Source organism: Pongo pygmaeus, chromosome 14 (genome assembly GCF_028885625.2).
Source record: "Pongo pygmaeus isolate AG05252 chromosome 14, NHGRI_mPonPyg2-v2.0_pri, whole genome shotgun sequence".
Classification (NCBI taxonomy): Eukaryota; Metazoa; Chordata; class Mammalia; order Primates; family Hominidae; genus Pongo; species Pongo pygmaeus.
Window position 1 is genome coordinate 38,709,289 of NC_072387.2, and position 144,179 is coordinate 38,853,467.

General features: G+C 39.0%; 2 protein-coding genes and 1 pseudogene across 11 annotated transcripts; 2 read left to right on the top strand and 1 right to left on the bottom strand.

Annotated features, from left to right (window-relative positions):
- Positions 1-16,794: 16,794 nt before the first annotated feature.
- On the bottom strand, positions 16,795-110,680 carry KATNAL1 (katanin catalytic subunit A1 like 1). 10 transcript variants are annotated; one of them, XM_063650733.1, is made up of 12 exons: positions 109,117-109,563; positions 103,983-104,134; positions 86,029-86,204; positions 82,494-82,654; positions 66,268-66,436; positions 52,112-52,239; positions 51,613-51,718; positions 42,481-42,639; positions 41,637-41,763; positions 38,645-38,779; positions 24,401-24,527; positions 16,795-22,830 (listed from the first exon to the last, which is right to left on the bottom strand). In XM_063650733.1, the coding sequence occupies exons 3-12, from the start codon at positions 86,188-86,190 to the stop codon at positions 22,632-22,634; spliced, it is 1,473 nt and encodes a 490-aa protein (XP_063506803.1). In that variant the 5' UTR covers positions 86,191-86,204; positions 103,983-104,134; positions 109,117-109,563; the 3' UTR covers positions 16,795-22,631. The 10 variants fall into 10 exon arrangements, with proteins under 10 accessions (XP_063506803.1, XP_054302574.1, XP_054302576.1 ...); XM_054446599.2 differs by lacking the exons at positions 103,983-104,134; positions 109,117-109,563 and adding an exon at positions 109,772-110,680; XM_054446601.2 differs by lacking the exon at positions 103,983-104,134 and having other exon boundaries at positions 109,378-109,600.
- On the top strand, positions 84,200-84,300 carry LOC129011984 (U6 spliceosomal RNA; annotated as a pseudogene).
- Positions 98,539-99,299, top strand: LOC129011543 (peroxiredoxin-2-like). The gene has a single exon (XM_054446609.2). The coding sequence runs from the start codon at positions 98,539-98,541 to the stop codon at positions 99,133-99,135; it is 597 nt and encodes a 198-aa protein (XP_054302584.2). The 3' UTR covers positions 99,136-99,299.
- Positions 110,681-144,179: the final 33,499 nt, after the last annotated feature.

Sequence of the window (144,179 nt, forward strand, 5' to 3'; positions counted from 1 at the left end):
AAAAAGTTTTTATTGCTTTAAACATAATGCCTTTCCCACAAATTAAAATTAAGTAATGATCCAGGAACCTTGTACATTGAGCCAGTTTTCAAAACATAAACTACAAACTTTATAGAGAACAGCTCACTTTCCCATGTTGGGTGAATACATTTGGTTATTATTTCTTACTCACTAGGCTTTCCAAGGTGCTTACAAGAAAAACACCATAAGGATGATAAGTAAGCCAACATTTCTAGATCCTAAGTTCTAACATTTCTCAACGGTGGCTTTCTGAGACACCGTCTTTGAAGGTCCTTATGAAGCGTAACATACACAAGGCGCTATGGTTGCAGCCAAGCATGCTGGAGCAGCATGCGTGGTTAATTTAAATGGGATTTTTGGGAAACATAGTGTGAAGGAACCAAATCAGTAAGATGACCATTGAAAGGAAGACTTTGATATGTTTCAAGGAACAGTGACTTTTGTCCCCAATTTCTGACATTTTTTTAACAAGAAGTTTTTAAACATCTGTTTCTGAAGCAGAGCTGGAAATCTCTAAGCAGCCACAGTTCTTTGGTTGTGTCACATGGTAACTACAGGCTGTCTGCACTTTTTTGTTTAATCCTACCAGGAAATCTTTTTCCTTTTAAACTAGTTCAAAGCAGAGGATTTAATGGCCGTTTATCTGTAGGGAGAATTTGAGAGGCCACTTTTTCAAATGGTGTCATGAGTCATGGTCAATGATGTGATTCTGCTTCAGCAGGTTATGAATGGGGCTGCTTTATTAACAAGCCAGAGCTGGGGCACCAGAGTCTACGTCAGTCTCATAGAAAAGGCATCTTTCAGGTACTTCTCTTCTGGGCACGACTTTGAAGCAAGAATAACTGTTCTGGCCCTTTGTTTGATTAAATGGCTTTGGGAACTGTGTTTCCGATCTCTGTGACAGGCTTATATCGCTTCAGTGGCCGTGGATTAGACAAAGGGTGTTGTGTGTGTGTGTGTGTGAAGGAGTTTGTGTGCAGTAGCAGGGAGGTCAAGGCAAGTTTTTTAAGAAATGAAATATATGAGGTACCATATGCGGGAGCAACCTGAGAATGCCAGGTGTGCCTGCATCAGGATCTAATGTGCAGTTACCATGGAGACCAGAGCTCCCTCAGCACTGCAGGGCCTCTGTTTCCCGCCCCTGAGGAGCCTGCTTGTCTAATAGGAACAGGTGCTTTAACATACAAAAGAATTAAGCCTTGAAGGCAAGCCTTCAGCAATTTCCCATTTGTTTTTCCCTGATCCTTCATAGAGTTTTTTCCCCTGTACTCATAGCTCTTATGTGAACCAATGCCTTGTTGAAATGATAATAGTGACATTTATTAAGATGATACTTTGTGTTATACACACCATAACTACCCTCTGGAGTCAGTGTTTTATCCACATTTATGAGAAAATCAGCACTTCAAGAAAATGACATTTTTCCAAAGCCATAAATCTCTGTCCCAGTCAAAACCTGAACCCAGACTCACCTGGCTTCAGCCTGTGCCCTAACTTCCTGCTAACGGGTGATGATGGTCATTGCATCGGGAGTATGTCTTTACAAAGGATCACTCAGCTTTCTTTGTCCTATTTTGGCTTTTATAACTAAATTCACATGAAAATCAGAGATGGGAACAGACTAAGAACTGAGAAGCTAAGAAAAAAATAGGATGTGAAGTTCCTGAAGCCTTTAGAATAATAGGTAGTGATTTATTCAGCGGACACGCCACACCACGCTGAGGATGAATGGCTAAGATTTACTAAGCATCTGTATGTGTCACTCATTCTTTCAACAAACATGTATTGAGGTCTGCTTATGCCAAATGTTGTTCTAAGTCCCGTGGGTACAACAGTGAAGAAAACGAAGCAGACAGAAATCTGTACCCATGAGGACTCTCTGTTCCGAGCCTGTGCAGGCACCGTGGCCCTGGGAACTTAGAAAGGGGTAAAATGTTGTCCTTATCCTAGAGAAGTTTTCCATTTATGGTCCAAGACAGACACACAAGTAACCTAACTGTACTGCCCTGTGGCAAGTGCTGGACTCAGGGAAAGCATAAAGTGCTGTTGTGTGTGGGTTACTGGGTGGGCCTGGGTGTTCCAGGGTTCTTCTCGCTCGCCTTTTAGATGATTAGAGCCTTCAAGAGACCTCGAAAGGTCCTACAGGTCCTCTGGGATCCTCCTGATCAACTTCTGGGAAGCTGGACTCTTCCCAGTGATGCATATGGGAGCCGGCCTTTAGCATGTAGTGGCTAATATACTGGTTCTCCCTATCTTATGCATCAGGCAATTGATAAGTGTAGGATTTTACATTTGTTCCTAACTCATTTCATTTTGCTCATTTCAGCTCTCTCTTCCATCCTACTGAGTTCTTATCCTAAATGTAAATCTGTACTTCCCAGCTTTGGGTCATCTGGAAGTTTGACATCTTCATCTTCACCTTCAGTTAAAACACTTAGAGAACAGGGTCAAATACAAGGCTCTATAACATGGAATTAAAGTCTTTTTTTCTCGTTCAGAATAGGTCCATTAACTAATACCCTTTGATGCCGTCATTCAACCAGTCAAGAACCCACCTATCATCTAAGTTATATTTCTCTACCTGTCCACAAAGACATCACTGGAGGTGTTACCAAGTGCCTTGGCAAAGAGCTTTCCTCTGTCCCCAAAGACACACATACTCCTATTCTGGTAAAAGGCTGGGAAGATGGAAATTGATTTGAAATCAAAATGTGAAGTGAGACTACCCAACTACCTGGCTCTGGCCATGCCAGCAAACTCAGAATTCTTGTTTACGCTTGGGCTTTATTGCATGGTGCCAAACCGTCAAACACAAATAAAATGTTAGCAGACAACTGTCCCCATTTGTTTTCTTAATTTGTCGGCAGACAGACATGGTATCAGGGCAACACATGGAGTTCAGCATTAGAATGAAATAAAATGTACAGCAAAGTAATCTGATACATTTTAATGATATGCACTGTCATGGTAGTGGTACATGGAAATTAAATAGGAATGAGACATTCACAAAAATTGAAATAATTTCCCTACACAGACAAAAATCCCTGGGGTAGATTTGAGTAAAAAGAGGTCTGAAAAGAAGGAAGATGGGACACAGGGGAGGGAATTAGGGCCATGTATAAGGTCAGGTTTAGGGGTAACTTCTCCCCTTTCTTAAACCAAGAAATTCCAAGGATATTATAGTGTATCTTTGTCCAAGTGTTTCCAATTCCTGGAAGTGGCTGAATTTACAAGCTAGAAATTTGGGCAGGGTTCACAGAATCTAAGAATACTTGTTCAATCTAAGAGAAAATAAACTAAAGAATTAGCTCCTGGGAAGCCGACTCTAGTATTATTAAGAAACTAACATGAAAAGTAAGTACCTCTATCTATTAAGGCAAGCAACAAAGCAGGCTTTCCTATGCAAGAGTTCTTTGCCAGGGATGTCGATTCAGATCACCGAGGAAGATCTTCAAAACTTCAGACGCCCCCAAACCTACCAAATCGATCTCAAGGAAAGGGGTTTAAGCTTGTGTGTGTGTATACTTTTTTTTTAGACGGAGTCTCGCTCTGTCACCCAGGGTGGAGTGCAGTGGCGCGATCTCGGCCCACTGCAAGCTCTGCCTCCCGGGTTCACGTCATTCTTCTGCCTCAGCCTCCCGAGTAGCTGGGACTACCGGCGCGCACCACCACGCCCGGCTAATTTTTTTGTATTTTTAGTAGAGACGGGGTTTCACCGTGTTAGCCAGGATGGTCTCGATCTCCTGACCTCGTGATCTACCTGCCTCGGCCTCCCAAAGTGCTGGGATTACAGGCGTAAGCCACGGCGCCCGGCCATTTTTTTGAGACGGAGTTTCACTGTTGCCCAGGCTGGAACGCAGTGGTGCAATCTTGGCTAACTGCAACCTCTGCCTCCTGGGTTCAAGTGATTCTCCTGCCTCAGCCTCCCGAGTAGCTGGGACTACAGGAGCGTGCCACCATACCCGGCTAATATTTTGTATTTTTTTTAGTAGAGACAGGGTTTCACCCTGTTAGCCAGGATGGTCTGGATCTCCTGACCTTGTGATTCGCCCACCTCGGCCTCCCAAAGTGCTGGGATTAGAGGCCTAAGCCACCGCTCCCGGCCAAGCACGTGTATTTTTTAAAGCTCCCCAAGTTGTTCTAATAATCCCCCTGGTTGAAAACCATTATGTGTATAGATTTTGTACATAGTTAGAAATTGCAGCCTGAGAGAGAAGATTGGGAAAGTCAAAATGACTTATGTATGTAGGATACATAAAATGCTAGAATCTCAAAATGCATAATAAAGTTTAATCAGATTGCTTTCCTAACACCTATCACTTAGGGAAGATGTGAGCAAGTTTTCCTTCCGAAACTGACCACTCAGGTCGTGTTTTATTTATTTTATTTTATTTTATTTTATTTTTGAGACGGAGTCTCGCTGTTGCCCAGGCTGGAGTGCGGTGGCGCGATCTCGGCTCACTGCAGGCTCCGCCCCCCGGGGTTCACGCCATTCTCCTGCCTCAGCCTCCCGAGTAGCTGGGACTCAGGCGCCCGCCACCTCGCCCGGCTAATTTTTTGTATTTTTAGTAGAGACTGGGTTTCACCGTGTTAGCCAGGATGGTCTCGATCTCCTGACCTTGTGATCCGCCCGCCTCGGCCTCCCAAAGTGCTGGGATTACAGGCGTGAGCCACCGCGCCCGGCCTCAGGTCGTGTTTTATTTCTCTCCCAGAAGGGGTACGATTTCAGGAACAATTGAGTATTTTATTTTCCAATTGGGAAAGTAGCAGTTCTTCTCTAACATTTTCCCAAGCTGATGTTATGAAGAAAGTACTGCAGTGAAGTCCTGTTGTGTGATCTTGGGCCAATCACCTCACCAGGCCTCAGTTCCCCTACTAGAAAAGCCAGAGCAGGCCAGGTGCTGTGGCACGCCTGTAATCCCAGCACTTTGGGAGGCTGAGGCCGGCAGATCACGTGAGGTCAGGAGTTTAAGACCAGCCTGGCCAACATGGTGAAACCCCGCCTCTACTAAAAGTACAAAAATGAGCTAGGTGTGGTGGTGGGTGCCTGTATTTCCAGCTACTCAAGAGGCTGAGGCAGGAGAATGGCTTGAGGCCGGGAGGTGGAGGTTGCAGTGAGCAGAGATCGTGCCATTGCACACCAGCCTGGGCAACAGAGCCAGACTCTGTCTCAAAAAAAAAAAAAAAAAAAAAAGGAAAGGAAAAAAGAAAAGCCAGAGCACTAGATAAGATCTCTAAATGTCCACCCAACCCTAAAGCTTTCTGACTTTCCAATTCTGAAACTTCCAAACAAGAAAAAAAGTAAAAGAAAAACAGGAATTCAAACTGAATAGCCCAGTTGACCAGAGTGATGGGCAATTGGCTGTCTGTGAGGTGCACAGGACCCAGATGCCCCAGAGTAAAGCGTGTTACTGTTCTCAACCACACAGTCTCCCTCCCTGGTAGAGGATGGCACATCTCCACCCACTGCCATGGGAAGCCTTGCAAAGAGAATAACATTTCCTGGTCCCGATGACAGGAAGTTTGGCTGTATGACTTGTTTTGGCCAATGGAACCCAAGCAGAAGTGACATATGGCACATCGAAGAGAAGTCTTAGAGCCCCTGAATGTTGCTGAACCCTCTTGCTCTTTTCCCTATGCCACCAGAATAGAGGTTACTGAAGACATCCTGGTTCTCAAAATGAGATGATGCGCAGGGCAAAATCACAGCCATAGCAGAACTGCAGGTGACATATGTATGTGAACAAGAAATCTTTTTCATTCAAACCACTGGGATCTTGGGGTTATTTGATTAGCTCAGTCTTACTTAGAGGAAGCTGGCTGACTCATCACCCTTCACTGGGCATATGTGATACAAAGAATGACAGGAATGGCTTGACCGACACACATCCTTAGAATGAGAGCTCCTGGCAGCAGAAGCCTTGCCATTTCAAAAGAACCATGGACACCAATGATACAGAACTATCCAAATATGTAGTGCCAGCTGCTTCCCACAGGAATTTGGGGCTGGCATGACACAGTCGTCATGGCCATGCCCCCCATTCACCATATCTCCAATTAGAATTCAATCTGCCAAAGGAGGACTCTGGACTCATCATCTGGAAAACCCAGGCCACTCCTTAATTGCTGAATCCTCTAGGTTGCAGACTTTGGTCCTATCTCTAGAGCCAAGTTATGTGACCTTGAATCTCAATTCGGAGAGGTCATCACCATGGGCCAGATTGTGTTCATATTTCTTGTGGTTGCTGCTCTGAATCAAAACACAGTTATTTAAAAATTTCTCCTAGAACAAATGAACTCTCTAGCTCAGTCTGAGAAACACTGGAGTCAACGATCTGTAATAGAGGAATCTGAAAGCATTACCTAATCTGGACATAATTTTCCTCACCATTTCACAGGTGGGTACCATATCTACCGGCGACACACATCAACCTGATGCAGCAAATTAGCGCAGGAAAAAAAAACAGATGAATTTTCCAAGTGAAGTGCCAGGACAATTTAGGTAAGACGAACATGGTTAGAAGGTAAACCTGCCCCTGCTTATCAGTCTTTGTCCAGAGAGCAATGTGCCTGCGACTTTAAGAGAAAAAATCCCAGAGAACTAATTAGATTTACAGTCTGTGAACACAGTCAAAATAAAAAGCTCAAATCTATTTTTTTTCTTACATAGCCTGAGGGCAATAGCCAAAAGAAATTACTATTAAGTGTGAGTAATGCAAAACAGATTGTGCGAATTTCAATCTGAGATGTGTGAATCTAATATACAACTGCAAATTAGGAAGCACCTTTTGAGTTTCAAAATAGGCTCAGTTCACAAGTGGAACAAATTCTACTTCATAGACAACTTCAAGATGGGCTAAGACCAGATGTGGGCCTGGAAAAATGGAGGGAAATGTTGTAGCACTGAAAAGATATTGTGACTGGCAGCTGTATCATCATCCACGGCAGGTAAATATTAAAGCACTGAGAGAAATGCTTTTGCCAAGTCAGCATGGCTGCAGGACCTGCTGCGGTGGGGCAGCCACCTTCCCTCTTGAGAAAGCAAGCAAAGCAGTTTTATCAGGGACTCAATAAACAGAAATCAGCCGGGTGCAGTGGCTCACACCTGTAACCCCAGCACTTTGGGAGGCTGAGGCATGCAGATCACCCGAGGTCAGGAGTTCGAGACCAGCCTGGCCAACGCAGTGAAGCCCCATCTCTACAAAAATACAAAAATTAGCCGGGTGTGATGGCGAGTGCCTGTAATCCTAGCTACTCGGGAGGCTGAGGTGGGAGAATCGCTCAAACCAGGGTGGCAGAGGTTGCAGTGAGCTGAGATCGCACCATCGCACTCCAGCCCGGGCAACAGAGTGAGACTCCATCTCAAAACAAAACAAAAAACAGAAATCAATATAAGGCACCTTCAAGCTACAAAATATGAAAGAAAATTTAATTTTGTATGCATCTTGACCATGTCCACTGACTAGACAATGACTTTGCTCCAGATTACTGCTTAGGAGCTGATTTTGAATCCCAGCTGTCGTCATCATGCAGTGAATTCAGTTTTTCCTATCAGTGCTCTTCGGAACTGCTTTGCTTACAGGGTCCTAGTGAAGAAAGGAGATTTTTTTGTTTTTGTATGCTAAGGTTCTCATTTCCCATCGGGGATTTGAGCAGCTACAACTTGCAAAACCCTGTGGAGGAGGCAACAATGAGAGTGCTCCTCGTCCTCACAGAGCTCTCCATCAACAGCTGTCAAAGAAATCATGCTAAGGGGCAAACACAACTATACAGTAAATCATCTGGAAGGTGGGGAACATCACCTACCCCTGGGTTAATATTCCCTCCTTAGCCACCCGGCAAACACCTCTGCTTGCTTCAGCACGTGGCTGACCGCACCTCCTCCGTGAAGCCTTCTTTGTCCTTCTCCTCCAGACCATTTCTCAGGTGCATGCTGTTATAACCACACACAATATCCTATGACTGCTTCATGGCTTTCTCTACCAGGACATGAGTTACTTGAGGACAGGAGTTGTGTCTCAAATTTGTTGGCATTCAGTAAGTTAGATTAATATATAGGTGTAAATAATAGGCCTATATAAATATTTGTATAAGATTCAAATTAGAATAGACTAAAATAAGTCCTCGTGAGAGTCTCCAGACTCCCTCCCTGTGTAATCTCCCATGGGCTGCACAGAAACTTTCGTATGAAAGACCTTGGGAAAGTCCCCGTTATGGAACCTGAGACCCTCGGACATCATGTAATACTTTTTCTTGTGAAAAGCAAATGAGACTAACAAATCACGACTCTAGTCTGCAATTCTTAAGCAAAGTACACAAAATCTGTGTGATTTTCTCTAGAAGGTATGTTTCATAGCTGCAACAGGAAAGACAATATGTAATGTTTGTAAATCCCCTATTTGAAGTGCCTCTTTATTGAGAAAGTATGCTTTGCTTCTGTTGAAAATACAGAGACATTTGATGATTAGTGTGCTAAATGAGGCAAGAGTTCTAATTCAGTGCTACCACCAACTTCCATTTTTTGGTTCGGGTATCAAAATAGGTGAGAACAGAACCTCTTTTCCTCCTTCCTCTCCCACCTTTGCTGGAAAAGGTGCCAAATAGCTCTCACAAGCCCTCAGCAAAATACCTCCATGCGCGTATGTCTACCACGGCCACTAGGTAAGCCATGCCAATCATGGGGCTCAGAGCCTCCTGGATGATTGATGAACTCCACTTTCGGAAAAAGTCTGAAGGCAGTGTGGGTATTGCCTAGATACAGCTCAGACTGTGTTTCTCAGGGAATAAAAGGGAAGGGGAATATTTTTGTCCACTACTAGTATCCTAAGACTTCTGTAACACTGCAATAAAAGTATCAAAGAAGAGAAGGGCCCCTAATTTTGGCAGACCCCAAAACAGCCATTCACTCTTTGAGTCAAAAATGGCTCACTGAAAGTCAGACTTACCTGTTCACAATGACTGGCAAACTTAGGACTATTACCATCACTGCGTCCACTTTGCAGAGGGAGTGACAAAGAGCCAGGCTACACACCTGGACCCGCATTACTTGCAGTGGGGAAAACAACTCCACAAAAATAAAAAGAGCTAACCTGTGACACGCTGGTAAACTAACTGCTGGGAGGATAGGGGATGGGTAAAGCCCTGATGTGTAGTGTTTGCTGACTTCCATGTGTGAATCCTCTCACCGCGGCTACACTTTCAGCTATCAACGGTGGAAAGGCTTGCAACATTCCTTAACATTCCACAATTGGCTTTGGGTCAGCCTGGTATGTACCAGCCCTCGCACCTCACTGCAGCTAACATTAAGGGTTTGTATGGTGCCGTGATAAGCACTTTAAATTCAGTACCTCATTTAATCTTCCCAATGGTCCTACAAAGGAAGGTCCTGTTATCATCTCCATTTTGAGGTGAGATAACACAGCCACAGAGAGGATAAGTAACTTGCCCAAAGTCCCACAGCTTAGAAGTGGTAGAGCTGAGGCTAGAATTGTCTTCTGACTGCAGACTTGAAGTTCTCACAATACCCAAATACGTCTCGTGATCCAAAAGAGGCCTTGTTTTAAATAGCCAATAAGTATCTAGCCAAATAGCAGGAACAGTGCCTTGGCCACAGGAGGCACAGTCCAAATAAGACCAACTATTTGTGGCTTCTGTCAACCTTCTTCACCCACTCACAGCAGAACACATAAGGATTCCTTTCCCTTGAAAACTCGATCCTCTCCTTCCTTGATTCTTCCTTCCAGTCTGACTCTCAAACCTTAACACTTTCCTGTTAGTGACTACGAGTCTCTGTTCCTCTCTTGGTCCTCCCTTGAACGATTCCAATACCATGTACTGTAACTGAAGAGCCCTATTCCTTTTCCAGGAACAAGGAGAGGTCACCAAGCAGCTGTGTTGCCCTAGGTTGCTGGCAGCTATCTAAATGTCCTATACCAGTACAAGAACCACAGTGAGCTGGTCCTTCCCCAGGGGATGTTTTTAACATCAGACAGAGAAACCATTTTCAACATTGGCACAGGGATCACTGCTGACTTTTTAAAAAGGAATGCAACAGTGACATATTCATATCATATCTAGAAGTCAGGAATAATTTTAAGACTGAGGAGAAATGAAAACTCAACAGAAATTAAGCGTGTCTTAAATCTTTCGAGAACTATCATGTCTAGACTGATCAAAATCAAGAAAACCACCACTGGGATACAGCTGGAATCCTCAGGCATTTGAGGGCCAGGGAGGCAGGCAGAGAGAGGGCAGATGCCCAGTGCCTGACCCTGAGAACCTGATTGGCCAGGTTCAAACGATAAAGAGACTCGCAATGGCCTGTCAGGAATAGCACGGTGAAGGATGAGCCCCCGGGTGGCCAGGAAACCAGGCATGGCTGCTGCTGCTCACCAGGCCACTCATCAAATGCGTCACTGAGTAATCCGCACAGAGGAAGCTGGGAGAGGGCCAGGGCTGCAGCCAGTGGCACCCTGCAGTCCAGGAGGAGGTCTGAAATTGCAAGCTGTCCACCATTAACAAGTAATGAAATCAATTTCCTGGGGCAGGTCCAGGAATTTTACAAAATGAAACCAATTAGAAAATATCAGAATGTATCATATATAATAAAGGCAAAGCTATTGTTTTATTAAATTTTTGCTGTATGCACAAGAAACAGGCTCATATACATATCTAGGTTAAATGAAATGCTTACTTCCTCTACAACTTTATTCTTTTTTTAAAAAAAGGATGATAAAATAATTACTATATGAAAGAAATCCATGTTACGTGAAGAAAACTGATGTTGGGAAATGTTTTTCCATTGTTACATGATTTTGTTGCCAAAAACACTGAGCCTCTTTTTTAAGAACTCTAATATGTGCAACTTAAAATAATTTTCCTGTTTGCTTTAAAATCTTCCAAATGAAGAGGTGCAGTAGGTTCTGAACATTCAACATAAAATGCAACCTTTCAATTAATTTGCAAGAACTGACTGACATCAAGAAAGACGCAAATAGCCAAATAAAAACTTCTGCTTAGTGGGCATGATTTTAAAATGAAGCTCATTACTTCAGATTGCAGCCAATGATCTATTTCTTCCACTTGGATCTACACACCTTTGTGAAGTTACATTTTTAGCTGTAACAGTCATTAAAACTAAGCATTGAAATAAAAATAAAATCATTGTCCCTAAATTGTTATCCTAAGATTTAAAAAAATAATAAAGTATATTTAATGTCATGGCTCTCAATGAAAATATTACTCATATTTTTTGGAAGGATTTTGTAGCAATAAGATTACTTTTCAGTGTCTTCATACTATAGTCTTTCGTATTTCTACATTTTACAGATTTTTATAAATTATATACAAATACTACTATAATTTACAAGTATCCTTAAACTACCAACATAGTAACAGTGTGTAACTCACACACACTTTATTGTTAAGGAAGCCTGAAGAGCACTGTCCTAGGTGAGAGTGAGTGACAGTGGTCAACACAATCCTGCCCTATGGGTCAAATGAAATGGGGTCAAGAGCTATGAGTGACTCTTACTTAGGCCCAAGGGCTTTTGGGAGACAGAAGGGCAGACACTGATTTGATGTCTACAAATATTGCTTTAAAAAGTCTTTATAATTTTATATTTCTTTTACAAAGTAAATAATTATCATATGAAAAAATACAAAGTAAAAGATAAAAGTCTTCCTTAATGCAAGAGGTTTTGCATTTTGATTTAAATAAAGACAATTTTAAGTGTTAGTTTTAAAAAGGAATTATCATGAAAGTTTTTTTCCTCAAATACTAAGAGTTCATCTATGGCACGAACTAATGAAATATGTAAGAAATTAGTTCATATTTTGAAAAGTACACAAAAAATGTTTTTATTGTCTAATAATCCCATACTAAACAACTAAGGGAAAAAGTTTCCACTAAAAATAGGAACTGATTATTTCTTGTGATGAACAAATATGTATCTTACACAATTCCCTAATGAGAACCAAGGAAAATGGTCTTTCTTTTAACATGAATATTTCTGAATGCAGTTTCTAGCTGCCTCAAACAAACTCCCTTCTTTTGTTGCTACGTTTCTGCAAATCTCTTCCAGATCCACTGTGGTTTATGACATTCTATCCAATTAGTTGTCAGCATAGTTCCTTTTACCTTCACTGCAATGACCTTACTTTTGCTAAGATTTCATGCAATCAACCTGTTCAATTAAAGCTATACAATAAGCTATTCTCAAAAACCTACTGCTAGGCAACAGAAACCTGTTGAACTAAATCTCAGGCGAAAAACATTTCTAAATAGAGATGAGAACAATTGTAGTCACTTCAGAATAATTAATACAAAATACAAAATAAATTTTGTTAAAATTTACAAGTACAGGTAAACACACACAAAAAAACCTTAAATGAGTATTTTCACATGTATGTATATGTGTGACTATGTACTGTATACATATTTGGCATACATGGTAGATCCCCAATAACTAGCTGACTTAGTTTAATATGTTTGCTCAGCCCACCTCTGTCACTTTTGTTATGAATTTGAGAACACAGTATGTAATGTCAGTGTTCTGTGTTTTCAAGAGAGCATAGTTATTGCAAACACTGCAGTTAGTTGATTTGAAGAGCAACAAATGAGGTGAATTCTTACAGTAAAGGCAGAATAGTTTATTATCCCAAATTCACAACTAGGTTAGATTTTGAAATATGGGCTTTGTATTGTAAACCAAACTAAAACATTTCATCCACATTTATTTATCTTTGGGGAAAAAAGTTTTGATTGGAAAAAGGCTTTTAAGGGCTGACAGAATTCATGCGAAGAGTTCCTCAGGCTTCTTAGAAATCTAATTCTTCTTAAGAAACAACTTTGATGAGTTAAGTGTAAATGAATCAGAAACATATGGATTAAATTTCCCGTTAAACACTTTAAAAAGGATTTAAAAATTAAAGGAAATATGTTTAGTAAAGTATATTTGGGAAATGTTACAAAACATATTTCAAAATGTTTGAAAAATAGCTTGAGGTATTTTACAAACCCCAAATGAAGTTCAGTTCATCCACATCTAATTACGAAATAATTCCTGACACTATAGTTTAGGATTTTTGTTATGGAATACAGTGGTCATACCATGGTTAGTTATTTGTTTAAAAAATTATTTAAGATGCAGTAATTGACAGACGTTTTGAATATTCAGACGAGATTAGGTGCGTTCAGGTGGTGTGGCCATGGTATTTTGAACATTCAGAATTAACTTTGTTCTGGTGCTTCAAAGTTGAACAACGAGCCCCATCCATGACTTGATGATGCCCCGATGACAACTATGCATCCAGCTAAGGACTCTGAAGCTGTCACCCAGTCAGCAGAGGACTGCTGGAGATCCCAGGAATAAAAGTAACTGTTAGAGCTCTATGTCACCTAAGTTGGTGGCCCAAATATGATTCATGGGAATTCTTAGAATGATTAGTTCATTTCATTAAGCGTTGCCCTTAAAAACAATAGGTATATATTTGCACTCTGATAGAGCAAACGGCAGCCATTAGTCTCAAATTCATTTAAATCCCAAAAGAGCCCTCTTTTCTTGCCTTATTAACATAAATTCTGAAACAGAATCTATCACAGTAGTCTACCTAAAAATCTGACAAAAAAGCATTAAGAGAAAGGGAAGGTTAAAAAGTGATTCATAACCTCAGAAAAATGTGTGAATGCAACATTTTAAAAACTGAGTGCTTTTTGTGTGTTTTTAACATTGTTGAGAGTAAGCTTAGAATATGGCAAAGGAATGCGTTCTGGAACCAAACTGACCTAGGTTCCTATCCTTCTTCACTTCTTAGGAGCCACTCAACTAGAGCAAGTCACTCTATAAGCCTCAGTTTTCTCTTCTGAAGAAAAAGAATAAGAATAAATCTTTTAGGGCTAATGTATGAATTTAGTAAATAAAAGTATCTAGCACACAGTAAACATTATGTTAGTTCCAATCCTATGATGTCAACTTATCTTACATTTCTTATTTTTAACCATCATCAGCTCAGGTAATTGTATTGGTATCTGCTACAGTCTTAAAGGTCCTTAATAAATGTTTTGCCATCTGACTTGCTTTAAGCCTTGTTTGCAGCATTCTTCAAGATCAGAAATGGATATAAGTTCTGCTTCCAGGTCAGAATATGATCTTGAACATATATTTTTAAATTTTCATGGGTTCAACTCTTCACCTGTAAGATGAGGGGACCAAGTCATTTGCTCTTAATTTCAGCTCTCAATGCTGTAGGTTGCTGGTGAGTCTCTCAAAAGTTACAGGGAAGGTCTTAAGAAGATATTAGAATAGGTTAAACTAGGAAAGAGTTGCCCATCAAGCTTTTCTGATGGTAAAAAGGATAAGAAGTAACCACCGAGCACATGTGCTCTCTCCCTGATCCCTTTCTGCCCTCTTCTGGGTGTAGCTGGAGCCAGAGGAATGCCCAAGTGAAGCTCCACGTCTGCCTGGCCAGGTGCAGTTGAAGTGGTGACATCCAGCCAGGGAGGGCGAGGAGCACCTGAGTACCAGCCTCCAGCCTTGGGGCGTCAGTTGTTGGAACCGGCCAGGTGAGACTTGAGCCCACCCTGCCTTTCTGCCTATCATTAGAGAGGTAGCAGCTGATGCTGGGAAGGGACGGAGCCAGGCAATGCTTCTATCTTCCCTCATGATTTCTAGTTAAATTCCTGGCATCTCTGGGCAAACACTCCAACACTGCACCATGCTCTGCCATGGGAGCCAGGTCAGTCACAGGTGGCACTGGTCATATGCACTGGAGAAAGGACTGCAAGGAGAGTGGGAGGGCTCTAGCCGCAAATGTCTCCTGTCTTTGTCCCACTTAACCTAATTCTTTTTCTTTGTACCCCCCAGCAGACCGAAACCTCACTTATGGCCACAGGAAGAAAAACAGCTGGGGCCATGGCATTAAATTGTTGCTAGGTCCCTTCCAGTTACAAATATTACACAACTGCATGGCACCATAATTATGCAAAAATATCTACTTCACACTTGGTCCACGAGGAGCACTTCTGGGATCCAAAGATAGAGCTAAAAAGGCCACGGATAGCCCAGAGAAATGACACACAGCACTAGAGCCCAAAGAATAGACCTCTCCACCACTCCTCATCCCTAAACTGCGGTACTCATTTACACATGATGCTAACAAGCCTAACAACTATTTCTCTAGGTTCACTGAAATAGGACACTGAAGAGGAAGAAAGGCTGATAAGAGACCAGTGGAAATGTTATAAAAGCAAACATCAAAACTCGAAGACCAGTCAGTAAGAGAGCTTTAAAGAAAAAAAAAAAGCCCTGCTACCCCTCCACTAACTGCAGAGAGTGGCATAAAACAACGGACTGACTGACCTCATAACAACTCTGAATCCTAAAGAAAAGGGTAAGTTCCAATTCTTCAGTTTACAAACTCAAGGAACAAATGTGATATGCTTTAGCAAAGTTTCAAATTGATAAGCATGTGAAAAAATGTTCCACATCATCTGGAAACTGCAATGGAAACAACGAGGTCCCGTTACACACCTATCAGTGAACCTAGTGAAACAGCTGTTAGGCTTGTTAGCATCATTATTGCTATTAGAATGGCAAAACCCAAACTACGGACACTACCACATGCTGGTGAGGATGTGGAGCAACAGAAACCTTTATCCATTGCAAGTGGAATATATAACAGTACAGCCACTTTGGAAGATAGTCTGGTAGTTTCTTATAAAACTATACATACTCTTACCATACGTTCCAGCAATCACATTCGTATTTACTCAAGTTGAAAACTTAGGCGCTTGCAAAAACCTGCACATGAATGTTTATAGCAGTTTTACTCATAATTGCTAAAACTTGGATGCAAACAAGATGTCCTTGAGCAGGTGAATGGATAAACAAATTGTGGTACATCCAGACAGTGGAGTGTTATTCAGTGCTAAAAAGAAATGAGCTATCGTGCTACAGGAAGGCATGGAGGAAACTTAAATGCATACTGCTAAGTAAAAGAAGCCTGTCTGAAACAGCTACATATGATTCCAACTATATGACATTCTGGAAAAGACAAAACTAGAGAGTCATTAAAAGGCTCAGTGGTTGCCAGGAATTGGGAGGCGAGGGAAAGATGAATAGGTGGAGCACAGGGAATTTTTGAGCAGTGAAACGATTTTGTCTGCTGTTGTAAAGATGGATACATGACATTATGCTTTTGTCAAAACCCATAAAAGTGTGTAACACAAAGTGAACCCTAATGTCAACTATTGTCAATTATTGAATAATAATAATGCATCAACATCAGTTCATCAATTGTAACAAATATACCACACTAATGTAAGATGTTAATAAGAGGAGAAACGGGCGGGGGTTGTGAGTAAATGGGAGCTCCAAATTTTCTGCTCAATTTTTCTGTAAACATAAAACTGCTCTAAAAAAATAAAGTCTATTAACTAAAAAAATTGTTTGGAGGAGGTCATAAAGTAAGACTTAGTCATCTAGAAAATGCACCATATAGAACATCTACTTTGCAATGGTGCTACACAAATAAGACAAGTGTATTGATTATGCCAGTTGGAATTAATTGAAAAAACACACATCTTACCTGCATCAACCTTGAAATTATTGGCATAAGCACAGCAAATACAAAATGTCAAGTTCATAATATGTGATTTTATGAGAACAAAAATCTGGGGAAAGCCATCCCTTACTAATGAGGGGTTTGTTGCTCCCACTGGTGGCAAGAAGTGCACCCGTGACTATAGATCAAAATGAACCACAAAGAAAGCGATGACAACCAACACTCTATAAATTTATTACCAAATATAACCTATGCACAAACACGCTAAGCTAATGAGATTAGCAAAGTAGCAGCACAAAATGTAAGGAAAAACACATTTAATAAATATAACTTGGAAACGTATTTTTCTTTAAATTAGGTTCAAATACTGGGAGACAAACACTGAAACAAAAGTCTTAACAACGCACTTACAAGCCATCATAACATGCAGTGATCCTGCTGGACACTGTGTCCACTCACAACCATGTTAACTGGGGGCCACTCCCTGCTGCCGTACCATCATATGAATATACATTTGTCAGTAAAAATGTGACAAAAATGTGACATTTTTCCAGGTTTGTGTGTTTTCATAAAGTTACTCAGGTTTTTAGAGAATGAACATAGGAACATGTAGGATCCACAATTTTTAATGTCATCACATTAGTTTGTATTTACAAAACTCTAAGAAAATAGATGTGTGTTATGTTTGGAACTGCTGCTTTGAATGCAATACATCCAAATAATGAAGCTGACCATAACAAAGAAGGGAAAAGTAATTCAGACATTTCACAGAGGCCTTATTTGGAATATAAACGCTTTGCTAGAGAAAGAAAAATGGAATATTTTAAACAATTTCAAGATTAAAAAGAAAAGTTAATGGGAGGAGGGCAACAGCAGGAGGGAAGGATGTGCTTCAAAGAAACAAATCTGCATAGATGATGAACTGAATTTAATTCAATTCATTCCTGCCTAAAACTAAGCCTGGTTAACTGAGGTAGACTCTGGGGATTACACATGCAAAGAGTCAGGTTTTCCAAAGGGCGATATTTTGTCATTTCAGATATGGTAAAGTAAAAGTGCATTTTATAGTTTCGAACAATCAAATGGGAGTCCTTTTATAAGAGGGAAACTTCTCTATACTAATTCCCTATTTTTTTTGTGCCAAATTTCCAAATGGACAAAAACCTACACACTGCTGGTAATAAAGCAATATCTAGGTTTTTCTTCACTTATTTTCTCAGGAAATGAGAAAGGTAAAATAAATTTTATGACATTACCTAAATATTTTTCCCATTTTTATTAATAAGTCGCTGGGAATTTAGAAATATCATTAAAGCTAAAGAGTTGTCCGGAGTCAAAAAACCTAATAAAAATTCAAAGATCTATTTGTTAACGAGGTGAATGTTTAAAAATATATCTATTATCCTAAGAATTTGATTATTAAAATACACAATCTCCACATTAAGAAACAAATATTAAAAGCAAATGTCAAAAAAATTAAATAAGTATGAAAAACCTAATTTAAAAGTATAAATAAGTAAACTTACAATAATTACAACACAGTTTTTAGCTTTTGCTGTAAAAATAGTTAGTGGAGATGACAGTAAAACATTTGAGGCTTAAATATTTTTATCCCCCAACATGTCCCCCAACTATAATTTCTGCTTTTTTCTATTGTGACATATTCTCAGGTTCACACAAATATTATGTGCATCACAAATTAAGTGGTTTCTTAAAAATATACAATCAAAACAGTTAAGGAAAAAAAGATACAAAAAAGAGAATAGTTAGGAATTTTTCCCTATACAAGTTAAGGTGGCCTTTTCTTGGAAAAGGCCAGCATTCACCCTTAACATTATGCCTGTCATACAGAATATACCCTAAAGTGATTTATCATTAATAAAAGTTATCTTAAGAGTGGGAATCCACTATTAGGCAAAGAAAGACTCAATAACCTAGACAATACTGAAGGAACCGAAGTCCACTCACACAACATGAAATACTTGCCTAGTCCTTCATTTTATCTCAAGTTAGGGTGGGGGGAAAGTGAATCATAGCTACCTCAGCTGGTTACTGTTTTATGAGTCTCATCACACATTTAGCAGTGTATATAAAAACTTATTCCTAAGGAAGGAATTCAAATGAACTCAGGCTATCCAAAACCTAGAGTACTAATAATTTCATGTTCAACAGAGTCAGGCTATACAAAGCAAAGTCAAAGAATGACAATCATATTGTAAATTTGGGTTGTACACACACATTTTCCCCTGATGTATGTGTATGACTGTCCATAGATTCACCAGGTATTGGTTTGCTTACTTTTTGAGTAATTCGTGCTTTCAGCCTATGTTTTGAGAGTGAAATATGACATCACAAAAACTGTGATCTCAGAAGCTGAAATTAAGCCCTGAGCTATACAGCTAGACCAGACCCAAAAGTGTGTAGATAAAGTCTGTGATGCCACCATCTATTTTCTACTTGGATCACTAGAAGGTTGCAGCTTTCATTAAAGAGGTGTTTGATATATTTCACTAATATTAATTTCCTTTAAAAAAAGAAATTATGGGAGCAAAAGGTTTATAGTAAACATGTCATGCTTATAATAAAGGGCAGCTTGGGAAATGGTAAAAATTGTTCATTAAAATAGATCCATAATAGTTACACATTATTCAAACAAATGTATATCAGTTCTAATTTCAAAACAGATTTAAAGTGCAAAAAATAGGGGAAAAAAACTTTTATATATTTTTCCAAAGCACAAACAGATTCCTATGCCTCTCCATCAGTGATCTAAACTCTTGTTTCAGTAGTAGAAGCCAGAAGCTATACAGAGTCATTAGAGAAACTGCCAAGTTGGAACTGTACTCTCTAGTACAGCTTTGTCTTGGTCCACAGAGCTCCCACCCACTGTGTCTTGGACCAACCAATACACATCTACAGAATGAAGGGACTATCTGATCAGATATCTGCAAAGCAGACTTAGCTTAGTCCTACAGTCATTGTGCTGCAGAACTCAAAATACTCAAGTTTTCAGAGGAATTAAAGGAGCCAAATATTTTTCCTTTGATAATGCATCTGCTACCACAACACAGAATAACAAAACAAAACGAAGCAAAACAATTCAATCTCATTCTGGGTAAGGCAACACACTGTCTTCTGCAATAAAGACAGTCAGAGTGTGTGTGTGTGTGTGTATGTGAGTGTGTGTGTGTGATGTACATTAAAAGTTAGGGCTGGGCGCGGTGGCTCACGCCTGTAATCCAAGCACTCATTCTGGTAAGGCAACACACTGTCTTCTGCATTAAAGACCGTGTGTGTGTGTGTGTGTGTGTGTCTCTCACGCCTATAAGGCAACACACTGTCTTCTGCAATAAAGACTCTGTGTGTGTGTATGTGTGTGTGTGTCTCACGCCTGTAATCCTAGCACGCATTCTGGGTAAGGCAACACACTGTCTTCTGAAATAAAAAGTGTGTGTGTGTGTGTGTGTGTGTGTGTTGCATATTAAAAGTTAGGGCCAGGCGCGGTGGATCACACCTGTAATCCCAGCACTTTGGGAGGCCAATGTGGGCGGATCATCTGAGGTCAGGAGTTCGAGACTAGCCTGGCCAACATGGTGAAACTCTGCCTCTACTAAAAATACAAAAAAATAAGCCGGGCGTGGCGGCAACTGTAGTCCCAGCTACTTGGGAGGCTGAGGCAGGAGAATGGCTTGAACCTGGGAGGCAGAGGTTGCAGTGAGCCGAGATCATGCCACTGCACTCTAGCCTGGGCGACAGAGCAAGACTCAGTCTCAAAATAAATAAATAAATAAATAAAATAAAATAAAAGTTAAATAGAACACCTGAGGGATGACTTTAAGATCCTTTAAGGGATTTAAGATATACAAAGCATCTACCATCCACTGACAGGGCAAAATGAGAAACAAGGGAAATAAAAAGCACACCTGACTCACTTAACACAGTAAAGATAAGCTCCTAGGAAGTTTAAGTTGCCAAATACTGCTTAACTGGCATTAAAAGAATCACAATTACTATGTCATTATCCACGAAGAATTCAGAAAAATAATTAAATGCACACCAAGATAATTAATACAAAACCCAGAAAAGATCTAACTAATCAACTACTGTTAGGCTGGTGCAAAAGTAATTGCGGTTTTTGCCATAGAAAGTAATGGAAAAACCACAATTACTTTTGCACCAACCCATTACAAACAAGTTTTAACAATCACAAGACTAATGTTTTAGTGATGGTTCCTAAAACTTCAGGGAAAAAAAAAAGTATATTTCTGAATGGTAATAGTTTGCAAAATAATCATAATGAAACTACTTATTTCTTTATTTTAAAAGTTAATAAAAGGAAATCTCTCAATTTTTAGGAAGAATTCAATTACAATAAAATCATGATGTCTTATGATCTGGCATCTTATAATCTGTGTCTCAGAAAGAAGGGCAATTTACAGCATCAGTTGAATACTGGAGTTTAGAGTCAGACTTAAGTTATCTGAAAAGAACATAAGGCATTTAGAGTTTTTAGCAGGGAAAAATAATCAAATCTCTTTTTTTTAAAAAAAAACCTTCTTAGTATCTTGGTTAAATGTCCAAAAAGCTGTATTATTTTTAGTTTTAAACCAGTAGGCACCATTCGAAACTGAGAATTCAGGATGTTATCAAATACAAATTTTTAAAAGCTTGACCATTAAAGCATAAATTGCCTAATAAGACACATGTAATCATAAAAACTAACGCCAGGATCATTTATTTGTGATTGGATATATGCCATTTACTTTTTCTGGCTTCTTTCTAATGTGTAATTCCTGCTGAACTGAGTGAGCATGTCAGATTTCTATCTTTATCTTACTGTGTGTAAAAGTTCTCAACCTAGACAGGACAAATTTTAGAATTTTCCAATGAACATCATTCATTATGTACAATGCTGTTTTGCTAAACTAGCTGTTTGGAAAACTATAAAGATTTCATTTGTTTTGTGTTAGCCACAGAGAGTGGACTTGTTTAGAATGCAAAAGTATTTATCTCAAATACTAAAATCAAATTCAAGAAAAATCAAACAATGCTGGAGCTGAGAAAAATAATGGCTATATATCTGTTTGAACATGTTGAAAGAAAAGTGAAAACACAGACAGGCATGGTGGTGCGCACCTGTAATCCCAGCTACTTGGGAGGCTGAGACAGGAGAATTGCTTGAATCTAGGAGGCAGAGGTTGCAGTGAGCCAAGATCAACCACTGCACTACACAGCCTGGGAGACAGAGACTCCTTCACGCACACAAAAAAAAGAAAAGTGAAAACAAACTTGGAAGTCTAGAATGAAGAATTACATCTAATGCAATAATATTCTTCCCACCTTTCCATATTAAGTGTAAGAAGCACCAGCAAAAAATACTAAAGACAGAGAAATGACCTGGCAAAATGATTCAAATACCGCAGAGTGTGAGAATATTCCTCAATAAAGCTCAAGATGTTATTAAGTAGCTAGCAGAAGAAATGGCGGGGTAGGGGAAGTAAAAATTCTAACCATATGACATACTCTAACAGTAAGTCATAAATTCTAAAGGTTTAATTAGTAAATTCATTATTTCCTCCAAAATATACTGTCATTCTTCTCTTAACAATAAATAAGAGTTTGACACAAATCCAATTTTGATGTTAAAAGTCAACATATATAGATAGGTCCCTCATGTTGACAGAGCAAAGAATTGGAAAAAAAAAAAAACTGCAAATGAGAAATAGGGGTATTTCTAAATCTTCTGTATTCCTAAAATAGCACACTGCTCCCTTTCTTCAGCCTCCCTGATAGACTGGTTTGGGTGTGCAATATTAATGTAGGAATACATGGAATACCAGCACAAAGCCGGGGAGGGAGACTAGCAAACTCTCGCCATGAATTATTTCTCAATTACATTTAGTATTCTTTGCAGTTTTAGATTTTTTTTTTCCTTTAAGTGAAAACCACTCCACTGAAAAAAATTCCAAACTTGTTTTTTAAAAATTGCAGGAATTTCTGCATATTTTATAAACAAAAATACCAGAAATTAAAGAGCTGACAGAAATTCAAGCAGATCCAAATTCAACCATCCATTTTTCATACTTCTCCAAGTCTGCAGCAGAGACAGACTTAGCGATTTTCTTTAGGGCCAATTCAAAGTCTCCTTTGGTAACAGGCATCTGAAGTTCCTCTTTAGAAAGTGCACGGATTTCTTCTGGACTTAAGCCATTGATACGCCGTCTCATTGCCATTAAAGAGGCATCCCTAAAAATATACCAAAATCAGTCAACAGTAATTTTTGCACATGTTTTAAACACTTTCAATTGTAACAAAGTTATGAAAAAAACAAAAGATTATATGTTTTTATGAGGCTTCTTAGAATTTTCCACTTAAGAAACATCCTGGGGGTTCAGCAGAAGTTAAAACAGGATGCAAATAACCAAAAACATGAAATATATAGTTAATGAACCCTAAAAGTCTAAGTTAAGCTCAAATAGTACTGAATTTTCTTTTCCCCACTCGCTCCTCAAAGACAGCCAAAAAGTTTAGGAAACTGAAGTCAAATTTTGAAATATTGAATAGTACACTTGGAAATGAACATATGGCTAATGTTAAGATAATTCAAACCACAGACCAGTTTGTCTACAGCCTAAATAGAGGAATGAAGACACGAATCACTCTCTCTGAAACATGAATATCCACATATAGTGGACATGGAATTCCCTACATGGAGTATTTATTTGTAGGCAACTGAAGGCATAAACTCTAGCTTCTCTTGATCCCATGTGCAGCTCTCTTTGACCAACTACAAATAAATATGAAGGTCTGGAAGAAAAGGATAATTCATAATCACAAAAAAGCTATTAGGAAGGCCAAGCTAACAAAAATGTCAAGTTCTTAAATATTTTACTATAGTAACAGCAGAAACTATTGCAACCTTATTGTATGCCACTAAACTTGGATGCACATGGGAAAAATGCGAGCAGAAAAGGTGAGAAAAACAGATGCTATGGCTTTAAAGAAAGGCTACTAAAGTCAATTTAAGTACAGTTAGAAAAATAAGAAAAAAAAACTGCAGAGTGACAGGAACTGTCTAAAAATTATGATGTCGCTAAACTGAAAAAATTTTAAATGTGTATCTTCCCCAGCTTACGCTGATCATTTTTGCTCATTTGCATGTGTTTAAATAATGCCAACAAAAACTAAATAATATTACTTTATGTTGATGCAGAAAGACTCCAACACAAAGCTAAACTAATCTTAGGTTGCCAAAGTCATTATTATCGAGTTAGACACAACAATTTCTTTTTTTTCTTTTTTGAGACAGAGTCTCGCTCTGTTGTCCAGGCTGGAGTGCAGTGGCGCGATCTCAGCTCACTGCAAGCTCTGCCTCCCAGGTTCATGCCATTCTTCTGCCTCAGCCTCCCGAGTAGCTGGGACTACAGGTGCCCGCCACCACGCCTGGCTAATTTTTTGTATTTTTAGTAGAGGCGGGGTTTCACCGTGTTAGCCAGTATGGTCTCGATCTCCTGACCTTGTGATCCACCCGCCTCGGCCTCCCAAAGTGCTGGGATTACAGGCGTGAGTCACCGACACAACAATTTCTTAAAAATCCAAAGATCAAAAACATCAGTGACCACTGCCATATAATTTTCATCTCACAATGAAGAATAAAGTTATATGGAAGAAAAAAGGACAAATGGGAAACCATTTCAAAGAAATGGGTAGCTGCTTTCATGTCTAACTACACTGGGCTAACTACATTGACTTTAAGACCAGTCCTCCTGCCAAGTCTATAACTAATGTCTAAAATCACAGATCATTACAAAAATACCTGCAAACATTAGTGATGTCAGCACCAGAATAGCCCTCAATCTTCTCGGCTATATCTTCCAGTTGAATATCAGGATCTAATTCGACCTCACGAAGGTTGATCTTCAGAAGCTCGGCTCTTCCTTTTGCTGTTACAAGATTTTGGTGTTGTTGTTAGATGTTTTACTTTACCAATAATTTTGCTGAGAAATGACATATTAACATTTGGGGGGAAAATGAGGCCAATGCAAAGAAGAGTCAATAACTGTGTGTCCATTAGTATTATTACCAATTCACTGCATGACTCATGGAATCATTTAAATTCCTATGTGCCTCTGTTGCAGTAACTAAAAACTGAAAGAAAAACAAACAAACAAAAAAACCAAAAACCACCTGGGTTTTCTTTATAGACTGTGAAGATAACTACTATGAGAACAAAGAATCTGAGATCCTTCATGAAAAATATAAATATCAGTTTTCAAGCACCGGAAATGCTTCTCAAACAAAAAAAAATACTTAGCCTGGTGTTACAAAATTAGACTGCATCAAGTCTAACTCCTATGAATTACTTTGCTCACCTGTTAGTATGACATGGATCTCCAGAACTCTTATCAGTAGTTTAAAGAACATTTCCTGAAAATCAGTAATTGGCACAAAAAGCTCATTAATGTATTTTTTACTTGGAGAGCCAGCCCACAGACACTTGCTGTTCCAGTATGATTTAAATGTGAATTGAATAAGTTCAAACATACTAGAGAATTTTTAAAATAACCAATCACGCTTGCCATTTCACTAATGCTTTTAGTGGCAAATCTGCTTAGCACAGCACACTAAGATAATGCATTACTAGTTTATCTGGCGCTCTACTATTTCCTGAGATACAAAATGAAATTTAATTTTCTTCTACTTTTATTTTGAAAAATGCTATATATACAGGAAAAGAAAATCAATGAATACCCATTTCCCTTTCACCGGGATTCACCAATTGCTAACATTTTGCCATTATCACTCTAGCTGCCTCCTCATCTCTCTACCCTCAACTTTTTGAATTGAGCGCTAGCTGCAGGCATCACAACACTTCACCTTAAATTCCCCAGCATGTATCTCCTAAGAAAAAAGGTAGACATAACATTTCTCACCCTTATCAGGAGATTTAATACTGGAATATTAGTGTCTAATACACAATTCAAAGCAAAGTTTCCCCATTTGTCCCAAGCCTTTATAACTTTTACAAACCATAACACATTGCAGTCAGTTACCATGTCTCATTCATCTTCTTTCATCTAAAACAATTCCCCAGTGTTTACTTTTTGGTTCATTTTGTTTTGTCTTTCATGAAATTGACAATTCTCCCCCAATTGATCTTATACAGCCAAAGCATTCCAATAAAGATCCTCCTAAAAGGTCTATCTGTAGAAACTAACGGGCAGATACCAAAATGTTCACAGAAATGGAAAGAACCAAGAACGGCCAAGATGCTCTGGAAGAGCAACAGCAAAGTGGAAAGAATTGCTCTACCAGATTTTAAGACTTACTACAAAGTTGTAGGACTCAAAGCAGCGTGACACTCTTGTGGAAATAGACAAACAGATCAACAGTACAGAACGGGGTGCCCAGCAGCAGACCGAAGCATAATTACAGACACAGAATTTACGTCAGAGGTGGTTCAGGCCGTGAGGGGAAGGAGTGTTTTTTCAATTAATGATGTAAGAACAGCTGACTATCCACAGGGAAAAAAATGAAATCAGGTCCTACATCATACTGTACACAAAAATCAGTGCCAGATATATTACATCTAAATGCAAAGTTGTAAGTATTTTATAAAATAACAGAGAAGAATATCTGAATGACCTCAGGGAAGTATTCTCAAAACATATATTCAAAAAACTCAACTAGGAAAAGATTGATAAACTGACCACATTAAAATGAGGAACTTCTATTCATCAAAAGATACTGTTAACACAGTGAAAACAGGTAAGTTCCAGAGTTTGAGAAGATATTTGTAACATATGTAAGCAACCAAAGACTTGTATCAAGAATATTTAAGGAATTCCTAAGAATCAGCAAAAAAAAGTCAGACTACCCAACAGCCAGCGTGCCTGGCTATGCACAGTGGCCAGACCCCGGTGCTTGCTTGCTCACGCACCCCTCACCACTCTATGCCTGGCTTGCCCTTGGCCGGTGTGGGATCAGGGCCAGTAGCTCCAGCCGAGCACAGCCTGCCAGGCCAAGTGGGCGGAACGCTGGGCTCAAGCAAAACTCCAGCAAAGGCGCCACCAAGGATCCTGCAACACAAGCACTTTGGAAACCATATTGAATTCATCTATTAATACTGCAGCTGTGCAGCACTACCTAGCAATTCACTCCTAGGATGGAATGCTCCATTCTGGCATTCTTACCACTATACATGTATGAAAATGTTCACAGTAGCACTGTTCATAATAGCCTAAAACAAAAAATAATTAAAATGTCCACCAAATAATATGACGGATACATTTTGATATAATCACATAATAGATGGTATGGGTTAAACCATGTCCCTCAAAATTTTTAGGCAACTCCTAAACCCCAGTACTTCAGAATGTGACTGTATTTAGAGACAGGAGAGGTAATTAAGGTAAAATGAGGTCATATGGGTGGGCTCTAATCCAACATGACTGGTGTCCTTATAAGAAGAAGCGGTTAGGACACAAACATCCCTAAGGGGAAGACCACATGAAGACGCCGGGACAAGATGGCCACCTATAGGCCAAGGAGAGAGGCCCCAGAGTGCAACCACCCTGCCTACACCTTGGTCTTATACTTCTAGCTCCCGGTACTGTGAGAAAATTAACTTCTGTTGTTTAAGCCACCCAACCTTCGGTATTTGTTATGGCAGCCCTAGCAAACGAACATGACAGAATACCACACAGCAACAAAAATGAATCTGAGGGGGCATCTATAGGTGATAACATGGATGAATCTTAAAATACATTGAGCAAAAGAGGCAAGATACAAATGAACACAATCAGTATGATTTCATTTACGTAAAGTTTAAAAGGAGGTAAAACTTTGTTTGGGGATACATTGTTAGGTGATGAAATTATATGGAAAAGCAATACATTATCTCCATAAAAGGAAATCACCGTAAGGGAAAGGTGGTGACCCCCAGCAGAGGGCAGGAAGGGACCGTGCTGGGAGGGAACACACTGGGAGCTGCTGGGTTCCAGGGAGGCTCTACTTCTCCTGGAGCGGGTAACAGGGCTATCTGCTTCACCAGCTACTGGATAAACTAAACATTTTAGGAACTGTTTCTGTATTGAGTTATGTTTCACACACCACAAACACACAGTGAGACCAAGCAGAGCAGTGCCAAAAGCAGCAAGCAGGTGTGATTTGGGATTACCAGAAAACAGAAAGGGCAGGACTGGAAAACCTCTACCTCCACAGTTCCCTAATCCCAGGAGCCCCCATCCTTGATCCCAGCCAACAGGCTCACAGGTAGTACACCTGCTCAACATGTGGTTTAGAGCCAAAGAAGTCCTCCAGTCAGGCTGGTGGCAGGAGGGGTAGGGACAGAAAGGGGTGAGGGGAGGAAGCTCCTATGCCTACCGCTACAGAAGGCTGATGTGCGACTGATGTCCAGGTAAGAACTGATGTTAACATAAGAGCATCGTTACACAATGTTCCACACAGAGCCAGCAAATGCCAATGAACAAATACCCCTTTTCATTCTTACAGACCCAATATTAGAATACCACTGTATGTGTAAATCAAACGTTTCACTGTGCCTGGCCTAAGATCCTTAACACCAAGTTTAATATATTCTCCCACTGAAACAAAGTTCCAGACAGCCAACTTAAAATGAACATACATAAACCTGTTCGTAAGTGAGGACCTAGTGGTACTGAAGCTTAGCAGAAAGCATATTCTGTTTCCCTAGTAACTATGATTGGTGGCAGGGGTGTGGGGAACAAGTAACTTAAAACTGGTTATGTCAGTAATTTTTTAGAATATTCTTAAGATTTACCAGCTCCAAGAAACTGAGTTGATGGCCGGGCACGGTGGCTCATGCCTGTAATCCCAGCACTTTGGGAGGCCGAGGCGGGCGGACCATGAGGTCAGGAGATCGAGACCATCCCGGCTAACACGGTGAAACCCCGTCTCTACTAAAAATACAAAAAAAAATTAGCCAGGCGTGGTGGCGGGCACCTGTAGTCCCAGCTACTTGGGAGGCTGAGGCAGGAGAATGGCATGAACCTGGGAGGTGGAGCTTACAGTGAGCTGAGATCGCGCCACTGCACTCCAGCCTGAGTGACAGAGCAAGACTCCGTCTCAAAAAAAAAACTGAATTGATATTCAATAAGCTTGTGAAAAGATTTAACAAGGGATTAATGTGTTGTTAATCATAGTGTAACAAACTGTCAATCCTGTATCACAAAGTTAACACACATTCTAAATTTAAATAAATGTTGTTAGAGGAATCATACACTCCTTATACAACTCCTCTTGAATACACCAGGCAGTCCAGTGCAGGAGACAACAACTACATTCTGGGCCTGCGTATCTGGGCTCTGGACTCACATGCCTGCTCTCACTTAGCCTCTGGGTCCTCAGTTTCCTAAGTAAAATAAGAAAAGAATCTACCTTATAAAGTTGTCATGAGGGTTAGGTTGAGTTGGTGCATGCAAAGCCTGGCCCATGGTAAGTACTCAATAAATGTTCACAGCCCCCACCACCAGTCAATCAACAAACAGGACTCTGGGGAGACAGAAGGGTCCTTTTCCTGAGGGACATCTGGGAAATCACCAACCCAGATGAAACACCTGAGGACACGAGACAGGCCAGGGCGAGAAGACTGCGTGATGTCCACATGCTGTAACGTCAGCTTTGAAAAATCAGTAAAATTTAAAGAGAAGGGAAGAGAGAACCTGGGAAATGGGAGTACCACAGATAACAACACAGAAGTAGGAAGAAGCATGCCTGCAGCAGAATGGGGGAAAAAGGTAAGTAGAAAAATACAATAAAATACTGATAGATGCAAACAGACAGATAGGATGTGAACTTGCAGTAAAAGGAATATATATATATATTAAGGACCTGACCCTGATGTAATAGGAAGTCAGAGTCACTCTGAGTTGAAAGAACTATAATGCTATAATGCCTTGGTGTTTAGGAGGTCAGCCTAAAAGCAAAACAGAACTAAATGAAGAGAGGTTGAGAAAGGAGTACACTGGGCTCACCAGGTAGTTGCTGCCATAATTTAGATGCTTAAAATGAAAACAGCCTTAAGGTAAGAACATTAGAACTCACTTGTGCCTATTATTTTGCCTTCCATTGACTACAGCAGATTGTATTTACCAAGACAGCAGTAACAGTTCTCTCTCATCCCACATTCATTTCTACAATGTGACCCTACCACTCCCCAAACCAGAGGCAGTCTAATTCCCCTCCCCTTGAACTGGCGTGGGCCTGAGAATGTCAGAAGTATGAGCAGAAGGGACATTACATAACCTCCAAGGGTAATTCATAAAATTCGATGCCATTTCCACCTTATCCAGTGAAACAAATACATTAGGAGCACTGAGCTACCATCTATGAGATCCAAATATCCCAAGGCCACAGGTAACATGGCCCAGCAGAGATCTAGGCTTGTGAATGAAGACATTCCACAGGATCCCAGGCCCCAGCTGTGGAGTCACCCCCAACCATGACCCAAGGCATCATGGAACAGACACAAACCACCTCCACTGTGCCCCATCCGATGTGAGAATAATACGATTATTTTGTCTCATTAAATTTTGGAGTGGTTTGTTAAACTGCAAGAGTAAGTGATATATTGGCTTTTCTTACCACCAATTTCTACTTCTTAAAGAAATATGGATATTTCTTTATGGAAATTATATAAAGAGGCATTACATCTAATTACATTAGATGGCTTTCTGATTTCATCTATCCTGATTCTTATAATCTTTGCCTTTTTCAAATAAAAATTATTATTCACAGTTGGTTTTGTTCATAAAATGTCCAATTTTTTTTTAATTTTAATACATTTTACTTTTATTTCCATTAATTTTACCCTGGATTTCCAAAATCATTGTTTTCAGATCTCTCATCTTAAATTTTATTTATTGTTCAATCTCTTCCAGGCCTTTTTATCCTATCAGGTGGCTCCAGTCCCAAAACCTACCTATATATTCATTTCAGGCACCCATGGCTTCGATTCTACTTTTCTCTATGAAAATTCAGTTAAAATGCAACTTCCTCCATGAAGTCTCCCTTAAGTACACCAGTCAGAATTTGGGATTCCTCCCTCTCCATTCCAAAAATACTGTGCAGAGCTCTCGGCTCATGCATTCCACTATTATACTGCAGTTAGGGTAAGTATATGTCTGGCTTCCAAAGCAGTTCTTTAATAACAAGGAATGAACATTATTTATATTCCCACAGTTCCTAACAAATGTCTTTCACATAGCAAAGAGCTAAACAAACACTTGTTGATGAATTAATATAGATAAAAGAAAAAGAATGGAGTTCTAATTATAATTATTGGTTTGGGAGCCCCTTGGGGAGAAAGCATTTCCCAGGTTTCATGACCATAAGGTACACACCTTCAGATCCACAATAAACAAAGAGAAGCACCCCAAAGTAATTAACTGTTACAAACTTTTCATAAAGAAAAACAAGTTTAGAAGGAAGCCTCTTAGCCGTGTTTATTTTCTTCTTCTATAATTCCAAAGGAAACTGAGTTCCTACCTTTATACCAGTATAAAGTATGTCTTTCCCCTAATACCTAAACTTTCCTTAGCAGTTCAGAAACTTGCTGTCATCAACTATTTTCTAATTATGTTTTTCTCCCTTTATTAGACTGAAGAATTAAAGTTCAAAAAACAAAAGTTTGAATAATGCGACTGACAGTTCAAGCAGCAAAAATTTTATTCCCTCCACTGGTATCAATTTTTATTTATAATCACTGTAATATGGTAGTAAAATTAAACTTTCAAATATATTAGATATCATACATATATTTTGTTTAGAAACCAAAACATGGGCTGGGCACAGTGGCTCATGCTTGTAATCCCAGCACTTTGGGAGGTGGATACAGATGGATCACTTGAGGTCGGGAGTTGGAGACCAGCCCGGCCAACATGGTGAAACCCCGTCTCTACTAAAAATACCAAAGTTAGCTGGGCATGGGGGCGTGTGCCTGTAATCCTGGCTACTTGGGAGGCTGAGGCAGGAGAATGGCTTGAATGCGGGAGGTGGAGATTGCAGTGAGCCGAAATCATGCCACTGCACCCCAACCTGGGCAAAAGAGCAAGACTCCATCTCAAAAAAACAAACAAACAAAAACATGGATGAAGAGAAAAAGAATGGGAAGGAACTTTTAAAATCACAAATAAGGAAAAAACCACTCGAATTTCAACTTGTGTATGAACCAGGTATTAAGGAGTTAATTCTCAGAGGTGCAATATTCCAGCATGGCTTATAGGTTCTAAATCTAATTGCTTCTGCTGTTGCTTTAAATAAGTATATTATTTTATGAGCTCAATCAGTAAATTAATTTTTTCTTTTTTTTTTTTTGAGATGGAGTCTCACTCTGTCACCCAGGCTGGAATGCTGTGGCATGATCTCGGCTGACTGCAACCTCCACCTCCTGGGTTCAAGTTGATTCTCCTGCCTCAGCCGCTTGAGTAGCTGGAATTACAGGCACCTGCTACCACGTCTGGCTAACTTTTGTATGTTTAGTGGAGACAGGGTTTCATCATATCGGTCAGGCTGGTCTCAAACTCCTGACCTCAGGTGATCTGCCCACATTGGCCTCCCAGAGTGCTGGGATTACAGGCGTGAGCGACAACACCCAGCCAAATAAAGCACTATTTTAAGAAAAAGAAAAGTTTTCTTTTTAAGTAATGACATTATTAAATTATTAGAATACAGAGTAATGCCAGAAAAGATAATATAAGATGGAATCTGTGAGCTAAAAAATCTATCAAGTAATTGTTATACAAGCCTTGGGGTCTACTCAAAAAAGTGATCAAGGAATATGTTACAAAAATTAAGTTTCAAAATTCGTAGGTGAGGTTTCCACTTCTGGCCATGATGAAATAACTGTTACCAAACTTGCCCTCCTATGGTAAACAACTATAAAATGAGATAGAATATAAAGAAAACTGTTTGCATGTATTAGCCAACAGGCAGTAAATAACTGAATACTGATTTTTCTTAGTTCTGCCAGTAATCTCAATGCCTGCCAGAACACTATTTAAAGGAAAACACATAATCTGTAATCCCTAATGTAGCACATACAGTAAAATTACTGGATATGTGAAGAAGCAGAAAAATATGGCCCACACTGAAGAGAATTAAAAAGTAACTAACAAAAACAAATGATTCAATTGCTAAAATTAGCTGACAAAAACTATAAAGTGGTAGATTATCCATTTCTGAATAAAAAATTTTACTAAAACTTACAGACTTTACATAACTATTTATTATCCTCAAAGTTTCTGTGTGTCAAGAATTTAAGAGTGGTGTAGCTAGAAAGTTCTAGCTTGGGGTCTGCAATGGTTAATTTTATATGTCAACTTGGCTGGGCAATGGTGCCCAAACAGTGGATGAAAAATTATTCTGGAACTGGCACAGTGGCTCATGTTTGTAATCCCAGCACTTTGAGAGGTGGAGGCTGGTGGATCACTTGAGGTCAGCAGTTCAAGACCAGCCTGACCAACATGATGAAACCCTGTCTCTATTAAAAGTGTAAAATTAGCCAGGTACAGTGGCACACACCTGTAATCCCAGCTACTTGGGAGCCTGAGGCAGGAGAATCCCTTGAACCCTGAACCCGGGAGGCAGAGGTTGCAGTGAGGTGAGATTGCACCACTGCCCTCCAGCCCAGGCAACAAGAGTGAAACTCCATCTCAGAAAGAAAAAAGAAAAAGAAAAATTATTCTGAATGTGTCTGTGAACATGTTTTTCAATGAGATTCACATTTAAATTAGTGGACTTTGAGTAAAGCAGATTGCCCTTCCTAATGTGGGTGGGCCTCATCTAATCAATGGAAGGTCTGAATAAAACACAACACTGAACCACAACACTGCCCCCACCGCCCACACCAGGAAGAAGAAATTCAGCAAATGGCCTTCAGATTTCAACTGCAACACTGGCTCTCCCTGGGTCTCCAGCCTGATAGCCTTTGGACCAGAACTGCAGTATCAGCTCTTCCTGGGTCTCTAACCTGCCAGGTCAGGGTACAGATTTTGGACTTACCAGCCCCCATAATCGTGTGAGCCAACTGCCTAAAATAAACCTCTTTATATATACACATCCTGTTGGTTCTGTTTCTCTGCAGGACCCTGACTAATACAAGGTCTCACAGGAAGTCACAGTTAATACATGGACCAGAACTATAGTCATCCAAGGGTAGCTCTCACATGGCTGGCACGATGCATACTGTAATTGCTAGAGCAACTGCTAAAATAAATATAGTCAGGTATAGCTAAAAATCCAATAATGGCATTAAAATGAATAGTAAAAACAGTCAATTAGCCCAAAAGAAATTAGCAAGGGGGGTACAGAGAAACAAACAGTACAAATAGCAAGACGGCACTTAAACACAGTCATATTACCAATTACATTAAATTTAAATGGACTAAATACTCCTATTAAAAAGCAGAGACAGCCAGGTGCAGTGGCTCATGCCCATAATCTCAGCACTTTGGGAGGCCAAGGTGGGCGAATCACCTGAGCTCAGGAGTTCAAGACCAGCCTGGACAACATGGCGAAACCCCATCTCTACTAAAAATATAAAAAAATTAGCCAGGCATGGTGGCACATGCCTGTAGTCCTAGCTACTCAGGAGGCTGAGGCAGGGGAATCGCTTGAACCTGGGAGGCAGAGGTTGCAGTAAGCTGAGATCGCACCACTGCACTCCTGCCTGGGCAACAGAGTGAGGTTCCGACTCAAACAAACAAACAAAAAAGAGATATAGACTGGACAAATAGCAAAGCTCAACTATATGCTGTCTATAAAAACTGCACTGTACACGCCTGTAATCCCAGCACTTTGGGAGGCCGAGGCAGGCAGATCACAAGGTCAGGAGATCGAGACCATCCTGGCTAACATGGTGAAACCCCGTCTCTACTACTAAAAATACAAAAAATTAGCCGGGCATGGTGGCAGGCGCCTGTGGTCCCAGCTACTCGGGAGGCTGAGGCAGGAGAATAGTGTGAACCTGGGAGGCGGAGCTTGCAGTGAGCCCAGATCGTGCCACTGCACTCCAGCCAGGGCGACAGAGTGAGACTCCAACTCAAAAAAAAAAAAAAAAAAAAAAAAAAAACAAACTGCACTGTAAATATAAAGACAGGGTTAGGGTAAAAATTAAAGATGAAAAGCAGATATAGCACAACAACAATAGGAAAAGAAAGACGGTAAGGCTAAATTAATAGCAGTCAAAGCAGATACCAAGTGAAAGTGTATTCTCAGAGATAGAGAGGCATTTCATAATGGTAATAGGACCAAGAAGATAAAACAATGATAATTTATTTACTTAACAACAGAACATCAAAACACATGAAGCAAAACATAAAGCAGAAACTGAAAAAACTAAAGGGAGAAATGAACAAGTTCCCAGTTATAGATGAAGATTTCCATAAGCCACTCTCAGTAACTGATAGAAAAACTAGACTAAAACATCAGCAAGGATTTTATTATTTGAATAATACTATCACACCAACTTCACCTAGCTGACATTTATAGAATGTTATAACAAGCTCAGAATACACATTTCATTCAATTGCATCTGGAGCATTCACCAAGATAGACTATATGCTGAATCACAAATCTCAAGAAGTTCAAAAATTGACATCTTACAGGTATGTTCCTAACTGCAATGAATTAAATTAAAAATCAACAACAAGATATCTAGAAAACACCCCGATTATTTGGCTCCCAAACCAATTTAAATGCTAAATAACTCAAGGACCAAAGAAAGGGGATAAAAAAGGAAAATTAGAAAATAGTTCTAACTTAATAATAGAAAAAATATGATATAGCAAAATTTGTGAGATAAAAGCAAAGCAGTACTTAATGAGAAATTTATAGCTTTAAAATGTGCAAATTTAAAAAAGAAAAAAAGGCCAGGTGCAGTAGCTCACATGTGTAATCCCAGTGCTACTGGGAGGATTGCCTGAGGCCAGGAGTTTGAGACCAGCCTGGGAAACACAGCAAGCCTCTGTATCTACAAAAAATAAAAATAAAAAAATTAGCCAGGCACAGTGACATGTGTTTGTAGTCCCTACTCAAAAGGCTGAGGTGGGAGGATCTGCTGATGCCAAAAGTTTGAGGCTGCAGTGAGCTAAAATCATGCCACTGCACTCCAGCCTGGGTAACAGAGCAAGACTCTGTCTCTTAAAAAAAAAAAAAAAAAAAAAAGTGGGGAAGGGTGGTTCCTAAAATCAATAACCTTAGTTTCTAACTTCAGATAGAAAAAAATCATACTCAACGTATAAAGCAAAAAAAAATTTTTTTTAAGAGAGAAGAAATCACTGAAATAGAAAATTAACAAAGCAAAAATTTGGTTATTTGAAAAGATTAACAATATTGATAAATCTGAACCAAAAATGATGAAGAATAGAGATAAATTACTAATATTAGGAATGAAAAATGAGCCATCACTACAGATCCTATGGCCAATAAAAGGAAAATAAGGTGTGTAGATTTGTACTATGCCAACTTAAGTGAAGCTGGAATTTCATTTCCCAGAATTCTCTTTATTGCATAGCTCTGGGTTATGTGGACTATATGAGACATGTCTGAGATGTGAAAGGCAAAAATTAATCATCTCAGAAAGCTGGCACATACTGTCATTTATTTCTTGGTTCTCCTTGTTAGTGTGGGGCAGCACTTGCACCTTCAGCTCTTTGTAGTTTCTGCCACATTTCTTCCTTCAGCTTTTTTTACTTTTGAGCCAGGTATACATTTAGCTAGCTTCTTCTGAAGGAAAGTCCATTCATCAAGATTAGGAGTCTCAGTGGAAAAAAATAGTTCAACATAGATTCCAATGTATCCTCATGGATTCCACCCCTACAGGTAGAGTTTGTCCTTACTTCTACCACTTCACATTCATCATCTCTTCCTAAGTGCCCTCCTTACTGACTTCAAGTTCCATGAACTATATAATCAGCTTCCACAATCTCCCATAACTATTTAATCAGCTTCCACATTCACATTAGGTCAAATCCAAATAAATCTGACAACTTATAAAAAACAGACAAATTATTTGAAAGACACAAGTTACCAAAGCTTGCTCAAGAAAAAAACAAATAACTTAGATAACCATATGTGTGTGTATTTAAAAAACAATGGAACAGAATAGTATTCAGAAATAGACCCACACATACACAACAAAATAATTTTCAATGAAGGTGCCAAAGTAATTCAATGAAAAAAGAAAACTCCTTTCAGTAAGTGATGCTACAACAACTGCATATACATATGAAAAAAATGACTCATCTACACACACACACACACACACACACACACACAAATTCATTCAAGAGGAATCAAGATATAAATACAGTTTCCAAAAGAAAACAGGAGAAAAACTTTGCAGCTTTGGGATAGACAAGATTTCTTAAGACACAAAAAGTACTAATCATTAAAAAAAAATTGTCAACAGGACTTCATCAAAATTTAAAATGTCTGCTTATTAAGAGATACCATAAAATCAAAAGGCAAACTACAAACTGGAAGAAAATATTCACAATGCACAGATCTAATAACATAAAAAGCATTAATAAAACAACAAATAATCCAATTAAAAACTGGAAAAAAGAAATGACACTACACAAAAAGTATATACCATGACCACAAAAAGCACATAAAAAGGTACTCAACGTAAATCATCAGAGAAATACCAATTAAAATCATGAGACAGCATTTCATACTGACTAGAATGACTGAAATTAAGATACTGACAATGCCACATGTTGGCAAGGATATGGAAGTATTTGAATTCTCATTTATTGATGATAGTCTATTTTCAGAATGGTACGACCATTCTGAAAAACAGTTTGGGTATTTCCTATAAAAGCTAAACATATGCCTACCCTATGACCCATCATTTCTTTTCTTATATTATCCAAAAGAATTGAAAGCATTCATCCATAAAAAAGATATGTACAATAAAGTTTACAGCTTTATTCATAATAGCCAAAAAACTAGGAATAACTTAAATACCAATCAAAAGGAGAATAAACAAATTGTGGTATAATCATACCAGGAATAAGCTGCTGATACATGTGATCACATGGATGAACCTCAAGTGAAAGCAGCCAGACACAGTGAGTACATGCTGTCTAGATTCCATTTATATGAAGTTTAACAAGTGAAAGAACTAATCTATGGTGATAAAAATCACATAGAGTGAATGCCTATTGGAGGATTAGCTGATAGGGGCACACAGGAACTTTACAGGATGATAGAAATGCCCTACATCTTGATTAGGGTATTGATTAAACAGGAGTACAGATTTGTACTCATCAAATTATATACTTAAGTACATTTCATTGTATGTAAATTTTACCTCAAAAGAAAAAGAAAAAATTCATTCACGGATATTTCAGCATTCATTAACAGGATGAAACTATATTCTCCAGGCTGGGCGTGGTGGTTGACACCTGTAATCCCAGCACTTTGTGAGGCTGAGGCGGGAAATCACTTGAGGCCAGGAGCTCAAGACCAGCCTAGACAACATGGCAAAACCCTGTCTCTACTAAAAACACAAAAATTAGCTGGGTGTGGTGGTGCACACCTGTAATCACAGCTATTTGGAAGGCTAAGGCACAAGAATCACTTGAACTTAGGAGGTGGAAGTTGCAGTGACCTGAGATCACGCAACTGCACTCCAGCCTGGGCAACAGAATAAGACTCTGTCTCAAAATAAATAAATAAATAAATAAATAATAAAAATATATATATATGTACGTACACACACACACACATGCACTCTTCAAAACAGCATATTCTGAAAAAGATCCAAAAAAACTTCAAGTTGAAAAGTGAAAACTTAAAAGTGCTACCATATTTATTAACATGAATATTGTTCTAAATTTAAGAATTTCTCTGAAATGTAAGAAATTTCAATAGAGTACTGTGGCCTGTGTTCACATCTACTACAAATTAATTTTGTGATGCTATAAACTTCTTTAAGCAGAATGGCAATGGAATAAAGATTTAGATACATGGGAAAGGTAACAGAAAGCTCAAAATAGAGAAGACATCATACCTGTTGGGAGAGGTATATATATCCTTTTTTCTAACCTTCTTCGCAAAGCTTCATCAATATCCCATGGGAAATTAGTAGCAGCCAATACCATAACCATTTTGGAAGGATCATCATTTTCTAATGCTCCTCCAACTCCTATACACAGTAAGGGAGGAAAAGATAGTGTTTTTCTTACAACTCTTTATTCTTTCATTCAATTAACATTTCTTTTAGCCAAAGTGGCAGAATCAATGATGAAGACAGTGCAGTCCTGACCTCTGTATGGTGGCAAAACCAGACTCATTAACAGATAACTACAAAACAAAGAAGTAGAAGAATTCACATAACCTAGTGTGGGATTTTTTTTTCTTTTTTTTTTCCTTGTGCAACCTAGTGCAGGATTTTAATCCAATAAAAACATCCATTTTTCTGTAAGAAAATGAATGTATATTTCCTCCTAAAAGAAAAGGTATGGGCGATTAAGCTCTGTTTTATTCCTCTTATTTCTTTTAAATCATAAAGTTCCACAAAAATTTCATTTTAGTTTTTAATCTATCTTCTCAAGAAGTGAAAAGAGGGTTCACATTACTTAATATTCTAGCATGCAATTACAATTTTGAAAGACAAGTTATATTTCCATGATGTTGTCCTTTAAACTTCTAAGTGACTTGTAAAAAATAAATAAGACATTTAAGAATGAACCCAGTAATCACAGATAAAAATAACCAAACCAACTACATGTACATACACAGTGTCTCCTTTTCAGAATTAAAATTTTAGAATAAAAAATTCAGGTCACACAACAGAAACTCTAGAAAATATGTAGTAAAAAATAAAAGATAAAAAAACCCATAAACTTTATTGATAAGACTTTCTAGTCTGGCAACCTAGTTCAATATAGTATTTTTTAAAAAAACAAGGTCTGGTTCTGTTGTTCAGGCTGGAGTGCTCTGGCATGATCTCGGCTCACTGAAACATATAATATTTTCTTACTATGAAACTCCTACTTCAATCATTATGACAAAGAATCAAGCTGTCCAACTAATAATCAACAATAGTCACAAATATCCCTCAATGAAATTCAGCTGACTAAATTTGTATTCAGTGATTTCCTTTTCCAATTTTAAACACCTAATGTTTTCTCCTATACCCCACCTCAAAAACAAAACATACTCATTCCTTTCTCTCATACTTTAGCAAAAGTTAAAATGGTAAACTCATTGAGGGAAGGGTCTCATAGTACATTATAAGTATTCAGTAAGTATCCACAGTTGATGAATAACCATGACTGTTTTGAAACAACACAACTTGGATATTGTTGGTATTTTGTTGTTGTTGTTATGAGACAGGTTCTTGCCCTGTTGCCCAGGCTGGAGTGCCACGGCACAATTACAGCTCATTGTGGCCTCAAACTCCTGCGCTCAAGCTATCCTCCCACCTCAGCCTCCTGAGTAGCTGGGACTACAGGCACATGCCACCACATCCAGCTACTTTTTAAAGTTTTTGCTATGTTAAAGTCTTGCTATGTTAACCAGGCTGGTTTTGCACTCCTGGCCTCAAGTGATCCTCCCACCTCAGCCTCCCAAAGTGCTGGGACTACAGGCATGAGCCACTGCACTCGGTCCCTCACCCTGGATATTTTTTTAACGTATTTTATCTGTTCTAATGTTTTGCTTGAACGGCCTCTTGTCTACCACACAACTAACTACCAGAGTAACTTATTTCTAAACAGCAGCTCTGAGGCTCCTCAGGGCCCTTTTTCTCTGTCCTGATAACTCCTACCAATGCTTCAAAGTCCAACTTGGCTATCTCTTTCCATGACTCCCCGGTCTTGGTGGTGCCTCTCCTATGTTTTCCACTGCACCCAGACTTTACTTCTACCCCAGAATGTACCATAATGTATTATACTCATCTGATCAGCTGCCTGCTTCCCATCCAGATCAGTGGTTCTCAAACTTTTTGATCTCAGGACCCTTTTATACTCTTAAAAATTATGGAGGCTGGGTGCAGTGGCTCATGTCTATAATCCTAGCACTTTGAGAGGCTGAGTCCAGAGGATCACCTCAGCTCAAGAGTTCAACTACAGCCTGGGAAACATGGAGAGACCCTGTCTTTACAAAAAATAAAACTTAGCCAGATGTGGTGGCATGCGCCTGTGGTCCCAGCTACTTAGGAGGCTGAGGCAGGAGGATTGCTTGAGCCTAGGAGGTCAAGGCTGCAGTGAGCTGTGTTCATACCACTGTACTCCAGCCTGGACAACACAGCAAGACTCTGAACCTTAAACAAAAAAAATTATTGAGAACCCTAAAGAGCTTTTTTGTGTGGAGTGTATCTATCAATATCTTTAAAACTTAAAATAGATGGTGCATGGGTAAATTGTATGAAAAAAAAGAAAAAACCTAAAATTGAAATTTAAAAATATTAATTCACTTAAAAATAATGATAAATTCATTACTTATTTACATATTTTTATGAAAAGTATGTTTTCCAAAATACTAAAAAAAAGAAGAGGGGCTTTTTAAAAAAATATTTTTGCAAATCTCTTTAATGTCTATCTAGAGAAAAGCTGGATTCTCATATCTGCTTCTGCTTTCTATGATACCCTACGTCTTACAGCCTCTCGAAAACTCTACTGAACACTTGTGAGAGAATGAGGTAAAAAAGAAAAGGCAAACAATGACTTGATATTCCTATGAAAATAGTTCCGACCTTGCAGATTCTTTAAAGGGTCTCAAGGAACCCTAGGACTCTAGATCATGCTTCTAGAAACTTTGTTCCAAATAGTAAGCTCCTTGAAGGCCATAGTAGCCTTTTTCTTTGTAACCTCAGAATCTGAAATGGTGCATGATCTCTAACAAGTATGCAAGAAATGCTTTCTGAGTGCATGAACAAATGAACAAATGGGTGAATGAACAATTAAACTCAGGCTGCCTTCTAATTCATCCACTGATTATGAGTTTACACAAAATATTTAAAAATAAGAGTTTTGAAACAATAATTAAATATAAATTACCATCCATCTGAATGAGCAGTTCAGACTTGACCCTGCGACTTGCCTCATGTTCATCAGAGGTTCCTCTTCGACTGCAGATAGAATCTATCTCATCAATGAAGATCGTGGTAGGGGCGTAAAATTTAGCCTTTATGAAAATATTTTAAAGAAATCATTCAATAATCTCATAAAACAATCTGAGTATTTAAAAAATATTTTAAAACAATGGCAAAAGAGAGCAGAAACTTCTCACTGTTTTAATGCCATCACCTGGTTATGGCAAAGGCTAAATCAATCATTCCCATGAGAAAAAAGAAATTTCTACAAATAAAGGTTATATGGCTGGTGAAGCTGGGTGATAGATACATAGGGGTTCATTGTACTATGCTTTCTACTTTCATATCTGGAAATTTCCATAATAGAAAAATTTTTCAAAAAAAATCAACCTCAATCCTCAAATATACATTCTTAAGTTACTGCAAATCCCATATGAAAAAGGAATAAACTTTAATGACAGGTCAGACTCTGATTTTTAAAATACATATTAAAATATTCTTCTGTTCCATCAGCTCCCTAGAGATCCAGAAATACCAGTCAACCCACACATACGACCAAAGTCTCTTCTTCCACCCTCAGTGGACAGGATGCCAAAAGGCCTAGCTTTACCTTAAATAAAAAGATACACTGAAGATACACCAACTACTGCACAAAACCCATCATCCCAATTCTCGTCAGTGTGTCAAGAACTATTAAAATAGAACTATACTGCCCTTTTCGAAAAAGATTCCAGGTGGACAGAACTGATTTATGGGGGCATCATAGGCCTACACACACTACTTTGAAATCTGAACATATCGTCACTCACCATCTCAAACAACAGACGAACTAACTTCTCAGATTCACCTCTGTATTTAGATGTCAGCGTAGAAGAGGAGACGTTGAAGAATGTTGTACCACATTCAGTGGCAACAGCTTTAGCTAGCATAGTTTTACCAGTGCCTGGGGGTCCAACCATCAGTACACCCTGAAATTTCAAAAGACGAATTAAATGATTTATCAGATTAAAAAATTTTTTATAAATTATCATCAGCTATTAATGTACATTAAGATTTTTCCATCAAAAGATAAACTCAAAATTGTCACAGTAAAATCATGATGCATTTAGTAAGAGTATTATTTTATAGCTAGAAAAAATGAAGAAATTTCACAAAATGTCTCAAGCCAGAGGTAGTCAGAGATAACCTAACAAAAAGCCTAGACAACAGTTTCTCATATATTTAGATATAATCTCAGTTTCCTGAACCTAGCATATGACATGTACATATAATATTGAGCACTGCTTAAAAGCAACTGTTCTGTTTACACATAATAAAATAAGACATTTTCTATCACATGTGGCAGAATTACACATTTCTTACCTTCTATAAGGAACAGAACCTATCTTCCACAGTGCATTTATAATATACAGCTTTCAGTAAAAAATAAAGACCCATTTATGAGTTAATAAGGTAACAGTAAAAAATCCAGTGGTGATTCAAACATAATCAAATTAGCAAGATTTGTATCATTTTAATGTGTTAGTTTATATAAAATAGTAATAGTGATGAAAGAACCAGTAAATACAGAATAAAAACTAAACTTTAGTTACTTCTTAGTTTTGAAAACAAACATAGAAGTATTCTATAAAAACAAATCAGTGAAGAATAAAAACTATTCAAGGAATCCAACCCTCTACTCTTAAAAACTAATGGGTTCTTAAATATTTTCTTCCAGAATTTTTAACAGAGTTTAAATACATAGCTCACACTGAATTTTTTGCATAACACCTGGTGATTCCTTAAGAGGAATTCTGATCCAACTGCTACTTTGGTTTGACAAGCTTCTGGGGATTTAAGCTTTGAAAACTATGTGTATGTCAAAGTTTCATAAACTCCAAATTCAGAAACTGTCCAAATGCTTTTCTAGCTATACAATTTTGACACAGATCAACCAGGAATCACTAAAATTTGAAACACTAGTTTTACAAAAATATTTTTTTGCTTTGTTAGGGAGCCCTCAACTTTGCATGAGGTTGAGATTTTAAAAACCATGAAAACGACCAATTGATGCTATAGGCATAACCAGAGCAAAGTCCTTATTTCTCTGATGCCTTTTTCCATGCTCTCTGAGAGGGCCATCCTGTAATGCCATTAATGTGGCCACCTCCTATAGGAGTTAATTTCTAACATTAGCAGCTGTTTATAGCTACTGTACGATATTTATAAACTTCACCTCCTCACGACATTACTCCTTTAATTAATTTCTCTCTTTCCTGTATCTCTTTGTCTACTGGCTCTTTCCCCTCGGTATACAAATATACTTTAATCTGCCACATTACAAAAATCCCTTAAGGAAAGAACAGTCTCTTCAATAAATGTTGCTGGAAAAACTGGATAGCCATATGCAGAAGAATGAAACTAGATGCTGATCTCTCACCATTTACAAAAATCAAAATGGATTAAAGACCATACACAAAAATCAAATCAAAATAAGTTAAAAACCTGAAACTATGAAACTACTAGAAGAAAACACTGGGGAAATGCTACAGGACATCAGTCCAGGCAGATTTTTTTGTGTAAGACCTCAAAAGCACAGGCAACCAAAGCAAAAACAGATAAATAGATGATATCAAACTAAAAAGCTTCTGCACAGCAAAGGGAACAACAAAGAGACACCCCCACAATGGGAGAAAATATGTGCAAAATACCCATCTGACAAGGGATTAGTAACCAGAACACATAAGCAGCTCAAGCAACTCAATAGCAAAAAGACAAATAATCCAATTTTAAAATGGGCAAAAGGTCGGAATAGACATTTCTCAAAAGAAGACATACAAATGTCCAATAGATACATGAAAAAATGCTCAACATCACTAATCATTAGAGAAATTCAAGTTAAAACCAAAATGAGATCATCTCACTCCAATTAAAATGGCTTTCATCAAAAAGATAGCTAATAATAGATGATGGTGATGATATGGAAAAAGGGGAATGCTCCTATACTGTTGGTGGGAGCCACCGTGGAAAACTGTGTGGAGGTTCCTCAAAAAACTAAAAGCAGATCTACCATATGATCCAGCAATTCCACTACTGGGAATATATCCAAAAAAAAAAAAAAAAGGAAATCAATATATCGAAGAGTTATTTGCACTCCCGTGTTTAGCACAGCACTATTCACAACAGCCAAAATACAAAATCAACCTAAGTGCCCAACAATGGATGAACGGAAAAAGAAAATGTGGTATATATACAAAACGGAATACTATTCAGCCATGAAAAAGAATAAAATCGTGTCATTTATAGCAACACGGATGGAGGTAGAGGTCGTTATGTTAAGTGAAATACACCAAGCACAAAAAGACACATATCACATGTTTTCATTTCATAGCTAAAAAAAGGATCTCATGAAGAGAATAGACTGGTGGTTACCAGAGGCTGGGAAGGGTAGGGGTCAACGGAGAATTAAGAGAGACTGATCAATGAATACAGCTTGATAGATCAGTAGAGTGACCATAGTTTACAACAGTCTACTGTATATTTCAAAATAACTAGAAGAGAATAATTTGAATGTTCTTAGCATGAAGACAAATGTTAAAGGTGGTAGATATCCCATTTATACTGATTGGATCTTTACAAATTATGTGAATGTATTAAATTATCACATGAACCCCAAAAGTATGTACATCTATTATGTATCAATTCAAAAGCACAAAAAATGTTTAAAAAACAGATAAAATTGAGACCAAAAAAATTCCTTCACTTGACTCTACAAATCCTCTAGCTACTCTCCACCTCTCCTTCCTCTCACAGCCAACCTTCAATGGTTTATGCTATTTCTTCTTCATAAGCTACAACATGACTTTAGTCTTCACCAATTCACTAAAAATACATCATTTACTAACCTAATGGTCACTCTTCAATCGCACCTCCTTGACTTCTCTCTGACCTTTGATGCTGCTGATACATGGTATTCATTCCCCTCTTCTTGAAACCCTGACACTGCTCTTTTCCTGACACTTCTGCTCTCTGGCTATGTTCACTGCCTCAGATCTCCTCTTTCCTCTGCCCTTTATATTTCCAAAGCAATTCTAAACCTTTCCCTTTACAAAACTCCTGAACAAACTCATCCATACCCAGATCATCAACCACCCTTTATATCTCACAATTTTACACTCACACCCTATCTGAAGCTCCAGGCCTCTATTTTGAATTAGCTGCTGAGTATTTACTGAAACACATTTTGTTTCTATTTAAGCCTGTTCCTTTCTCTATTTCCAATATCAGTTCCCTGTACCCTGTATAATAAAGAATTTAGCTGGCCTTTGTCTCCGGTCCCTGGAAAATAGCCTCTAAATCCTTGGAATTACCCTAGTGACAGGATTATTTTTGTTATCACAATAGGCCCTGAAATTTTATGCTAATGAGGTGACTCATGGTGGCCCCCTATATAGTTTATGCCAACAAGACTACTCAGGATGGGGGATGATCATGCCAGGAAAACCAACCATGTGATTAGAGAGCTGGGGCTTTGAGCCATGTGGTATCAACTCAACCTTTGGGAAGAGGAAGAGAATAAGAGATTAAGAACCATGGGCAATCATTCAATTGATCACATGAGCTTCCCTAATTGGCAATATTCTGCTATTTCTCTCAGTCCATTTGTGTTGCTACAAAGAAATACCTGAGGCTGGGTAATTTTAAAGAAAAAAAGGTTTATTTGGCTCACAGTTCTGCGGGCTGTACAGGAAGCATGGTGCCTGCACCCATTCAGCTTCTAGTGATGGCCTCATGCTGCTTCCACTTACAGAGTAAGGTGAAAGGGAGCCAGCAGCATGCAGAACTCACATGGCAAGAACAGAAACAAGAGAAAGGGGAAACAGCCAGTTCTCATGAGAATGAACAGAGTGAGAACTTGCTCATTACCATGAGGTTGGCACCAAGCCGTTCATGAGGGATCTGCCCCCATGGCCCAAACTCCTCCCATCAGGCACCACCTCCCAACACTACCACATCAAGAATCAAATTTCAACATGAGATTTGGTGGGACAAATATCCAAACTATAACAGTACTATCACATGTCCATGTGATGCAACAATCTCCATATTGTCACACATCCAGGAGAGCAAAGCATCCTGACTCCAGGAAGAGAGGGCGAAAGAAGCGTCACCTTCAGCATCCTTCTAGACCTCACCCCATAAGTTTCTCCTTTTGGCTGGTTCCGATTTATATCCTTTGGCTATAATAATACTGTCATCGTAAGTACAGCTGCTCCCTGAACGACTCAGGGGTTGGGGCACCAATCCCCCACACTGTCAAAAATCTGCATATAACGTTTGATTCCCAAAAAAAGAAAATCAATGAATAGCCTATTATTGATTTGAAGCCTTGCTGATAACAAAAATTGTAAACACATATTTTGTATATGTATTATATATGGTATTCTTACAATAAAGCTAGAAAAAAGAAAACATTATTAAGAAAATTATGAGAAAATATATTTATTATTCATTAAATGGAAGTGTATCACCTTAAAGGTCTTCACCTTGGATAGGCTAAGGAGGAGGAGGAAAAGGAGGGGTTGTCTTGTTGTGTCTGGGGCAGCAGAGGCAGAAGAAAAGCCATGTGTCAGGGGACACACAATGTTCATGTCTATGTTGTCCTGGGCTTGACTGTAAGGCTTCCCTAAGTTCTGTGAGTCATTCTAGAGAATTATCAAACCCAAGAGGGTAGTGGGAACTCCTGAATTTGTAGCCAGCTGGTCCTAAGAGTGACCTGGGGACCCCCAAGTTTGCAGCTAGTGTCTGAAGTGAGGGCGGTCTTGTGGAAAACTGTGCTCTCAACCTGTGAAGTTTGGCCCAACTCTGGGTAGGTGATGTCAGAAGTCATTCAATTCAAGCCTGGAATCTGGGAGTTATACAACTTGTCTCTCTCTCACATCCCTGTAAACAATCAGTCACTGATACCTCCTAAACATCTCTCACAAATCCATTCATTTTTCACTAACCAAAAAGCCCATGCCTTTCTGCAGGCATTTGTCCTCATTGTTTGGCTAGATTATTTCAACAACTTCCTGATGAGATTACTTTTTCATATCCATCTATGTCCATCCCCAACCTGTCCTCCATACTGCTACAGAAGAGAGATCTTCCTACACTTGCAAATCATCCTTCTACTAAAAACTCTTAGGCTCACTGACATCTTTAGCATGGCATGCAGGGCTCTTTGTGAGAAGCAGGTCACACCAACCGTTCCAGCAGTGTCTTTTATTACTATGTCCCATATAAACACTCTATACTTCCAGCCACACTGAACTACACAAGATTCCTCACATATACTATGTTCTCTTACACTTTTCATGTGTTTGTACATGATATCCACTCTGCCTTAGAGCCTTTCTTCATCACATCTGCCTGTTTAACTTCTATTCATCTTTCAAGACTCAGCTCAGGCTCACCTGCTCTGGGAGGCCATCCCTGATATTATTCTCCACAGCAGACTAAGTCCCTCTTCCTCTCTCCTGCCATAGCAGTGTGTTCATTACTCTATCAGACACTAGACACACTGTCCTCAACAAACACTGCACTTACCACATGGCCTCCATTAAATACATGCTTAATCACCCAAAGACCATGAGCTTCTTGGGGGCTATTATTCACTCATTTTGGTATCCTCTGCACTTAGCCTATCACGTGACACAAGGTAAATACTCAATAAATATGTATTTACCCAGTGTAAATTTATCCAATGCTTACTAAGTACTAGGCCCTGAGGAAAAAAAGTCGAATCTGTCAGGAATCACACATAAATCCTCAAGAGACTTTTAATCTATTAGAAAATATGGATAAATTATGGTGCAGTCTGAGAAGTGCTAAGATAGGCTGGATGATAAATGGATAGATGAATACAGTCTCAATGTAAGAGTGATTCAAGCATATGTTTATATACTTCAACACTGAAAATACAGTAGTCTATTTCTTGGGCATCTCCTTATTTTCTAAGTACAATTTTAAATGTTGCCTTTATAAAAATCATATAATCTGATCTTAAAACTTGTAAAGAAGGACCTCAATATTATTCTGTTCGAGAAAAGTTCATCCCAGAGATACGTATTTTTGAAAAGGCACTTAATATCTCCATCTTTTACCGCTCTCACAAGCTTCAGCCCTGTATTTCTAACTTGGTGCATTTCCACATTAATATTATACCAAAATTTAAAACTCAAAAATAATTCCTTATCTCTTTCCCCAGAAGCACCCCCTGCTCCTACTGAACTTTCAACATCAAGAACAATAAACCAGTGTCTTTCTCCCTTCCTTAGCTCCACATTTATGTTATCATCACTATTTTGCCATAGGCAAAACCCAATTATCTTTGCCCCTGCCTTCTTGACATATATATTACATCCAAAAGGTTACCAGCTTCCTTCATTAAATATCACTAGCATCTGTCCTTCCATTCCTGATTCATAATCACCATCCCAATTCAGGCTCTTTGAATTTTAAGCCTAAACTACTGCCAATCACTTCTGAACATGCTCTTTGCCTCCCGTCTTTCTGTGCTCATGGCAACCAGATTGTTTTTCCCAACTCACTAATTTAACTATGCTACCTACCTGCTCAAAGAGGTCTCCCAAACACCTACAGAAAAAGAATCGAACTCCTGGGAAATACAATCTGGCCTCAACCTACCTTCCCATTTGAATCTTCCACTAATTTATTTTTTCAACATTTACATAGTTCTAAGGCCTCATTAATTCATTTTAACCTCACTATATCCTATGAGATAACCATTATTATTCCCATTTTATAGATAAGGAAACCGAGTCATGGAGAAGTTTCATAACTTGCTCAAGATCACAGAATAAGTGGAAAGGGCTATAATTCGCATGCACCCAGTCTGGATCCAGGATCTGTGCCCCTTACCAATATTCTATGCTGCCTTCCTTACAAAACTTCAATGCATCTATTTCCCAAAAACACTTACACTTTCTCACTATATTCCACTGCTCACGTCATTCATCCCCCTCTAAGTTCCTACATCTCCAAAATGTCTCCTCCAACATAACAAAATCCTCACAACCCTACAAATTGTAGCTTGAATCCCACATCCTCAAGCATAAAGCCTTCTTTAATCATGTCATGTTTGTGCTTTGCTGAGCTTTCCAAGCACATATGGACTGTACCACCCATTAGGCTCTGCTAGTGCCTAACACTGAAAGCTATATGTAACTGCCCAACTCTCCATTTAGGATGTCTCACAGCTCAGGGACTATGTCTTGAAAAACAAGGAACCTTGTTTATAACAGGGCTAAATAAGTGCCTGATGGATAAAGGAATGGTATCACACAATGCAGGAGAAAGTGTGCTGCGGAAAGGCACACATAAACACAAGAAGCTGAGACACACTGAATTTTAAATTTTCTAAAGGTCTATTATGGTTGTCACATCCTATTTGGACTTCAATTCTCTAGTATGTCAAATAGTGGGGATTTGAGATGATCTCAAAGACTCATTCCAGTTCTGAAATTCTGGAAATTACATTTTGAGACCAATTTTATAAGCTTGAAAACTTTCTGAAGTCTCCTTATTTTCACGTATTCTTTAAAATACATTTATCAGGCCTGAAACAGTGGTTCATGCTTGTAATCCCAGCACTTTAGGAGGCCAAGGTGGGAGGTTCACTTGAGGCCAGGAGTTCAAGACCAGCCTGGCCAACATGGCAAAACCCAGCCTCTACCAAAAATACAAAAATTAGCTGGGCATGGTGGCATGCACCTGTAATTGCAGCTACTCAGGAGGCTGAGGCACAAGAATCACTTGAACCCAGGAGGCAGAGGTTGCAGTGAGCCAAGATCATGCCACTGCACACCAGCCTGGGCAACAGAGTGAGACTCAGTCTCAAAAAATAAATAAAATACATTTATTGTCCCATTTTAGTAAATAATCTACTCTCACAAATCTCTAAAAAATTCAAACACAACCTTCTAAAAAAGAATAATAGTTCTATTCAAGAATTTTATTCTACTGTTGCAGAAAAAAATTACTTGGTCAGGAAAAAGATTCTTTAGAAAGATATCTTTACATTTATTTTCTTAATCCAGTTTGCCAATAAATACTACAAAAGCACAGCAAGGACAAAATAAATTGATAAAGTCAGATATTTTGTAATGACATAAGAAGTGATTTTTTTTTTTTTTTTTTGAGATGGAGTCTCGCTCTGTTGCCAGGCTGGAGTGCAGTTGCCCGATCTTGGCTCACTGCAAACTCCAACTCACAGGTCAAGCAATTCTCCTGCCTCAGCCTCCCGAGTAGCTGGGATTACAGACACGAACCACCACGCCCAGCTGATTTTTGTATTTTTAGTAGAGATGAGGTTTCACCATGTTGGGCAGGAAGGTCTCGATCTCCTGGCCTCGTGATCCACCCTCCTCAGCCTCCCAAAGTGCTGGGATTACAGGCGTGAGCCATGGTACCCAGCCAAGAAGTAGTTTTTTAAAACATAGCTAAAGACATCTTTTTAGAAAAAACATTTGTTTTCAAGTCAGTGACAAGTAAAACAAAATAATTAACCATCAGTGAGAAATATTCCAACTTTTGAAAAATAACTGTTTGATCACACCTTTCTTCTATAAGACCATACATTATTTCTGCTTAATCTGCTTAACTTTTTATTTACAGAACCATACATCCAGAAAATTCTTAAAACTAATCTCTAGTTCAGCATCCCTGAGTGAAGTGACCTAAAGACTATATAGTTTCAACACTCCAAGCCCATCTCTCCTGCTATGCAGATGTAACACATCACAACTACAAATTCAAATCCAGGTGTTTTGGGTGTACATAAACTTCTCCCAACCTTTTCAAAATGGGTTAAATACATCAAAAACTACAGCAATACTGCCTTTCATTCCAATGCCAAGTAGCACTCTTATACCAAAACCAATTTAATAAATTCTCACCTTCCATGGCCTTCTAATCCCTTTGAAAAAGTCAGGCATCCACATTGGAAGAACAACGGCTTCCCTTAGTAACTTCTTAGCTTCTTCCAGATCTGCTATGTCATCCCTTTGAAAGAACAGCAAAGTTTCATAATGTTTACTCAGGGATCTTTGATTTACGGTCGAAACTAATTCTTTTATTTTTTTTTTACTTATGAAATTATTCTCATATTAAGAACATTATTCTAATTCTTACTGCATAAAAAGATCAGTGAAAACATTAGTTATTAATGAGGACATGTCATTGAATTAACAACTTTTGTCAGTTATATATCAACTTCAAATTAACATGTAAAATGTCCTTGGTTACATTCAACAGAACTGTCCCGTCAATTCTATACTTTCATATTATAGATGTGGTCGTAATCAGATTAATGAATAACAAGAGAAAACTCACACCAAGACAACCTATAACTTGTGTTCTCCTCTACTTTAATTCAATAATTTGAAAGACTCTAACCAATGAATGCTAGGATTCCTGGATACAATGTCTCTTTCAAGGGCTTCCACCAGATCCTTATCATAACCAGCACCATCAAATTTTGGCATTTCACCATCACTTGCACCATCTTGCATATTCTTCCTTCCCTGGGGATAGGTATAAAAAAAAGTACTAGTCAATAATGGATAATTTAGTTAACATCATTACGCTTTGAAAACATTATAATGCCATCACTTTCTAAATAATTTTTATTATTTTAAGGTAGTATTTCTGATTACTCAAATGCCATTCTCCTCTATTTAATTCATCAGAAATACATGAACTGGTCAGCTTTATTAAAAACTTCAAATCTACATTCCTGCAGGGACAGTTGCAGGTAAGACTAAACTGATCCTTGCTAGATCCCAAAAGACTGGGAAAGCCTATCTTTGAACTGGTAGATGCAGAGGATTTCCACCACTACTAGAAAACATTTTGAATATTAATGTGGGAGGATCTTTTTAAATAGTATTAAGACCATTAAAGCAATATGCTTTACCCCAAATTTTTCATTTAATAATATAGTTGTTTTAAAAGAAATTTTATGCTATGGTTTCTATGGGGTTCTGCCAAGATTTACACAGCTTTGAAGAGCTTTAAATGAAATTCACTTATTTGCCAGAGACAGTCCAACTATGGAAATACTTCAGCAAGCACAGCCAAGTGCCTCCCCAGAGCTTTAGCCCCAGTTGCTGCCTAGAGTAAAAACGAAAAAAGAAAACGGCCAAAATGAGTCAATCTCCTAAACTTCAACCTGAAGAGACAAGAGAACAAGACAAACTTCTCCGATCCCACTTCTGAAATAGTCAAAAGGCTCAATCATAAGTGCCGGAGGAAACTAAATGGCTCCCTTGGACAGATGCTCTGGTTCCTTTAAGCCGCTAGGTAAGTGACCAAACAGTATTCTGGTACTTCACCCAAAAAAATAAATTATTTCTGGGCAGTATGGCAGTAGCATTAAATTTATTAGTAAATTTTCAGGAAGATTCTTGCATTCCAGATGACAGATATCAATACTGACAATATTAAAAGGAGTAAATTTTTGGCACCTACACAACAAACATAACATCAACAAACTTAAGCTTAGGCTAGAGTCGCATTTTATAGTACAGAATAGGCCAGGGCTACCAAGTCATATTCAAACAAATCACTAGGAACATTCTGTAATCATTTAAAAACTATTCTAGAAATGTATCAATGAAAGAATACAACAGAAACTGACACATCTGGAGCTTGAGCCTTCATATGGCACTGTAATTTATACTTACCAAGTTAAAATTAAAATTTCATTTTAATATGAATGTCCAAGTGGCTGGAAAGAACTTAATAAACACTACCTCAGAAGAAAGAAAAAGCTGCATGCCTATCTGAAAGTAATAGGAGTATCATAGGATTTTAAAAACAGTAAATATTTGGGCATCTTCTATGTGCAACACATGTTATTGTGCATTAGGTTTTAGAGCAGTGAATGAAAATACATTATCTGCCCTCATCAAGCATCTAGTCTAGTGGGGGAAATAAGTAACAAGTAAATAAAGTAAAAACACACATAAACTGTGAAGTGCTATGAAAAAACCTGAGTAGCCAGTATAGATAAAAGGTATTGCGCAGAAGAAAGAGGTTGAAGATATAGGCAGAGGTGAGTTTGGATTTTTTCTGGCTCCTATAGAGGACAGGGTAGAGGAGGAGAATCAAAGAAGTAAAAGCCTCTCACTACGCAGAACAGGAAGTGTGTGTATAGGCCAGTTAAATGACCTGCCCGAGAACCCAAAGTTTCTCAGTGGTACACATGAGACTTGAATACCGATCAAGGACCACAAAAAAGATTCTGGAAACATTTTCAAATCAAAATGGTGAGGTTATAAAAAACAGACTTAGGAAAACTAAAATTAATTTGGTTATACCAGGAAATCAGTAAAATGGGTGACAGTTATTCTTCATAACAAATGCTTAAATTAGAATATAGACATCAAATATAAACAGCTAGATGAAATGCAATATCTAAAGGAAATTATTAGTTAAAGGAAATAAAGCTAACCTCTCCCAAGATATTATTAAGTGTACATAAATAATACTAACTGCAATGTCATTGAAATGATCTTAGAATTCTTTCCTCAGATTTTCACATGAGTTGACTAAGGTCAACATTAGCAAGAATTTGATTTTTAGCATGAAGGATGATATACTTTTTTTCTCATGAAAGCAAAATATTTTAGCTTCTTTTTACTAATATCAAAATTTCCCATATCAAGAAAGCTTTGTTACTCATCTTTTATTAGTGTTGGATAATCTTCTATTTGAGGAAAATTAGGCTCAAAGTGACTAACCAAATATTACAGAGTCAATTAATGATATAGTTTGCCCTAAAATGCAAATGTTTCTTACATTTTACTATGCAACCTCTCACACTGGCAGATTCAGTGAAACATGATCAGTTACTAGTTCTGGGTCTTGCATTTTAAGAGAAATACTGATAAATTACACCCAGGGAAGGATAATCAAGATGATAAAGGGTTCAAAACTCATGTCATATGGAGGAAGACCAAGGAAACTAGAGACATTTAAGCTGAAGAAGTAAATTCTAATGGGGCAATACAACCAACAGGCCTACTAGGTATTAAGCCAAAAAAAAAAAAAAAAAAAGGAAGGGCCAGTAACAAAAGAGAGAGATTTCAGATCAGCAAAAGAAAGAATTTTCTAACAATAGATTCTGTCCAACAGACGAATCAACTCATTAGGTAGTAAGCTACCACGCATCGGAAATTACTGGCCAATTAGTAATAAAAATCACTGGGTCATAGTCACAGGGATGTCTAAGCTGAATTATAGCTGATCTTTTTCCTGTAAAGCTACTGCCTCTCACTTGCCTAATTTATTCATCTGTTGCCTGATTTCAATGGCCCAAAGAAAGTGCAAAATTTCTTGGAAATCTCATTATTCTTCTTTTTCTTTTTTTTATTATACTTTAAGTTCTAGGATACGTGTGCAGAACGTGCAGGTTTGTTACATAGGTATACACGTCCCACGGTTGTTTGCTGCACCCATCAACCCATCATCTACATTAGGTATTTCTCCTCATGGTATCCTTCCCCTAGTCCCCCACCCCCCAACAGGCCCCGGCGTGTGATGTTCCCCTCCCTGTGTCCATGTGTTCTCATTGTTCAACTCCCACTTATGAGTGAGAATATGTGGTGTTTGGTTTTCTGTTCCTGTGTTAGTTCGCTGAGAATGATTGATGGTTTCCAGCTTCATCCATGTCCCTGCAAAGGACATGAACTCATTCTTTTTTATGGCTGCATAGTATTCCATAGTATATGTGCCACATTTTCTTTATCCAGTCTACCATTGACGGGCATTTGGGTTGGTTCCAAGTCTTTGCTATTGTGAATAGTGCTGCAATAAACATACGTGCGCATGTGTCTTTACGGAATGATTTATAATCCTTTGGGTATATACCCAGTAATGGGATTGCTGGATCAAATGGTATTTCTGGTTCTAGATCCTTGAGGAACCGCCACACTGTCTTCCACAATGGTTGAACTAATTTACACTCCCACCAACAGTGTAAAAGCGTTCCTATTTCTCCATATCCTTTCCAGCAAACCCTTCAAAAAATCAATGAATCAAGGAGCTGGTTTTTTGAAAAGATTAGCAAAACAGATAGACCGCTAGCCAGACTAATAAAGAAGAAAAGACAGAAGAATCAAATAGACATAATAAAAAATGATAAAACAGATATCACCACTGATTCCACAGAAATACAAACTACCATCAGAGAATACTATAAACACCTCTATGCAAATAAACTAGAAAATCTAGAAGAAATGGATAAATTCCTGGGCACATACACCCTCCCAACACTAAACCAGGAAGAAGTCGAATCCCTGAATAGACCAATAACAAGTTCTGAAATTGAGACAGTAATTAATAGCCTACCAACGAAAAAAAGCCCAGGACCAGACGGATTCACAGCCAAATTCTACCAGAGGTACAAAGAGGAGCTGGTATAATTCCTTCTGAAACTATTCCAAACAATTAAAATAAAAAAAGGGACTCCTCCCTAGCTCATTTTATGAGGCCAGCATCTTCCTGATACCAAAACCTGGCAGAGTCACAACAAAAAAAGATAATTTCAGGCCAATATCCCTGATGAACATCAAAGCAAAAATTCTCAATAAAATACTGGCAAACCGAATCCAGCAGCACATCAAAAAGCTTATCCACCACGATCAAGTCGGCTTCATCCCTGGGATGCAAGACTAGTTCAACATACGCAAATCAAAAACATAATCCATCACATAAACAGAATCAATGACAAAAACCATGTGATTATCTCAATACATGCAGAAATGGCCTTCGATAAAATTCAACACCCCTTCATGCTAAAAACTCCCAATAAACTAGGTATCAATGGAACATATCTCAAAATAATAAGAGCTATTCATGACAAACCCACAGCCAATATCACACTGAATGGGCAAAAGCTGGAAGCATTCCCTTTGAATACTGGCACAAGACAAGGAGGCCCTCTCTCACCGCTCCTATTCAACACAGTAGTGGAAGTTCTTGCCAGGGCAATCAGGAAAGAGAAAGAAATAAAGGGGATTCAAACAGGAAGAGAGAAAGTCAAATTGTCTCTGTTTGCAGATGACACGACTGTATATTTAGAAAACCCTATCATCTCAGCCCAAAATCTCCTTAAGCTGATAAGCAACTTCAGCAAAGTCTCAGGATACAAAAATCAACGTGCAAAAATCACAAGCATTCCTATACAACAATAATAGAGAGCCAAATCATGAGTGAACTCCCATTCACAACTGCTACAAAGAGAATAAAATAACTAGGAATACAACTTACGAGGGATGTGTAGGACCTCTTCAAGAAGAACTACAAGCCACTGCTCAAGGATATAAGAGAGGACACAAACTAATGGAAAAACATTCCATGCTCATGGATAGAAGAATCAATATCATGAAAATGGCCATTACTGCCCAACGTAATCTACAGATCCAATGCTATCCCCATCAAGCTACCATTGACTTTCTTCACAGAATTAGAAAAAAACTACTTTAAACTTCATATGGAACCAAAAAGAGCCCATATAGCCAAGACAATCCTAAGCAAAAAGAACAAAGCTGGAGGCATCATGCTACCTGACTTCAAACTATACTACAAGGCTACAGTAACCAAAACAGCATAGTACTGGTACCGAAACAGATATATACACCAATGGAACAGAACAGAGGCCTCAGAAATAATGCCACACATCTACAACCATCCGAACTTTGACAAACCTGACAAAAACAAGCAATGGGGAAAGGATTCCCTATTTAATAAATGGTGTTGGGAAAATTGGCTAGCCATATGCAGAAAACTGAAACTGGACCCCTTCCTTACACCTTATACAAAAATTAACTCAAGATGGATTAAAGACTTAAACGTAACACCTAAAACCATAAAAACCCTAGAAGAAAACCTAGGCAATAACATTCAGGACATAGGCATGGGTAAAGACTTCATGACTAAAACACCAAAGCAATGGCAAGAAAAGCCGAAATTGACAAATGGGATCTAATTAAACTAAAGAGCTTCTGCACAGCAAAAGAAACTATCATCAGAGTGAACAGGCAACCTACAGAATGGGAGAAAATTTTTGCAATCTATCCATCTGACAAAGGGCTATATCCACAATCCACAAGGAACTTAAATTTACAAGAAAAAAAAAAACCAAATAACCCCATCAAAAAGTGGGCAAAGGATATGAACAGACACTTCTCAAAAGAAGATATTTATGTGGCCAACAAACATATGAAAAAAGCTCATCATCACTGGTCATTAGAGAAATGCAAATCAAAACCACAATCAGATACCATCTCACACCAATTAGAATGGCAATTATTTCTTTTTTTAAAAAGTGATTTTGTATTCTATTTCATATCTTTGTTAGTCCCCCACTTTCATGTTACAATGATAACTAAAACTCATATACTGCCTACTCAATGTGCCACGTATTGTTCTAAGCACTGGATATATATTAACTCTTATTAATCCTAAAAGTCCTAGGAGGTAGGTATTCTTACTATTTCCACCTCATAGATGAGAAAACCAAGGCACAGAGAGGGTAAGTAAATTGCCCAAGGACACGCAGCTAGATCTTAGGGAATACAGCTCCAGAATCAGTGCTTTCAACCACTTTGTACTCCAGCATACTGCTGCACACCCCTGGGCTACTCTTACCCCAGTGCGAGAAACAACAGAGGAAAAGTTAGACAAGTTTTCTAAATTGCATCCCACTCTTAAGACTTTATTTTACAAAGTAAAATAAGTTAATAAATGCAAACAGTGCTTACTAATTTCAGTATCATGCTCTGCATTTGAGTGTTAATACATTTAAATTGAAATTATGAATCCATATCATTCTGCACACCTATCAATATATATGTTCTTTCAACAATATTTGCCAGTACTATGTGCCAAGCATTATTCTAAGCACTGCGGATATCGCAGTGAACCAAACAGAAACCCCTGCCCTCATGAGGCATATATTCAAGTTAGGAGGCCCAATATATTAATAAGTAAAATATATAGTAAAACAGAGACAGAACAGCAAGTTCAAATTTGTCACAATCAGCATATACTTCACAAATCTGAGGAACAACACAGAAACCAACAGAAAGAAATGAGAAGAGGGGAGAAAGAAGATGAGGTCAAAGAAGAAATGGATGCCAGACTATGCACAGCCTTGTAGGCCATTATAAGGACTTGGCATTTAATCTAAGATAAGAAGCCACTGAAAGTTATGAGCAGAAGACACAATCTGACCTGTATTTAAGAGGAACTCTCTGGCTGCTCTGATGCCAACAAGCCAGGGACAGTGTGTTCTCTCATGTTTTATTTTACACTTTCTGTAGTATACAGAATGGCTAAAATGAGTGGTAGAGTCTGAGAGAGGATAACAAAAAACATATACGGCTATTAAAGCCCCACATTTAATCTTACTATATAAGAAATACCAAATACCACATTAAATAAGAGCTCATGCACTCCTATTAAGATAGCCTTGAAAGTGGGAAACTTAAGATAGTTCGACAAGGATATACAAATTCTAAAATCAAGAAGCTAAAGCACTCTCACCTGGCAAGGCTGAAATACAGTAAGACTGTTCAGTCCAAGAAAAGTATGTGTATTAGTCTTCTGAATAAGAGGTTAAAATATTTGAACACAACTCCTCCTATGACCTAAGACCTCATCCCCGTCAAAGACTAAGCTGACATTTGCACAGGACAAAATCAACAGTGGGTGAGTAAAAAACCAGAATAGCGCAAATTTCCACAAATGGATTTAGAATTCTAAATCACAAGTTTGGTCAAATAGTTCTTTAGATATAAAAACTACTTTACTATAATCTAGCACAACAAGGTAAAAAAATAAAATAAAAACAAAACCCAGCACTATAAATTAGCTACCACCAGAGACAAAATTTGTGGAGCAACTTAATATTCAAAGGACAGAAAAAGATGTTTCTTAAAAACAAGTCATGATGATACAAATAGCCAATGAACATATGAAAAGGTTTTCAACTTCATAAATTATCAGGTAAATACACAACACATGGCAAATATCCTGGGAAAAATCACAATGAGATATGATTATACCTAAAAAGACTGACAATGCCGGGCGCAGTGGCTCACGCCTGGATTCCCAGCACTTTGAGAGGCTGAGGTGGGTGGATCACCTGAGGTCAGGAGTTCAAGACCAGCCTGGCCAATGTGGTGAAACCCTGTCTCTACTAAAAATACAGAAATTGGCCAGGCGCAGTGGCTCACACCTGTAATCCCAGCACTTTGGGAGGCTGAGACAGGTGGATCACGAGGTCAGGAGATCGAGACCATCCTGGCTAACACAGTGAAACCCTGTCTCTACTAAAAAATACAAAAAATTAGCCAGGCGTGGTGGCGGGCGCCTGTATTCCCAGCTACTCGGGAGGCTGAGGCAGGAGAATGGTGTGAACCTGGGAGGCGGAGGTTGCAGTGAGCCGAGATTGTGCCACTGCACTCCAGCCTGGGCGACAGAGCGAGACTCCATCTCAAAAAAAAAAAACAAAAAAACAAAAATTAGCCCGGTGTGGTGGCAGACGCCTGTAATCCCAGCTACTTGGAAGGCTGAGGCAGGAGAATTGCTTGAACCTGGGAGGTGGAGGTTGCAGTGAGCCAAGATTGCGCCATTGAACTCCAACCTAGGCGACAAGAGTGAAATTCTGTCTCAAAAAAAAAAAAAGACTGACAACATCAAGTGTTGACAAGGATGTGGAGCAACCAAAACTTCCCCTCTGTAGGTAAGAGGGAAAACTTGTATAACCACTTTGGAAACTGTTGTTATTCACTAGTTTAATTTATGCATATCCTATGACCCAGCAGTTCCACTCCTAGGTATATGCTCACTAGAAATTCATGCATATATATGTCAAAGGATAAGCAGAAAACCATCCAAAGCAGCATTACTCACAAGAGTCTCAAGCTAAAAGCAACCCAAATATCCATTAATAAGAAAACAGATTTTAACTGTGATATACTACTATATGACAATGAAAATAAACTACAAATATATACAACACCATGAAATAATCTCACAAATACACCTTGAACAAAAAAAGCTGGACACAAAAGAATACTTACTGTACATAAAGTTCCAAAATAGGCATAATTAATTTATGGCATTAGAAATCAGAATAGTGGTTACCTTTGGGAACGAGGTAAGTGGCAAGGATTGGGGGTGGGGATCATGAATATGGCTTCTGAGGTGCCAAATGTTCAATTTCTTGACCCCAGAGCTGATGGTTACATTGAATTACAAGGCTTACTATGCAGTGAGATGCTGAAGTTGTTTCTTACTAGTTTTTGAGAGCCAGCTACTAAATTTTCAGAAATTTTGTGAGCCACCTGTGAAATGCAGCCATTAATAAATATTAAATTACACAAACTTTGAATAAGTTGTATTTTTAAAAAAGGAAATAAATACGCAAAACTCCTCACATCCTAATTATTTTACTATTACCTATTATCTTGAGGTTCCATAGTTTATTGTATCTCTATGGTGGAAACACCATACAATGGTAGACTGCTACCCAAACTCATCTCAACTATGAGTTCAGTGACATGATGTTGAAATCCATCATACAGGTGGTATTTATATCACAGAATTAGCAAATGCTATAAATCAGGGCTTGATTTATTGTTTTCCTGACTGCCTAGATTTAGAAAAGTAATGGGGAAAATGTTAATAATGCATACTAAACTTAAAGCATGTCATTTTTGCTGTTGTTACACTGTAAATAGCACAAAAAATCTGATCATTCTTCCAGTATTTGAAAACTGCTCAAGTCATTGATCAATGAGTGAAGCTCTAGCATATGTTTTTATTGTTTCATTATCATCTTATTCTTTAATGTGTATACAACACATACACCATTTTTTCATAAAAGTAGTTATTAATATACACCACTGGCTAATCATTATTCATCAAAAAAGTATGCAATTTGTGCACTTTTCTTCAATAGAAATATTTTTTATGAAGTCACTGTTCATTTGTATAATCAATCAATAGCTCTCAAAAGAATATGTCAATCTAGTTTGCAGCATCTCTCCATATCAGATATCCCTAGACTTACTCATGAGAAGGAAAGTCTTCTCATGATAAATGGCCATTTGTTATGTATAATTCAATGAAATAAATGAATTCAGAGAATATAATTTACCATACTTTAATCTGAATTCTACTTAAAAGCATATATAGCTTTAATCATGAGATAATGGAAGTACTGCTCATTTCACTGAATTAATTAACCATAAAACTATAATCTTAAAAATACTTAAGAATCAGAGTTTGATAAATTAAGGTTACAAAACAAAAACATTTCTTCTGCTACCTAATATTTTACTTTTAGATTATCCTTCTTAAATAAAAAAAATCCTTTCGTTACTTCTATGCATATATCCATTTGACTCTAAGCTTAAATAGCAAAATAATAATAAATCCGATTTTCCCAGGTGCTATGGTCTAAATGTTTGTGTCCTTCCAAAATTCATGTTGGTATCTAAGCCCCAATGTGATGTTATTAGAAGATGGGTTTTTGGAAGGTGGTTAGGTCAATGAGGTTTCTGCCCTCACAGACAGAATTAGTGCCCTAATAAAAGATTCCCAAGGGAGCCTATTGGCCCCTTCCATCCTGTAAGGACACATAAGAAGGTGCCATCTAGAAGGAACAGACCCTCAGCAGACACCAAATCTGCTAGTGGCTTGATTTTGGACTTCCCAGCCTCCAAAACTGTGAGAAATAAATTTCTACTCCTTCTAAATTACCCTGTGTAAGCTATTCTGTCATAGTAGGAAGAAGAGACCAGATACATTGAAATAAAACTGAAAAAATATAGCTTAAAAGTTAATTTATTCAGGCCAGGAGCTACATTTCATTAACGTTTGTATTTCTAGCACCTAGAAGTATTACTGACACAAAATGTGCACTTAATAAAGATGTGTCCAATAAACAGAGTACTAACTAGCCTTATGGATGACCCTGTAGACCTCAGGGGGGAAAATGATAAAGCCTCTACAACAGATCACTATGCAAAGTGATTGTTACTTACTGAAAAACAGCATTTTAAGCTTGCACCTAACCTGAAGCCTGTCAGTAATTTTAAAAAAGAAAAAGAAAAAAGACATAATCAGTCTCAGAAAATAAACTGGTACTTTTATAAGAGGATAGTAAGCATTTTCAAATAAGAGTCTGTATAGCATAATGATTAAAAAACTCAGGTATTACAATTAGACAAGGTTCAAATCCTAGTTCACCATCTATTTGCAGTTAAGACTTCAGTGTCTCAATTTCTTTACACATAAAACAGGAAAAATAATGCTGAGCTCACAGGATTACGCAGGGATCAAATAAACCAATAAATGTAAAAAGCTTCAAAGAAGGCTTTTTTTTGTAAAAAGCTTCAAAAAGGATAAGTGCGCTCAAGGAAGACTAACATTTGCTACTACTGCTATTATTAGTTGTTCCATCATACAGTTCCCAACACCAAATTAAAAATCCAAAAATATACCAGGGACCTTAAGCAAGATACGTCTAACTTCTCTTATCCTCACTTTTTTTTACATCTATAAAGTTAAGTACATAGTTAGAGTGCTGCAGCAGCTTTCAAAATTCTGACCCAGGCACAAAGTAATAAATGCATTCTGGATCATGAGCTGGTGTACAAAAACATATGAATAAATTTGTATATATTTTTATAAATTTTTATCAAAATAACACTGTACTTATGGGCAATAAGCTCTTAATTTTCTGTTCTATTCTGCTTCAATTTTAAAGCTGGTAGCAACACACAAAACTGATCTTAAGAAAAACAAATACAATAAACACTGGGGACTCCCATACCTCTGAGGGTACTTCCAAACAACACTAATTTTCCTTTTTTTTTTTTTTTTTTTGAGACCAAGTCTCACTCTGTTGCCCAGGCTGGAGTGCAGTGGCTGGATCTCAGCTCACTGCAACCTCTGCCTCCCAGGTTCAAGCGATTCTCATGCCTCAGCCTCCCAAGTAGCTGGGATTACAGGCATGCACCACCACACCCAGCTAATTTTTGTGTTTTTAGTAGAGACGGGGTTACACTATGTTGCCCAGGCTGGTCTTGAACTCCTGGACTAAAGTGATTCACCTGCCTTGGCCTCCCAAAGTGCTGGGATTACAGGCGTGAGCCACTGCCCCTGGCCCCAACACTCATTTTCAAATCAGCTTTTAGCAGAAGTAGATATCTATTAGTTTCACCTAAGCTGCCTCAAATCCTATCGCAGCCTTCAGTGAGTTTTAGGAACTTCAGTATCCTAATGAATATTTGTGTGGTTACGAAAATTGTAACTGAGTCAAATATACCTTTCAAAGGCTAATGAAGTTTGCATGAGTTTGTTTTGAAAAATCGTAGTCCCCTCTGTTTCCACAGCGACTCAGAAAATATCTTTTATCTCCAAACAACTGCGGAGTTCTTTTCTTACATAAAAGGGTTACTTTCTAGTGACATTCTGAGTACTTATACGTCAATGAAAGAATAACTAACATTTAGAAAATCATTTGATAACATTATAAATGAAAGACAATTTATAATTTCCAGAAAAAAATGTATTGACCATCCTAGCTAACACGGTGAAACAATGTCTCCACTAAAAATACAAAAAAAATTAGCCAGGCATGGTAGCCGGTGCCTGAAGCCCCAGCTACTTGGGAGGCTGAGGCAGGAGAATGGCGTGAACCTGGGAGGCAGAGCTTGCAGTGAGCTGAGGTCGCGCCACTGCACTCCAGCCTGGACAAGAGTGAGACTCCATCTCAAAAAAAAAAAAAAAAGTATTTGACATTCAAAAAATGCTGCTTGATTATTTTGTTCTTTGCTTAAGAGTCACACTTAAAAACCAACATTTAATTGTTCTGGATCTCTTTTGGTAAACCCAATCCAGACTTTTCATTTAGCTCAGTAGGTGAAAAATCTTAAGGTTAAACAGGAAAAAGATGTGTGACTTCACAAATTCCATTCTTCCAGTCTCCATCTCTTACTGTGAGACCTTGGCAAGTTTTAGCGCTCTGTACCACAGTTTCTTCCATCTGTAAAGTGGAGATAGTAAGACACCTACTTCACGGGATTGTTTCATGAATTACTGTTTAATCACTTTGAATGGTGCCTAGCAAAGCAGCATCCAGTAAACCGTCACCATGGTTTCTCTCTTATGTAAATTCAAGACTGAAAGTTCCTTACCCTGTTCTAAAGGTTTATCTAAAAGCTACTAGCAAACGGGAGGTTGGATTTCAGCCCCTACTGTATTCTCTATAATGCAAACCAATGTTAGCTGCATAAAAATAAAGAAAAGAAACAAAAATAATATTTAAGATAGAGTTTCAAGTATCCATTTATGTGGCTTTTGATAACGGGGGGAACAAATTTAAAAAGTTAATGTATTTATTACTACCCTTCACTAATCCCAAAAAGGATCTGAAATAGAATCACTTGCTGTCTCATAGCGTAAAAGCTCCCACAAATTACAAACATTAAAAAAATCTAATTCATTTTCAGTGTCCTATGAGGCAGGGAGGTAGAATACGTCTTTGAACTATCTCATCAATAGAAATATTCAGAAAACGCCAATTTTATTCTATTTTGGTCTATGTATTATGGCTATCAGACCTAGGAAGTTGGTCTAAAGTCCTTATCTACAGAGCAAAATTACATGTAATAAAAATATTCAAATACAGTTTTGATGGATAACCACTTGTTATTAGATATATCTTTACTATACATATCATGGCCTGAATGTGATGACAGATCCTGAATCTCTAACTAGTAAAATAAAACTTCTCTGTCAATTCGATTACATTATCATTCATTTATGACATCACGGTGGAAACAGGAAATGCTATCACTTTAAAATTTTTCTCTTTTTACTAAAATTAAGGCCTAAGAGACACATCAGATCATCCTGGCTACCTCCTTACTCTGTAAGATTATCTTCAACCCACTGTACTAGGTCCATTTTAAGGGAAGTACAATTTCCACCCAGTACTATGTTTATTCACCAATCAATTTCCTAAATAAGTAAATGTGCATAATGAACCCTAAGCAAGGGGAATCTTCTCAAGGGGAAAAAAAAATCTTGTTCTACTATAATCTACAGATAAATCAAAGATACTTATTTTTGGCAGTAGTAAATCATATCCCTCATCTTATTCCGTGAACAGATACATCTACTTTCTTGTCTTTCCCCATAACTGTTTTCATTTATTGCTCATTTCTATTCAGAATACTTATTAAAATATTTTTCAAAAAAGTTTTAAAGCTGTATTTTTTCTTACAAGGGATCCATTTCACTAAATATTTTTATACATGTATGTGTATATATATATTTACTACGCCTCTGAGGTAATTTGCATTGCAGCATGGCCTTCAAAATACGACGACTACTTAGGCTTTGAATGAGACTTTTTTCTAACTCTTCCACATCAAAACCAGGGTATCTTGAAAAGCCAACAAAAATCATAACATCCACCAAAAGTCCTGGGCTTCAAGTGAGTGAATTACAGAAAGACAGCATCTTGCCTTGTCATCTCTCCCTCTTGCTCTATAGTCCTTGTCCCTACTTGTAGAAGGCTTTTCACTCTTTGATATAGGATGTGCTCGGCCTACAGGTCCCCGGGCTCCTACTCCTGCCATTTCTTTCCTCAGAGGTCTTACTTCTCGATTGGGACGCCTGATCTGAGGTGGAGCTCTGACAAAAAAAAAAAAAAAAAAAAAATTAAAATTAAAATTAAAAATCAAAGGCAAAAGTATGTCAATACTATCTTAGTCAATAAAATTGTTAAATCAAAAAGCCCAAAAGCTAATTTTTTCACCTTTGGCCAATTCATGGCCACAACTATTAGGTTGGTTTTCCCAAATTCTTTTTTCTAAAATATACTGGCTGATAAAATTATTAAATACACACAAATGACACATACAGCAGCAATTATTCTGTCAAAAGTTAATTATTAATCACCAATAGAGGGCAACACAGACTATCCCCATCTAATAATCTTAACAACATAATGGAAAGTCAATAATTGTATTCATTACTGTCCTAAACCAAGAATAAGTAACCTTTTTTAGAAAAAAGCATTAAAAGCTGTAAGGACAGGAATTCTAAGTAAGTCTATTTGTACAGTTTGCTAATTTCTGTTTTACAACCAAGATGATTTTCTCTGCTTCTATAATGGAAAATTAAACATTTCATTCATCAAATTACAAATGGCAGAGCTAACAATGAAATCTTCTTTAAGTAATTATGTTTTAAAATACTCATGTTTTGAGAATGTCTAAAAATCACAGAATCATTCAAATTATACAGTCCTCCAAATGTGATTAAAAATTTTGATAAATATATGTAAGTATGCATGCAAAACAGCATATTTTGTTTCATCTACTGTGGAACTTGTCTCCTGCAAACAGTAAAGTTTTGAAGCTTCTCAGCACAGTTTTTGTCTCTTTTTGATTCTTGGGAAAGGGACTCTATCACTTCGTGTCTAATCTTAGTTCTCTTTTGAAATGTCTCTACCTCTATTTTCCTACCTTTTCTCTCTCTATAGCTATGTATGTATCTGTAGCCCTCTAGATCCCATATGTGTATTCCATTTTTAACCACATGCCATATCTATTATTATCCCCTTTCCAGCCTCACACTTATAATTCACCTAACTCATCATGGAGTTCCGTTCCTCATATCAGAAAAGGTGACACATATGCATAATTCAAAGATAGGAAAATGGATAAAAAGCCACGAAGGTTGCAAACTAAGGGCCAAAACAGTAAGAAAAAGGAAAAAAAGAAAAAAAAATGTGTTAACATGTTGCGAGTCTGATATAGCATATTTAGATGTTGGAATTAGACTACATCGTGAAATTTCTAGAAGGCTGGCGAAAACCGTATGTCTATCTATGAGGTAACCATACACTGACATCTTAATCCTTGGAGTTCAGTCCAGTTAAACAAGTATTTACTGAGGCACCCATTAGGTGGTATATGGCCTCTACCACACTGACCCTAGGAGGAGACAAAGACAAGCAATCTTGTGAAAGAAATCCACAGGAAAGGAACTACAAAATAGTGCATAGTAATGGCTATGAGGCATTTTAAAATTTAAAGTATTATTACATTATCATCTTTAGGACATTAGTAGTCTTTTAAGCCTTCTACCTATAAAATAAAAATGTGATGAGTCTGGTAAAGAATAAAAAAAGTAATGGTTAAATTGCTCTATTTCTAGTATTCCAATGTGACCACTGTTTTTTGACCTATTTTTTTTTTTTTTGATGAAGGGGTGGAAAGTAATAGAGTAAAACTTTACTTTTATTTGTATATACTTGTGTACATATAAATGTCTTTCCTGAGTCAGATTTATGGGTATGGCCAAAGACAATAAAATGAGACCAACAATCTTTTCCACACAGAATTTGCATCAAGTTTGCTCTTTTGTAAGCGGTTTCACCTGCTATTTAAATAGTCTGTTTTCTTTGTGGTCCTGCTTTTTAGACTCAACAGCTAGCCAGAGCCTCTGCTCACCAACAGCAAGCCCATCCCTCCCAGCTAGATGCCAGGCTGCTCGCCCACAGCTGGGCTTGCTCTGCTGGACCTCACTGCTCAGGGTGCACTGCAGCAGGTCTCAGACAACATTCCTTCTGCCTCCTCAGCTTGTGCTTTCCCCACCTCAGCTTGTGATTCAACGGCCGCCTAGGAGTCCTGCTGTAGTCCATTCTCCACACAAATCCCGCTCAGTAAAGCTGTATTGTGGAAGAATTGGTTCAAAGCTCTTACGCAGGCTGCATTCTGAGTGTTTGCCATTACTGACCTCGTCCTGCCACTCAATATTCTGATGGGCTCCTAAATGGTCTAAGTGAAACTGCTCAAGAAGCCAGATGTGTCGTTTGTGGCAAGGCCCGTCTCATAGGAAGTGTGCCTCTGCTTTTTAAGTCTTCAGTTCCATCTCACTGCAATTGGATATTACATTTGTAACAGACTCTGTGGACTTCCCAAAGGACATCCTTGATTCTGTTCTGTACTTCTTTGTCCACTAGCGCATCACTGTACAATGTCATGCTTCAATCTAAGGACTCAGTGACAGCTTCCAGGCTGTGTAAACAATAAAGGTCTCAAGGCTTCTTTTACTAGTCTCTCTTTAAAAAGAGACTTTAGTAGGATTACATAGCAACCTTGACCTCTGCTCTAATGGTCAAACAGACTGACACTGTACTAGCTTACAGCACTTCAAATTTAGAGAATAACTGGTTAGATCTGCAGGTGAAAGACAAAAATATCTATACAGTGCTCAATTCTCCTATTTGAGATTTCCCTATAGGAATAAGAAATATGCCTTATTCTATCACATGCAAATAAGCCTCATCTCCTTCGAAATCCAATACTTCCTCTTTCAAAGCTATATTAAATATCAATATTATATGTAAATGTTCTTATTGGTACTGCTTTATATAGTCTAGATACAAGTCCTATGTCACATACACGCTTTGCAAATATCTTCTCCCAGTGTGTGATTTGCTCTTTATTTTTGCATTTTATTTTCAACTTTTATTTTAGATTCAGGGGTACATGTACAGGTGCAAGTCTGTTACAAAGGTATTTTATCTCTCTTAATGGTATCTTTCTTGATAAAGTGAAGGTCATAATTCCAGAAGTCCAATTTATCAATATTTTATATTTAATGCTTTAGTGGCCAGTTTAATAAATCTTTGCCTACCCTGAGATCATGATGATATCCCTCCCATGTCTTCTACAAGTTTTATTACTTTTAATATTTTAGGTATTGGTTATTTTATATTAATTTTTGTATGATGTGAGGTGGGGAAGAAGAGTATCTCGATTTTTTTTCACCCAAATGGATAATCAATTACCCCAGAAGCATTTACTGATAGGACCCACCTTTCTCTACTAAATTTCAGTGGTGTCTTCACAAACCAAGTGACTTTCCAGAATTTAATCATTAAGGATAACTTCTGGTTCTAAAAAGGACTTTAGAATTTTTAAATTATTTGCTATCAGATTATAAACAAGTATCGTAAGTAGGAATCTTTAAAATATTATTAATTCTTTCAACAAATAGCTAAATCTTACTGAATGAAAGGCACTATGCTATACAACGTAAAAGGCTGTATTAAGGGTCGGACACAGTGGCTCACACTTGTAATCCCAGCACTCTGGGAGGCCGAGACAGGCAGATCACTTCAGGTCAGGAGTTCCAGACCAGCCACGCCAACATGGCGAAACCCTGTCTCTACTAAAAATACAAAAATCAGCTGTACATGGTGGTGGGCACCTGTAATCCCAGCTACTCGGGAGGCTGAGGCAGGAGAATCACTTGAACCTGAGAGGCAAAGGTTGCAGTGAGTTGAGATCGTGCCACTGCATTCCAGCCTGGGCCACACAGCAAGGCTCCATCTCAAAGAAAAAAAAAAAAAAGCATTCCCTCATTATCTAAGCAAATCAATCACATTCAGAAATATATTGAGCACCACAGACAATGTTATGATACAAGTTGATATGAGTTGTTTTGTATCCTCAAGGGTGCTTTTTGCGCAGAGAATGCTCTTCAGAGGCTTACTTTGATTTTTAAAATATGCAACTTATTAAATTTAAAAATGCAAAAAATAAGTTTTTCCTTAAAGCTTTCAGATTCAGCTACAGTTTTTTTTTTCTATGTATTAGCCTAGCAGATTTTAGAAGTCCCTTTTAAGAGATTTTTTTTTTTTTTAAATCAGTCTCTCGGCCAGGCATGGTGGCTCACACCTGTAATCCCAGCACTTTGGGAGGCTGAGGCGGGCAGATCACCTGAGGTCAGGAGTTCGAGACCAGCCTGCCCAACATGGCAAAACCCCATCTCTACTAAAAATACAAAAAATTAGCCAGGCATGGTGGCAGGTGCCTATAATCCCAGCTACTTGAGAGGCTGGGGCAGGAGAATCGCTTGAACCCAGGAGGTGGAGGTTGCTGTGAGCCGAGATGGTGCCACTGCACTCCAGCCTGGGCAACATGAACGAAACTCCATCTCAAAAAAAAAAAAGTCTCACTCACTCTGCCACCCAGGCTGGAGTGCAGTGGCACCATCTCAGCTCACTGCAACCTCTACCTCCCAGGTTCAAGCGATTCTCCTGCCTCAGCTGGGATTACAGGAATGTGCCACCATGCCCAGCTAATTTTTGTATTTTTGTGGAGACAGGGTTTCACCATGTGGGCCAGGCTGGTCTTGAACTCCTGTCCTCAAGTGATCTGCCCACCTTGGCCTCCCAAAGTGCTGGGATCACAGGGGTGAGCCACTGCACCTGGCCCGCTTTTAAGAGATGTTAAAATAATGCTTGGTCCCATTTACAAATCTGCTTAATAAAATGCCACCAGAATTTTGTAACCAACATTTATAAATTTAATATATTTTCTTCTTAGTTCTTGTCTTACTTAGTAAAGCATAATTTACATATAATTACTTTTATAAACTTATAATAAATTAAGTTTACAAATAAGATAATATTAAATTTCTCCTAAGAGTTCCAATAAAGTACTTAACATATATTTTCATGTACGAAAAAAATCACAAGTCTAAATTATTCCATAATACATTTAAAGTGGAATTGCATGCATGTCACCCTCATTAGCCCATTTTCTTAAATATTCCAAGTACATAAAAAATAAATATGCAAATATATACATATCCTTTAACAGAAAAATATTACCAGTTTTTATCCTCTTAGACATGTCTAGCCTTAATTTTAAATCTCCCTGGAGTTAAAAGATCTGCTTAACTACTACAGAAAACACTTATCATCCAACTTAACCAAGGTAATAGTAAACCAGAAATTTCAGATGGTTTAAGATCTGGAGCTATAGACATACTTCTCACACCAAAAATTATACAATCCCATTTAATATGTTGGAGGTTGGATTCCTAGCATTTTGATGTTACCCACAACAGTTATTTAAGCTGGGATATTGAGTGGATTCTTGTCAGTGTTTCTGATGAGCCATACTAAACCTTATTTAAAGTTGCTAAGCCATTCATTCAGTCATTTCAAGAGTGGGGCAAGTGGTGTGAAAACTACTAAACCTTTCACTAATGATGGAATTCCATCACTCCCAGGCAAGTTAATCACTGCCTGTATCTTGCTTTTCTTTGGCTCTACAGATAGGTCGTTGCCTTTACCACTAAATTCTAAAAATCTCTGAACTTGAAAAACCTAAGATATTTATTTTTTGCCTAACTCTAAAGACTTTAAAACTTGACGAACAATGATATTTTTTCATATTATCAGGACTATACAACTTCTACTCTACAGATAATAAAACAGTGTCAGTTGAACTTTAGATAAATTCTCACAGGTCTTTGTCCAGTTTATTGTTAACTTCTGAGATTATTCTACTGATTTATAAAACCAAGTGGACACTAAAAGCATGTGACATACTGCCAGCATTCACTAAGCCTATAATTTAGCTGAATGTACATACGTGTTTTACAATTACACTAGACATCTCTTTCTGTTCACATAAACCCTATAACTAAAGCCTTGCTGAAGAGTCCTCAACTAAAACATAAACAAGTCACAAAAAAAAAATTGTAAGATAAGCCCCTCAAGAACTGATAATAGAACTACAAAAATAATATGTAGTGACAACAAAAATAAATAAGCTGAAAACCTTCCCACAGTAAAACATGCAGGAATTCTAGGTAAAATGTAACCAATATCCTTTTATATACATAGCTGATCTTACCATAAGGTAAGTGAAATACCTAACAGCCAAGAAAGAGAGAGAGAGAAATAGAAGCACATGAGCTGAAGACGTGGCAGTCCTTCAGTGTTTTGGGCCTCAGACATCGGAGGGCTTGAGATTTATCAACCACAAGTGAGATCTGAGACAGGGTCGTAACCCCACACAAGTCAGAGAAGTGGCATTGAGACTACTACATAAAGCCAGGACCCTCAAAGGACGCCCACCTTGGCAAAAGGGTAGAATTGTAAAGACAGAAGAAATAAGTACATTTTTCTACTTGGGTCTACGTTCTACATTTGTGGAGTGAAGCAAAAGTGCCCCCTAGATATAGCAGCAAAGGGCCCATCCTCATGTGATTTATGACTCAATTTTACACTACCTTAAGCAGAGAAAGTGGGCCTAAAAGTGGGCCTAGGCAGGTAACATCCCTAAGGCACCTGGCTGAAGCAAATACAGACGTCTCAGGAGTGACACCTTCTTCCAAACAAGCCACATGTTGAAATGACTGGTTAAACCCTTACTGAAGAAACGTTCTCAACTTTACCACAAACAAGACTCACCAGAAATAACAAAAAGCAAGATGACTCTCAATAACTTTGATGAGGGAACTGCCAGCTATAGGCTACAAAATAAATATATTTAATTTGATTAGAAGCATTTAAAAATTTTCGAGCAAAAGATGCACAAGTTTAAGTAGTATAAATAAAAATAAATCTACACTTACATAATTCACAGTGACACTGTTTAACACAAAGACCAAAAAAACCTTAAAACCAATGAGAAAAAAAGTTACCTATAAACAAACAACAAACAGACTGATAACACAAGCCAGAAGACAAAATACTATTACTAATGTCATCTTCAAAGCATAGAGACTAACTACCAAACTAGTATTTTATACTAAAATATCATGTAAGAGTGACAGGAAAATACAGATATTTTGAAAAGAACTGTGAGTTTACCACTAATAGAGACCTTGGCTGTAAAAACTACTAAATATTCTTCAGCAAAGATGAAACTGAATCTAGAAATAGTGAAATGCAAGAAATGGTAAACAAAACCATTGGCAAACACATGAATAAACCTAAATAAGCATTTTACTTACTCATTCTTTCAACAAATACTTATTGAATACTTACACTGTGGCAGGCAATATTCTTGGTGCTGGGGGTAAAGCAGCAAACAAATAAAAGGCCCTGACCTTACAAAGCTTACAATCTAGCAGGGACGGTAACACACACTCAATATAGTATATAATAATATCAGGTGGCAATGAGTACTATAAAGAAAAATAAAGCTGACTAAGGGAACAAGAGTGGTGACAGTGAAGGGGTAAATATTTTAAATAGGGTGGTCAGGGTAGGGCTCTCTACGCGACATTTGAACAAATGAGGTGAGGGCATTTGCCATGTGAACATCAAGTGGGGTGGAAGTAAGGGATAGGCAATGAAAATGGCAAACACATCTTGAGCTCTTCCTATGTGTCCAGATGTTCTTCACACTTTAACATGGGTTAAATCATTTAATTCTCATAATAACCCTATGAAATAATTTTCATACTGATCCCCAACTTACAGAGGAGGAAAATGAGGAACAGGTTGAATGATTTGTCCTCAGAGAAGCCATGTGGTAGGGCTAGGAGAAGAACCTGCTCTTGCACTGCTATAAAGAAATACCTGAGACTGGGTAATTTACAAAGAAAAGAAGTGTAATTGGTTCACAGTTCAGCAGGCTGTACAGGAAACTGGCATCTGCTCAGCTTCTGGAGAGGCCTCAGGAAACTTACAATCATGGCAGAAGGTGAAGGGGGAACAGACACATCACATGGCCAGAGCAGCAAGAGGTCGGGGGTGGGGGGAAGGTGGGGGAGGTGCTACACAGTTTTTAACAACCGGATCTCTTGAGAACTCTATCATGAGAACAGCACCAAAGGGGGAAATCCACCCCCATAATCTAATCACCTTCCACTAGGCCCCTCCACCAACATTAGAGATTACAATTCAACATGAGATGTGGGCAGGGACATAGATCCAAACTAGATCAGAACCTTGTAGCCTGGTGGATTGTCAAGTTCTGTGCAAAGAAAACATGAGCTCCTGGAGGGTAAGGACCTTCTTTCTACTGCTCTTTGGCTCCATAAGGCTCACAAAGCTAAGGACTAGGGAGCAACAAGTGGAAGAGATAAGAGAAGGAAGCTGCAGTCACAATAAAAGAAAAGAGGAAAAAAAAAAACAGAATTGTGTAATGTCACAGAAGCCTTAGGAGGGAAAAAGAGTTCCAAAGAAGATGGTCAACATTATCAAGTATTACGAAGGTTAAACAATGTAAGTCCAGAGAAGAGGCATTTTCATTATTAAGTGAGGAAGTTATTTGGTATTTTCAAGAATTCAGTCCTAATACTGCAATGACTGAAGAGCAGCAGGATTTCTTGTAATTATGAAAAAAGGGGCCAGGCACGGTGGCTCATGCCTATAATCCCAGCGCTTTGGGAGGCCGAGGCGGGCAGATCATGAGGTCAGGAGTTCCGATCAGCCTGACCGACATGGTGAAACCCTGTCTCTACTAAAAATACAAAAATTAGCTGGGTGTGGTGGCTCACGCCTGTAATCCCAGCTACTCAGGAGGCTGAGGCAGGAGAATCGCTTGAACCCAGCAGGCGGAGGTTGCAGTGAGCTGAGATTGCGCCACTGCAACTCCAGCCTGGGCGACAGAGCAAGACTCGGTCTCAAAAAAAAAAAAAAAGAAAAGAAAGAAAAAGAAAAAAGGGGCAGTGAAGGGCAACAAATGTATACTACACATTAAACAGCAGTTTGCAAGGAAGAGGGGAGATGACAATCACTAACATGCAGCAAGGCAAAGATCTTTTCAACAAAAATGTAAAGTAATGTGTTATGGCTTCATTCTAACTTACCACTATCTTGTTCCCAGTACTTAATATTTAATGAATTATAATTTCTGTCTTTCAGTTGCCTTTTCTGTAACATTTAAAAAAAAGAGAGAAATGCCAAGTTTTTAGGCACTTATTGTATTACATACCTAGAACTGGAGAATGGAAACTTAAGAGTGACCACTAAGTTCTATAAAATAATATAAATGCTCGCCAGAGAAAACTTACATAAAAGGAACAATAAAATAAAATAACCAAATGGAATGTCCTCCCACCCTTGGAACACATTAGATCAGAATTCAGATCCTGAAAAACACCCTCTGTTCTCAATCTCAGATAGTCTTGCTTGCATTTTTCTCCTTGCTGAAATGACTGCACAAGCGCTCACCTCTATATCTGCCCACCTCTCTACAACCACACCCTTACATACCCCTGCCTCCCTACTGTGACTCTGAGCCAGCTGCCCATGCACTCCCTCTACATGTGCATTAGATCCCATCTCCTCTTGTCACCTCAAGGGCATTGCTCCAAGAGGTGTCCATCTAGCCCATGCGTCATCAACTTTCCTCTTTCTACTGCAGCATTCCCATCAGCACACAAACATCCTGTTATTCCTTTCTCTCTAAAACAACAAACCTCAACTACTTGTCTTCCCCAACTAGCACTCACTTTCCTGGCTCCCTTTTTCAGCCAGACTCATTGAGGGAACTGTGCATACTTATCATCTTCTGCTCCTCTCTCTGCATTCTCTGAACCCATTCCATCATTCTCTACCATTTCACCAAAACTGTGCATCAAGGCCACCAGTGATCTCCTGCTGCTAAATCCATGCCAATTCTCAATGCTTATCCTATCTGACCTACACTCATTTGATAAAGTAACTTAGAATCTTTAAGCCTCAGTGTCTTCTTCTAAAAAATAGGGATGATAATAATAGTACCTATTTTAAGGATGGTTACGAAGATTTAAAAAGAAATCATGTAAAAGCACAATACCTGGTTCACAGTTAAGAACTCACTAAATGTCAGTTATTAATGTGCTTAATCAGCCCTGCTACTTACATTCTACTCAGTCTAAAAATAGGGTCCATCCCATACTTCAGAAACAGAATTTTAGAAGATGATATGACTCCAGAATTTTAAGAAAATGAGTATAATCTCAATCTGCCAATAGTATTAGGCAAATAACCTATTCCATCATATAAAGAATGAACTTAAAATTTCTTTGTCATTAGCTGCTGATGATTCTGAAATAACTACATGAATCCCAATCTCTCTCAAAGTCTGGTTCTCATTTCTAACTCCTATTCAACAGCTTGATCTAGATATTATCTGCTCCAATTTTTCTCTCATTCTCTGTATCTCATTAATCACCAAATCCAGTTCATTCTAACTCAGTAACGGCTCTCACACCCATCTACAAAATCGTAAGCCTAAGAGAGCAGGGAACATGTCTGTTTCTGCATCCCACCATATGTGGGACAGCACCAGGCACAGTACTAGGCATCCAGAGGCCAGCATCCTGCAAAGCAATCTGACTTCAATATACATTTTACAGAAAGGAAAATGAGGTATACAGAAAGGAACTTGCAGGATCACTAAATTAGTAGTGGAACTGATAGAAAAACTTGCTCCCCAACCTTCTAATCCCAGGAAAATAACTGAGCCAGAGCCTGGGTGAAATATCTGTATGCATGAATGACAATTTATTCTCTATCAGTACTTGACTTTACCTTAGTTGATCTTTTCACTGCAAATTGGGATGTAAAATACTGCCAGTTAATCTCTCTGAGTACCCAAAGAAACATAAGACAACAACTTTAATACCAAGTCAATAAAAATCTCCTCTTTGCTGAAATTCTACAGAATAGCACTAATTTGATCTACAAAACATCAATCTTCCTATCTATATGTATACAGAAACACAGTATACTACTGCCCTTGGTTCTTGAGAAGGCCTATTAGAGTTTTAGCGCACCTATACAGAAGAAATAAAATAATTAATTTCAGGCTTGTGTGTCCTATTCTTACTGCTACCTCTCCCAAAAGATACAACTTTGAAAGACCTACCAGTTGGAATAAATTGGTACTACATATCCATTATAAAGAACAGTATGGAGAGTCCTCAAAAAATTAAATAGAACTACCTTATGATCCAGCAATCCCACTTCTGAGCATACAGCCAAAGAAAATGAAATCAGTGTGTCAGATCTCTTCACTCTCATGTTCATTTCAGCATTACTGGTAATAGCCAAGATATGGAAACAAACTAAACATACATTGACAGATGAATGAAGAAAATGTGTGCATATATGTTGGGGGTGGGGTGTGTGTACATACACACACACACACACACACACAAAGGAATACTATTCAACCTTAAAAGAGAAGGAAATCCTGCCATTTCCTTGTAGCAGGTGAAATAGGCCAGATGCAGAAAGACACATACTACATGATCTGACTGTGTTAGTCTGTTTGTTTTTGTTTTTGTTTTGCATTGCTATAAAGAAATACCTGAGGATGGGTAATTTATAAATAGAGGTTTACTTGTCTGATAGTTCTGCAGGCTGTACAAGCACAACACCAACATCTGCTTGGCTTATGGTGAGACCTCAGGAAGCTTACAATCATGGCAGAAGGCAAAGGGGGAAGCCAGCATATCACATGGCAAAAGAGTGAGCAAGAGGGGTTGCAGGGGGCAGTGCTACACTCTTGTAAACAATCAGATCTCATGTGAACTGAGCAAGAACTCACTCATTACCAAGGAAATGGTACTAAGCTATTCATGAGGAATCTGTCCCCATGATCCTGTATCTCCCACCAGGCCCCATCTCCAACAATGGAGGTCACATTTCAACATGGGATTAATGGGACAAACATCAAAACCATATTACTCACTTATATGTGGAATATAAAAAGAGTCAAACTCATAGAAAGAGAGTAGAGTGGTTATTACCAGGGGCTAGGGGAGAAGAAAATGGGGTGATATTGGTCAAAGGGTACAAAGTTTCAGTCATGCAAGATAAGTTCTAGATATCTAATGTACAGCAAGGTGACTATAGTTAACGATACTGTATACTTGAATCTGCTAAGAGGGTAGATCTTAAGTGTTCTCACCACAAAATGAAAAAACAAAAGAAATGTGAGGTAATTGGTATGCTAATCAGCTTATTGTGATAAATATTCCAAAATATATATATATCAAATAATCAACCTGTATACCTTAAATATATACAATTTTGAATTGTCAATTATACCTCAATAAAGTTGGGGGAAAAAGGACCTACCGTATTTATTTTTTTAAGCTAAATAAGGAATAGCTTATTGAATATATACCATGTTGAATACTGCTGCAATATAGAAAATATTACTTTCATGGCTTCAGGTATTACTGGAAGAAACCAACTCATTAAAGAAAATGTAGTTAATAAGCCTACATGTAAACTATTATAAAATCATTTCGTTAATACAAGAACTATTTTAGGACACCAAGAATGAGCTAGAGACTTCATCTCTTTGGAGTTCAATTCTAAAATTGCCACTACCTACCATCACGATCCTACTTTTGTAGCTCAGTTTCCTCACATTTAAGGCAATCAATCAAAATTTTAAAATATTATTTTGATTTATCCAAGCAACTGCTGGTGATTTAAACCTTAATTATGATTAAACTCAGCAGATGCATGACATAGAAGTAGAACTTCAAACAATGTGGCAAAACCACTGATGGAAAACCACAGTACACAGATTACCTTGGTAGTCAGCAACAGGGATGGAGAAGTGTGTATTAAAAGTCAATGAAGTGAAAAGAACAGAACCATAAACAGGGCTACCAAATTAGTGGCTAATGCCAATCACACCAGAAGCATCTCTGAAATGCTTTGTATAAAACAAGGTAAATTACAAGGTGACAGATGGCAAAAAAAAAAAAAGAAAAAACGAAACAAGATGAAGTAAATATTATATTTTCCTATTAACTTAAATTGTAATTTCAGTGTGGTGCTCACTTAGAAAGTTCTTTTCAGTTACCTTTAAAATATCAAAATTTCATTAAGCATTTTCAGTTTCTTTATTCTTCCACCACTACTAGTAAGAATGTTAACAAGTAGATAATACCAGGATATACAGATGTGTATCAAAATATACCCATAATATACCCACTGAGTATATATGCAAAAGTAATATACTAGTGCATACAAATAAGACTCCTGAAGATGAAGAGACTTGGGTTCTGGCTCTGCTACTTTCTTGTTCAGATGACTTTGGAAAAATTACAAACTATAAGCTTCAGTTTCCTCCACTGTAAATGGGGTTCATAATAATAAATTAGCGATGATAATATGCATACACAATAACAGTACCTAAACTTCATGGGATCACTTGAGTTTTAAATAAAATAATGCATATAACATATACAGGAAGTGACTAATAATTATTAGCTATCATCCTTTCCCTGAAAATAATCACCAACTGCTTAAGACTTGGACATTTAAAAAGCCATATCCTCTCTGTAGAGTTACTGAAATGTTTCAGGAAACTAAGGAATTATGAAGAATCTGAAGGGAGAAAATAAAATGACTTGTTTTATGAATGAGGCTATCATTTTTAATTGTTATTCTTGCTATTTCTCTGAAAGAATGTTGTAGTCCTTTATTTCAGAGGTGACCATTAATTTTAATTACTTATTACATGCCAGTTGCTGTCTTAATTTTTTTTATTCAATTCCATGAAGTAGAGATCCCCATTTTACAGACAGTGAGACTAATGTTTAGAGAAGTTAAATAGCTTGCTCAAGGTCATAAAGCAAGTAGGTTTCAGAAGCAGAATTCACAATCTCATCAACTCAAGTCAAATGTCTTTCCATTAAACCAAGAATATCCAATGACTGTATCTACCATTCACTATCGTTAAGTGAAAATCTTATTATATTTGTTTTACATGACCTGTAGAAGAAACAAAGTTTATAAAACAAGAAAAATATTATTATACAACTCTAACCTTCCGTAACCTTTAAGTCTAAATTTGCAATCTGAATATTTATTTTATCAGCCCTTGCATACATTCTGTGCCACAAACCAGCATAAGATTTAGTTCATCAACATTTGCCCTACATTGTTAATTGATGAAGGACCCACTGTTTTTGCTTACACAGAAATTTTATTCATAAAGTTTTAAACTATTAATCCCATGCTATTACTCAATGTATTATATTTCCTTCTCTAGTAGAACCTTGTGGAGTTATTAAGTGTTTTCTTATTGTTGTTGATGATATACATGGGAATGAAAATCTTTTTTTTTCCAGACAATATACAATCTGAGATTTGCTTTTATTCAGGGTTTCTGATCCAAAGAGGGGAAAAAAACCATACATACAATGGCTATGCACAAAGAAAACTTTTTAAAAAAAATTTAGTACAAAGAAAGGAGAATCAGAGAAATAAATTCTGGCCCATTCATCTTTCACTTTCATTTAGAAAAAGGATTTAAAAACAAGTACAAAAATAAGTCAGATCTATGTTATGAACAGTTAAGAAAGGACAAAGAAAAGAAAATAACTGGACTAGTGTCACTGTAGTGATACGTTTTGAGATTAGTAGTCATCAATGGGAAAATGTCATCCACAACTTTTTATTCAGTTTGAGCCATCAATGTTAGTTATTATCTGAGGACACTGCTGTTTGAAATGAATCATGGTGCTCTAACAATATAGAGCAGATATTCCTATATTTGAAGTTATTGTCATCTTTTAGCTTTAAACTAGAAGTATATTTCAGAATTAATGACTTTCAGTAAAAAAACAAGGTATTTCATTATACATACATACAGGAAAATTTCAAGTTATAGTAGGTTAAAATGTCATTCTTTCAGTATTTCTTTTGGAACTTCCATGGTAACACTGTTATGACTCTTAAAACACCACCTTTTGAGGGATATGGGTTACCTTAGTATAAAACACCTGAAGGTGGCTACATCAGAGGAAAAATACATTGTTGTAGACCTTAAAAAAGAATCCTCATCTACTGTTTTCACAATAAAAATCACAAAATTATCTGTAATTCAATGGAAAAAATCCAAAGGAATAAATTAACCGCTTTTCATAGTTCTTAAAACGTTTTTAGAAAATTTCAACAGATGATTACAGCTATTGGCCAAACGAAAACGTATTTTCTACGGCGCAATACTCTGGCCATAATAAAGCGGACAGAAAGCCAGAAAGACCTAAACTCACACCCTGATCTAGCATGATTAGGGCCTCTCAGGTTTCAGTTTCCTTGTGAAACTAATGGTGTTAACTCATTCAGTGTTGGTTGAATGCCTACTATGTGCTAAACTCTGTGTTAGCAATGAAAGTTTATTATTTAATTTTTAAGTAAATAAAACCATGGTCCTTGTCCTTGCAAATCTTTTGAAGCAACAAATAAATGCAACATGATGACCACTATGAACAAACTGCTATGTCTGGGCAAATCAAAAGAGGCTGCAGAGGGGGATAGTCAGTTGAGTTGAGACTTGAATGAATATGAGTTGTTTAGAGATGGGGATTATGGGTATTCCTTGAAGAAAGAAGAGACTGCACAGACAAGAAGACAAAAAAAGGCAAAAAGAGAGAGGTTTAACATAAATGGTGCACAGGCTGGGTATTAGAGAAAACTGGTGGGAGATGCCACACTGAGGAATGTGACCTTTAAGCAATAAGCCTCTTAAACATTATCGGTAAGGTTCCTTCTACACTAAAACTCTGGAAATTGACTGTAGGCCCAACCAGGAAAATTCAATTTCTCCACCACTTCATTTGAAGTTGTTAGAGTCTCTTCAAGCAAAGAAGCAAAACTATCCAAGTTTTGATGCTGTCATTATGAAACCCAAAAGACCTCTCTTAACTGATAAATTTTAGGACTAGCAATAGGCATCTATTGTTATTAGCGTAATAAAGCATTCTAAAAGCAAGATATATAACAAGTCATTTACTTCTGTACTTTATCAAATACAAAACTGTAAACCTATAAATGTGAATATTAAAAACAGATACTGAATTTACATGTCCCCAAAAATAATTTTTCATACTTTGTTCAAAACATGCTTCACTGTGAACATCAATTAACTAGAAGCACCTAAAGAGAATATAAAGTCCTATTTACCTGTGTTCTGCAGGAACAGGGGGTGGCCAAACAGCAGGATCTCTAAATGGTTCATCTTGACAGGACACAGGGAAATCTGGAGGCTTGTCGATTTTAAAACTTTCTAAAGTGCTGACAATACTTTTAACTTGTTCATATTCTTCCAATAATTCCTGCCGAACCTTAAAAAAAAAACAGGCTTTATGCTAGAAGCTGTTTAAATACTTCATAAATTATAAATAATAAATTACTATAGAGTGCATGTTTTCTTAATGTCAAAGTGTGAAAAATGAATCATTAAAACATTCATAAATACAAAGAACTATTTCAAGTAATACTGAGAAAAGGGCAGAAATTAGTTTGAAAAAACCATAATTATATACCTTTTAATAAGTAGTTATATATCTTTCATAATGGAATTCCATTTCTACCAAAGAACGTGATGATCATTAATACAATTTAAAACAAGTAACTAAGTAGGTAACAAGTTAAACATTCCAAGAAATCTAAAATATTGTGCTAAATACTTTTAATATATTTGTAAATAGATCCCAAAAAATTGTAAGCCAAAATTTTCAACAGCATTTCCTATTCCCAATATCACTAAATATAAGATGCCTGTCATGAGTGTCTGAAAGCTAGAAGCAGTATTATACAATGAATTACAAACTTCCAGTTTTTATTTAAATTCTCCTTCACCTGAAATCTGAATTATTTTTGCCTTATTTAAATTATTTCGAGTTCTCGGTAAAGTTTATTTTGATTTCAAAGACAAGATTTTTCCTGTATTTAAAAACTTTAACTGAACACATACTATGAGGAAATTCTTGTGTTTTCAAACTTTGAGCCCAAACTAATTTTCCAAAGCAAACAGATAAAGATTAAAAATTACATTCAAGACCAGCCTGGGGAAACAAAAACATTAGTCCAGGCATGACAGCATGAGTCTGTAGTCCTAGTGCGAGTCTATAGTCCTAGCTACTCAGGAGGCGAAGGCAGAAGGATCACTTGAGCCCAGGAGTTCGAGGCTACAATCACGCTCCTGCACTCCAGCCTGGGCAACAGAGCAAGAATCCATGTCAAAAAAAAAAAAAAAAAGAAAAGAAAAGAAAATTACAATTATAAATTCATTTTAACAATTCTTTTTTCTTTAATCAGAAAGCACGTCATACTTTAAAGAAGAGTATAAGAAATTTTCCCTCATCTTTATATTGAATAATATATTAAAAGGAACATATGAAAGAGTTACAGATCCAAAGAAAAAGCTAGGTAAAATTCAACAGCTAATACATGCAATTACAGAATATGCTATACTGGAAGAAATGTAATTTCAGAATCCAATGGAAAGAAACATAGTAGAAATGTCTGAGTAGAAATGGTCACTATTTGACACACACAATTCAGAATATATCAAAAATATTTCCATAATAGATTAATAAAATACCCTGCCTGTGGCTAATAGGAAGGATAGAAGAAAACAACTAAAAATTTGAGCCTGAGTTGGAGCAAGTATATTGTTCTCAATCAATATAATTTGATAACATTTAAGTTGGAAAATAAGTCAAATTTACCCTCAAAACTTAGGAAAACATCAATTTCTGACTAATGGAAAAATTAGAAGAAACACTTGAAAGGCATTAGTACATAAAATGGAAACTTCAAAGAAATGCTTGACTTTGTACTTTTAATTTTTAGAAGATTTTAAATTTTAACACTAAGTGGGGAGTGTCTGCATTGGCAGCACATATACTAAAATTGGAATAACAGAGAAGACCAGCATGTTCCCTGCATGAGATGCACACAAACTCCTGGAGTGTTCTGTATTTTTTTACTTAACGTTTTCTAAAAAGGATGTTACGTTGTTTTAGTATAACGGGTGAAAAACACAAGCTTAAATAATAAGTCTTTATAAAACAAAAGCCAATTTTGTTTAAACATCATTGAAGATGCTTTTATTTCCTTAAAGATATATTGCTTATAAGTATGATTTGTTAAAAAAAAAAAAAAATTCTTTGTTAAAAGTTACAATTAATTTGGAATTGGAGCAGCAAAGCAATAACTATGCTAAAAGATACTGATCAATTAAAACATTAAATTTAAAAAACAGTAAGTAGGTAAATTAAAATTCAAGTTTTTATTAACTGTCTTATTAAATAATCAAATTATATAGTCAAAAGACAGCAAATATAGTAATGTTTTTTATTAGATTACTGACTCATTTGTATTTTTAAGGAGTCTTTCAAAAGAGTTTTGCAAAATGGGTCAAAACAACATGTAAATATGAAAGGGAAAAGGGCAAGTATGAATACTTTATTTCAGGTCCAGCACAGTGGCTCACACATGTAATATCAGTGCTTTGAGAGGCCAAGGCAGGAGGATCACTGGAGGCCAGGGGTTTGAGACCACCCTGGGCAACATAACAAGACTCAGTCCTTACAAAAAATTTAAAAATTAGCTGGACATGGTGGTGTAAACCTGTCCCCCTAACTACTTGGGAAGCTGAGGTGGGAAGATCGCTTGAGCCCAGGAATTTGAGGCTGCAGTGAGCTGTGATAGCACCACTGCACTCCAGCCTGGCTGACAGCAAAACCCTGTCTCTTAAAAAAAAAAAAAAAAAAAAAAAAGAAAGAGGCCAGGCGTGGTGGCTCATGCTTGTAATCCCAGCACTTTGGGAGGCCGAGGCAGGCGGATCACAAGGTCAGGAGATCAAGACCATCCGGGCTAACACAGTGAAACCCTGTCTCTACTAAAAAATACAAAAAATTAGCCAGGCGTGGTGGCGGGCGCCTATAGTCCCAGCTACTCGGGAGGCTGAGCCAGGAGAATGGCGTGAACCTGGGAGGTAGAGCTTACAGTGAGCCGAGATTGCACCACTGCACTCCAGCCTGGGCAACAGAGTGAGACTCCGTCTCAAAAAAAAAAAAAAAAAAGAGTGGGCCGGGTGCGGCGGCTCACACTTGTAATCCCAGCACTTTGGGAGGCTGAGGTGGGTGGGTCACTAGGTCAGGAATTCAAGACCAGCCTGGCCAACATGGTGAAATCCCGTTTCTACTAAAAACACAAAAATTAACTGGCGTGGTGGCACATGCCTGTAGTCCCAGCTACTCAGGAGGCTGAGGAGGAGAACTGCTTGAACCTGGGAGGCAGAGGTTGCAGTGAGCCAAGATTGTGCCGCTGCACTCCGGCCTGGGCAACAGAACAAGACTCTGTCTCAAAAAAAAAAAAAAAAAAAAGAATGAATGAATGAAATACTTTATTTCAAAAGTTTGCAGTCATACAATTAGGTAACTGATCATGAAAAGAGAAAAAAGTTAAAGTAGATTCAATTGGAATTAAATATCTTCAAAACATACCTCACGAAATACATGATCAAAAAACATTAACTAGGTAAGATACTAGAAAATTATTCAAGAGTATATTTTAAATGTATTTCAGTATTCAGATAAATAGGAACTATTTCCATCTCAAACTCAAAATTAGATTTTCCAACTCTAATCTCTCAAGTATAATAGGGTACTGCCATCCTAACTCATCTAATACTTCAATATCATCTTACCTGTTGCCATTTGCCTTTGATAGCTGGATCTCTGACTGACTGGCAATGTCTCTGAATCTGCTGCATCACCCCCTGGTAATATACCATTGATGAGTCGTAATTTCCAAGAAGGGCATATTCTCTTCCTTTCTTTGCATTATCACAAATCTCAGCCAAATTCATCTTCTTTCAGACACCTAAACATAAAATATAATGACTTTTTTAAAGTTTCCAGCACTGACTTTAAAACAATTATTTTTCTTTAAAATATGTTTAAAACTACCTTTTTTTTTTTTTGAGACAGAGACTCACTTTGTTGCCCAGATTGGAGTGCAGCAGCATGATCTTGACTCACTGCAACCTCCACCTCCCAGGTTCAAGTGATTCCTGAGTAGCTGCGACTATAGGGGTGCACCACCATGCCCAGCTAATTTTTGTATTTTTAGTAGAGACGGGGTTCACCGTGTTGGCCAGGTTGGTCTCAAACTCCTGTCCTTAGGTGATCCACCCACCTCAGCCTCCAAAAGTGCTGGGATTACAGGCGTGAGCCACTGCGCCCAGCCTAGAACTACTTTGAAAGTCAAAATAGTTACCATTCTTTGAGGTATCTGAATGCATCTTATAATACTAAACAAAGTTTTCAAATTTGGAAGTACAAAGGAGATTACAAAAGAACACCCACGGAAATAATAGGGATAGAGGTCACACAGCTCTGAATTATTGATTTACTTATAGGTACATAAAACTGGACACTAGTTTTCCTTATTCCTTTATAATTACCATATGCTGCAATAACAGATGAACTTGTTTTGTTTTATTCAATTTATTCTTAACATAAAAAATATGAATATCACATAAATATATGAATATATTTTCTATTTGAAGTCAGCTGAAACTATAAAAACTAGTTCTCACTAAAACTTCTTGGCCCCAAGAATAAAAAGTTATACTTAAAGAATACATTTTAAAGAACAGTCTATAGTTGTCCATGTACCATTTATACTCACGTAATTGCCTCAAACTTAAATCTAAGCAAACACCTATAAATTACACTCTCTGAACCCCAATTTGTAATCTTCTAAGACCCCATCATTCTCTATAGCTCTTTGGCCATGCAAATAACTATTGTTATTTTCCACTCTATAAGATGTTACTTAGAACACCCTCTAGATTTCTGGCTTCCACCAAAGCTCTCCAGTCCAGTAATTCCGGCTTTTCTTCCAGGCTTTCCAAAAGTCTCCTAGAATCATCCAAGGCTTCTATGCAAAGATACTTCCTCCCAAGACTAAAAAGAACAGCAAGTCCAGAGTTACAGGAGAATGATATCCTGAGAAAGAGTCAAAATTGCCTTCTGATTTCCAGGAACAGTAAACCAATGAATACACATAAAGAAGAAAATCAAAATACTACTCTATGCCTTCTTCAGGGAATTAAACTTTGGTTTGGGGAGCCTGACTCTTCTACTCTGACTCTCAATCTCTTATCTGTTCTTCAGGGACTCAAAAATTCTTCCTGAAAATTAACCATCACTAGTTCTAGGCATTTCAACGGACTCCAACAGATTTTTAAAAATAAATGTGTTTATGTGTTTGGCATGTTATTTTCCCCTTATAGGTTCCATGAAGGCAGAGAATCACACAGCAACAAATAGTACACTACTAATATGGTTTGGCTCTGTGTCCCCAACCAAATCTCACCTTAAATTGTAATAATCACCACGTGTCAAGGGCCGGACCAGGTGGTGGTAATGGATCAAGGGGACAGTTTCCTCCATGCTGTTCTTGTGATAATGAGTAAGTCTCATGAGATCTGATGGTTTTATAAGCGTCTGGTATTCCCCCTGCTGGCATGCATTCTCTCTCCTGCCGCCCTGTGAAGAGGTGCCTTCCACCATGATTCTAAGTTTTCTGAGCCTCCCCAGCCATGCAGAGCTGGGAGTCAATTAAACCTCTTTTCTTTATAAATTACCCAGTCTCAAGTTTTTCTTCATAGCAGTGTGAGAAAGGACTAATACAGTAGACTAGTACCAGGAGTGGGGTGCTGCTACAAGGATACCTGAAAATGTGGAAGTGACTTTGGAACTGGGCAACAGGCAGAGGTTGGAACAGTATGGAGGGCTCAGAAGAACACAGAAAAATGTGGCAAAGTTTGGAACTTCCTAGAGACTTGCTGAATGGTTTTGACCAACATGCTGATAGTGATATGGACAATGAAGTTCAAGCTCAGGTGGTTGCACATGAAGATGAACTTGTCCTTGCTGTGCTTTGGCAAAGAGACTGGCAGCATTTTGTCCCTGCCCTAGAGATCTGTGGAACTTTGAACTTGAGAGAGGTGTTTATGGTATCTGGCGGAATAAATTTCTAAGCAGCAAAGTGTTCAAGAGGTGATTTGGAAGGGGGGATTGCTCTTAAAAGCATACAGTTTTAAGCAATCACAAAGATATGGTTTGGAATTGGAATTTATGTTTAAAAGGGAAGCAGTGAATAGAGGTTTAGAAAATGTGTAGCCTGATAATGCAATAGAAAAGAAAAACCCATTTTCTGGGGAGAAATTCAAGCCAGCTGCAGAAATTTGCGTAAGTAACAAGGAATCAAAAGCTAATCACCAAGACAATGGGGAAAATGCCTCTAGGGCATGTCAGAGATGTTGGCAGCCCCTCCCATCACAAGCCCAGAGGCCTAGGAGGGAAAAATGGGTTTCCTGTGCTGGGTCCAGGGCCCCCCTGCTGTGTGCAGCCTTGGGACTTGGTGCTCTGCACCCAGCCACTCCAGCCATGGCTAAAAGGGGCCAAGGTACAACTCAGGCCATGGCTTCAGAGGGTACAGGCCCCAAGTTTTGGCAGCTTCCACATGGTGTTGGGCCTGCAGGTGCACAGGATGAGAACTGAGGTTTGGGAAACTCCACCTAGATTTCAGAGGATGTATGGAAATGCCTGGATGTCCAGACAGAAGTCTGCTGCAGGGGCAGGGCCCTCATGGAGAACCTCTGCTAGGGAAGTGCGGAAGGCAAATGCGTGGCTGGAGCTCCCACTGAGTCCCCACTAGGGCACTGCCTAGTGGAGCTGTAAGAAGAGGGCCACCATCCTCCAGATCCTGGGATGGTAGATCCATTGACAGCTTGCACCATGCATCTGGAAAAGCCACAGACACTCAAGGCCAGCTGTGAAAGCAGCCAGGAGGCGGGGATGTACCCTGCAAAGCCACGGGGTGGAGCTGCCCAAGGCCATGGGAACCTACCTCTGACATCAGTGTGACCTGGATGTCAGATGTGGAGTCAAAGGAGATAATTTTGGAAGTTTAAGGTTTAATGACTGCTCTATTGGATTTCAGAATTGCATGGGGCCTATATCCCTTTGTTTTAGCCAATTTCTCCCATTCGGAACAGGTATATTTACCCAATGCTTGTACCCCCCTTATACCTAGAAAGTAACTAACTTGCTTTTGATACAGGCTCATAGGTGGAAGGAACTTGCCTTGTCTCAGATGAGACTTTGGATTTGGACTTTTGAGTCTGGAATGGGTTAAGACTTTGGGGGACAGTTGGAAAGGCATGATTGTGTTTTGAAATGTGAGGACGTAAGATTTGGGAAGGGCCACAGGCGGAATGATATGGTTTGGCTCTATGTCCCCATCCAAATCTCACCTTGAATTGTAATAATCACATATCAAGGGCAGGAGCACGTGGAGGTGATTGGATCATGGGGGTGATTCCCCTATGCTGTTCTCATGATAATGTGTGAGTCTCATGAGATCTGATGGGTTTATAAGCATCTGCCATTTCCCCTGCTGGCATTCATTCTCTCTCTTGCAGCCCTGTGAAGAGGTGCCTTCTGCCATGATTGTAAGTTTCCTGGGGCCTCTCCAACCATGCAGAACTGTGAGTCACTTAAACCTCTTTTCTTTATAAATTACCCAGTCTCAGGTATTTCTTCATAGCAGCATGAGAATGGACTAATACAACTACTTTTACACAGTAACAAATTTCAATGTCCAGTGGATCTATCCACAGAATACAGGACAACCACAAAAAAGTCTCATCTTCAAATTTAGAACATTAACACAAAACAATATAGTCTTATTATAAGGAGTAATATGTAATTAATAAATCCAGTAGAAACAAAGATGCTCTATAAATTATTTCCCTTGAAAGTCATTGTGAAACAAAAGCATAAATCCTGCCCACAAATACAGACACAAAACTATGAAAGATAAAAATATCCTGATACAAAGGAGGGGTTGCCAAACTTTTCCTATAAAAGACCTGACAAGTAAATATTTTAGGCTTTGAGGGCTAACAAACAAAATGAAGGATATTATATAACTACTTATATAATGAGACAAAAACTCCATAATTCTTATCGATGCAATTCAAAATATTACAGAAACAATAACAGAGTACAACTTTCTGTAAGACAGGTTGACTAAGGAGAAGAATGAAACTCTTTTTAGGGACAATATTTCACTTAGTTGGGATTCAAAGTTAGTGTTCCCTATCATCAAAATCAAATCACAAATGCTCATACATTCTAATGTTTAGCTTGAATACAATACATTTCATGTTTGAAAATGTCTTTTTTCAAAAGTACCAGTTAGGTGCTACTTTATACTGATAGTAATCACAAGTATATGATTTCAATTCAGCATAATCATTGTTTGGAAGGCATTTAAAGGATTTACTCTTCTCTTAGTATTTACCTTTTAGCATGCCATTATTTGCAGATTAATCATTCCAATTAAAGGTTAAATAAAAAGTGCCTCAACTACACAGTTAAATGGAAATTTCCTTGGCACTTACATCGAGTTCTAAAAAATGCTGCTGAAACTGTAGTTTGAAATCAGAAAACATACCTATTGCAAACTGGGTAGGAATGGAGACCTTCTTTGTTTTAACTTATAACAGCATGGAAAGCTATATAAAATGACTTGATATTACTTGTGATTCAAAGAATAGTGGTTGCCACTGAAATAACTTTACTGCAGTATTAGTTTTGATATAAGAACTGTTTTGTAATTTTAGGTTGAATTCATTAAGAAATACTATTGAGCCTGCATCACAAATTGATTTCTAAAGCCAGTGTTCAATATTCAGATTGACAGCAGTTTCTCACATTCAGAAAAATTTCAATCTCACTTCTAAATTCAAAAGTTTGCAATAAAACCTTACAACTATTAAGCCATCAAACTGCTGTACAGCACGGCAAGTGAGAATATTCAGCTTCTATTTCTGACAAAAATTCCTAGAACTGATAATGGCTAAGTCCACAAGAGCAAATGTTGACACTACTGGTTCAATATTACATGATAGATTCAAATATTCTCTGCAAAATACCTGCTAAGAAATAAAATAAGTAACTGTAGACTTTAAACATCTTACACTTTCACAGCTTTATTTGTCCACCTGAATTTTTTTCTATTCTATACAAATTTTTACTACCACCAGTTATAACACATCTTAGGAGACTACACTTCATTCAGGTTGCATGCCATTAGTGTTTTCTTAACTTTTTGAAATATTCTTATCTTTAGCTATTCGACACACACTATTCATTAAGATTATTTAACAACTTCAAACTCAGCCTTGACTTTTCAAATAAACAACTGAGCAGTATTGGTAACATCTGTCATCAAAAGCCAAGGAAAACCACTCAAAATCATTTGCCTTGTTTTTTAATTGATTATTGATGTCCTCAATTCTTTGAGCAACTCTTCTTGCCAAAAGACTAATAGTCTTAAGTTTACCTTCTCCAGATACAATTCTGCACCTGTTGTAACCAAACACAATTTAGTTACTTCACTATTGATAAATGACTTCCTTGCTTGGCTAACAAATGAGCCACTTGGAAATTTACTCTGGGTGCAGCCTGATTTTTATTTTCTAATTTTGTGAAGAAATTCTACTGGAATAAGATATTCCTTTTTATGTTTTCTCATTTTTCTGACCATTACTTTCCTGTGAGTTGGGAATATTGTGATGAATGCAGAGTCTGGTAATATCAGTGTATACTGTATTTAACACAGCTGTAGTATCACTGCATAATACAATGACTTATCATAACTCAATAATCCATGCTTCAGCGTGCTTTAAAAGTATAACATTCCAAGTCTATTTTTTTCATCTTTTCTTGTTTTGACATGATGTGTATGCATTGATAATAAAGTAAAATGTCACAGCACACTGATATGCATGGCACTTAAAACACTGATTACAGTTCAGAAACAGCAGTGCAAAAGCAATGAGAATGCCACATGGTTTCTGTCACAACCCCTCAACTTTGCCATTCCAGCACAAAAGCAGCCAGAGACAATTTGTAAACAACTAAGTGCGGTTGTGTTCCAATAAAACCTTATATGTGGACAATGAAATCTGAATTTCATTTAATTTCCACATGTCACAAAATAGTATTCTTCTTTTGATTTTTCTTCAACCTTATAAAAATGCAAAAATCATTCCTGATTCATGAGCCATTCAAGAACAAGTGGCAAGCTGGATTTGGCCCCTGGACTGCAGTTTGCCGACTCTCGCTTTCAGCTTCTATCTTAAGGATCTAGCAAGGGAAGCAAATTAAAACCAAAAGAAGCAGAAGGAACAATGTAATAAAGTTCAGGGAAGAAATCAATGAAATAGAAAACAGAAAAACAAGAGAAAATTCAATGTAGCCAAAAGCAGGTTCTTCACAAATATCAAAAAAATGAATAAACCTCTAGTAGGATTGACCAGGAAAGAGAGAAAAAAAAATACACATTACCAAAACAAAAAATGAAGGAGGGCTATCACTACAAACCTTGGAGCTACTGAAAGACAAGAGAGGGTTTAATGAAATGGACAAATTCTACTATGGTCACATACCAAAGCTTGCCCAAGAAGAGACAGAGTAGTTAATCTGAATAGTCCTTTATCAATTAATGAAATTGAATACAGAAGAGGTAGAAATATTTCCAACTCTTTTTTTTTCTTTTTTTGCCAGAGTTCTTTTGGCTATCCAACTCATATTTTAAAGCCAGTGTTAGCCTTACACCAAAATCAGACAAAGATCTTATCAGAAAAGTACATATCAATATCCCTTACAAACATAGATACAAAAAATCTTTAAATTTTAGCTAATCAAATCCAGCAATATGTAAAATGGATAATGTATTATGACCCAGTGACGTTTTTCCCGAGAATTCAAGATCGTTTATTTTAAAACCAATCAATACAATTTTAAGAGAATAAAAATGAAACATTATAAATCATCTCAATAAATACAGAAAATGTATTTGACAAAATTCAACATAATTCATAAGAACGCTTAGCAAACTAAGAATAAAAGACAATTTACTCAATCGAGTAATGGACATCTATGAAATACCTACAGCTAGCATATGTACTGTGAAAGACTAAATGCTCTCCAAGATCAAGAACAAGACAAGGATATTTGTTCTCACCCCTTCTATTCCACATTAGAACTGAGGTTCTAACCAGTGCAATAAGGCAATACAAAAATAAAAGGCATGCAGATTGGAAAAGAAGTAAAGCTGCTTTTATTTACAGAACACATGACTGTCAGTGGAGAAAATCCTAGGGAATCTGCAAATAGCTCCAGAACTAATAAACGAGTTGTGTAAGGTTGCAGCATAAGAGGTCAGTATACAAAAATCAATCGTATTTCCACATACAAGAAATAACCGGAAACTAAAAAGAGTAAAATCATCCAAAAAATATTAAATATTCAGGGATAAATTTAACAAAATATGTGCAAGATCTGTAAACTGAGAACTATTAAAATCTAAGAGAATTAAAGATGACCTAAATTAATAGATACGTGTGTATGTGTTTATGAATAAAAACACTCAATATGCGTAAAATGTCAAATTATCTTGAAAGTGACCCATAGAGTCAATGAAATCCCAATCAAAATCCCAGCAGCCTTTTTTGGAAAAATTGACAAGCTGATTCTAAAACTTATATGGAAATGAAAGAACACAAAATAGACAAAAGTTCTGAAAAACAGTAAAGTAGGAGGACTTACTAACACAGATGTATTCAGGTGGGGTACTTCTAAAAGGTTGAGGGGAAAAATGCCTGTTGGGGGTTGATGTCTACTACACGATTTTAAAATTTACTATAAAGTTACAGTAATCATGGCCGGGCACGGTGGCTCATGCCTGTAATCCCAGCACTTTGGGAAGCCGAGGCGGGTGGATCACCCGAGGTTGAGAGTTCGAGACCAGCCTGACCAACATGAAGAAACCTCATCTCTACTGAAAATACAAAATTAGCCGGGCGCGGTGGGGCATGCCTGTAATCCCAGCTACTCAGGAGGCTGAGGCAGGAGAACTGCTTTGACCTGGGAGGAGGAGGTTGCGGTGAGCCGAGATCGCGCCACTGCACTCCAGCCAAGGCAACAAGAGCGAAACTCCATCTCAAAAAAAAAAAAATAAAGTTACGGTAATCAAGACAGTGTGGAATTGACATAAAGGCAGACACAAAGATCAGTGAAAGAAACTAGAGAGTCAAGAAACAGATTCATACATACAAAGCCAACTAATTTTCAACCAAACTGCCAGAGCAATTCAACAAGGGAAGGACAATTTTTTCCAGCAAAAAGGTCCTGAAACAAAGTGGCTCTCCATATGCAAAACAAAAACTGAATCTCAACCCTTACTTCACATCACATACAAAAATTAATTCAAATGGATTACTGACCTAAATGTAAGAGTTAAAACTATAAAGCTTCCAGAAGACAACCTAACCAAAGGTATTTTTTTTCCACCAGTTCCCCAAGCCCCAATTCCCATGGGGCAATTTGAAAAGGGCCATGTAACATCTGCAAAGGAAGTAGTCTGCATCACAGGAGAGGAGGACTAAGCTTAGAGAACCTGAATCTATTAAGTTTTATGCTTCCCTACCCCTTGTTCCAAAGGGAGATATTGTATCTTCCAAGGCTGTAAGCACACCTGACCTTTGCTCTGGAGAAAGACACTATCTCTTTCTACCCTCCAAGGCTGTTCAACTTGGTACCTCCTTTCATCCTGGGGAGCCCTTCTGCCTCCTCTATGCTGTCCTTTTTTTATGTATCACATGTCTTTCTCTTTCTTTTTTCACTCTTTTACCTTTATGGAGCACATTTTCTACAGATGGGAGAAAAAATTTTTGCAACAGTGCATGTCTGTAAATACCTTTATTCTACCCTCATACTTCCATGAGAATTTGTCTGGCTACTGAATCCTAGTTTGGAAATAATTTTCCTTGAGAATTTTTATGGCATTTCCCTAATACATTTTAGGTTTCAATATTAGATTAAGAAGACTGAAGTCATTTAAATTCCTAATTCGTTATATATCACTTGTTTTTCCCCTTTTCTGGAAACTTCTCTTTGACATGAGTTTTCTAAACTTTTTGATGATATGCTTTGAAATGGGTCTATTTGGCGTTCTTTCAATGTAGAAATTAATGTCTTTCCATTTTTGGAAATATTCTGAATTATTTCATTAAAAATTTCTTTCCATTTTTTTTCTGTTGTGAAATGCCTTTTATCCAGGAATTAGACTTCCTCGGCTGGTCCTCTAATTTTCTTAGTTTTTCCCTCCTTTTTCCCATCTCTCTGTCCTTTTGCTCTACTTTCTTGGAGATGTTCTCAACTTTATATTATAATCCTTCTTTAGAACTTTTTCCTTTTGTATTGAGGTATATAACTTAAAGTGCACAAGTCTTAAGTGTGCAGCTCAATGACCTTTTACACTGTGCACATACACTGTGTACACCCAGGCAACACTCACTTCAAAATACAGAACAGTTCCAACTCCCCAGAAGGATCCTTTATCCCTCCCAGTCAGTACTTTAATCACTATTCTGATACTACAGATGAATTTTGCCTGCTTTTTAAAAATCAGCTTTATTGAGGTATAATTTTCATACAATTAAATCCACTAATTTTAAGTGTACAGTTGATGAGTTTTGAAAACTTTATGAACTGCATAACCACCACTACCACTACAACAAAGGTAAAGAACATTTCCATCACCCCAGAAAACTCCCTTTTGCCACTTTGCATTCGACCTGCAACTCTCACCATGCACTCTCCTGTTCCCTTCTCCCTACACAGGCCCACCTCAGTTTACCACGCCTCATTTTACTACACTTTGCAGACACCGTTTTTTACAATTTGAAGATTCATGTCAACTGTGCATCCAGCAAGTCTACTGGTGCCATTTTTCTAACAGCATGTGCTCACTTTGTGTCTCTATGTCACATTTTGGTAATTCTCACAATATTCCAAACTTCTCCATTTTTATTATATCTGTTAATAGTGATCAGTGATGTTACTGTTGTAATTGTATTGGGGCACCACAAGCCATGCCCTATGGCAAGGTGAATACAATTGACAAATACTGTGTTCTAACTGCTCTACCAATAGACTGTTGCCCTGTCTCTCTTCTCCTCGGGCCTCCTTTTCCCGGAGACACAATACTGAAATTAGGCCAGTGAAGAACCCTACAATAGCCTCTAAGTGTTCAAGTGAAAGGGAATAGTTGCATGTCTCTCACTTGAAATCAAGAGCCAGAAATGACTAAGCTTAGCAAGCAAGGCATGTTAAAAGCTAAGATAGGCCAAAAGGTAGATCTCTCGTGCCAAAGAGCCAAGTTGTAAACGCAAAGAAAAAGTTCTTGAAAGAAATTAAAAGTGCTACTCCAGTGAACATGAATGATGAGAAAGCAAAACAGCCTTATTGCTGATATGGAGAAAGTGTGAGTGGTCTGGACAGAAGATCAAACCAGCCACAATATTCCCTTAAGCCAAAGCCTAATCCAGAACAAGACCCTAATTGTCTTCAATTCTATGAAGGCTGAAAGAGGTGAGGATGCTGCAGAAGTATGAAGCAAGTAGAGACTGGTTTATGAGGTTTAAGGAAAGAAGCCTTTTCCGTAACACAAAAGTGCAAGGTGAAGCAGCAAGTGCTAATGCAGAAGCTGTAGCATGTGCTAATGTAGAAGCTGCAGCAAGTTGTCTAGAACTAGCTAAGATCATTGATGAAGGTGGCTACACTAAACAACAGATTTTCAATGTAGACAAAACAGCCTTCTATTGGAAAAATATTTCATCTAAGACTTTCCTAGCTAGAGAGGAGAAGTGAATGCCTGGGTTCAAAGCCTTAAAGGACAGGCTGGCTTTCTTGTCAGGGGCTGATTTAGCTGATGACTTGAAGTTGAGGCCAATGCTCATTTACTAATATGAAGATCCTAGGGCCCTTAAGAGTTATGCTAAATCTACTCTGCCTGTGCTCTGTAAATGAAATAGCAAAGTCTAGATGACAGCACATCTGTTTACAGTATGGCTTATTGAATACTTTAAGCCCAACTTTGAGAGCTATGGCTCAGAAAAAAAGATTCCTTTAAAAATATTGCCACTCACTGACAATGTACCTGGTCACCAAAGAGCTCTGATGTAGATGTACAAAGAGATAAATGCTGTTTTCATGCCTGCTTATCCATTCTGCAGCCCATGGATAAAGGAGTTATTTCAACTTTCAAATCTTATTATTTAAGAAATACATTTTGTAAGGCTATAGGTGCCACAGTGAATTCCTTTGACGAAACTGGGCAAAGTAAATTGAACACTTTCTGGAACAGAGTCACCCTTCTAGATGCCAATAAGAACATTTGTGATTCAAGGGAGGATGTCAAAACATTAACACTAACAGGAGTGTTACAGAAATTGATTCCAATCCTCACGGATGACTCTGAGGGTTTCAAGACTTTATTGGAGGAAGTCACTGCAGATGTGGCAGAAACAGCAAGAGAACTAGAATTAGAAGTGGAGCTTGTAGATGTGACTGAATTGCTGCAATCTCATGATAAAACATAAATGGGGTAGGGCACAGCGGCTCACACCTGTAATCTCAACACTTCGGGAGACCAAGGCAAGAGGATCACTTAAGACCAGGAGTTCAAGACCAGCCTGGGCAACACAGCAAGACCCCATCTCTACAAAAAAAAAAAAAAAAAAAAAAAACTTGAATGGATGAGTTGTTTCTCATGCATGAGCAAAGAAAGTGGCTTCTTGAGCTGGAATCTACTCCTGGTGAAGATGTTTGTGAACACTGTTGAAATAACAATAAAGGATTTAGATTACTACATAATCCTAGTTGATAAAGCAGCAGCAGGGTTGGGAGAGGTTTGACTCCAATTGTGAAAGAACCGCTATTGTGGGTAAAATGCTATCAAACAGTATAACTGCATGCTATGGAGAAATTTTTCACGAAAGGAAGAGTCAATACATCCACCAAACTTTGTTGTTGTCTTATTTTAAGAATTGCCCTGGGCCAGGCACATTGGGTCACGCCAGTAATCCTAACACTTTGGGAGGCCAAGGCAGGAGTATCACTTGAGGCTAGAAGTTCAAGACCAGCCTGGGCAACATAGCAAGATGCCAATTCTAAAAAAAAAAAAAAAAAAAAAAAAAAATTTAATTAGTCACATGGGCACTGAGAACGCAGGTCCACACATGTGATCATCCGTGCATCTAGCCTTTGCCCACCTAGCTTGTTCAGTCATGGCCTCAGGTAATGCGCGCATGGGAAAGCCCACCCCTAACTTCAAGGCCACAGCCATGGTGGATGGCGCCTTCAAAGAGGTGAAGCTGTCAGACTACAAAGGGAAGTACGTGGTCCTCTTTTTCTACCCTCTGGACTTCACTTTTGTATGCCCCATGGAGATCATCGCGTTCAGCAGCCATGCCAAGGACTTCCGCAAGCTGGGCTGTGAAGTGCTGGGCATCTTGGTGGACTCTCAGTTCACCCACCTGGCTTGGAATAACATCCCCCGGAAGGAGGGAGGCTTGGGCCCCCTGAACATCCCCCTGCTTGCTAATGTGACGAGACGCTTGTCTGAGGATTACGGTGTGCTGAAAACAGATGAGTGCATTGCCTACTGGGGCCTCTTTATCACTGATGGCAAGGGTGTCCTTCGCCAGATCACTGTTAATGATTTGCCTGTGGGACGGTCATTGGATGAGGCTCTGCAGCTGGTCCAGACCATCCAGTACACGGACGAGCACAGGGAATTTTGTCCTGCTGGCTGGAAGCTTGGCAGTGACACAATAAAGCCCAACGTGGATGACAGCAAGGAATATTTCTCCAAACAAAATTAGGCTGGCCAATGGATAGTGAGCTTGTGCCCCTACCTAGGTGCCTGTGCTGGGTGTCCACCTGTGCCCCTACCTAGGTGCCCTGTGCTAACCCAGGAAAGGCCAGACCTGCCCCTCCAAACACCACAGTCTGGGACCCTGGAGGGCTAGGCCAAGGCCTTCTCATGCCTCCACCTGGGAGCTGAATAGTGACGCCCACTCCTGAGCCCGCCCAGCCGCACACAGGCCTAGAGGTGACCAATAAAATATTAGGGACAAGAAAAAAAAATTAGTCAGTTGTGATCCTAGCTACTCAAGAGGCTGGGGCAGGATGATCGCTTGAGTCCGAGAGTTTGAGGCTGCAGTAAGTTATGATCGCACCACTACGCTCCAGCCCTCCAGCCTGGGTGACAGAGTGAGACCCTGCCTCTAAAAAAAAAAGAAAAAAAAGAAAAGGAGGAGGAGGAAGGAAGAAGGATGAGGAGGAGTAGGAGGAGAGGAAAAAGAGAAGGAGGAGGAGGAAGAAGAAATTGCCACAGCCACCCCAACCTTCAGCAGCCACTACCCTGATCCGTCAGCAGCCATCAAGATAAGACACCTCACCAGTAAAAAGATTAAGACTTGCTGAGGTTCAGATAATTGTTAGCATTTTTTAGCAATACAGTCTTTTTTAACAACAGATGCTGGCAAGGCTGCAGCGAAAAGGGAATATTTACACACTGTTGGTATGGAAAGCAGTTTAGAGATTTCTCAAAGAACTTAAAACAGAACTACCATTTGACCCAGCAGTCCCATTACTGGGTATATACCCAAAAGAAAACCAGTCATTCTACCAAAAAGACACGTGGACTCGTATGTTCACTGCAGCACTATTCACAATAGCAAAGCCATGGAATCAATCTCGGTATCCATCAACAGTGGATTGGATAAAGAAAATGTGGTACATATATACCATGGAATACTACATGGTCTTAAAAAAGAACAAAATCATGCCCTTTGCAGCAACATGGATGTAGCTGGAGGCCATTATCCTTAGCAAATTAATGCAGGAACAGAAAACCAAGTACTACATATTCTTACATATAAGTGGGAGCTAAACATTGGATACTCCTAGACATAAAGATGGCAACAACAGACACTGGAAACTAATAGAGGTGGGAGGGAGGCAGGCAAGGGTTGGAAAACTATCTTTTGGCTACTACACTCACTCTCTGGGTAATGGGATCATTCATATCCCAAACCTCAGCATCATGCAATATACCCATGTAACAAACCTGCAGATGTACCCCCTAAATCTAAAATAAAAGTTAAAAAATTTTAAAGTCTTTTTAAATTGAGGCATGTACATTTTTTAGATGTAATGCTATTGCACACTTAATAAACTATAGTATAGTGTAAATGTAACTTTTATATGCACTGGGAAACCAGAAAATTTGTGTGACTAGCTTTATCGCAATATTTGCTTTACCAAAATGGTCTGAAACAAAGTCCACAGTATCTCTGAAGTATGCCTGCAGTTTTGTCAGTTCTAGAATGCAAAATAAATAAACTCATACGGTATATACTCTGATTTTCTTCATTTAGAATAATGCTTTTGAGATTCAACTATGCCCTTATATGTATCAGTAATTACTTTTTATTGCTGAGTAGTATCCCATTATACAGACAAACTAAAATTTGTTTATTCACTTATCAGTTCTCCATAGGGCACTTCACAGAAACAAATCACAAAAGTACAGGACATATCATTTACCCAGGCTTTACTTTATTTCCACTGAGTTTACATCTAAAATTACGAGATACAAAGAAAGCAGTCCACTATGAGGGAGAATTAATACAACATAGAGCAAAATTAAGGCCTTTTTAGCTACTGTAAAATAAGTACATTTAAAGACATAGGGAAAAGAAATTTTAAAATAAATAAGCTTATCTGAAAAATAATCAAAAAGAACTTCTGGCATTAAAATATATAGTCACTGAAATAAAAAAAAAAAACTCAGTGGACTGAGGAAGCAAGAGATTAGACACAGATGAAAGGAGAATCAATAAACCAGAAGACAGAGCTGTAGAAACTGACCAGAATGCAGCATATACAGACTGAATAAGTAAATAAGATTAAGAAATGCAACAGAGTAGAAAGAGAAGATCCATCATATAAGTCTATTATGAATTCCAGGAGAAAAAAGAAAGGCAAAATTCAAAAATACAATGGCTGAGAATTTTCCAAAACTAGCAGAAGACAATAATTTTCAGTTTCAAAGCAAATCAAAGTTCACACCTAGAGACCAGGTAGTAAGACTGAAGAACATTTAAAATGGAAAGAAATGACAAATTATATACAAAGGAAAGAAATTATATTGACAGCTAACTTTTCAAGAGGAACAGTGGGAGCCTGGAGACAATGAAATAATATCTTCCAAGGGGTAAGTGTGTAGGGGGTTGGCAACCTAGAATTGTATACCAAACCATTCAAGTTTATGTTTGATAAAGGCCACATAAAAATTTCAGACAGAAAAACCTGGATATGAATCCAGGCACCATAAATTTTTAGTTGTGACCTCAGGCAAATCATGTAATTTCAATAGGCCTCAATTCTGTCTACAAAACAGGAAAAATAATATTTATCATAAGGTTATTTTAAAAATTAAATGTGATCACGTGTTAACATCATTCCTCACATACAACACTGAATCAATGTAAGGAATATTTTTACTCTACACTCAACATCAATACAGATAATTGAAGCAGTTAATTTTTCCTCCGAAAAAAAGAAATCAACTGATTCAATTTTCATTATAAATTTCTAGAAGCTATACTATAATTACTTTTAGTCATAATCTTGAAACATATAGTTTTTTAAATCTCTAATATAAATTAGAAGAATTTCTAGGTCTTTTTAAAATGTCAGGTTAAATCTAAAGACAAAATATTTTAGCAATGTCTAATATTAGACAATGTCTCTTGAGTTTATTATGTATTCAAAAATAAATTAAGCATCTTCTTACAGTATTTACTGCTGAACTGACCCAGCAATCTGCCCTATACAGAATGCTCTAGATAATACCTTCAAGGAGAGTTCTAGGCTCAGACTGAGAAGAACTCAGCCAAGTTCATGCTCAGATCAAGAAGGCATACTGCTTTATCTGGTCCCAGATAATTATTTTTGTAACTGTTTCATGACTCAGATCTAAACGTAACAAATAAAGCCATCTTTTCAGCTACCTCTCCAACCTTTCTGTTCTCTCCTTTAAATCTACCATCACCCACAACACACACACACACACACACACACACACAAACTTTCTCTCCCAACATACTTGAAATTTTATCTCATGCCAACACTAAGACATATAATTGAAAAAACGAAAAGCTAGCTTGTATCCAGAACCCAATCCCACCAGGGATGTCACTCATAATTCCATTTACAAATGAAATCATAATATTTATCATTCTTTTGTCTCTACAGTAATGGTTTTTAAAGAGGAAACAAAACATTTTTTAAACTAGTTTTATGTGAATGATGTCAATCTAATTCAGTTATACTTACAATACATATGAGGCTAAGAAAATAATCTCTGCTTTAAACTATTTTTATTCTGACACTTCCATATTTTTCTCATATTGTTCCTTTTCCTCCTAAAAGTTGTAAATTCCTGAAAGTAGATGCCTATTTCAGAAACACCTAAGTAACCTGAACTATAGCAATGTGAACTAAATAACACTAATTAGAACGGTGGTAAGCAAAACAACAAATCAAGTTTTATTTTCAATATTTTGTACCACAATGAAATTTATCAATGTCTAGGCTTTACATGTTTAATGAAAAAAAAAAAGTTTCTCCAAATCACTGAAATCCAGTTTATGTCATACAATGGCTGCTATAAATAAAAGCAATTAAGGAAACACATAACCATGACTTCTCAAATTAATGCATCCTGAAGTATGTTTCAAGCACAATAAATGAACCTACTATGTGAGTAATAATCAACAAAATAGTTAATTTTGAAAACCACAATACCTCCCATCTCTTTATTTTGGGTAATAGTCTCAAGGACTACAGTTTGCCATGAATAATAAAGAAAACAACTTAACCACAAACCCAGACATTACAGAAGAATGTATGTAGTAATGAAGGCTTTTCATTTATTTTTTACATGTATAGAAATCACTTCTCAAATATTTTAGAAACAAAAAAAACTGTTCATAAACATAAAAGAATCTAGATATTAATATAGGGTTCTAAGAGCTTAAACGTTTCTCAAAAGTAACCATCACAGTAATTTCTGCTCATGTTCTAAATTCTACTGGCAGCTTTAAAATATTACAAAGGACAGAAAATGTGGATCATCTGTTACTGTGTCTCAAGATGACAGCTTAAACTATAAACTTGGCCAGGCATCTTGGCTCATGCCTGTAATCCCAGCACTTTGGGAGGTCTAGACGGGCGGATCTCCTGAGGTCAGGAGTTCAAGACCAGCCTGGCCAACATAGCAAAACCCCGTCTCTACTAAAAAAGTACAAAAATTAGCTGGGCGTGGTGGCGAGTGCCTGTGGTCCCAGCTACTCAGAAGGCTGAGGCAGGAGAAGCCTGAACCCAGGAGGCGGAGGTTGCAGTTAGCCGAGATGGTGCCACTGCACTCCAACCTGGGCGACAAGAGTGAGACTGTCTCAAAAAAAAAAAAAAAAAAAAAAAAAAAAAAAAAAACCTACAAACTTTATCTTAAGTGCGTAAATACCCTTTTTAGCACAAAAATAATAGTAGCGATGTTTATTGAATACTAACTCCCCACCAAGTAATATGATAAAAATGTTTTTCTAGGTATTATCTCATCTAATCCTTATAACACTACAAAACAATAACAGTTACCCACCATTTAACAGAAGAGGTGACTCAGGCTTTAAAGAATTCAAATAATTTGCCCATAGAGCCTGGATTTGAACCCAGATGTGTCCAACTCAGAGCCTGTCCTCCTAGCTCATTACAATTTACTGCCTCAAATTCCTTTAAAGTTACGCAGCTAATCTAAAAATAAATATAAAAGGCTTATTAACAGAAATAAAGATATTTTGTTGCAGGTGCCTATATAATTAAATACTACTTGTTTTTTAATTTCATAGTGCTTTGAACAGCCTAAAACCTTTCAAAACCATCTGCTTCATATTACTTTATTTTATGAAGTATGTATGTATGTATGTATGTATTTATTTATTTATTTTTGAGGTAAGGTCTCACTCTGTCGCCCAGCCTGGAGTGCAATGGTGCAATCTCAGCTCACTGCAACCTCGACCTCCCAGCCTCAACCAATCCTCCCACCTCAGCCTCCTCAGTAGAGCTGGGACCATGGGTGTGCACAGCCACGCCTGGCTAATTTTTGTATTTTTGCAGAGATGACGTCTCGCCATGTTGCCCAGGCAACTTGTCTCAAACTCCTGGACTCAAGCATTCTGCCCCTCTCAGCCTCCCAAAGTGCTGGGATAACAAGCAAGAGCCACCACACCCAGACTCAAGTAGTCTTTGAACAAGTAATTTTATTATCATATTTACTTACTCATCCATTCATCATCCAATCTAAACTAATTAGTAAGCACCTACCACATTAAGCAAATAACCTATATACATATAAGAAACAATGTAAGGCCATGTGGAGTTTACTAACATAAAATTCTTGACTTCAAATAATATCTAATAATGCAGAGAAAATATGAGTATAAAAATATCAGGAATTATGTGTTAAATACCAGTCATCCATACTCTCATATAAGTAGGTCAGAAGAAAAAAACAGTCACTACTGATTCGCTCATTCATTTCTCTTCCTACTACCAAATCACCAGGAAAAATGGAAAGAGGAAAACATCAGAAAGAAAAGAATACTGACATATAAAGACACTCACAGAGACAGGAATAAACGAGAATAAAGGAACAAGTTACTGAAATACAGCAAATGAAGTTATATTGTTTGTCCCTCAAACACGTAAAAGCTAAGAAAATAAATACATTGTTTTTTGGAGATGATTTCCTTAAAAAACACAAGAGTAAGTATACCAAAACTAGTTTGAGCACTGATTGAAATGTAACATCCTTTGAGAGAGGGGCCAGATCTTATTCATGTATCATGTATCATTCAGTGCACTGTTTGACATAAAGACACACAATGTTTCTTGAACTGAAATGCAAGGCACGTGTGTTTGATAAATGTCCATAAACTAACCTTTCTAAAGAGTTCTATAATACCCTGGGAAGTAAATACAACTGGGGAGTCAGCAACTAAGCATTAAATGCTTTACAAAAGGCAAAACAATACTTAGATATGATTAAAAACTATAAAAAGTGTTTACTAAAAACAGCTTCATAGCAAAATATTAAAAAGAATAAGATTTCAAACCAAAGCTCACTTTTTAATAGGCTGCCTAATAGGAGCTTTTACAATTACTAATGGACAGAACAAAGTTACAAAAGGACTTAAAAGGTCATTTACTCCTTTGCCATTCGTTCAGTTAGGACCACAATCAAACCATACCCCAGCAAAAGAAACATATCTAAAGACATCCAGTGAAGATTAAACCACCTTGAAAAACTACTCCTTTTTTTTAAACTACCCTCACAATCTATGCCTTGAATTTATCTGGCAAATGCCTATATCTCACTTTTATCAGGTATTCTAGGGCACAATTTCCCTGGGACTACCACATATAAGTATAGTTATCACTGAAGAGAAAAATGTTTAAAATAATGTTGAGCCGGGTGTGGGCACATGCCTGAAATCCCAGCCATTGGGGAGGCTGAAACAGGAAGGCTGCTTGAGCCCAGGAGTTCAAGACTGCTGTGAGCTATGACTGCACCATTGCATTCCAGCCTAGGTGACAGAGTCAGACCATGTCTCTAAAAAAAAAACAAAATGAAATACTCTTGAGCACATTAAAATATAAACATATTTTCATTTACAGATGCTCAAATATCAGTGAAATCACAAATCATCCAGACATGAAATACCGTCAGAATTGAAAAATTTTAGAGCCACTGGGCTCTCACATTATCTAGTGGAACTTCCTGTTTCTTTGAAGATGAAAACAAGGCAAAAGCACATTGGTATTAATGCCCTATACAATAACATTTTACAGCATTAAAGGAAGCTTCATTTAAAAAAAATTGATTAGTCCTCAGACTCTAATCATCACTTTGTAATATAACTACTACCTGATCCACCTGCTTAATATGGTCAAGTAAAGTCACAGAACAGGGTCTTTCTATCAGACAGAACTGGCAGTCCTGCCACACTGTTAGCAAGGAAGCGGGAGAAGAAGAAATGCTTTCAGTTGTTGAGCACTTTACGGTTTACCTCCACTAAACTGTTTCAACTTCCTAAAATCAAATAAAATAGTATTAACACCTCATATGAAATAAGGGTACAGATTTGGAGACCTGCCTATGATCATACAGAAAATAAGTTGTAGACACAAAATTAGACAACTTACTTTCTTTCCTTATTTTCCCCTCCTTTATTTGTTATGCTCTCTCCCAGTTCTTCTTCCTCTCTGCCTCCTAACCAGGGTCTCATTTGTAGGCTCCTCCCGCAAACACATACACACAACTCTTTTTTTTTTTTTTTTCTGACACGGAGTCTCTCTCTGTCACCAGGCTGGAGTGCAGCGGCAGATCTTGGCTCACTGCAACCTCTGCCTCCTGGGTTCAAGCTATTCTCCTGCCTCAGCCTCCTGAGTAGCTGGGACCATAGGTGTGCGCCACCATGCCCAGCTAATTTTTGTATTTTTAGGAGAAACGAGGTTTCACCATGTTGGCCAGGACGGTCTCGATCTCTTGATCTCCTGATCTGCCCGCCTCAGCCTTCCAAAGTGCTGGGATTACAGGCGCGAGCCACTGCACCCGGCCTACACACATCTCTTAAATGAGAGTTCCATATCCAAACCTCTTCCTTTTTCTTTTCTACTCATTACTCCAATGTGAGCTGGTCCATTCTCCCTTGTAGCTTTAACTACTTATCTATATGCAAACTTCTAACTCCAGCCTGCTCTCTCTGAACTCCAGACTCAAATGCATCTCCACCTGAATATCCCATAGGAACCTCAAACTAATGCTCAAAACTGAACTAATATCTTTATATTTCACCCCAATAAAAACCGGCTCCTCCTCATCTCAATCAATGGGTTCACTATTAACTCAGTCATGCTAGCCAGAAACTGAGGAATCAATCAGCTAAGAGTTCCAAATCTAACTCCCAACATCCAAACTCTTATCAAGTCATATCAATTTTATCTCTTAAATATTCCTTGAATCCATGTCTTTCTGTAACTCCAACTGCTTAATTCAGACTCTCTCCATTTCTCTACTGGACTTTGTTTTTTTCTATTATACAAATGGCTTTTCTACTACCTCTAATCTTTCCCCTCCCAGGTCCATTCTCTACACTGGAGCTGGAGTTATCTTTCTAAAATACAAATCTGACAACACCACCACTCTAGCTAAAATTCTTCAATGACTGCCCCATGTCAAGAAAAATTCTAAACTCTAAATATGGTGCCAAGTACTTTAAGATCTAGCCTCACCCATTAATTGCAAGTATTCTGAGATCCAGTCATTCAGAACTACCTAGCATTTCCCAAATACAAAGTACTCATTCTTCGATCTATGCTTTGCTCATTTTGTGCCATCCATTTGTCCTAGAATGACTTTCCTCATCATCACTCCAGTGAAAGCTTATTCAACTATTTTAACACAAGTTAAAAGTCAAATCATACTGAAGGCCTCCCCTGACTTCCTTAGACAGAGTCAGGATCTTTCTACTAATTGACAGAGAATGGTCAGTGCTTGAGATCAGGACCAGACCCACCTGGGCTGAAATCCCAGGTTCACACTTTACCAACTATGATTTTGGGCAAGGCCTCTAAAGCCTGTTTCCTCATCTCTAAAAATCAGTAACTACTTCACCAACTGTTCTGAGGATTAAATAACGAGCTGCATGCAAAATACTCCTCACAGCACCTGACATATTCAATAAATGTTACTGTTATGTGATTATTTCCTCTGGGCTCCTATAGCAACTTGCACATATCTCTACCACACTATTGTGATGACAAGACTGCCCATGCAGGATACAGACTTTTTTCATCTCTTTATTCTCATCACCTGGCATAATGCCTGGCACATAGGTTCTTAACACATTTTGAATGAATAAATAAAATACTTCAAACCTTATATTGTATCACATAAGGCCTGAATTTTGTTTTCTACCTGTCTTACTAAACCTACTTTCCATCTCCTCTTTGTACAAAATTGCAACCTCAAGTAAAATTTACACAGGTCAACTTCATTTTAATTAAGAGAAAGTTTTATAGGATTTGTGGTCTTTTTGTTTTTAAACACACACACACACACACAAACTCACAATAATATCAACAATTCTCCAACTTACTCCATAAAGCAGCAAATTTCTAGGATGGTTATCTACCTATTGAAAAATTTTAAAGGGTCGTCAAGGAAGGTTTCGTAAATCTGTGTCAGCTTCCTTTACCACCAAGTCTTGAGTCAACTCTAAGGACTCAAGTGTATTCCCGAACATAAAAAATATATAAATAATTAACTAAATAATTAAAACATGGTATTTTTCCTTCCGAAAACATGCTGAGAAATTCTGAATAACACTGGAATAATCAAAGAATTATTGCTGCCTACTGCTAAAAAAAAAAGTCTGTTTTTAAAAGTTACTAGTGATTTAAAACTGAACTAATCAAAATACGTGTAGGCAGTGTTCAGGCTGGCGCGGGGGGGTGGTGGGGTGGAGCACTCATTTCACAACCTTGAACCTCAAGAAATAAAATGCAAAAATGCAAAAAGTTAAAAATGCCAGATACCACCATATAATCGCAATGACATCTTTTTATCTTTTCCCATACTTAACCTTTAAACATTACTGCCCTTTGAGTAATTACCAATTGATGGGTTTAATATGCAAACACCTCTGAGCTACTTTAAAACAAACATGACTAACCCAGAAATAAACGTATCCAGGAAAGGAGAAAAACCTGTTAAAACACGGTTTCTCAGGTCTCACATCCAATGTGTGACATACATACGGTTCTGCACCGAGAGGCAGCAACCTGCGAGGGTCAGAGGCGCCGAAGACCCGAGGCCCTGCAGCTTGGGCGGCTGCTCATCCCTGAGACTGTGCAGGGCGGTGGCCCAGCCGGGGTGGGGCTGAGCGCTGCAGCTGGGGCGGGCCCAGCGACAGGGCGGGAAGCCCGAGGCTCACCTCCACTTCCCTTTCCCAACGCACAGAGCCCAGGTTCGCGACCACCCAACAGCCCCCTCGAGACAAAGAGAGATTTTTTTTTTTCCTGTCCCAGTCCGCTCAAAGTTTATCGGTCTTTCCCGGTGGTCGGGGCCGCCGGGCTTTGTAGTTCGCCGGTCCGAGCTACCCCACCAAGGCCGCGAGCCCGAGGAGTTACTGAACTACAATCCCCAGGATGCCCCGCGAGCCTGGCGCTCCCGCGCCCCTCCCCGTCCCCGCACAGGAGCCAGCGCCCGAGGAACCCCGCAGCCCACTGTCTTGGCGTCTCCGGAGGTGGGAGGCCGAGAGGGGCTGTTGGCTAGAGCCCCGCACCACCTACTGTCTCGCCCTCGCCCCTTTCTCTCGGATTCATTACCTAGAAGGCGCAGGTCCGGGCACATTCAGCGATGCGGTCCAGATGGGGTGGGGGTGGGGCGCAGACCGCCGCCGCCGCCGAGTCCGTTAGCTCGCGACGTGCGTGAAGAGGCGGCGGCGGCGTAGGGTTGCCATGGTAGCCGCGGCCGCGTGGTGGGCGCAGCGCGGGAGGGAGCGCGGGGGCTGAGTCCGCTCTGGGGCGGAGCTTGGGACTCCGGCCCAGGTTGCCGGGGTAGGGAGGCGCAGCGGCGCGGGGTGGGAGAGCAGGGAGACAGTGACATTGAAGAGGACGTGTGGCCGACTAAGCTCTGGTCGTGCTTGATGAGCCTGCCTCCACTGCGTCCAGCCCCCGTGACGGGGCACCTTCATGCCTGCTGCTTTCGGAGGGGATGCCAGTGGCGTCGAAGGAGGGGGCACCCGGGGCGTCGCAGCGCCTTTCCCCGCTGCCTGTCCAGGCGTCCGCCGCTGGGTCTGCCCCCATGGGATGTGTGGATCCTACGCCACCTCTGTGTTTTTCTCCAGTCAAACCGAATTGAAGTCTTTCGCACCCCCTTTCTCTATTCTCTGGGGAGTGGGATAGAAAGGAATCCTTCGATAAGATGGAATGCATATGGCCTTTAGGATTATTCAGGAGGTTTTAGAACTTGTAAATGGCATTGCTTTCGACTGAATTCGGATTTATGCTGTTTCTTGGCAATCGTTTGTGGACTCTAGGATAAACAGGTTAAGAGCGTGGGCTTCTAAAACGAATTCTTAGTTCACGTCCTGCCCCTATGCTTGGTAGCTGATGACCAGGGGCCCCTTTCTCACCTCTTAACGTTTTGATCTGTAAAAATGGAGATATCCATCTTGCAACTCTTTTAAGAAATACACGCATTAATACTGATGAAGCTCTATAAAACAAAGCTTAGCATTTAACAATAGCTATTAAATATTAATTATTTAATCAATAGTGATAAAAGTCAGAATAGCGGTTGGCTGTCGGGGAGGGGTTTGAGAGAATTTTTTGTAGTGATGAAATAATTCTATAGCTAAGGGTTTCGGTTACAGAAGTATATGCATTTGTCAAAACTCTTGGAATGCGACATTTAAGATTTGTACATTTCACTGCATGTAAATTTACCTCAAAAGAGAACATAAAAATGTGGTGGTATCATTATTAGAGCTATAGACTCTAATGGAAACCACAGAGATATTCTAGGCCCAATCTCTAGATTTTATAGATGAGAAAAGTGAGGCCCAGAGATTTAATAGAAAACAAGAGGAAGGGGAGTGAATTCGTGACCTTGTCATTTTCTAGTAATGAATATCTCCTGAAAAATTATGGTTGAAAATAACAAAAATGGCTCCTGTAATCCAGCTGAGTCATCCTACCACAGAGATTTTCTTGAACTTGACTGAATCCCTTATCCACTTTTTGTTGTTCCCGGCGGCCAATGTCCTCTCAAGGACTGCACCGTCACTTCTGGCTCTCAGTTCTTGCTTTTCCTGAATACTTAGACTTCTCCACATATCACCTCTTACAGCTCTCTTCTCTCTTCTGCTGACACATAATGTCGAAATCAGCCCCTTTTCTTTGGTTGTTTCTATAGCCAACTCTTTGGAAGGTTTAGGAGCAGATGAGTGGTTTTAAATTAAGGATGCAAAAAACCTAAAATTAGAAATCCCTGCTCTTAAAAGTCCTTCAGTTCCTCCCGTGATATTTTTATCCACCTACCACCTACCCCCATTTTTTCATCATAACCTGTAACCTCCCACTATCATACCATCTCTCTGGTCCCATCTCTCCCCTCCTCTCTTCTCTCTTTATACAATACTTTTATTTCCATCTCCTAATCTGTGTCTTCATAGCTACCTACCATTCCTAAACTGTTTACCAAAGTTTTTTCCTAACACGAAGTAACTTCCCAAGAGGAACTCTGGAGCCAGCTATTAAAATAATATTTTTTCACATATATATCCTCATACTCTATTTGATTCAGTCCACAGTGTAGCTGCCCAATAAATATTAAGCAGCTTACGTACATGACCTGTTGATATGGTTTGGCTGTGTCCCCACCCACCTCTCACTTTGTATTGTAATAATTCCCACCTGTCAAGGGCAGGGCCAGGTGGGGATAATTAAATCATGGGCACAATTTCACCCATACTGTTCTTATGGTAGTGAATAAGTCTCACGAGATCTGATGGCTTTATAAATGGGAGTTACCCTACACAAGCTCTTTTGCCTGCCACTGTGTAAGAAGTCCCTTTGCTCTTCCTTCATCTTCCGCCATGATTGTGAGGCCTCCCCAGCCACGTGTAACTGAGTCCATTAAAACTCTTTCCTTTATAAATTACCCTATTTTGGGTATGTCTTTATTAGCAGCATGAAAACGGACTAATACACCTGTCCTGGCTACCTTCACAGTGGGTTCGCTTATGAAACCCATTTTCTTACATCCATAATAATGGTTTACTCTAGTATAAATGAGGAAGCTATGTGATAATAGCTGGAATCTGCTGTCTAAGAGGAAGAAAAGAAACCAAAGTAACCATAGCTTGTACAGAAGAAATGACAGCACTTAAGAGATGAAGTCCGGAACAAAGTCTGGTATGAAGCCATAGGACATCCTTATAGGAACTTGGACCTGTCACCTGCAGCAATTTTTTCACAACTCTGCATATGTAATGAGCATGTAAAAAAATTCTCCTTTACTCCTGGAGAAGATGTTGCTGATCTGCTACCAGCTGAACACGTTTGTAGTAGGGATGATAGGTTCACCGGATCCATCTCTCCCTGATCTGGTTTCCCTTGTGACCGATCACTTGTCTTTCTTTGCAAGGCAGCTGGCCAGGGTTGTAGTGCAGCCTACAGCCATGACGAAGTCTCCAAAGACAAGGTCCCAATGCATAATGCTCCTTGTTTTGTGAAGCCAGGATCCCAGAAAATCAGCGCAGCAGGACAGGCCACTTGAGAATGGATGACAGCAGCACAAACAAAAGCTGTCACAAAAGTGAGTTGGAGGTGGGCAGTCGCGGGAGGGAAGACCACAAGCCACTGAAGCACAGCCTTAAAATGCCTCGCATGGCTGTGGACAGGTAGGAACGAATAAGGACCGATAGTAAACCATAGCTAATTGTTTTCACCAGATACTTTGGACCTGTTCGAGTGATAGTTAAACACCCTATACAAATCCGAAAGCTGGAGCTGAAAGTAGTAGCACATTAATCCACACAGGCAGTGTGGTCAAGAGCCACCACCCTCATTTACAGCGCATCTGGTTTACAGTTGAGGTCTTTCCTCAGTTCTTAGAGCTCTTGGCCTCTCTGACATTTGACTTTGCTGACCACCCTCCTTGGTGAGTCCTTGACCTTGGATCTCTTCAGAGCTTTCCAACCAGTCTTCATTGTGTTATTCACCAGGTCTTTTACCTGCTTCTTAAATGTGAGGATAGTTTCCAAGGTTCAGTCACTACACCTTCTCCATTTGCAAGCTTCCACCTCGGCCGTGGTTGATGCTCCAATTTCTCTTGCTAGTTCTGATCCACAAGTTCCAGCACTGCACAAGCAGGCCCACTCTTCCTTAACTTGTTCTGTTACTTCTGTTCTCTTCGCCTAAGATACCAGCGCCTTACCCTATCTAAGGTCTACGTATTCTGAAAACAAACCTTCACATGAAACCTTTCCAGATCATTCCTGCTCAGTCATATCACCCTGCTCTGTGCTCAGAATATTTCCTGCCAATCTCACTCCCTTGACAGCTGACCATACTGCTGAGTGGCTGCTCATCTATTGTTTACTCATTGGCTTTTTGTCTTTTCTGACTATATTTCAAGCTCCTCCAACGTGCATTTCTGGGTATTCTCAAAAACACCTTCATAATACTCTACATATAATAAGGGCACAATAAATGTTTTTGATTGGTAGTTCTTTTATCTTTTCCCCTTAGCAAAACCTCCTTTATCTGGTAGCTGTCCCTCTTCTAGTACTATACAGGGCATTTGCAGCCTCTTGATATAAATTTGCCTGAAGCCTATAGAACTGTGGGCCCCCATACATATTCAGTGGAGGAGTACCTTGGGAGGTAATTCCTTAAGTCGCTGTTGCTGTGGAAGGAATTCAGTATGTAAGTAGCACTGAATTCCAACGTTCAGGCCCTCTTACCGTGAAGGTCTAGAGCAGAGTTTTCCTCACTGTGGGTCACAGTCTATTAGTAGGTCATGAAGTCAATGTGATGGGTCTCTTCCAGCTTTGTAATATTTAAAAAGTGATAAGGTAGTGTAGGGTAAAGTAGAATGCAATAGAATGCGGTAGAAAATGAAATCCAGAGGGGATGTGCATGGTTAGGGTCAAGTATCGTATGGCAGTTACTGAGCTGTCATCTTTCAGCTTCAAACCTACCCTCTGTCCTCTGCTTTGTGTTGGTGGGGCTGGAATTATGCAAACCACATTTCTCCTGTGTCATCTGGGTGGAGAGGCTGGGGCGGCACAGCAGGACCAGAGGAAGAGCACAAGGCTGGAGGAGAGGGAAGCAACTTGCTCCTTCCTGACGGCCTGCTATGCTTGGCAGCATCACTCCTGCCACAGACTTTTAGCCTGGTGGCAGTTTTACTTGTCTCCAGCTTCTTCTTGTATCTCAACCAGCCTCATCGCATCTCTTCTCCCTCCTCCCCAAAGCATTACCTGCAGCAGCAGCCAGACAGTGTCCCTCTTCAGGAGCCTGTGCCCCAGCTTCAACAGGCCTTTCCTACAAACCCCAACCTCCTCTCCTGCCTTTGATCTCCAGCCCTTCAGGCGGGAGCTGCTTCTTGCAGTTATAACCTATGTGTTACTCCAGTGTTCCTTTTTTAATTTTTCAGTCCTTGAACATCTGTCTAATCAATTCCCTGTGCTAAATTCTTGCTCTTAAAATACCTACTTAAAGTTTCTTTTTTCCTGACTGAACCATGACTAATATGGATTGTTAAGTAAGATGTACTTCCTGCCATAAGTGTCCATGAAAAGGGTTTAAGAAACACTGCTTTAGAGGATTGGGAGTTCTTAAATAGCCAGATGACCTGAGATGCAGCTAAGGGGCCAGTCCTAACATGTAGAGGTACTCTGGATTTCAGGTCCATGAAAAGCAAAGATCCTGTTCCACTACAGCAGTTGTCACTGTTGGACCCCAGTCACAGCCTGGCCTGTAGGGATCACTAGCAGTGAGCCTGCAGTTGTCCATCAGAGTGTGGCCTGAACCCATATGGAATCTGACCTCTCTCAGATATACAGAAATTCAGCTTCTTTACTTGCTACGGTTTTACTCGTTATTAACAAGTGAGAGGAAGCAGAAAGTTAATGATGAAGAAAGCCAGGAACAAGTACCAGAGACCTCATACAGTGAAATGGAACTTGATTGAGTGGAAGAGAAGGATTTAAAAGGTAGATTTTCAAGGTGTCAATTTTCTCTCTCTGATGCTGCTTTTTCTCGCATGTAATCCAAAGAGATAGTAGACAAGAGGAGGAAATGAAGAACCTTATACCTAATACTTATGTTTCTGCCTTATCCAGTCAAAATGAGGCTTTTGCTTTATTTTATTCATGAACTTACTATACTTATGCCTCAGTCTCCCATTAGAAGTGAGACTCACTTAATCACATATTCCTAATAAAAAGAACTGCTCCACATTTCAGGAACTCAAAATATTTCTTATGTGTGCCAAGATAAACACAAAACCTCTTGGCAGAGATCTATGAGGATTCTCCTTGCTTGTGATTTTGCATTTCTTTATGCTAATTCAGAAATATGAACAGAAAACCCAGGACTTGAGGCTGTTAAGTGGATTTGTAACACTTGGAGTGTTGTGGGCACATAACTCAATGAATGGATGTATAGTCATCTGTGATAGCTGGAGGAATAGTATTTTCATTGAGCACTGCAGTAAGTCATTGCAGATACTCTGCTAGATACTAATACATTAGCAACACTTTTTTCACCTGTTTTAGGACCTTGCATTTGGTAGAATATATAACTCAAAGTGAATTACTCAGGCAAATGTTGGCAAGACTTACTTCGTTTGCACCATGCAGAGAATCTTCTAGTGAATTGAAAAGCATGTCATCCTCTGATTTACCCACTGAAGCATGTTACAATGTAGGTGGCATGTCACAGAGGAAGAGCAGCTTGTGATCAGGTTTTCTATTCATAGAAGACAGTGTTGTGCCAGGCAACCCCAACCACAGAACATTTCAAGTATGAATGAAAAAGGAGCAGTACAGCTGGGATCCCGTTTCCCCTTCTAAGGAGATGCAAACCCTCTCCAGGGCCCCTCCCATGTCTGAAATCCTTTCTTTTCCTATTTTTCTTAAGTCTGTTCTACTTCCACTATAGAGAATTGAGAGTGATGAGTTTTGGAGGAAAATTCCATTTCCTTTCTTCCCTCCTGTTTCTCATGCATTTGAGGTCATCTTTGTGATTTATGCGCATAAATGATACAAAATCATAAACGTTGGCTTACATAAATCGTTCCTAAATGGTTAACTATTCAAGCAAACTGTTCATTGTCTTATTCTCCCTGATATTCTCTCCTTATATTCGCTGGTCTGCCTCACTCCTTTCTCAAGTCTCACCTTAATTTTCACATTTCCAAAAAAATCATCACTGACAATAAAGGATTCTAACAGCACTTACTCAACCTCATCTTGATCCCTTTTTCCCAAATTACTAGTTACCTGTTCTTACTGTCTGAAAGTGAAGTTAAGATGAAATAAAGTAAGTATGGCAATTACATAAGATTTGGAAGAAACATATGTTTCTTCCTTCTCGATCTGTTCCAGGATTTACACCTTCATGACAGAAAAGCATTTTAGTTTTTTTAAATTTAAAACACAAAAAAAAATTATAGAGAGTTGCATAACAAAAAAGAAACCCTGGTACTCACCACATCCTGATTTTGATGTTATTTTTGGATTCATGTTCTTTTACTATTATTACATATCTGTATATTATAGGCATTACATAATATCATTTTGCATATTTTCAAGCTTTCTATAAATGTTGTTATACTATGCTTTCTTGAGGTTGCCTTTTTTTATTCAACAATGTATTTCTGAGATTTATACATGTTAATAGATTTAGTTCACTCATTTTAATTGCTGTAACCATATAATACCATTCATCTGTTTCCTATTGATGACTAGTTTATTTCTATCCTTCACTAATACTAAAGGTTGTACAATAAACATTCTTGAATATTTCCATGTACATATGTGTGAAAGGTTTTGGAGAGTTTATCCAAGAAGTAGAATGATAGATAGCAAAGGGTTCATCTTCAGTTTTCCTAGATTTCATCAATGTTCCCTAAAGTAACTGTATTCATGTACTCTCAGAACAGCAATGTAAGAGAATTCCCACTTCATCATATCTTGGAATTATCTGACATTTCTATTTTTGCTGCTCTGATGAGTGTGAATGTATGAAAGTGTATTTGGGTTTGATGTAGGTGTCACTATATGAGGGTTGTCAAGTCAGGAATGTGAGGCTGAAGCTAAGGAAGCAGAGGAAGTCAAATATAAATTAGGCCGCATATTAGTTATCTATTGCTGCATAACAAATTACCACAAACTTGGTCAAAACAACGCATATTTACTTCACAGTTTCTGTGGGTCGGGAATCCAGTCACAGCTTAGTGGGTTCTCTGCTCCAGGATGTCTCATGAGGCTGCAGTCCAGGTGTCATCCAGGGCTGGGATCTCTTCTGAAGGCTTGACATGGAAGGATCTGCTTCCAGGCTCTCATGGTGGTTGCCAGAATTCAGTTCTTTGCAGGTTGTTGGACTGAGGGCCTCAGTTACTGTCCTGTTACTGTCCTGTGCTCTGATGTTCTCTATCCTATTTCATTTACATTTAATTCATGAACTACTAGTAGGTGTAGCAAACACAGCCTGCAGGATGCAGGATGGTGACCTGGCCTGCTCTCTCTTCCTTATTTTCTGCCTCCTCATGCTCCCAGACCTCTGTGCCTACACATGTCCTCCTTCTGCCTGTACCCACCTTCCCCTACTGTACCTGTCACCTTTCCAGCTCCTCTTTGCCCCTCAAGAATCAGCTCAGGCATTGCCTCTGGAACCCATTGCCTGACCCCAGTCTTCTTTCTATGTGCCCCATAGAATCCTGTGCCCCCCCCATCACAGCACTTACTCTGAATCGAATCATCTGTTCACTTCTCTGTTTTCCCACTAGAGAAGTTCCTTAAGAATGGGGAGTAGGTCTCTACAGTTTCGTATCCCCAGCCCTAGCATAGTGCCTGACATAAAGTCAAAACCTAATAGATGTTTCTTATATGAACAAATGAATGAATGTCATAGAGATTAAGGATATAGAAAGAAGTTCCTGACAACATTTATTGAAAATCTGTTATACATAGAGCACTGTGCTGGAGAGAATTATGAAAAAAAATAGTGGAACTTGACAGTGCTAAATGAAAAAAAGTAGGTATAAAATGACCTGTACTTATAAATGAGGATTCTTTATATCTGCAACTAAGTACCATCAGATGTCTCACTGACAGTGGATTGAATGATGAAAGTGAGATTTAAAGAACCCATTTCTTTCATCTTTTTTTCTTTTCTTTTTTTTTTTTTTTTTTTGAGACAGAGTCTCACTCTGTCACCCAGGCTGGAGTGCAGTGGCACAATCTCGGCTCACTGCAACCTCCGCCTCCTGGGTTCACGCCATTCTCCTGCCTCAGGCTCCCAAGTAGCTGGGACTACAGGCGCCTGCCACCATGCCCGGCTAATTTTTTTGTATTTTTAATAGAGATGGGGTTTCACCGTATTAGCCAGGATGGTCTCGATCTCCTGACCTCGTGATCCGCCCGCCTCAGACTCCCAAAGTGCTGGGATTACAGACGTGAGCCACCATGCCCGGCCTTTTTTTCTTAACTGATTCCCTATTTTCATCTCTTACGAGAGAAACCTCAGGCATTGCCCTTCTAACCCAGGTCTGCTCTCAAACAGAGAGACCCAGTGTTGAGCAAAAGAAAAGGGCTGTTCAAGTGATTTTTAATCAAGTACCCCACATGACTAATTCAGGTCCTCCAAGATAGTCCCAGGGAGCCAAAATGAGGTAATATGACATGTTGTGGACTTGAAGGGTGGTTAAGAGCACATACAGCCACTGCTTCAGATGCTGCTGTGAGGCAGAAAATTCAGGAATGCAGTAGAGGAGGGGAATGTGAACCCAGAATGCACTCAGTGTCTCTCCTTCAGACGCTTTTTTGACCCTTGGAAGCCTGGTCTGCTCAGGTCAATTCTGCAACCCTGGATGTTGAATTAATGAATAAACAAACTAGGTCAAAAACAAATGCAGATTATATTTAAAAGAATAAGATATGTTCTCCTTGTTTTGGGCTTAATTTAAAGTCCTAAGAGCAGGATAACAGCATCATAAATAACGTGACCTCTCTCAAACTACTGCCTTCTCCCGCTAGTTATAATAATAGCAACAGCTTATATTTGTATCTATTTTTATAGTCTGTGAGATGTTTTATCTTTTTTCAGCTTATTTGAGCTCAGAGCAGCCCTGTAAAATAGGTACAAGTATTATACCCATTTTGTAGGTGAGGAAACTCAGGTTCACAGAGGTTAAACAACTGTGGATCACACAGCAACTGACTAGAACTGTTTGGGATTCTAAGGTATAATAGTGCCAATTGTTGAAAGGGAATAGCAACAAAAAAACTTGGACTCTAACCCTAAGTCTGCCAGCTATTAAGGTGTATGATCTTGGACATGTTGTTTACCTTTTTTTTTTTTTTTTTTAAAAAGACAGGGTCTTACTCTGTCACCCAGTTTGGAGCGCAGTGGTACGATCATAGCTCACTGCATCCTTGAACTCCTGGGCTCAAGTGATCCTTCTGTCTCAGCCTCTTGAATAGCTGGGACTACATAGACGTGTGCCAACCACACCTGGCTAATTTTTTAAATTTATTGTAGAGACAGGGGTCTTGCTGTGTTGCCCAGACTGGTCTTGAACTCCTAGGCTCAAAGGATCCTCCCAAAGTGTTGGGATTACAGGCATGAGCCACCACGTTTTGCCCCATTCAACCTTCTGACCTTCATTTCCTCATTATAAAAAATGTACATAATTGGCCGGGTGCAGTGGCTCACACCTGTAATCCCAGCACTTTGGGAGGCCGAGGCGGGCGGATCACGAGGTCAGGAGATTAAGACCATCCTGGCTAACATGGTGAAACCCCATCTGTACTAAAGATACAAAAAAATTAGCTGGGTGTGGTGGCACATGCCTGTAGTCCCAGCTACTCAGGAGGCTGAGGCAGGAGAATCACTTGAACCCAGGAGGCGGAGGTTGCAGTGAGCCGAGATCAGGCCACTGCATTCCAGCCTGGTGACAGGGCAAGACTCCATTTCAAAAAAAAAAAAAAAAGTACATAATCATACCTTCCCTCTCTGCCTCACAGGGTGCCTATGAGGACAAAACAGGTGGTATATGTGAAAGTGCTTCATAACTGAGCTGGTAATCCATAGATGTCTGGTATTAGCAGTGTTTTCTAATAAAATAATAAGAGTAATACTCGTTATAACCTCTTTACTTTGACAGTGCCTTTCATTGCAGCCATTCAGTAATTTTGCAGCTTATTATCACCTATATAACACCCCTGTTGCTACCATGTCTGAAGGTGCACAAGCAGCCAGCCAGTGAGGGAAGGGGAAGCTCTTTCTTCTCAGCATGTCTTTAGAGCAGTGATTCTCTAAGTTGTAGCACACTGGAATCCCCTGGGGAGCTTCACACATGCAGATGTCTAGGTCCCACCCTGGCCAATTAAAATTTAATCTGGTGGGGAGGAACTGGGCACCAGTATTTTTTTAAAGTTTCCCAAGTGATTCTAATATGCAGCCAAGGTTGGCAACCACTGCTCTTTGGACTATTTGTACATCTCAGTGGCTGCTGAAAGTGATCACAGTTTTAAAAGAACATAGCTTGTGGTTCTGGAAAAATCCATCTGCTTGTTCCAGAAATGTAGTACGTAAGTCAAATAGGTCTGAGGTCACTTGGGAAAGAAATCCAAGAGTTGGACCGAGAGCTCAAACCACAAAGATTCTAAATGCCACCATGACGTAGGTAGCTGGCCTTTTTCCTGAACTGCCACGGTTGACAGATAAGATGGTGCACACAGCGAGAATCTGAGCAGCACAGAGCCTCCCATCCCCATCACTGTTCCTCCACTAAGCTCCCCTTGAAAACATTCCACAGGACCTCCTATTCACAGTGGTTAGAAAAGTGAATACCTCCTATTTTAAAAGAAAAAAATCTCAGAGGATAAGCACATAGCCGACGAGTGGCCAATTCTGTAATTTTCCCCATGGATAATAAGGAAATAATCATACATTATTTAATAATGTATTTTTCCATTGAATTCCAATGTGTCTACAAATTATACATGTTTTGTATGATGTTTCACTTTAGGGTTAAGCCAAATAAGCATACATTTATTTTATAAATATAAATATATTATCTATTAAAATAGTTTCTAGTAAAAACATAGGTTTAGCTATTTGACTCAAATTTCTTAAAGAAGCCGTAGTTAGAAGAAAATATCCACTAGAGTATACTAGACTTTGTGTCTTCGCAGGAGAAGTAACACTTCCTCATCTGTTTACCTCTCAACTCCCTTCTCCAACTAGAAATGAAGACCCAAGATAATAAAAGGATTTGACTTTTCAGTATCCCTTTTGAACTGGGCACCACCCAGAAGGAAGATTCCGTTAACTACTCCCTTTAGAAATTATCTTAAGGTGAGTTGCACGTCTCATTTGATCACTTCTTTTACAAGACTGGAAACAATTTGAATGGAGTAAACTCCTGTTACCAGACCTGGAGGCTTAAGTAATGAAGAGGTTTATCTCTCATCTGAGAAGAGTTTATAGTCTGCAGCAATAGCCTGGAGACAAATACTCACACCTCTGGGATCCCACAAAGGTGGTAATTAGGCAGCATTTTATTGTGATGCAGTGAGTGTGCAAAAGACAGAGCTGGACTACTCTTAGGAACAAAATTGGCTTCCTGGAGAGCCAACAGAAGAAATCTGGCAACCTAAAAATATTTAAAGAGCTTACGACCCCCAAGGGAGAATTTCCAGCTATTAAAGTAGAAAAGATTAAACATTTGCTGAGCTTGAAAAGGAGATTTTTAATGGAAAAATTCAGGAAAATACAGTTTAGATAGAGAATCTTAAAAAAAAAATAGATCAGACCTGTCATATACAGAGCAATGAAATTGGAGACTTTATATTTTCTTCATAATGGCATAAGAAAAAGGATCTAAAAATAGATCCTACCGATAACGAACTCTTCCTTCTCCTGCGTTTATTAGAATATAACACCTTCATTACACAGAGGACGTGTTCCTACTCACCATCTCACAGGCATAAATCTTGACATGGTCTTCACAACCTTTTCCTCTGGCCCCTAATTACAATTCTGCTATTTATTTCTCAACACAGCCTACATTTCATGTGTTTCTCGTATGAATGAGTTGCAGTGTGTGCTGTGGTTAAGCTGGTGGGCATCAGGCCCAGCTCCCTGAAGTCTGGCTTTCTGACCTTGCCAATGACTTCACCCTTTGTGCCTTAGTTTCCATGGCTATAGAATGGGGATAATAATAGCACCAGTCTCTGTGTGTTGTCAGGAGGATTAAGGCAGTTACTACACAGCATAGCACTGAGGAAAGTGCACAACACACAGTAAAAACACAATAAATGTTCGTCATTATTATCACTACTCTGCATTCCCTTAGTGCCTATAAAAATAGCATATTTTTAAAATAAAAAAACAAGATACATGGTCTAACAAAAGATTGTTTTCAGATTCATGGATTTATGTGGAAAGTCTCAATAAGACATTTAGTTATACATTAAGGTATCTTTTTTATTACTGTAATTACTTAAAACCCTAAAATCCAAGAAGTATTCCACAGCATGGTCCCTGACCTCAAGCAGTTTATATTCCACTTGAGAGACAGAACATATGCCCATGAACTATTAAACACAAATCCAAAGCAGTTCATGATTATGTATAAAACGAGTAGTTCAGAAGATAAGAACTACAAAAATGGGGAGAGGGAATTCTGAGGGAATCAAGTCTCCACTGTGTGCATGAAGTTGATAGAGAACTGCATTTGGACCACAAAATAAAGGTAAGGAAAATGAAGGGATTTCCAGCAGGCAGGAAGACATGAAGGTAAGAGCAAGTCAACAGAGCCGTTCATCTGCCGCAGGTGATTTGCCTCTGAAATTAGGTGACATGGGTGGATGAGGCACAGGTTACGCAGTTGAGGGGTTCAAATGCCAGAGGGAAGATTCTGACTTCACCCTGAGAGTCTCTGAAGTTTTGTTTGTGGCATAAACACAGATGCAATATAGGTTTATATGGGGAGAGACAGGAATCAAGGAGAAACGCTGATGGTTTTTAATAATAATCTAGGTATAACTCAGACGGGGCCTACCAGGGTGGGGACATTGGGAACATAAAGGAAGTGACAGACAGCCATGAAAGCATGACAAAGACTCATCCCCTTCGCTCCATTCTCACAGCCCAAATCCTCCCAGAGCAGCCTTTGCTATCTGAGCACACCAAGCCAAGTTCAGGAGCACCAGATGCCAGATGCACCTCCAAGGTTTTCCAAGGTCCTTGTGGACGGTCTCATCCTGATTCCCATTTACTCCCGCTTGCCTTTCTATCATGTGTACCCAATAGATTTCAAAAATAGAAAATCATATGTCTCCCTCCTTCTAAAAGCATGTAGTACTTTCCAGTTGTGTAGGCTTTCTAAAAATATTTTTACTCATATTGATGAATAATTTTAAATTAATAAGTCATTAGTAATTTAGTAGTTTTAAAAGTTAGACTGGTGTACACTTTAAATGGGTGCAGCTTATTGTACCTAAATCAGTCCTCAGTAAAGTTCATGAGAAAAAAAATAGGTTTAATGATTGAGGATACAGAGAGGTGGCAATTATTTGAAGGTCAAGTTAAAGAAGCTCAATTAGCCAGTTACCTTTGTCCCCAGGCATTAACTACTGTGGTTTGGAAGTTCATGTGTCATTTGTTATATGTGTGATAACATATATCATACTGTGTCATGGGATTGTTTCTTATGCAAGATTAACAAAATGTAATACCCAGAACAACCAAGTTCTATTTCTATGAGGACGGGGACTTGAAACTACATTTAACTGCTTTTACTTGGCACCTCACTGGAGTAGCCTGGGATAGTAGCTCAAAGTGATGATTAGTCTAGATAACCTCTTAAAATGCCTTTCAACTCAGCAAGTAACATATGGATTAGAGAACACTAATCCATATGTTTGGAGTTTAATAATGGAGATAGCAGCATGTAGAGAAATGTGATTCAAAGAGTGGTCTCCAGATTGGCAGTATGGGCGTCACCTGGGATCCTGTGTTAGACATTCTTGAGCTTCACCTGCCTCCTCCCAAATCAGTGGGGATAGGGCTAGGAATCTAGCAATTGTGTTTTGTATCAGCAACGGGGAAGCTCTGTGTGTGTGCATGCCTGTGTGTGAGCCGTAGTCCACACGGGGTGGGAAGCAGAAACATAATGAAGAGTCACATAGCTAAAAATAAGATAGATTTAGTTGATTTTTATAGTAATAGGTATAGAATATTCCTCTAATTATTTTTAGATTTTAGACTTACTATTTCCAGTCAAAATTCAACATCAGTTAAATATATACCATAAGTACTATCTTACAGTAATTCCCAGGAAAGGAAGAAAGAAGATAAAGAGAAGGTAGTGAAAAAGAGTGGGAAGAATTCATTTAATTCACATATTGGTCTAAGCACTCAGAAACAAATATGTTACTCTATGATTAGTACTGCTGTCATTTGGGGGAGTGAGAGTGCCCTTTAAATTAAAAATGGTTCCAACAGACTTATCTACTTTTTTTTTTTTTTTTCTTTTTGAGACGGAGTCTCTCCCTGACACCCAGGCTGGAATGCAGTGGCACAATCTCAGCTCCCTGCAACCTCCGCCTCCCAGGTTCAAGCAGTTCTCCCTGCCTCAGCCTCCCAAGTAACTGGGATTATAGGTGCTGCCACCATGCCCAGTTAATTTTTGTATTTTTAGTAGAGATGGGGTTTCGCCATGTTGGCCAGGCTGGTCTTGAACTCCTGACCTCAGGTGATCCTCCCACCTTGGCCTCTCAAAGTGCTGGGATAACAGGCGTGAGCCACTGCACCCGGCCCTTACCTACATTTTTTTAAGCGCACATATTTCTGAAATGCTTTTGTTCCTGGAATCTAATCCCAGCAATCAGTCTAACCTCCCACACATTGCAGGAACCCCTGGTCATCATCTCCGGAAGGAGTCATACAGCCTCTGCTTTCGCATCTGTCCTGTATGCTGCCTTACAAACCTTACAGCCACCCTCACGCTTTGCATCTGTGAATGTGGACTCTCCTTCTTCGGGTGCCTTGCTCTGCATGGTTCAGTGCCTTCGCTGTGCTCTTCTACCTGAAATCTGCCTCTACTTGTCTACCAGGAAAACCCTACCCGACCACCAAGCCTCAGCTCAAATGCTGTGTCCTATGGAAGTTCCTCTAGGCAGATTTAGTGGCTGCTTCTCCTGGACCTCCCATAGACACACACACACCTTTGTATACACATCCATTATAACCACTATCTTTTCTTATTGCATATGCTTATTATGCTCAAATTCATCTCCCCACTAGACTAAGTCCCTTGAGGCCAGGAATGATGTCTTACCTTTGCATTCTCAGCAGCTAGTCTGTTGCCCAGTAATAAAGTATTACTTAATGAATACATCGAATGAATGTATGAATAAATGATACCTAAACAAAGTTCTACAGGAGCCTAGAAATGGGAGCTATAACCGGTGACTGGCCACACTGAAGAAGCAGCATTTGACCTCGTATTGAAGAACAAGTTTGATTTTGCTTGGCAGAAAAAAAAAAGGAGAGGACTATAAGCAGAAGAATAACAAGAACAAAGGCATAGGAGTGGGCAAATCCGTGGTCTTCTCAGAGAGCACCTCATGTTACAGATCCAGTGGAAGACAGACATGAAAGAGGAAGTTTGGGCCAGAATAACATATGTGCTAAGGAGCTGTGGGCCTTATTCTGGACATAATAAATAACCATGAAAACATTTTGAATAGGGAAGAGTCATGACCAGATACGTGACTTGATTGGAGACTGGTTAGAAGGAAATTGCTGTGATCTGGGCAATTGAAGTAAGTGAAAGCCTGATAGAGCTGCAGCAGCAGTAGGAGGAGGAGAACCAAGTAAATTTGAGAAGCATTTTGGAAACAGGATCAAGATGACTTGGCAACCAATTGAATGTGGGAAGTGAGGAACCAGTGAAGCTGAAGCTTGGCCAAGCTTTCTGACCTGGCAACTGAGTGAACACTCAGACAACACCACCTACGACTGTATCGTCTTTACAGGCAGATTGCAAGCTCTGAAAGAGCAAGGCCCTTGCTCTTGGTGTATCCTCTGCATCTCTTATAGCTCCTAACACTGACCGTGCATTCAGAGGTTCCTAGTAAACATTTGTTGAAAGAATTGATGATGTTTCTTATACTCACCAAATATGTCAAAAAGGAAAATATAATACAATGTCTTTTCTTCAGAGACATTTTCAAATTCTCAGCATGTTTTTCCACCACAAATGAATTCACAACTATATCATTCAACTTGTACACCCACAAAAGTGACCCATTGTTGCACAAACTGAAATCTCCTTTAAGATTGTGTGTGTGCTGGGGAGGACAGCTAAACAGTTGGTATTTTTACTTTTTTTTTTTTTTTTTTGGAGAGAGGGCTATGATATTTTTGGTCCTCTGAAAATGAATCCAAAACAATAAAACAAGCTGAATGTTTTCCTCTAGTGGAAGGAAAGAAAGCAAACCTACTACAGGTAAATTGAAATCTTCAAACAGACCTGTAACACACTGCTGAGACCTTCTTGAGATAATGGCTTTAGTTAGACTGGGGCCACAAATCTTTACATTTTCTCCATTCACCTGGCAGGACTAATGAGATTTTATGGCTGGCAAGCTGTTTATCCCTTGGGTGACATTGGCAAGCACATCTATATCTTTATCAATCAAGGGTTTTCTGCACTGCAACTCCCACCCCCCACCCAAAGATGGCCCCAGCCTGGATCACAACATTTACAACATGTAAGAACCTCATTCCTTTTCATCAACACTCCGCCCATCTGCTTCTGTTACCTAGATCTAATCATGTGTGTCCTAACATCACATTGCTCCATAACAAGGGGCAGGAAGAAGAAATGAATAAAAGGAAAAGAAAAAAAGGTTTAGATGGTACCTGCAAGTTGATGCAGGGCTGACAGCTCCATGGCTAGAATATTATATTTGCCCAGTGGGACAATAGGTCTGCTGGCAAGCTGTTACCTACAGTACTGTATCTGCTGAACAGGTGGAAAAAGCTCTCTTCCCATCTGCAGGGGTTTAGGAATATGAGGAGGTGACCACCACTCCAGTTTGGGAACAAGGATTTGGTTCCCCCTTGTAGCTTTCATATTGCCTGAATTCACCTGCAATGTCTGTTTTCAGTACTTAATAAATACTCATATACACATGAACATACAAACTCACATACTTAACAATTGCCATCATAAACTCTCAGGATGATGTATCCATTCTAGCTTTGTAACCTGGAAAATGTCCCCAGATCTCAGACCAAGGAGATACTGGGGAAATGGCTCTGCAAAAATCCAGGAACAGGTTTTGGTTCTGGTTCTCCCATAGAATATATCTATAACACCTGGACAGAATGCTTGGGGCAGCTGCTTGAGAACTCTTGAAAAAGTCAACGGTAGCAGGTAGATTGTGGAAGAAAACCAGAATTCAAAAATATCACCAATTGACTGTGGATTTACCATGTTTACCCTCTGTATTCCCTGGACAGGACTCAAGGCAGCCTTTGTGACAGGGAGGGTTCCAGCATAAACCTTCTAGTTCAGACTCAAGGTGAGAGAAGAGTCTTCTGGCAGTGGCAGCCACAGCATGGAAGGCCCGCAGCACAGAATATGCTCTTGAAGTGGGACCTTCCTCTTCAATCAAAGGAACCATGGTCCCAAGACCATGCTTTTTCTTTTCTCTGGGCTCCCACCACTTGGTCCTGGACAGGGGTAGAGTCACAATAAGTGCACAGAAGAGCAGGGTGATAAGGCTCCAGCTTTCTGGATGGACAGCCAAAAAGGTGAATCCTGGGAAACCAGAAAGTGCCAGGGAGATGGTAGAGAGAAAGGAGCTTGGGAAAACAAACCCAGACAGTTATTTGCTGGCTTTTGGGCACACCCTTGAGCTATGCATTCTTGGATTTGATCACAAACATCATAACAGAGACTTTGAGAACTGAATTAACAGCTACATCTCTATCTAGGTCCCATCCTGACCATGAAATAATAGGCACCCAGGAGAAACGTGAACAGGACCACAGTGACTTTGAAAATAGAACTGACATTGCAGCCACAACCACAGCTGATCAGAACTTGCAGTCTAAACCAATTGTGTCAATTGCCTGCTAAAAAAAAAATAAGTAAATGAACAAACCTGTACAGGATTTAAACAAGACCTAGTGTCTCATAATATAATATTCAAAATGCTCATGATATGCTTCAAAACTAGTCGGCATGTGAACCAGGAAAATTTCAACTCATGAGAGAAAAGACAATCAATGGATGTCAGTATGAAGAAAACACAAATGTGATAGTTATTTGACAAGAAATTAAAGCAACTATTATAAAAGTGCTCTAAGAAGTAAGAACCAACACTCTAGAAAGCTTTAACAAAGAGAATAAAGATTGAGAAAAATAAAAATAAAAATAATTTTTAAAAAATACGCAGAACTTCAGGGTCCTGTGAAACAATTCCCCCTAATATTTGTGTCATCAGAGCTCCAAAAGGACAGGAAAAAATGTGGTACAGAAAAATACTCAAAAAATAAAGACTGGAAACTTCCCAAATTTGGCAAAAAGCACAAACCTATAGAAATTCAGTGAACTCCAAACAGGACAAACCCAGAGGAACCTATGCCCAAACACATTCTAATGAAACTGCTAAGAGCTAAAACCAGCCCCCAAAATATTAAAACAGTCAGAGAAAACCAACACACTATTTATAGAGGAACAATTAAATGACTGTGGAATTCTCATCTAAAACAATTGGAGGCAAGATGATAAAATGCTGAAAGAAAAAAATTGTCACCCTAGAATTCTATACTCTTAAGAAAATATCCCTCAGGAATGAAGGTGGAATAAGAACATTATCAGATACATGAAAAATAAGAGAATTTTTGGCAGCAGTCGTGCTGTAGAAGAATTACTAAAGAAAGATCTACAGACAGTTACCTCGTGTGAAAGAAGCTAGACTCAAAAGGTTATGTACTGTAATGATTTCATTTATATAGCAGTTTCAAAAATAAAAATTTGGCAACAGAGAGTAGATCAGTGGTTGCTAGAGGTCAGGGGTGGGATGAGGGTGTGATTAAAATGGGATAGCATGAAGACATTTTGGAGTGATGAAGCTGTTCTGCAACCTGATTCTCTACACTCATTAAAAGGCGTAGAATTCTACACACACCCAAGGTCAATCTTGCCGCACGTTAATTTTTTTTAGGCCAATAAACAAGAGATGTTGCTCCCTAAGAACCTTCTAGTCTAAATAATACTGAATAATACTTCACCACCCTTCCTTGGACACTTGCTTGTGAAGGTCATTGACAAGGCCAATGCCCGGTTGTTTCTGCTGCCCTTGAGTGCGCAGCTCACAGCTGAATTTCCCCTCCCCACCTGCCCCACTGCCAGTTCAAGCTCAGAAAATATCACACGTTTGAGCTGAACAATGAATAAGTCAGGAGGCATTTTGTGGGACAGCCCTCTTCTACAAAATCTATAAAGTTCACCTCCCTTCACCCCTCCTGAGAAATAAGATAAGAAAAAAAACCATTGAACTTATGAAGATCAGGACTTACATATCTAGGTGTCACTTCATCATTGGAGCACCCACTTCTGAGTTTCCTTCCTAGCTGCTGCACCCCAAAATGTGCAGCAAAGCCCCAGCAGGCCCTGGAACCCCTACCTGCTACACTACCCTACCACTCCACTGATATCTAGAGCATTTCTCTTGCAGCAGATATCCTTTTGGTCAAAGTAATAATTGTCCTTTTGTTTCAGGTGGTTGGTATTCTTATTTTCGCCTTTGGCAGACCCATAGGAGGAAAAGGGAATCACATGTTTGTAGGAGAAGGGATAAAATAAAAATAAGACCTTAGGCATTGCTCTAATACTGCAGTTCTGCATTGTTTAAAAACCGTGTTTGTGGCTGGGCACGGTGGCTCATGCCTGTAATCCCAGCACTTTGGGAGGCCAAGGCGGGAGGATCACGAGGTCAGGAGATCGAAACCACCCTGGCTAACACGGTGAAGCCCCATCTTTACTCAAAATACACAAAAAATTAGCCAGGCGTGGTGGCGGGCGCCTGTAGTCCCAGCTACTTGGGAGGCTGAGGCAGGAGAATGGCATGAACCTGGGAGGCTGGAGCTTGCAGTGAGCCAAGATCACGCCACTCCAGCCTGGGCGACAGAACGAGACTCCGTCTCAAAAAAAAAAAAAAAAAAACTGTGTTTGTGTGACTCTTTCCCCCTTAAGGCAGTCATTATGCCTTACTCAGTTTTGTGTCTCCAGGGAACTGCACAGTGATAGACATGTGGAGGCACTCATAGAGATGTAGGTTGTAAATGAGTGAATGCATGCACCCATGGCTGAATAAATGAACCGTATGACTGATACAATTCTGCAAATACAGCAGATGCCCAAGTGGGTCTCTTGCCTCTGACACCAGGCAAAGGTGGTGGTGATCCAGTGGCCTAGAGAGGGCAGGGTGCCAATGGAGGGCTCCAGTCTGGTAACAGGAAGGCAGGAGAAGTGGGCCACAGCAGGCACCTCATCCCCCTGCCCCCCTGCCCCATGGATTGGCACAAACAGTCCATCTCTAGGCTGAGCAGAAGGAAGGAAATCACAGCAGAAAACATAGTCCTGGTGAGATGCTCTAAAGTCAATATTCGAACCAAAACATCACTCCTCTACAGTGTTTCCTGTTCCATGAGATGCTCCTTCAAATAGTGTCCCCTCCTCAAACACGTTTAAAAAACACTCTAGGCTGTGTCTCCTTCTTAAAGATGCACAATACATATTTGCTTATTAAATCCTCTGGAAAGCCCCAGAGTAAAGAAATGTTTAATTTTTTAATATATAGTTGAGGTAGAATGAACATATGCACAGGTCTTGTGTTCAGCTCAGTAATATTTGAGAGTTTAATGCTCAGTTTACTGCTACCCAAAACAAGATGTAGAACATTTCCATCACCCCAGAAAGTTTCTCCATGCCCAATTCCAGCCAACCCACTGTCCCCACTCAGAGACAACCACTGTCTTACCGCTCATCAGCATCATCTGCCTTTGCTTGTTCTTGGACTATGCCACGTGTATTTTTGTGTGGCTTGCTTCTTTTGCTCAGTGTGAGATATTTTAGTTGCGTCAGTGCTGTTGTGTATATTAGTAGTTCTTTTTTTATTGTTGAGTTGTATAGCATTGTGTATGTAAATAAATGTGATAGATTATATACATCTATATTGTAATATATAGAGAGATTATATATATATATATCTCATAATTTGTTTATCCATTTTCCTGTTGATGGATATTTGGGTGGTTTCCAAGTTTTGACTATAATGAGTAAGGCTGGTATGAAAATTCTTATGTAAGTCTTTTTGTAGACATATGTTTTCATTTTTCTTGGGTAAACATGTGGAAGTGAAAGTGCTGGACCATAGGGTATATATGTTCAATGTTATAAAAACTGCCAAACAGCTCTCCAAAGTGGTTGTACCTGTTTCAACTTTTTAAACTTAGTATTTCCTTTGTTCATTTGACCACAGAGCCCCACAGATCTGTAAAATGAGCAGGTTGGACTAGACAGCTTTTAAGATTCTTTCCAGCTTTATGCAGTGAGAGAGGCCAAAGCATTCAGGAGTGGAGTTGATCAAGGTCAGGATTTGTCTTCTTTCATAAATCTTGTAGGCAAGAGCAAATGACATGAAACCCAGAATAACCAAATGTTGGAAGTAGGAAGATAGAAAACATTGCTGAGTCCAGGGAGTGGAGAAGAGGTACTAACTAGCAGGTAGTCACCTGGACAGAGGCTTGAAAGAGGAAATATTTAAGCCAGAAGGAATCTGAGATACCAGAGGTAGAAACAATTAAAGCAGGAACTATGGTATACAGAAGACTCCAGCAGTGTTTAAGAAGTTTCTTTGGCCCAGGGGCATCAATAATGATAAGACATTCAGAAAACTCTTCAAGACCACTGTTTTCAAAAAAGGGGGAGTTGTAGAGAGGATTTGGGGCACAACTGAAAATAAGGTACAGTAAAATTTTATTCATTTTCATTCAATTTATTAGACATTTAAGTTTTAAATGACATATTACTGTTGGGATATAATTATCTGTGGATCTCTTGCATTTCTGTATTGTTTTTGCTTTTGTTTTTGTTTTTGTTTTGAGGGAGGGTCTTGCTCTATCGCTTAGGCTGGAGTGTAGTGGCGAGATCTCGGCTCACTGAAACTTCCACCTTCCTGGTTCAAGCGATCTTCCCACCTCAGCCTCCTGAGTAGCTGGGATTACAGGCGTGCACCACCATGCCCTGCTAAATTTTGTATTGTTTGTTTGTTTGTTTTAGTAGAGATGGGGTTCACCATGTTGCCTAGGCTGGTCTTGAACTCATGGGCTCAAGTGATCCACCTGCCTCAGCCTCCCAAACCGCTGAGATTACAGGTGTGGGCCACCACACCGGGCTGCATTTCTGTATATTTTGAGTAGAAACACTGCCTGTCCTTTGCTCTGGACTATCTTTTGAAGGATGTTTCTGTAGTGAACAAACTTGAAAATAGAGATCATATGTACCTTGGGAGCAAAGGGTAGGTTTGCCTACATCCTTGGAAAATAGAGATAATAAGTAATCCTGAAATCAAGGGCGTGCATGCTTACTGCCCTTTGTTCAGGTCCCTAAGCTTAGAATTCCTGTCCTAAAATGCAACCCACTGCATTTGCATGTATAATCTGACCCTCTTCAATCACTCTTTTGAGACGTGGGGAGCCAGTATAAATTCTTCAAAGCATGCTGACAGTTTATCCACTGCTATGGCTGTAGATAATAAACCGTCTCCCTGACTCAACAGTCTCACATCTTTTCCCACTATCCATGAAACTAACTTGAATAGCTAACTTGTTAGCTTGCAAGCGGGGTAAAATCTCAACCCCTTCAAAGTTCTTGACAATTACATATGAATTCTCGAATAAAAGCAAAAGTTCTTCCTTCACACAATTCCAAAGTCTAATTTGTCAACAAAAGGAATTCTAAAATCAGGTTTCTTTTTTTAAAACAGGGTTGCAAGAAATTAAAGATTTCTCAACATGTTGTTCATTTTTAAACCTAACAGCTCTGGAGCAAGTATTTTCCTGCACTTTTTCAAAAGTTATTTTGCTGGTCCCAAAAAGATACTCCCTTTATTCCAGGAACCGACACAATAAAACATCTCTCAGATCCTTGGAGAATCAAACTCAGTCTCAGCTGCTGAGATTGCTAGTACGGCCCAAGGGCATGGGCCTTCTGTGCTTCTTCAATTTCAAAGGTTGGCTGGCTCACTGCCCCAGCCCACCCCATGGAAACCCTGAGCAAGGCACATCTCCTGCGTGGTTTCTGAAAGGCAGAAGATAAATGTCTATCCACAGTGAAAACAGTAGAAGAGCCCTTCAGCACATCTCTGGCCAGAAAGCTGAGGGTCAGTGGCAGGGCGCCCACACATTCAACTTGCCAGTAACAGTCCAGGGTCTTGTTGTTCTGCATTTGCACAGAAATTTAGACAGTCATAGAAGTCAAAGAATGCAGATGACACTGTAGTTCCAACCCCACAGCCCATGTGTCACCTCCTTTGTTTCAGTCACTTCATGGATGTGATCTTTTTAAAATGATATAAGTTACATGAAGGCTTCCCAGCCACTCCTAGCTTCACATAATTGTATCCTTTTCTAAAATCCTAACCTTCCCTTAACCCCTTTCTCTGCAGTGCCAGCATGTCACCAGTCTCTGAAAAGCAATCCCCTTTCTATTCTGAATCAGTGATCCTCTTCTTCATCAGAACTGATTCTTACCTTCAACCATTAAATCAGATGATTTCTTGAGATTCCTTCCAGATATAGTATCTATCAGTCAATGTCCCCCACTCACTTATTCACTCTCCTTAGAATACACACATATTCAGAAAAAAAAAAATGACATTGATCCTATCTATCTTCCCTCCTCTTCAAATACAGGTTCCAGTTTACAAGTCAATTCACTGCTGGATAATTTGATATGTGGCTTACTCTCTATATGCCACAGAGGCAGTGTGCTTAATAAGGTCCCTAAAGACCTCATTTCCAATCCATTGAGCATCTCCCCTCTCTCCTCCTCATTCTCTCTTATCCTAAGGGGATGTGTGTGTGTGTGTGTGTGTGTGTGTGTGTGCATTGCACACGGTATTGTCTCAATTGTGTCCCCCCAAAAATTCATGTTGCATCCCTAATCCCCAATGTGACTGTATTTGGAGATTGGGCCTTTAAGGTGGTAACTAAGTTTAAATGAGATCATAAAGGTGGGGCCCTAATCCCACAGGACTGGTGTCCTTAGGAGAAGAAAGACACCAGAGAGCTGTCTTTCTCTGCACATGTGTGCACACACACAGAGAAAAGGCCATGTGAGGACAAGGCAAGAAGGCACTGTCAGGCAAGCCAGGAAGAGAGGCCTCACCAGAAACAAAATTTACTGGCACCTTCATATTGGACTTCTAGCCTACAGAACAGTGAGAAAATAAATTTCTGTTGTTTTAAGCCACCTGGTCAGTGGTATTTTTTATGACAGCCAGAGCTGACTAATGCAGCGTGCATGCCCTTTATTGGTTCTTAACCTTTTTATGCCTAGTAAACTATTAAAAGGTAGTATGCCTAGTAAACTATTAAAAGGTAGTATGCCTAGCAGACGGCATACAATATGCATTCTATTCTGTGTAGTATAGTCTACATAGTACGCAAAGCACACATAACATATTAGATAATTATAGAATGACGGGGCTAGAAGGAAAGGTCACCGTTAACAGCAGAGTGCTGGCTATTATCTGCAGAAAAAAGGAAGAGAGCAAATGCATAAGTTGTCTTATTTATATTTCAAATAAGCTCTTTCAGCTAACATGCTTATACCTTGTTTACTCACCATTAGTAGCCATTGATAAATATAACCATTTTAAATTTACATGCACAATTACATTTTGCAAAAAGGTCAACCTTAGTATTTTCATACAGTACCACCTGCTTGGAGGAGGAAAGTGACTTAAGCTAATGTTTAATGCAAAAAGAGGGATGATTCATTAGTGGCTCTTATTTCATGTTTTGGACATTGATTGGAGATTTTTGCTTAAGAACCAACCATTTTGAGGCAATTGGGAAAGTTTGAACATGGATTCAGTCTTAAATAATATTAAAGAATTATTATTAATTTTGTTAGGTATGATAATGTTATTGAGGTTATGAAAGAAAATGGAGAAACAGAACTACTTAGTGGAAAAGAAGAAAGAGGAAGAGAGGAAGGAAAAGGAAGAGGAGAAAAAAGGTGTAACTATAGCAAAATGTTGAGAACTTAAATGGGGGAAGAGCACATGAGGTTTATTATGTGTGTCTACTTCTGTGTAAGTTTGAAAATCTTCAACATCAAGTGCTTTTAGCCAGGTACAGTGGCGAAAACCTGTAGTCCCAGCTACTCGGGAGGCTGAGGTGGGTGGATCACTTGAGCCCAGGGGTTTGAGACCAGCCTGACAACATAATGATATCCCAACTCTGTCAGAAAAAACAAACAAGAACGGCAAATATTCACTGAATGTCTGAAGCAGGAGTCAATCAGCTGCCTGCCATCAAGGGTAGATGGAAGGTTTGTGAGGCCTCAAGCTTTTACCATTTGGGGAGCCATCCTTGAGAAAAATGATGAATGCACAATTCTCTTGGGAGGGGCCTGTTCTGGTGACAGGCTCACACACTTGCATTTCATCAGCTCCATAGTAAATCCACCTCTGTCAGCCGTGGGTATGGCTTGGTTAGCCCAATGATTCTTCCTTTTTCAGCCTTTTCTTTTCTTTTTATTATGAACATTTCAAACATAACCAAAAGTTAGAGGGTTTAAGACAATGATCTTTTATGCATCTGTCGTCCAGCTTCCACAACCATGAGTCCTTGGCTAGCTAGTCTTAATTTATCTGTAATGAATTAACCAGCCATTCCCCTCCATACATACTGTGGTATTTTAAAGCAAATCCCTAATATCATTTTATCTCTAAAATATTTCAGTATGCATCCTTAAAAGATAAGGACTCTTTCAAAAAACATACCACAATATCATTATCACACCTAAAAAAAAAATAATTCCTTAATCAGGCCAGTGTTTAATATATATGTTAGATTGTCCAGGAGTGAATTGACTTGTAAACTGGACACTTTAGGAACTTGTATTTGAAGAGGAGGGGAGATAGATAAGGTCAATGTCCATTTTAAAATTTCTTTAATTGCCTCAAATATTTTTCTACAGTTTGTTCAGATCAGGAACCAAATAAAATATATATCACAACTGGTTGATATCTCTCTTAAATGTCTTTTAATCTATAGGCTTGTCTTCCACATTTGTTATATTCCTGGCAATGTATTTGTTGAGGAAACTGGGTCATTTTGTCCTATAAGGTTTCCCACAGTCTGGTTCTTGCTAATTGCATTTCTGTGGTATCATTTAACATGTTCCTCTCCTTTATGTCCTGTAAATTGGTGGTTATATCTAGAAGCTTGATCAGATTCAGGTTTGATTTTTTGACACAAATTCATCAAAGGTGTGTACTTCTGTGAAGGCACAAGATAAACGGTTGCTTTTTGTTTTTTTTTTTTCAGGTGAGTAGCCACTTCTGATCATTACTTTGACCCATTATTTCCCAATGTTTTTTGTTTTTTGGTTTTTTTTTAGATGTGAGTTCTGTCAGGCAGGGGCAGGGATTGCATACCTTGTAGGGTGTTCACCTGGCTGGCTCTCAAGGCACTGGACTGTCAGAGGATCGGGGTAGGGACAGCATGGACAAAGGGGACAAGAAGCAAGACTTGTCCTAAATAAGTTCATAGCATGGTTGGAGACACAGGACGTAAACACGTGGAAATAACAAAGATATGTCATAAAGCCGTGCAAATAACTTAGGTAGCGATCCCTCTGGGAGAGCAGAGGACCAGGGAACAATCCACTTGGGTAGTCGGGGAAGGACTTTAGCCCACACACTGACTGGCTTTCTCCAACGAAACACAATATCGTGTCTGGATGCCCAGTTACCAGTTGGCGTCCATCCTGGGCTTCCTGTTGCAAAACATCCAATCGATTTCTCCTCCACTATGCATGCTGGACCAAAGGCTGCACAGCCAAGATTCTGACTTCCTCCTGGTTACATGCCCCCTTGTGGTATAACCACAAATTACAACATTTTCCAACCATGAAGATGGGGACAGCCATCAAACATTATCAGCAGGGTGGAGGTGTGGAAAGAAGAGCATCTGTAGCGAGTCCATTCTGTGTCCGGCACAGAGCTGGGCACATCTGTGTGTGTTAGCGCAGTCTTACCTCCCAGAGCCCGATAATCGGCCAACATTTGTGGCCGATGCTACTAGGCACGGACCCAGTATCTTCATTCACCTTCCTTTCTGACAAATCCCAATTTTGTTCATGGTGGCAAAGTGCCCCCTAATGCTTGCCTGCTCAGACTGGTAGCTAAGATGCTGGCCAGGGGGTTCTAGCTGGAAGTCGGCTGGAGATTTCTGGGAATGGCTTTGCTTTCCTAGTATAGGAGCTTCCCCTTTTTCCCTTCCTGCCTGGAATGCAGAGTTAGATGGGAGGTAGAGCAGCCATCGTGTGGCCACGAAGAGGCCAATGTGAAGACAAAAGCTTCACTTTGAGAAAGCAGCAGGAAGAAAGAAGCAACCTGACTCACAGATGTCCCCAGCACCCCCCAAAATGCCTACCTCTGGCATTCCTGAGAAGTGTGAGAAAAAGACCTTAGTTGGGTCCACCACCATAGTCAGCTTTCTATTATACACAGCATAAACAGAATCTGTCTGATAGTTATCATCATGGTAGTTCGACTGATGTACTAAGATATGGATGTTCAGGTCGCTTAAGAAACTCCCTCAACTGGCCGGGTGCGGGGCTCACGCCTGTAATCCCAGCACTTTGGGAGACCGAGGCAGGTGGATCACCTGAGGTCAGGAGTTCGAGATCAGCCTGGCCAACATGGTGAACCCCTGTCTCTACTAAAAATACAAAAAAGTAGCCAGGCATGGTGGCATGCACCTGTAGTCCCAGCTACTTGGCAGGCTGAGGCAGAAGAATCACTTGAGCCCAGGAGGCAGAGGCTGCAGTGAGTCAAGATCATGCCACTGCACTCCAGCCTGGGCAAGAGTGAGACTCTGTCTCAAAAAAAAAAAAAAAATATATATATATATATATATATAAAAAAAGAAATTTGTGCACATATATAAAGAAATTTGTGTATATATATAAAGAAATTTGTATATATGTACGTGTGTGTGTGTGTGTGTGTATATATATATATATATATATATATACTCCCTCAAATTCACACCACAATAGGGCACAGCTGGGGCTCAACACTACTTCCCATCAGCTTCTTCACCACCACCCCTCCCCTGCCACCTGATGACAACATATATGCACCTTCTTCTGTTTCATGATATCTCTCACCTGGCAAGCCAGAAGGCTCTTTCTCGGGGGACTGGAGTCATCACACTCTTCTGCCCACCAGAGCCCAGGCTGCTGGCAATGAAGACATCATTCTTTCCTTCCCAGGCCAGTCCTCTTGAACACAGAGCAGTGGCAGCTGCTGGAAATCCCTTCTCCCCTCCAGTGCCTCCACTGCCTGCCCTTTCTACCAGCTTGCCCATGTTTGGTCATATCCAGAACACCCCTGTTAAAATAGAGCCATCTTGCCCAGCAATTCCCCGCAGGTGTTCCACAAAACCCTAGTCCCAAGGGAAGTGACTTTTTATCGCTGGATTTAACTAAGATGCACAAGCTTTCACATTTTAATGTCTCTGAAATTAGGATGTTTGTTACAATTGACGTATATTATCAGCAGCCATTTTCCCATGCTTTAACCTATCAGAAATCATGTCTCACAGACATTGGCCTCTTAGCTTTATTAGAATGGTGCTTGAAAATAAAGGAGTTCCATGGTCAAATACGTTTGGAAAATAATGGAACAAACTAAATCAATAAACCTTTGCAATGCAGATCTTCTCAAAGCCTTTAACATGCTAAAGTGCCTCTCCAAGAGATTTGCTAAGATTACTTGGCCATGGAATTCTCCTTTTTGTAGAGTGCCTCATAGTACTAGTGTTACATGGAATGCAAATTAAGAAACTTAGCCGTTATATTCTGGGATAATTGACCAGATTTGCCAACCAACTACCTGTCTTCTGGAAGAAAGCTCCAAGAAAGCTGCAGAAGACCTAACATGAGAAGCTGACAAGTCTGAAGCATAGCCCTTTAGTGGAAAGGTCAGAGGCTTCACGGAGGCACCACCACCTGCTGAGTCACTGGAAAACACAGCAGATACCTTCAGGGGAATAATGAAAAGTGGAAAGTGCAATGTTGTTAAGTTTCTCCCACTTGACTCTTTATTGGCAGCCAAGCCTACATGCCTTCATCCAGCCCAAAGAAACAAGAGTATGACTAGGGCTGTGCTTTCTTAATGCTTAGATACTATGTCTGACCCCCAGAACCTACAACGACATCATTGGTCTCCCAGATACAAACACATCTTATATGACCCTGGTAATGCTGAAAGGGGAGAGCATTCGTAGAGAATTTGTAGTGCTGCTTAAACTCTCCAGGTGATTCCAGTATTCAGACAAAATTGAGGCCCATAGTTTAAGGCTCTGACTTGATGAAGCAGCGTTTAAACTGTGACAGCTGGGGAAAGATATATTTCATTGTTTTGGTCATCCCAGCCCTAGGTGACAAAGGCCAAAATGGTAGTGATAGTGAAAATGGAGATAGAGATGGAGATAAGAAATGTTTTAGGGATACAATCTCCGAGGAGAGGTTCAGAATAACTCAGGTTTTGAGAAGTTTGGCAGAATGACATACCATGAAGAAACGGGACAGTGAGGAGCAGAGGCCAGGGTTTTGAAGGGAAGATGGTTATTTGAGTTTCTACATTGTGCTCTAGCCTTTAGAAGGATGTCCTAGTAGAAATGTCCAGAAGGCAGTTGGAGATGTGGCCTGGATTTTAGAGGGCAGAGCTAAACATTTGGAAGTGATCTGTATCCTGGTGATGTTTGAAGCTTTGAGAGTTTAAAGATTGTCTTCCCTGCAATGCGATACTGTTTGGAATACCGCACATTTATAACTGCTGGACTCAGCGTGAAGGATGTGAAGTTCCAGTTCTGCCTCTGCCACTTACCAGTGTGTGACCTGAAACATGACACTCTGCCTTCTCAGCCTCAGTTTCCTTAACTGGAAAGCAGACGTAATCATACCAACCTCGCTGGGCATTTGTGAATATTAGTTGAGAAAATCCTTGTCAAGTGCTTGGCATAATGCCTGGTGCTGAACATGGCCTCCAGCCTTGTCAAGTCTCTCTAACGTCCCTCGCCCCACCCCACGCAACTCCCAAGCAGGCCGTGATAGAAGTCCACTTCTCTTCTGTGCCAAGAGTGACTCTAGCAACAACAAGCAATCGATTTGCACTCATCTCAGTGGCATGTGTAGATCAGATCTTGGCAAACCAATTTAATTTCTTTGATGATAGATAGGCCATGTAGATAAAGAATGAGCAAGAGATTTAATCTCTCTGTGCTGGAATCTGACCTTAGATTCCATCACAAATGACTTTTCATCAATTAGATAGAAGGCAATAAGAGAGACTGTCTCCTGTCTTAAGTGCAGGCACCAAGAGCTGAATAATATCACCCAAAAGGCAGCCTATCGATGACTCAGCCTCCACCTGGGGACATCCTGCGTGACCTTAGTCATGTCAGAGAGGACCCCGTACTGAACATCTCTCTCTTTACCCCAACAATGTCATAACCAAGAATGTCCTAATTAAGGTCAGATGACAGCAAGTTGTCAAGCATTCGTCTAAGGTAGGAATAGAGCCAAAATAGCATGAACTGACAGTTCATAAAGAGTGAGGTGCAATAGGAACAAGTTTAACATGAAAAAAAAATCTATGTAGACAAAAAGAAGAATATGTGTTGGCTCGTTCACTAAACTAGTAACCAGTGTCACCCAGAGTTGTAGCCAGATAAGGAATGCTCAAGAATAGCTGGGTACCTGGACACCCCTGATAAATTTAACTCATATCAGAGAAGGCAACAAGAAGGCAGAGGAAAAGGGAAGGAGAGACAGAATGAGAAAGATCAGGGAAGAGAAAATAGGCAATTGCAATGTTGCTATTGTTGCTGAATATGTTCAGAGTGGAAGATGCTAGTCCACTGGAATTCAAGTTCACTTATACAGGCAACAAATAAGTTATTGAGCATGCACTGTGTGCCAAGCACTGTATCCAGTGCTAGGGATATAGCAGTGAGTGGAACATTCAGGATCCTGCCCTCATGCGGTCTTCTTCCTCTACCCAACTTCCAAGTGTTGAGGAGCCCATTACGAGTCCTTAGATGGCTTCTTGTTTCCAACTGCACCCACTGCTCGTATGATCTCATCCACTACCACAGCTTTCCATACCATTCATCTGCGACGCCTTGCAGATTCAGACTTCCATCCCATCTTCAAGTGGCCAGTTGTCTAGTTGTCCTCTCAACGAACCACAAACTTGGTCCATCCAAAGCAGAATCTTGATTCTTCCCTCCCCCTGCCCAAACCTCTTCCTTCTCCCATCTCTCCCACCTCCGCACATGGCACCAAACACGGCCAAAACAGGGGAGTTGTCCTGGACTCCCACATCCCATGTTCTGTTGATTCTAATTTTCCAGAATTCGAATTGCATCCCACAGCCAAAAAACAGCAGTTTCTTCTTAATTATTTTGCATTCTAAAGATTGCTGCAAACAGGACTAGAGCAGACACCCCCTTCGTCCTACGCTGTACCCCCTTCCCACCCTCTCACAGTGACCTTGGCTGAACCAGCCCTACCACTATCAAGCCAACAAGAAGACTGCAGAAAGAGAGGGGTTTTGGGGGGTTTATTGCCTTGGGAGCAAGGACTAAGCACTCACGAGGAACGTTACTACCTCCCTCACTCTGGGGAAAGTAAAGAGATGAATCCCAAAGTGATGAGAGGCTCGAAAGCCAGGGTCAGCAAACTTTTTCTGTGAAGGGCCAGATGGCAAATACTTTAGGATTTGCTGTCATACAGTGCCCGCCACAACTACTCAGTACTGCCATTGTAGCGTGAAGGCAGCCGCAGACAGTAGCGAATGAGACAGAAATAAATGAGCAAGGCTGTCTTCCAGTAAGACTTTATTTATGGACACTTACATTTGAATTGCATGTGATTTTTCACATATCACGAAATAGTATTCTTCCCTTGATTTTTTTTTCAACTACTTAAAATAGGTAAAAACTATTCTTAGCTCAGGGGTTAAACAAAAACAGGCAGCAGGCCAGTCCTGGCCACTGGCCATACTTTGCAAACTCTTAATCCAGGAGAGCCACTCACAGACAATGCAGGGCCAGAAAGGGACAGTGACATCTCACTTCCCAGTAGACCCCTGATAAGTTGCAGAACTGCAGGCTCCTTCTGGAATGGAGCTAAGGGCGATGAGAACATCGTGTGTTCTCCTCTGGAGGCTGGGGACAGAGGGAGCCTATGGCCGGGGCCTGCTGCTTAGCTGGAAGCTTCTGAAGGCAGGATGACTCAGTGGAGCAGGCCCTGATGCAAGAGGAACAGGACTCATTTGCACTCATAACTATCTCTCAAAAATATTATAAAGCTGTGTCTCCTAAACTTCAGCTCTCTCTGCAGTAAATTTAAACTGTTGCAACATTGTTGCGGGTGATTTACTGGGGTGGTAAGCTTTTGCATGTTTTTTGGGAGGTTCCTTTTAGATTTCTACTACCATTGCTATCATTTTTAAGGAGTTATTCAGATGACAGAATGTTAAGCGTTGATAGTGGCTAACAAGGGAGGCTGCAGAAAGTCTATGCTGGGATCTTTAAAACTGTGATCAACTGCCATCTGTTTTGGGGGTTTTAAGGTGAGCCCAGCGTGCATCAAGAGGCTAGGTGGGTCACCACTCAAGTCTCCTCCATCTTCCTAATTCCAAGATAGGAGAGGAAACAGATGTGCGTTGGGGAGAGTAATGAGAAAGAGCAACTCTGCTTTCCTTTTCTCCAACAACAGAAACAGTGAATATTAACTCCCCAAATCCCTGTGTAACACTGAGTACCCAGCCAAAGAAGTTTCCTTTGAAATTGCATCTGTCTGTCTAAGAGGGTCTACAAAGCCTGCATTTTAACTCTGAAATAATTCCAGTTACTTGAGCTGCTGTTGCTGCTAAAAGATGTTTGAAGAGGAGGAGGAAAAGCCATCTCGATATGACAAGATTTGTCACTTGCTGCAAAGAAGGCACGGGATTTGTTTTTCCCTGTAAAAGGGGTAGTCAGAGTTGGGAGCTTGTCCCTGTCTTCTTGGCCCAGATTCCCAGAGGAAACACAAATAGACTTTTTCAGGTCACAGGTTTCTCTGCATCAGGTGGCTCCGGAGTCTCGCTCAGTTTCTATAAATCAGGCCATTTCTCTCCAACTTATGAGTCTCCTAGCACTGGACATTCTGGAAATCCAAATGAAATTGACAAATTCAGTTGATGTCATAGCAAATTCAATGCACCTTGCTCTCTTCAGGCTGATTTCAAATCACTGGATTGAGAAGAGCTAAAATCTAGCTTTTGTTTTTAAAAATTAGACTGTATAAACTGATTTTTAAAAAATAACACAGGAATAGATATTATGTAAGACTTTCTATTCCCCGCACCCCCCACCCCCCACTCCGCCACCAGATTTTTGTGGCCATCACCTTTTCGTGACCAATTTTATTCCCACAGTGCAAGCAGAAGGTTTGCAGTTTTGTGATGCCTTTTAGTTTTTTAGTGCCACATCATTATCAGTCAAGATGTCCAGATAAATTACTTAACAGAGAGGCAGTAGAGACGCTGCTCACATAACCACCCAGCTGAGAAAGTCTTCCTTCACTCACTCTCTTCTGTCCTGGACAGACTCA

Coding starts and splice junctions, on each gene's coding strand:
- KATNAL1 (XM_054446599.2), bottom strand. CDS start 86,190: ATGAATTTGGCTGAGATTTGTGATAATGCAAAGAAAGGAAGAGAATAT. Junction 41,764..42,480: donor TTCGTCTGTTGTTTGAGATG/GTGAGTGACGAT, acceptor ATTTTCATAAAG/GCTAAATTTTACGCCCCTAC. Junction 24,528..38,644: donor ATATATACCTCTCCCAACAG/GTATGATGTCTT, acceptor ATCTTGTAACAG/CAAAAGGAAGAGCCGAGCTT.
- LOC129011543 (XM_054446609.2), top strand. CDS start 98,539: ATGGCCTCAGGTAATGCGCGCATGGGAAAGCCCACCCCTAACTTCAAG.